We start from the raw sequence: 144,179 nt of genomic DNA on the forward strand, positions 1-144,179 counted from the left end.
GTATCGTCAAAGTGTTTACGTAACTGTTTAAAAATCTCGCGCACTCTCTCTTTCTTTTTTTTTCTTCGTAATTTGACTTTTAAAAAAATTATTGCAAAATTATTAAAGCAATATGGATTTAATATTGTAAGATCCTATTTCAAAATTTGCGTTTTGTTTCATAATACGTTTCGTCTCTCAACTTTACTATATACAATTAGCGCTTATCAATCGCACTTATCTTTTCTTTACATGTACATTCTGCCTATGCTATAAATGTCGACACAAGCGATCCCGTGTTCTCTATCTTATAATGCATTATTTATATTCATGTTGTCGGAAATTTATAAAATTGTTTTTAAAACTGTTGGAGATGTAACTCTATAGAGATATAAAATGAGTCATTCTCTTTTTTACGATAGTGTCTATCTTAATTATTGTTATTGGCATTAATTGAACGTTATTCACAATTTATGAAAGTTTGCATTAAAAATTAATAAAGAGTATACCTGGTTGTTATTAATTCTGGATACGCAGCTAAACAAATTAGTAGGATATGTTCCGAAAGAAAATAATGAAAAATTCTTTTTTACGATAAAAACATTAATTAACTGAATTACTTTGCATTTTGCAATATTCTTGTCGTAATTCAAGGAAATTTGTGGCAAAATAACGAGAAATTCTTTCGAAACAATTGAGCAATTATTTTTGCTCTTATTGAGAACGATTAATAATGTCAAGATAAAAAAACGTATTTTACATATCTTAATAATAGAGAGTCGCTTATATGTATAAAAATGGATTGTAATTAATTAATAATTTCGGTTGTCGATAGTAGCAAATGAATTAACATATTTCAAAGTTCGATAAAAAACTGCTTATCGTGCTCTTGGTAGACTGGTTAGAGGAAAAGCACGTGCTGAATCGCGTAAGATAAGTCTCCATCACATGTGATTATAGAAACTACATATACTATATAATATTTTTTGCTTTATATTATGACGTAGGAAAATATTCAAATTTTTTTATAAATTTTTAAGTAAAACAGGAAAGAACATTATTTTGCTACAAGTTCATATATACGTGCATTAAAATTTATGACTTAATTCTGTGGTTTTTAAATCTTCCTTATTAAAGAATTATCAATTATTAGCTTATTTTTTAAATAAACTTCGACACATAAAAAAGATTCTTTCTTCCTTTCTGTAATTAAAATTTTTATCTCTAATCTCCAATTAGAGATTAATCGGAAAGTATATAAGATTTCGTAATATTCTTTTTTTCTCTCGTTTAATTTTGTAATAACTCTTTGATTCTTCAATCTTTCACCTTAAATATTATTATACCAATTAAGCTTCGGTTGAGATTTTTGCAAAGAGAAAGCAAACTTTGAAATCTTCAGTATTCTTCTTATCATCAGTTTGTCGGAGCAAAGTTTTTCGTATAAGGCAGAAAGTTTTACTTTATTTAATCTTCTCCTACCGTCTGGCTTCTTCTCGCGACTCGGACAGAAAAATTCGATATCAGCGTAATAGCGTGCTACAAATAAGATAACACCTGTCAAGGTCGACGGAAAGAAATTAATCGACGAAGATAGGCGATTGAACCTTAGCGTGTCTCGAAAATATCATCGTCTATTATAATTTATACGAGTACTCGTCATGATAGAGTCGCGGAAGGAAGCGATTACACGGTTGTGCGGACGTACAAGAATAGACAGGAAGTCAAATTAGAATGTAACGAATAATGACATGTTTAGAATCAATCACTAGATGTGTGGGAATTTTATCTTCCACGCGAATCTATCTTCCCCTTTGATAAATTCTTTCAATCTCCTTCGCAATTTGATTTTCTTTTGCGATTTTGGATGAATTTGATCGTTCTTTGAAATGTGAAAAAAAGAAGAGAAAAATGAGAAGAGAAATTACAGTGCACATGACTGAGACAAAATAGATTTCGACAACGAGGACAAAAAAGATAACGAAATAGAATAAAATCATGAGATCGTTTTTGCCTTCTCTCTCTTTCGATATGTATGTATGTACATATAAATCTGAAATATTCGAAAAATGTTAAATATTGGAAATTTTTAACGGGAATTTTTTTTCAACGCATATGCAAGTGTTGAATATTCCACTTTAAATGCTGAATATGCCATATTTGCGACGTAGTTTATTCGTTCTGCGTTAACAACGGGTCACTGCGTGTCATGATTTATTTGACCCAGTCTCAGGTACAATATTTTTAGATAATGACCCGGAGAATGTATGTACCGACAGCAGCGTTTGATACACGAAATTAATTCACTACATATTTGTGTACGTGTATGCATATGCCTATTTAATAACATTGCACACTACACAATAAGATTTATTGTTAGTTTAAAAATTTAATTTATATGTATTATATTTCAAATATAAATTTTAAAGATTTTTGTTATTTCATATTATATATTAATTAGTTTAATTATTTTTTTATAAATTTTATTTTTCAACAATTCTTCAAGTTCACTGTCTTCGAAGAATATTTTAATATTTCAGACAAATAAATATAAATCTGTTATTGGAACATACTCTTTTCCGGGACACATTCTATATTACGTTAAAAATACAAAAATATCTTTATATTTATAAAAAATATTTTTTTTTGTATAATTTTTTCTTGTAATCAAAGAGCACAATTCCGATCAAAGTAAAGAATAAAATATGTAATTAAACGCACGCGGTAGAAACATGAAAAATAATTAACTTATTTCGGAAGCATGCTCTTAGATCGATTTTTCGTAACACGACTTATTGTTAATCTTTCTCATAAATATATGGTATCTCTGATCAATCTCGCTCCTTTGTCATTAAATTAAATGTTTATAAATGTGTTGACTATTGTTTGTTAAAAATCGAAAAAAATCGGTGATGAGAAATTTTAATTTATCCGTTATCAACCGTTAAAATGTCTATCTATGAAATAAAAAAAATGTACAATTGTTAATTTAAAAATACCAGAGTCTAATTTTCAATTCAATAAACTTTTCTCAAAAAAAAAAAAAAAAATCGGTCGATATTTTAAACATATAAATGTTTCATATACGAAATCAATTGCAAAGAGACGACATGATTCATTAGAGATAATCTTGTATATTGTAAGGCGAGATATCGACACATATCTCGATGCACATGTATTGTTGTAACGTTGAAAGTGCGAGATCGTCCGATACATTCCGTCCATAGTATGACGTATTTTCTTAATATTGTCGACAGTTTATCGTAAAAATGTCACACAACGTACGGGTATATTATAAATTATATTTGTACATTACGCGTAAAATATAGAAAAATCTGTACAAAGTATAAATTCTAAAACTTTATGAGAACATACATAAAGCATGCGGTAAAAAAAAACAGGAGCGATTTGAATATATATAATTGAGATTTATGAAAGACAATTTGGAAGAAAATCCACGTGGGGAATTGACACTGTCGAAAAAAAAGACAGAGAACGTCAAATCTCTGAAAGATTATGAACGAATTTTCTTCAATCTCTTACTTTTACTTGACCTATTCTTCGCGAAGTCGTTTCACGAAAACGCAGCATCTCTTTCGCGCATCTACCGTTATAAAGGAATAAAGCGGACTTTGTGTAGCGTAAAGGAGCGCGGTGGGTCTCTTTATTTACACGGGATTCGGTTGCGGTGAACGAGCGAGTTACAAAGTTACGGTATAAATCCTTGCTCTCGCCTGCACGTTCTCGGTTGGACGAGAAGAATCTCGCGGCTTGTTATTGCCGCGTCATTGTTATCAGTACGATCGATATCAATGCTATTGTGCGCGTTTGCGCTTGACGATGTTCCGCTCCGTCTCGCTGTATTCTATTAATTACGCCTTTCAATGAGATAATTAGACTACGGAGCTGCAATTACTTTGCGCCATCCGAGCTATCCGAGATAAATTACTCCAGGTTATTGGATTATTCGCCGGAATTAATCTATCGTCTTGCGATCTTCAAACAAATGGCTTTACATCGAGTTGCCAGATCGCAACTCCGCAATTTAATGTATACTATGATGTAATAATATGAAAGTTTCCTCCAAGTAGAATCCCGAATTTTAAACAAACGCAGGCATCCTCTTGTATAAATCTTGGTCTATTCTATAGTTCGGTAGTGGCCACCCCCCAATATTGCTGCATCCTCGTGGCATCCTGCTCGAGCGAGTCCATGCCGGTCCTTTCCTGGATGACGGCGAAGTCGTACTCTAGGTTGTAAGGCATCAGCCTTTGTAGACTACCGAAGTAGGCGGCATTCGGGCCGCCGTTTAGCAATCTCCGTCCGCTGCCGAAACGGACAACTGGCGGTCGGGGTATCGTAGGGTTGAAGGATCTCGCACTGCCGAATCTCTTTGACAGGAAGGGCAAGTTGCCTCCGCTCAGCTGCGGCGTCGACCTCGCCTGGCGCAACGGTGCTTTTGTCAGCGTGTCCAACTCCTTGTCGAACAACAGCTGAGTGTTTTGCTCGAGCATGTACTCCCAGCAACGGAATTGCTCCTCGCTGAGGGCGCCGGATCCTTTCCGAAACGGCGTCCTCCTGCGTAGGTATGCACGGTGATACCTGAGAAAGAGAGGGAGAATTTTTAGATTTTTTTACTTCTTTATATCCTTTATTCAAATCAAATACTTTTGTAAGCTTAATGCGACAATATTTCTTCTTCAATATTTGCTACTTCGATAGAAAGAATTGCTTTTACAGCGCGCATGGTGCTACACAGAGAGAATTTTCTCTTAGAATTTACCTTCAAAATCATGGACCACAATAAAAATAGTACAATGTCTGCCACATTAAAATATAAAATATGTTCGATGAATTTTATTATGTACATATTAATATTTTTTATTGTGATAAATATTAATCAGAGAAATTCTTATAAAATTCTTCCAATATCATATTGTCCATGGTTACCATAATTTTCAGGGTAAATTCTAAGAGAAAATTCTCTCCGTGTATATTTTTCTATATAAAGTTATTCGAGAGCGAATTAGTGGAGAGAGGTTTACCTTTCGCGTTTCCTGCATGAGAACGCTCTGGTGAGCCTTGTTCGTCGCTCTGGAAGCCGCACTTCCGGACCACATCCTTCCTGATGGATGACGAGACTTGAAAGTACTATCGCTAGCTTGATCGGACTGTCCGCTCGGCGAGCTACGATCGTCTCTATACGGAGGACTTTCGTTTTCTTGAGTTGGTCTAGAATTCTTAAAGTACCTCCCGGAACCTCCGTGAACCTTGTTGGATCTGCTAAGGAAAAAAATATTCATTTTATTACAATTCTTATTGAGAGGAATAAAATCTTTCAATTTTTTCTCCGATTATTCTATGTATACTTATAGCAGAAAAATTCGATTTTTATATATATATATATAAAAATAAAAATAAATTTTAGTATTTTTGATAGAGAAGCTTTAATTAATTATAATATTTATTATAATATATTAATTAATATATATTATTTATTTTTTCAATATATTTGAACACATAAATTATAAAATTGTTTGACGTTATTGTTTGCTCGCACATTTTAGATGTATTTTATACCGTTGCATAAATTCGCGACATATCGATCGGTTTCGGCCATTAAATTTGTTGTATAATGATGCATTATCATATTTTTTTATTCTTACCTGCTCACTATATTCTTTAACACGCCATTAAGATAATAGCCTTCATTTGCGTGACAACAGCAGGCCGCTGGAGGTTTGTGTGCCGCCGGCGGCACGCAACAGGGACAGGGACATGCGCCGTCACCGGTTTGGTTTCTATTTTTGCCGACAGCGTGTCTGAGCTCGCGCATCAGCTGATCCATGTCACCTGGGCTCGGCCCGGCCAATCTGACGACGATAACGCTTAAATTGTCCTCGGCGCCATAGGCCTGTGCCAGATCCTGCAGCCTCTTTGCAGCTAGAACTGGACTGGCCTCGGCTCTGGCCTCTCTCACAGCCTCCTGGACACTCAGGACTTCCCACAATCTCCTATTGGCGACTATGACGAATTCGTCGTCGTCCTCTAACATCGCTTCCTCGTACATCGGATCAGGCACCACCAGCGGGAACATGGCAGCGTTGCCCAATTGAGTCTTAACCGATTCCCCAACTTTCTTAGACGCGGCAAGGGTTAAAGGTCCAGCTGCTCGACAGAGAACGGCTTTCGCCTCCCCAGAGGAAGCCACCTTCAAAGAATACTTGCTCGAGGATTTTGGGTATCCCTGCTGCGACGGTAGTTTCACTATATGGACGAGAGTCGCGTCCACACCGTACTTCTGACCCTTCTCTTTGAGTTCTCTATGTGCCGATAGCAAGGTGTACTTCAGGTATTCCTTCGACGTATCCCGTATAGTCCGCTCCTCCAGTAAAAGACGCGGTATCATCTCTTGTAGGGCACTGGGTATTTCCTGATTCGAACCACCGTCGAAGATGCCAAATAGACCCTCGACGTTACAGAAGGACGGCATTCGTACTTGAGAAACATACAGCCTGTAAATATCAAATTGTTTTTTGAGTTTCTGAAGTAATGGGCTTTCGATATTGTTTGCGTTCTGCGAGAAGTAGATTACGAGAGATAATTCTTTCGTAAAAATAAATTAATCTTCTTAATAGCAAAGAATAGGAAAAATAAAATAGATAAATAGAAACGAAAAAATTAAGATTTTTTTCCCTCTGTTTATCAATTTCTTATCACTTGTCTATTCTTTTTTTTATTGCGGAGGAAAACATCGTGTATGATATATACGTTATTAAATAATTACTTTTCGCGAGAACCCGCAGTTTCCGAAAAGCCTAATCGCCATGGTTGTTCGGCATTTTTTTCGCCCACAACAACTTCCTGTTGATGCGGATGAGACGGTAGACTAGGCCTGTTTTGTCCAGACACGTCCACTAAAGATATCGGTCTCTGAGATCTGTAGACTTGAAACTGTCGTGGATCCACGTGCAGTCGGGAATTGCAGGATATATCGAGGAATTGCAATTGCGGAGGCACTAGCGTGGCAAGATTTACCCTATCTAGTTGATTATGCGCAAGGTCCAGCACCTGGATGAGATACCAAATATTTTGTGTTATTCTTCCTTACTTTTCGTTATTTGTTTACACGTATCATATTAAAATTTTTATATTTTTCATACTTATAAATATCCTTTGTGCATTGTTCTAAACGAACATTTTGCAAGCATTGCATTTTTACGAAACATACTTTTATTCTATCAAATAAGAATTATATATATATATATTTTTTTATATACATAATTCTTAAGAATATTATGTATTGATATTTTAAACAAAATAATTATTATTGAATAAGAATTATTTAATTAGATTCTTTATCCTTTTATGTATACATTTTCTATCCACAGTTTATATCTTTATTTACATAAAAAGATACGTCTAGGGAGATAATTGCTACAGTCTTTTGCTTTCTAGGCCAACTCCGTATAAATCCGAAGAATTAATTAGCACCTTAATACAGTCAATAAACATCTTGCGTATATATTTTCCGCTTAAGTAAGCGGAGAATGTGTAACAGTCTTAAATTCGGATTTTGCGATCTCGGTCTCGATCTCGGTGTCTCGTTTACCTTACGTACATTGAAAATCGCATGAACAACGTTTACGCGCGTGTTGGAGTCTCACCTTCAAGGACGCCGTTTTACCGAAGGTGGGGCACGTTAACAGCCGATTAGAATGCACGCGCAGCACGCGCAAATGTTGCAGATTGGCCACGTTATCTGGAAGATACTGCAATCGGTTTCCGGACAGCACCAATTCCTCCAGGTCGCTCCACGCGGCGATGCAGCTGAACAATTTTTCCCATTAATTTCAAACCTTGGCTTTTGAATATTTATTATTTACATTAACATGCGACGCGCGATAAAATAGTACTCGGATTCTTATCAGTCCCGAAACTGAGAAACTTTACAGGAAGAGTCTGCAATTTTAATTAAGAGGTCTGAAAAAAAATCGACAATGGATTTATTAACAAAGTTCGACAGAGAGATAAAAGAGAATTGTTTACCGATAAAATAATGTTTTATTGCATATTTTGTATTTTACTGTATGGCGATACGGAATTATCGTATAGAACAGATGCAACACTCACCTTTCCGGTAACGTGTCCAGGGTGTTGTAAGCAATATGAAGAATTCGCAGGGACGTAAACTTGGCGAGAGCATCTAGGGCAGTATCGGTCAGGCAATTCGCCGTGACATATAATTTCTCCAAGGTGTGCGATCCCTGATGGCTCCTACCGGCTTCTTCGCGATACGGTAGTTCGGAGAGCCGATTGTTGGAGAGGTTTAAAACTTTCATTCTGAAAAGGAGTTTGTAAGTGCGAGGCGCAAAGTCTAGCTTCTCGTTGCAGTTTACGACGATAAGTTTACTTCGGATAGTTAAATACAATTTGATAAGATGGTACACGCGTTGGAAACTTTAATTTTAGGATCAAATTTATGCACACATTTTTTCACGTCAAATTTATAACGCTTTTTCTCCATTATTGTTGCATATACATGAGATGCAATATTATTATTATTATTACTCGCATTTTTGGGATAATAACTTTATTATCCCTTTGATAGATGAGTCTATTTACATCAGCGAAAAAGATTGATGTCTTACTTTTCGGTGTTGGCGAAGAAGCTAGTAGGTAGCGTGGTTAACATATTGCCCTGAAGAGTTAAATGAACGATGTTTAGTGGTCTTCTTGGTGGCGGTAGGGCTTGTAATCGGTTATGAGGCAGATGGAGAACTTCCAATCTCGACGGCTGTGACAGTAGTCTGTCTGGTAGGGCTGTCAATGTGTTATGTGACGCGAAAAGAACGCGCAATGCTGGCAATTCAGTTGTCCATTCCGGCAATGCATCTAGATTGTTGCTAAAAGTGTACATAATTTTTAATATAACTAAAAAATTAACGAAATGTTTAAAGAGGCATATACTGAATCTGATATATTATATTATTAAATGACTCGCTGAAATATATTTCATTCAATGTCTGTTAAATAGATAATTTCGTACTTTTAATTAAAAACAAACATAAAAGTAAAACAAAAAATAAATTCTTATAAAAAGAGAATATATATTTAAAGAAATTAAATATTGACTAATTAATAATTTTTAAATATTCTGTCACTTTTCCTTTTTAATATCGAGATATATAGAAATTTGTATAATATATTTACTTACTAGGAAACATCTAGATGCTCCAGATTAATTGGCACAGGTTCGACGGTTAGCTTTTTCAGTTCTGTAAAAATTGCATTCATTGCATTTTATTATCCATTTTAGTTTAATTGCTTTAAATTCTGCTTCTTTCTCAATATTTTTTAACCGACTTAAGCGACTTAACTAAAAGCGCATAAAAAATCTATACTCACTATTGTTTCCAGCGATGAGTGATACCAGATTTCGACCGCAAAGAGTTAATTCTGTCAGATGATTTCGAGCGCATCGTACGCTTCTTAATTCTTGCAAGGCGCTAATGTCCAATTTTTCAATGCTATTTTCGCTGACATCCAGATGCGTCAGATTCTTTATGTGTTTGCAAACAGAAAAAAATAATAAAGTCGCCAAGTTACTTTAAGTCGGTATAGTTTTCTGATTTTATTTTTCTTTTCAAAAAGACGCTTGTCAATTAGTAGATTTAAAAAAATTAAATATAACAAATAAAAAAGTAAAAGAATATACAAATAAATATAAGAAAGAGAAAAGTAAAAGAAAAAGAGAGTCATGTACAGCAGAATAATAAACTTACACCGTAATTTCCCAAGATTATGTTTCCCTTCAGCTGATTGTTTCTCAGATTGATCTTGTTTAAATTATTATGCATTGCTTTTTCCTCCTTGTAAGGCTTTCCATGATCTGTCTTTGACAGAACTTCCTGCGAATTATCAGATAAGAGGATAAATAATCGTTTATGTTAAAAATTTGAAAAAAATTGAAATTTTTAAAACTGAAAATTTACAAACTTGATAAATTTTTATTAAAAAATTTTCAGAAATATCGCGAAAGTTCTTTTCCTTCTAAATTGTATGAAACGCTAGTCTTTGCTTTCTGGCGCGCATTACGTAGGGGCGCCTTATGGGCCTTGAATATTGTTACTTTTGAAAAAAGCCACTAGAGGTCTACCGAATCGAAACGTTTCTCGTAAGTGAAATTCGGCCATTTGGATACATAAGGGCTGCTGTGAGCACCGATTGTCAAACTCTGGTTTCCCTTCAACACACGAATAAATCTTTCGCCTTTTACTAAAGATTTCCGTGGAGGGGAACGACTCGATGAGTCTATAAAATATTTTTTGATTGTACCCAGCACAGCTGGGTCACAAATTTATTCCAAAATGAATTTACAGAGGAAAAAATTACTCAACATTAACTTGTTCTTGTACGTAAAGGATAAGAAAAATGTTATTTATATAGAAACTTATATATTTTTCTTCTTTTTGGTGTTACTGAAGATTCGAGAATTTATACGAAGGTATATTCTCTATTTACAAACTTGATAAATTTTAATTAAAAAATTTTCAGAAATATCGCGAAAGTTTTTTTCCTTCTACATGGTATGAAACGCTAGTCTTTGCTTTCTGGCGCGCATTACGTAGGGGCGCCTTATGGGCCTTGAATATTGTTACTTTTGAAAAAAGCCACTAGAGGTCTACCGAATCGAAACGTTTCTCGTAAGTGAAATTCGGCCATTTGGGTACATAAGGGCTGCTGTGAGCACCGATTGTCAAACTCTGGTTTCCCTTCAACACACGAATAAATCTTTCGCCTTTTACTAAAGATTTCCGTGGAGGGGAACGACTCGATGAGTCTATAAAATATTTTTTGATTGTACCCAGCACAAGCTGGGTCACAAATTAATTCCAAAATGAATTTACAGAGGAAAAAATTACTCAACATTAACTTGTTCTTGTACGTAAAGGATAAGAAAAATGTTATTTATATAGAAACTTATATATTTTTCTTCTTTTTGATGTTACTGAAGATTCGAGAATTTATACGAAGAAATATTCTCTATTTTAGACATTCTTTTATATATAATTGCATCCTTACTTTATAATTAATCGAAATGGCAAATGCCTTATAATAATATATACTTTCATCCTTTTATATATTGCGATGTTAAATTGAAAGTTTAACTAAATTTATAAATTATTTTTATATATTTTTCTTTAAAATAGCGATATAATATAGTAATAGAAAAATGTTAATAATTTTTACTTTAACATAATAAATTATATCACTTATTATATGAAAAATATGTTAACTTTTAATTTAATTTTTCTAGAAATTTTTTTATTTTTAAAAACAGAGCATATTTTTATAGGCGAAACATGTTTGTCATTGCATATTTGGCATGTAGATATAGACAGTAATGGAATGTTACACACACACGTATACGTGCGAATAGCTAGACTGCGAAGGCCAAGGTTTAATAGTACGGATCAATAAAACTACTTAGAATACTTTGACTTGATGTTATTAGAGGTTTTTCATTTTATTTCTCTCTTTTTCTTTCTCTCTCCGATTTAAACATATATTAAGCTGGTTTTAAATAATCTATAATTTATAACAGAATTTGAGTAGAATTTTGTTTACAATTTTTATGCGCCGTAATGTGTATATTCGATCCGATTTTTCACAAATGGTTGATTTCGATTATGCGGCACATAAAATTATAAAAACTCCCGAGAATTTTCTCAACTTTTCCGAATTTTTTCATAATTTAAAGATTATTTGAAGTGAATTTTGAGAGTACTATAAATAATGTAAATTTATTTTTTTACTTTATTTATTAAACAAGATAGTTTAACATACCGTCAGAGCGAGAGCTCGCATGTTGAAGAAGGACGGTGCAGTGCTGAGTAAATTTCCGACAATGGAAATATTCCTCAGATTTTTCAGCCGTGTCACTTCGTTTGGTAGGTCTTTGATGCCATTACGATCAAGGATCAGTTCCTTCAAACTGCAACAATCATTATGTTTAATGAACAAAATGGATTAGCGAAAAACGTCTTCACGTGCTATTTTAAAAATATAAATATTTAAAAGAATAATTTTTATTTAGAGATAGATTATTTTTAGAGAGAAAGAGAGGAAGAGAGAGACAGAAGGTTCAAACAGTTTTGTAAATTATATTTTTCAAAGGAAATTATATTTTTTAAATATTTTTCTATATGTATAAATTGTTAAATAATTTAATATATTTAATATTTAAAATTTTCTCTGTTCTGTTATTTTGTTACATGCGAGGTACTTTGCACAATTTTTCTGATCTAGAAAATTTACGACAAAAATGTGTCAAGTGGCTAAAAAAATCTGTCAAGATGTAAAGATTTGATTGTGCTGATTTATATAACGTAAAATTATAAAGATAATTATTTTTCATCAGATAAAATTGTCAGTAAAAATCAGTTATGTGGAGAATTTTTGACTAAACTTTTAATGAAAAAATTAATAAAAGAGAACTTTGTGTCTCTCGCAAAAAAGAGTTTTTTCGTAAATTGTAATTTTTACGACGTAACGTAGCGGTGTAATTTTTCGCGAAGCTTCGGACACGCGAATCGGTGAACCTAAACGAGCGAGCCGCCCACAGGATGTGCACTTGAGTAGAAAGTTTCGAATTTTAGTGAAAACTTCGTTGCAGTAAGCATCTGTGTCATCGGACGGACTTTCGATTTTTGCCGTCAAAGTAATAGCGATTCTACTAACGAATGCAGCAAAATATAATATCTAACAAAAATTTCAAAAACTTTTATTTCTTTCGTATATACATATAGGTTTTTTATTCATAAGTTCGTCAAACAGCTAATAATTGATTATTTTTCTCACTGATGACGTCAGCAAATAGCTTTTATGTAATGGGCAATTAAAAAATCAGAGACAATTATTAACCATTTTCCGTGATTTTCAATAAATATAAGAAAGTAAATAATTATAAATTGATAAATATTAAATATTGTAGAACAGACTTTTATAAAAGAAATTTATAATTATAAAATATTTCCGAGAAAAAGATATAAACGTATATGAATTATAACGGATCGTAAGTAAATGTATTTAAAATTAAAAGCGTTAACAGTGTTATTTTACCAAGTCGCGTTTATTTTAGAACGCTTGTTACTTCTCTCACCTGCCTTGTTACGTTTCGCTGTTTCGTTGCTGCATATACACCTTCGTTTATGAGAGTAAAGTAGAGTGTGTTTATATATATCTCAAGTATTTTCTTAGATGATTGTTATCATGAGATGATACCGTACAGGAAACACTCATTTTATATATATTTTCGAGATCCGATTCTTGCACCATATATTTCTTTTTTTTAATAATTTTGATCGATGCTTTAATAATTTAGCACACATGTAACACGTAAAGAAATATTGAACATTTTTGAAATTTCTGCCCATACATATTTATTAGTCACTTGTTATTTTATTATATCAGTATCTTGCTGATATATCATTGTTTTATTATAGATTTATTTTAATGAACGCATATGAGTTATACGAATGTATAATACTCGCATGTATATTAAGGCTCTTTTAACATTAATGATTTATCTCCTCGATTATATCTCTCGATGTTCCATTTTTTCCGAATACTACAAAGTCCTGGAGTATTCAAGTTCATCGCAATCAACATTATGTTCTCGCTGCAAGTTACATTGTAACTTGACCGATCACAAATCGTACACTTTTCTTACGTGTATAATTTTCAACATGGTTTCATACAAAATTATATAATTATTTCAATTTGTACGCGATATATATATATCAAAATTCTTATGACACCTGCGCGATGATATCTTCTCGATTCACATCGATTTCCTAAACTCGCGCGGATTTTCAAAATTGTCGAACGCGTCGCGTCGTCTCGATTATCGACTGAAGAAGTTCGGTTCTGGCAACCGCGGGATTTCCGGTGGTTCGCAAAGATGCACGCTCGCGACCGCTCTTTCGAGGACTAAAGAGGTCGGTTGAAAGGCAAACTTATTCTCCTCCCGAGGATACCGTCTTTTCGAGCTAGCGAAGGAAAGAAACGGAGTAGAGAGGGAGACGGCACGAACGGCTGACCACTCTGACGTAACAGAACAGAAATTGTTGTCTGTCGGTGTATATACGAAGCGATAATGTGCCATGGCTCGATGCGAACGTGCACCGACATCAGTGACGGCAGTCGTTTCGGCGCGAAATCCTTGTTTCATGTAATACCTTAAATCCCCGGATGAATAACGTATAACAAGTTATACCGCGCTCGTGGAATAATGCGTGATGTATTCAGGACGTTTCTGTCCAAATATTCTGCCCGAATCTCCGAGAGATCATAATTTAGGATTATTCGCGCTTTACATCGGCGAGATTACGAGAAATCACTTTGGATATTCGAGTTGCTCAGACAGCCGACGATGTCATCGGTATTATTATTATTATTATCGCGGAAAATAGCGGGATCCTCGCTCGAGGAAATGAATATTGCGTTATCAGAGCGAATTAATAAAAAAAGCAAATTTAATTATACCAGGGACATATAAATAAGATTTAAGTTTCTTCAAGATTCTCGTCTTAAGATCCTTTGTCTTTGGAAATCCTTTGTTCTTACTAGGTATCTAGGTCAACCGTGTATACCTGGGACGAGGAAAAGCTTTCCCCTGCTTCATCCCTGTATTATCTTCGTGTATATAATCTTCAATTCAGATGACCTCTCGCGGTTTTCCCTCGTTCTTTCGGACATTTCGTTCGATTTCGGGCGATGCGATGGTCGAAAGTGAATCGTGCAAAATTGTTTGAAAATTGCCGACTCTTCCTGCGGTAGAACCGGGTTGGGTAATACCAGCAGTCGCCTTCGTATACGTCGATGCACTGGTGCGAGACGACTCAGGTGGAAATCGCCGTGCGAGTTCAGACTGGCGGAATCGTATTCATTCTTCGCCGAAGAGTGATTTGTCTCTTAGGGGACACACGGAGAGAATTTTCTCTTAATTTACCTTGAAAACCATGGTAATCGTGGGACAATATGGTATTGGTAGAATCTTATGAGTTTCTCTGATTAATATATTTATCACGATAAAAAATATTAATATGCACCTACATAGTAAAATTAATCGAACATGTTTTATATCTTATTGTGATAGATATTAATATTTTTATTATGGTAAATATTAAAATTAGAGAAACTCTTCTAAAATTATTTCAATATTATATTGTCTTAGATTACCATGATTTTCAGTATCCTGAAGTAAATTCTCTCTGTGCAAGAGATTTCAGAAAAGACTTTTAAAGAGTTGGGAAAATCATGGTAATCGTGGGACAATATGGTATGGGTAGAATCTTATGAGTTTCTCTGATATTAATATATTTACCACGATAAAAAATATTAATATGCACCTACATAGTAAAATTAATCGAACATGTTTTATATCTTATTGTGATAGATATTAATATTTTTATTATGGTAAATATTAAAATTAGAGAAACTCTTCTAAAATTATTTCAATATTATATTGTCTTAGATTACCATGATTTTCAGTATCCTGAAGTAAATTCTCTCTGTGCAAGAGATTTCAGAAAAGACTTTTAAAGAGTTGGGAAAATCATGGTAATTGTGGGACAATATGGTATGGGTAGAATCTTATGAGTTTCTCTGATATTAATATATTTACCACGATAAAAAATATTAATATGCACCTACATAGTAAAATTAATCGAACATGTTTTATATCTTATTGTGATAGATATTAATATTTTTATTATGGTAAATATTAAATTAGAGAAACTCTTCTAAAATTATTTCAATATTATATTGTCTTAGATTACCATGATTTTCAGTATCCTGAAGTAAATTCTCTCTGTGCAAGAGATTTCAGAAAAGACTTTTAAAGAGTTGGGAAAATCATGGTAATTGTGGGACAATATGGTATGGGTAGAATCTTATGAGTTTCTCTGATTAATATATTTACCACGATAAAAAATATTAATATGCACCTACATAGTAAAATTAATCGAACATGTTTTATATCTTATTGTGATAGATATTAATATTTTTATTATGGTAAATATTAAAATTAGAGAAACTCTTCTAAAATTATTTCAATATTATATTGTCTTAGATTACCATGATTTTCAGTATCCTGAAGTAAATTCTCTCTGTGCAAGAGATTTCAGAAAAGACTTTTAAAGAGTTGGGAAAATCATGGTAATCGTGGGACAATATGGTATGGGTAGAATCTTATGAGTTTCTCTGATTAATATATTTACCACGATAAAAAATATTAATATGCACCTACATAGTAAAATTAATCGAACATGTTTTATATCTTATTGTGATAGATATTAATATTTTTATTATGGTAAATATTAAAATTAGAGAAACTCTTCTAAAATTATTTCAATATTATATTGTCTTAGATTACCATGATTTTCAGTATCCTGAAATAAATTCTCTCCGTGCAAGAGATTTCAGAAAAGACTTTTAAAGAGTTGGGAAAATCATGGTAATTGTGGGACAATATGGTATGGGTAGAATCTTATGAGTTTCTCTGATTAATATATTTACCACGATAAAAAATATTAATATGCACCTACATAGTAAAATTAATCGAACATATTTTATATCTTATTGTGATAGATATTAATATTTTTATTATGGTAAATATTAAAATTAGAGAAACTCTTCTAAAATTATTTCAATATTATATTGTCTTAGATTACCATGATTTTCAGTATCCTGAAGTAAATTCTCTCTGTGCAAGAGATTTCAGAAAAGACTTTTAAAGAGTTGGGAAAATCATGGTAATTGTGGGACAATATGGTATGGGTAGAATCTTATGAGTTTCTCTGATAATTAATATATTTACCACGATAAAAAATATTAATATGCACCTACATAGTAAAATTAATCGAACATGTTTTATATCTTATTGTGATAGATATTAATATTTTTATTATGGTAAATATTAAATTTAGAGAAACTCTTCTAAAATTATTTCAATATTATATTGTCTTAGATTACCATGATTTTCAGTATCCTGAAGTAAATTCTTTCTGTGCAAGAGATTTCAGAAAAGACTTTTAAAGAGTTGGGATTTATTCATTGATAACATTTTTTGGAGCACAAGTTTTCTATATAAAACAATAATTTGAGATTTTCGGTTGTAATTCAGATAATAAATAGATCAACAATTGGGTAAAATAATTAGTTAATTAGTTAAAAGTTAAAAAAATTAAAAAATAACTTTTAACTTACAATTAGCTTAGTTAATTTAAAATGTATTAATTTTTAACTTCAACTAATTATTTTTGATCTTAAACTTATTAATTTTTTTCCTAAGTTAACATTTTTTATCTCTGAATACCAGTATTGTTTTTTTATAAGTTATAAACGTATATTATTTTTAAATTAAAGTATTATTCATTTTCATGTTTATTTGTCGCATCACTTGTAATTACCAAAAAATATATTTCTATATAAAAATCAAATTTTCTTTGTTATTTGTTATTATAAATTTTAAAGGAATTAACAAACGAAATTTGAATTTAATATAAATAACATTTTTAAAAATTAGCTTTTGATTTAACTTTAGTTAATTTAATCTTAACTTTAATTGAGTTAATTTTTTGCTCATGCAACTTTTAACTTAACTAAATTAATTCTTGACTTAACTTAGTTTAAAAAAAATCATTAACTTATCTAATCCTGAAATTAATTTATATATCTTGATGAAGAGAGAGGGAAAAGGGAATGATTTGTCTCCGACGATTGTCAAGATTTGTATAGATTCGTCTTTAGATTCACCGATGGTGAACGACGTACGAAGTACTTTTATCTTTGTGCGTAGGTGCGCACACGTGCAGCGTCGTCGTCGTCGTGTTCACACCCCGTAGTTCCTCTCTCTCCCTCCTTTTCTCTCTTCTTCTCGCAGAGTGCCGGCATCCTCATTTCCGGCCGGTGGAAAGCGGTTTTCGAGAAATTTTACGTAATCTCCGTTTCAATTGTGCGCTCCCGTATCTACATGAGATCGGGGAGATTTTTGTCTTGTCGTACGACTGGGTATCATGTCTCGTTGCAATTCTCTCTCTCTCTTTTTCTCCTTCTTTTTATGGTACTTTGGATAAATAGCTCAGCGGTGTAAGATAGCTTAAAGTACAGAAGACGATGAGTAGATATCTTTGCAAGATCAAACACGATGAAATAAAATATTTAATCGTTAACGTAATTCAATATTTTTGTTATTTTATGTTTGATTATTAACTATTTATTTAATAAATTGAGAAAAAGCAATGGCTATATTTATAAATTATTTTTGTAGAAAAAATGTAATTTGATCGATGAGGGATGTCATTAATTTTTTTCATTAAAAATTATTACATTTCTCTTTTTCAAGATTAAAAATTTTTCTATTTCAAGATTAAAAATAAACCATATATAACTATATATATATATAAATTATTCAAATATTATTTATCAGATTGAAAAAAGAGAAAATTTATTCGTTGCCGGTTTAGTTTGAATTTTTTCCATGTAGCCGAATGGAAAGACCGAAATAATTATTTTATTTGTAATATACGTATATTTTCAAATTTACATATTTTTTCATTGACACGTTTCTCTCGAGTTTATTCAATAGTCGATAGTTGTCACATGTTTTTCATTAAACCGGAGAATTAACAGTGTTATTCGATCATTATCGTGCGCGCTGATTTTCTACACGAGCCCGTTATCAGAGCTGATCGACAATAGCATGTGATTAATGCGTTGGTAATTAATTGTGCTCCTAGATTGACGCGCATAAATCAGGCGGCGTGGAGAGAAAATTTAGCCGTATGCACATTAATGCAATATGTACGAATCGCCAATAACCGACTGATAAAATAAATCTCGTGAATGTAAATATGCAATATATCAGTGTTTAATATCAATTAATTTTAAATGTAACGCGGAATAAAATAAAATGTGTCATCGAGGCGTCGAGTACGACGTATTATTGTAGTAATATTAATATCGCACAATTTGTGAGAAAACCTCTCTAGAAAAAAAATTAAATTTTTTGAATTTGTTACAAGAATATTTTTCTTTCATGCACGCAAAAATAAAAAAACGAAATAAATTTTTAATCAAAATTTACCGAAGTGAGAAACAAGTAATATACCATTGAGCTTCCCGGAAAAAATTTTTTATATATGACAGTATAAAATTATATAAAAATATATAAAATTATAGATATAATCGCAAAATTATATATAAAATATGTCCATACATAATTAGATAAAAGTGTTTTTTATATAAAATTATATAAATTTATACTAATTCTGTATAGAAATATAATCTGTAGAGAATTATAATAATTCTGTATAGAAAACATGATATTTCACATATAATTTTACGATTATATGTATAATTATACAACTATTTATATATAATTATAATATATATAAAAATTGTTTTCCCGGGTTTTCTGATAACGAAGAATAAAGAAGGAAATGTTAGCTAATCTAAATAAATGAGCGACACGAAGAAATAAACACACATGTGAGAAATGATGTACGTACTTGATTAGTTGGCAGATGTCAGCTGGAATTATCTCGATCTTGTTGTCCGAGAGATTAAGATAGGTCAGCGCCGGCAACTCCAGAAGCTCCCTCGGGATTCCGCGGAGATCATTGCACTCCAAATGGACGGCGCGAAGTTTTGGAAACCTATGTGCGGGAATTAGGAGAAAGAGAGTTACGTATGAATTAAGTGCCAATTAAAGTTTCTAGTCCGTAGTTCCTCGCCGCATTTTGTTTCACTATCGCACGTGCGCTCGCGCTTTTCCTTGCTCTTATCGGGGCTGGATTAATCTCTAATTATCTCAGAATGTATTTCGCAACAGTTGATTTAATTTCGGAAAGAAACTAATTTCAAAAAGAACCAAATGGCTTTCTCGCTGCTAATCGATATATCAGAAAAAGTTGTATATGAGAACGTATAGATGTGTATAGTATATATACCTGTGTAGAAGCTTTAGATTGTTGTCGACATTACGGAATTGGTTCCACCCTAACGCGAGCTCTTCTATCGCTGGAAAAGCAATCGTACTTTCAGGTACTCTTGACAGGCCCCCCTTGCTCAAATCTAATCGTTTCGGACATGGCGACGACTGCGTAGCCTAAAAGTAAAAGTATAAAAAAGTCTTACAATGTCTTGAGTAAATTGATCTAAAACATTTCTCGGGTTTCTATTATGCTACAAATTATCGAGCGAATAATTAATTGGAAAATACTATGTTAATATATTGAAACATATATAATTATTATACATATGTAATATTATATCACACAATATTAACCATTTCAAATAAAATATTTGTCTTACGTAAATAGAGAGATGTAATTATGCTAGCTTATATTATCGTTAGCTGGATTATATTATTGCTAGCCAAGATATACATATGTATTATAGCTGCAATATTTGTATGAACCGACTTATGTTATTTACCTCGAACTCCAAGGAGTCCGTGTCTATGGTGTCCCTGTCACAGTCGTTCATGATCAAGCGATCAAATTGCTGATACGCACCTTCTGCATCTTCTGCACAGCCACTTATTTTTACGCGAACACGCGCGTTTTCTCATTGAGTGCACAATTAATTGTTTAACGTAAACATACTCGGTGCATCTCGATGCAATTGTCCTTCGCAATATGAACCACATAATTTCGTTCTACAAAACGTAAGAGTTCCATTCATCAAAATTTGCTTATAAAAATGCTCACTTTGGTTTCTCGCATTTAATTTCATGTAATTTTATATCGTCTCTCGTGAAACTCTCGATCCTTTAAAATGTAAATCGCATTATTTTAATTAATGCCGATTTTGCGATATAAATGACGTTCTTGTTCCCTTGCAATTCTTTGTATATTACAAGCGCAATAGTTGCTCTCAATCCGTTCGTTAGCGTAGAGACGAGAGAAGGATCTCGCTTAATAACGAATCAATAATTCAACAATAGCGTTCACGGCACGATGATTAATCAAACGTGAAGGGTCTGCACTCGCCGAAACAAACATTCAAATAAATTTTAACGTTATAATTTCATGTCACGTTGTTACGATTTGTCCTCTCCTGCGTATTCGAAATTATAAAATGGCCAATCAATGTGGCGCAATTATCGGAATGCGTACAAGTTAAACGCGGACTACTCGCAAATCTAAAGTAGAGCGATGTAGCGCATAGTCAAATAAAAAGATTTATGTAAAATTATGTATTTTTATAGTGTATATTTTATAAGCTTTTTTTATATATATGGAAATATAAATTATATGCCACACAACAAACTCTGCTTTGGTCAGAAATCTGTAATAAATTTAAAACCGATAAAATTTAAATTAATCATTTGTTAATGAATATAAAATTCAGTTGGGATTATATAACATCGCGATAAAAATACGACAAACGATCAAATATTATCCTTTACAAAATTTAAAAATTTCATTTAAATGTAAACGAGCAATGGAATTGAACAAGGTTTATCTTCAAAAATAATTTAAATCGCGTCGAATGGATTATTTCGCGTCCGTTTATTCTCGATATACGTGCCGAGTAAAAATGCAATCTGCGTTTCATTCTTTACACGCTGTATCTTTCTGAGAAAACCTTAAGTTGCACCGTGCGTTTTATCGTCGGGCGAGTCAAAGATTAAAGATTCATAATACATTCAGCCGCATTGAACTTCATTGTAAGAAACCGGCGTAAAGTAGCGACGGTGCACGAGCAATATTTGTGCCGACAAGTATTGTTCTGCTTGTTGCGCCGGCTACGAATAGCCTCATTGTCCGGACGGTGAACTTTCAGCCAAACAATGAAGACGTCAGTCAGAGCTTTCTTATCGACGTTAGATTTCGTCCGCGCGATCGCGCGTGCCAAGCTCCCGAAAACAATACGACGGAAAAATCTCCGCTGCGGAAGTATCGTTAGAAAGCAGAACGCGTGCGTCAAATCAAATTATAATGGAAAATGAAAATACAGATAGCCTCGTGTATTATTTTATCGCAGTCAATGATTCTATCAAAAGTGTTTTCATTTACACATTTATGGATATGTGCGAAACACTATCATTAAAAAAGTTTCCCCGACTTTCCTCAACTTTCGTCACGAAAAATGAAAGTGACTTTCAATTTTTCCGGAATTTTTGTCTAAACCTCATTTAAATTTTTATCATATTTTTATTCTTCATTGAAAATAAGGTGAACGAGCGAAAAATTTTATTTTATAAGCTTTTTGAGCTTTTGTATTTTTTTTTTAAAGAATGAGTTATGATTTTTGAACCATATTCTCGAATTATTAACTATTATCCTTAATATGACCAATCTTTGAAGTTTGACAGCTTCTTAGCGCTGAGATTCGCATCAGAAAATGAGAACTCTTTGTTTGATGATAATGCAGTTTGCCGTGATAATCGCGAACCTTTTCTTCGGGACGCCATTAGGGAAAGTAGCACCGTAGATGAAGAGGAAAATAGGATTATACGAGGAAAAACGTACAAGATACCGTCAATATCGCGGGAAAGTCTCGAGTCGCGAGTGAGCGAACACGATCGTCTCATCATGACAACCGCGTTAATTTCCGGTCGCGCGATGCATCAGATTCAGAAAAGTGCTTTTACATCCTGCAGATTCGATATATATAGTCTTATACGCATTATTTTCGTAACCTCTCGGAGTCAATTGTTTTTTCGACGTTCGGACATTTTCCGATAAAGAAAGAAAAATAAAAAAAAAATAAAAATCGGTCTCGAGAATCGAAATAATAAAATTTATTCGAATGTTACGTATGCGCGCGCGGCTTCTTAGAATGAAAATTCCACTTTTTTTATCTCGATTTCATCAATTTCCCGACGAATAATTTCCCATCGGAACTCGGCCTGATTCTACTTTCCGATCGCGACTCGAATTCATTCGACCGTCCTCGAGTTTTTCATTCGATCCGGAACTCTTGGAACTCTCCTTGACGAGGAGAACCGGAGACTAGAGATAAGGAAGAGCGAAAAGGGTAGGTGAAGAAAATCTCGCCGGGCGGTCTATATCGGCTGGTCGACACGGCGATGGCGTGAAAACGAGAAGGAAACGAGACGAAACGACGTTCCCAGCTAACGGACGCGCTTAGCTCACCGTGAAGGGACGTAGAGAGGTATAGAGCAGAACTTGGCGAAGATGGAGGAGGAAAGAAGAAGCTCTCTTCGTATCTCTTCTCGATCGTCTGCGCTCGTCGATGGTGGCTAACGAGGAAAGTAACTTTCCCGGAGATGTCGGAAAAGTTCGCGACCGGTCGACGATACTGATGTGTCAGTCGAGCGAGAATCCGTGATAATCCGGTCTCCTCCCAATGAGAATCACTTATTTAACAATTCGAGATTTTTTATTCTTTTTTTCTTATCGGAAAATGCCAATCTGAAGATAGTTTGGGATAATCCGATCTTGTAACGGAGATAAGTATTCGTGACAGATCGGGCCGACGATCGAGGGTGTAAATGATGAACTGTAAAATATGTAGATACGACGTAACGCGCACGCGAAGATTATTATAAGATATATAATTAGTAGCGAGTACTGTTATTAATATATATATATCGGACGCGCGAATTCGCGTACCGTTCGGAATAAATTCATCAGAATAATGTAAACCGTTAAACGAATGCACGGATTAGAGACAAAAAGTAGGCGATTAGGAAAGTTGGTGATTAAAATTATAGCTATTTTTAATTCTAATCAATAATACATGACTGTCTCATAATCATAGTTTGATAAACGATATCGACGCATTATAAATAAATGATTAGTTTCAAAATTAAAGAATTAATTCATAAAATCAACTTATTTTCTTGAAAACAATAAATTGATAATTTTGAATTAAAAAGTCTTAAAAAATAGATACATTTTATAAAAGACATCTTTTTAAAAAATGCAAAGTCTAGACTCTGGTCTTGAATGTTTAATTAATAGGAGAATGAACTATTAAGAGTCAGGCGCGTTTAACAATGATAATTTATTGATTCATTCTATAAATGTACGTCTCTGGATCGGATCATCAGCAAGTGATTTAAATTAAAAGACGTATATTTTAATAACTGTCGAGGATAGAATATTACCTGATCGCGAGGCTTGGAAGGATTAATATAACGTTTGAATACTCGACAGTTCATCGTCCGAGTGCAGTTTTGGGTCGGAGCACGACTAAACTCAGTTGAATTAAAGCGAAAACGTTTATCATTGATAGTGTGACATTTCCAATGTAAAAACACCTCGAGCACTGTCATAAATTTTATTACGAGTTGGGATGGCAATATCGAACGCTGAGTTGAAACTTTCGTCAAACCAATCTCCGCCAAAGCGAGATAAGCGTGGTACAGATTCTCAGTATCATTTTCAAGGGTTTGGACTGTCTTTGCTTATTAATGAATATTATCTTTTTTATACAAAATATGAAAATCTGCGTATGAGAGTATCTTTTTTTTTTATAAACTATAAATCACAATTGTTAACACGTTATTATTTTATAAGATTTAATATAGAAAATTGTATCGATTATTATTAATTTTATCAAAATAATTGATATAATTATCGTGTACGTATAGATAAATATTTCATGATATCCTCGCAGATTTTCACTCGACCGCAATTTTTTTTTATATTAATTCACGCATCACGGGCGGTTTACGGTTTGTTTAATAATATACATCTACACACGAAGTCGGATTAATTTCGCTTAATCGATTATCGCACAACCGCGTATTAGTGGTTTCCACACGGACGGTTAAAAATTTTTGACCACAATCGATCCGATTCCGATTAATTTCTCTGGAATTGTGCTGAGAGAGAAACGTGATATTCAAACGCACTTTCGAAAGCTTCTTTGACGTTTCGTACTTTTAATTTAATTGCCAATACCATGCGCGACAATTCCGCTTATCTCTCTGCGGCTGTCGCTAAATTCGATGTGACAGATCGAATGCAAAAGTGCACGATTTTATTGAAGTCGAAAGTACAAAGTGTTTCGGAAATTGATGTAGCACCCTTATTTGCCTCGTATCTTGTGATCAGAACGGTACAGATTATTTCGCTTTTTTTTTTAGTAAATTTGAAGTAATCTTTCTAGAAATTATTCACTCGTGTAATATAGATACGATATAGTTTTTGCAAATTGGAAAATTAAAAAAAATTTAACTTATAACTAACAAACTAAATTTAATCTTTAATATGAAATATCTTCATGATTACGCTTTGAATCCTTTGACGGGCTAAAAATTTGCGAAAGTACGTACTCGCCGCGATAACTCAATGAAAACTTTACGGAAATACCGTCGCGGCATCCAGAATGAACGTCGCTCTTTGGCGTCTTAATTTCTCCAATTTCCCGACGATAATTTTCTGCTATCGAGAAACTGAACCCGAATCGCGGGGTATGGTTCGAATGCACCAAGTGCCCACGTTTGCGAACTGATTCTTTTTCCGAAAACAAAAACGATCGAAAAAGACACTCTGGTTCGCGCGCGCAGACCCCGTTTTTGTTCGTCGGATACGGAGCATTATTCGCGACTACCGCTGGCACGTCACTGCGAGGAGTAGCGCGAAGAGCTTGTCGCGTGTCCTGCACTACATAAAAAGCGGAAGAGAGCACGCTCAGGTGCTTAGAACGCGCAATTTTTACTCCTGCTAGACACTTTGGGCTTTCTTAGCTTCGAGAGAACGACACGTGCTGCTTGCTCCGACATTGACGTTCAAAACCGTTGGAAAGTTACACACACATATATATATATATGTATATATACATACGCATATAGATACACGTACATTCGAATGAGAAATCCTCGACCTCTCCGACTTTACTCTACTTGTGACATGTACAGATATATCTATTCGGTTCCGAGATAGTGCGCTTCGAGAGAATGATGTAGGATCTCGTTGTGAATTCCGAATGTAAAAGGATTTAGGGAAGGAGAGAAGAGAAGATTAGAGAGAGAGAGAGGGGCTAGGATTTAAAAAAAGGCGAACTTAATTTTTCAATTATCGATATAAAAAAAAAAAATGCAAAGTTTGCCAAGCATTTCAGAGTTACGTATTCGCGAGCGATTGAAAGGAGGTTCTTTAACGGTAATTCGAGAAATCGGAATTCAGAAATCTAAAGTTATAAAAATATCGAGGAGAATCTAAGAATGTAATTTACGTATTTTTCCGAGTATTACCAAGCGTAATTGCGTTCTACCGCGATGGCGATCGAAATAAAAGTAATTGGCGAGACACGCTCGAGTCCTTCCTCCCTTCTCAATTACGGAAACGCATTGCGAGACTCGGCCAGAAGACTTCCCTAATAGCCAATTTGATGATCAATTTCGCGTACCGTTGGAATGCACATGTAACGGTGTGCGCTTCTTCTCTCTTCTGCTTCTTTTCCGAGAATATATGTTTCCTCTTGTCGACATTTATTTTCTTGCTATAAAATATCGACTGAAATTCGCTCTGCCACCCTATCTTGTCCTTTTATATCTGGATAAATAATATATTTAAATATATATAACTGGAGAGTGTATCATATGCAACACGAGATATATGTGCATGCACGAGATATATACAGCATCCTGAGATAGCATCTGCTCGGATTGGGAATATTTTGGACGTGGTGAATGGCAAGTCTAGCTTAAAGCAACGACACGCACACATATTTTTCAGTTTCATCGAGTTGACGTATCATCGAAACACGCACGATACATCCTCGCGTGCAAGAACGAATCATCAATAATAATTTTGAAAACATATTTTATCCAACTAAGCAACGTCCCAAAATTTGTCACATATTTTGCGCGCAGCGAAACGTCACGAAGGGGCTCGCGTTTTTCAAATCTAAAAAAAAAAAAAAAAAATGCGAAACGTTCTCGCGCAGAAGTTTCGCGACGCGATCGAGGAAAATCGCGCGGTAAATAAACTTCAATTAAACTTCCGGTGCTCTTACGCGTGCCGTAGAAAATTGGCCGACTCTATCAACGTTCTTCTAATCGCCGATGAACCAAGTTTTTTTCCTTTTCCTCGGTGCACTTTTTCCATCTCTCGCAGATTCTCGCCCGACAACTTTCCATCGAAAAGCCATTTTTGCAGGGACCTGCGAACGGCACTTTGTACCCTTTTCATTCCGGCGATTTCGCGACGATGGCCACGTGATTTTTTTTTTTCAACCGTGCCGTGGAACGCCTCGGTTTTGCATTTCACGGTGGGCCGAGCGTGTCGATCCAATCTCGAGTTGTTCGAACGAGCAACGTTCGTTAAGGCGAAATTCCGCAGTTTACTTCTGATCGAACGAGTCATTTGAAGGCGAAAGAAAGCTGTTGGATAACGTATAATCCCGGGAATAAGCGTATGTATATATAATGTATACGTATACGACGCTCGCGTCGGTCCGTAACTCTCGTAATATGATTTCACGACGTAACAATGTAATAATAACTTGGAATCGAGTCGCCCGATCGTTAAATTTCACCCGCGATAAACATCGGATGGATCCGCGCACGAACCTCCCATTCGGTCGCAGTAATAGTCGTGGGGAGCCTAATTATACCGATATATATACAATCATGATTCGTATGACTGGCTGTTAAGGCTAATAAACTCCAATTCTAGTTTCGTTGTTTGCTCTCTCGCGAGAGTTACACCCCCACGAGCGAAAACGCGAGATAAGGACGAAGCTCGACGATATCGCGTTGCCTGGTAATTTACGAACGAAGGGAATATATAGGAAGGATCTGCGGAAATATAGGAAGCGTCTTGGGGATATGTTACGTTGCACACCGTGAGTCTTTTATCCAAAGTTCTGCTTTTGCCGCGACAGGAGAGCGAATATTTGATACACGCGCGATCGCAAATGCGCGCCGAGGAGGATATTTGAATAACGCGATAAGGATTTTCTTTTCTCCCGGGCGTTCGATAAATACATTGCCATGTGTTTTCACAGAGGGAGGTTGACGAGGGTGGATGATATCTATCGGTTGGTCGATTAGGAAAGATCGCGCGAGAAGATGAATCTTGCTCGACTTTTTGGATAGAGGGACGAGATGCGAAATCGTTTGGAGAAAAAGGCACGAACGCAAATTGTATCTTTCGACAACAAATAGTTCATCATTCGTACATTATTCGCTGATTTTTTCCTTTTAAGGTATATACATATTTATTAAACTCGTTTGAAATTTAGCAATTTTGCGACGTAATTTAAGGTGGAAATCTATTTATAATTTGATGTATTCAATATTTTAATGTGTGCATATATGTATATATCTTATTTCTTCAAATGTTTCTAACATAAAATTATAAATAGAATTCTGTCTCAAATTTTTTCGTCAATTATAGTGGATCTAAAATCGTCTTTATAAAATAATTTACATGAGGGAATATTTCATATTTCCATGTCGCCATTTATTCTATTATTGGATTGTAAACTTTCTTTTTATTTTTATATATTATTGTTGCTTTTTTATTATTTTTTTTGCATTCATGATAATTTTTCTTTTTTGATTTTTTATTTCTGTTCTTTATTATGTCCATGTAATTGTTATATATGGAAGATGCAATTAAAATGTTATACATCGTTACATTAGTTCTTCCACAGAGCTCTGCCATATCAACGTAGCATTTCTTCTTACTCGAATCTAACTCGTTCGTTTCTTCAAAGATAGTGTTACAATCTCGGAACTGGCTTTAATAATCCGGATTTTTAAAATCGTCTCGACTGTTAATGTTTAAACAATTCCTTTAAATATTTAAACTATATTTAAATGAATATATTTACTCTATAAAGAAAGAGAAATTATATTCATCGCGTGTTGTGAATATTTATTTCTTTTTTATCTTCTTCATAAAGACATATATATAGAAATTACGTACCTATTTGAATAATTAGAATATTTACATTTTTAAAAAATCTCATGATTATTATAATTAAAATTACACACACATGTATTTATTGACATTTTTAAATGTGCAAACATTTAAAAATGCAGGTGAATAATTTATTTGTTTGCACGAGGAAAATTATTGTGCTTATTTAACAGCTATTTAAATTTGCATGGGGATAAATGTACTTAATTTTTTTTCTCGACTTGACAGAGGATTATACATTTCATTATAATTCTTTAGTAAAAAAGATCATTTTTTAAGCGTACAACAATGTCTGTTCAATATGTGCAATTATCAATGCTATAATACGCGTCGATATACTTCAAAAGATTAACTAGACAATCGCGGTGAACACAATCTATATCAGCATCGTAAACGCGTTAATCTCGTCCAATGAACCGGAAAGTGATAGTCGACGTAGCTGTTTGTCTTGTAGAAACCGATCAATTTTGCCGAGTGTAATTTCCGAAAGTGTTAATAATCGCAAAACGCTCTGATATAAGTTCTGATGCAAATTGCCGGCGGCGAAGCAATTGTGCGTTTCATTAAAATAAAGAAGATTCCGACTCTGTAAACTCTTTTTCGCAGATTTATCGCGCAACAAGTCGTTTCGCTATTTCTTATCTTTCTTTGTTGTGGAAAAAAAGTACGCTTTTGCAACATTGATATTTTTCTTCGCGATATTTGCATCGTCGTATTTTTATTATTCTCTCCTTTTTTTTCTCTCTCTTCGATCCGTAACAACGAAGAATTATTCAAATGCTTTTCCGGCCGCTCCTGCAGCGTTTCTTCATGAGAAACCGCGTTTAATGAGCCGTTATCGCGTGATCTCGTTAACAGGAGGCCCGGTATATATAAGGTGAACTTGGTCGATTTTTCCGTAACGAGAGCATCATTATCGTCTTCGCGGATTTTTTCCTCTCTTTTCTTCTCCTGCGTGCCATGTTCTGTTTTTCCACTTGAATGGATCTTACATTGTTCCAGAAGGATTTGGAAAATCAGGTGGAACGAGATGCCCCTTTTGTTTCTTCTCTCGTTCTACTTCCTCTCTCCTTATCTCTCTCTCTTTCTTTTCTGGCTAATACCAAAGTTCGCGAAATTTTTTCTTGAGAATTCCTGCGCGGAATTCACAAGATGTAGTTTCCGGGTGTTTTTCCATCGCTGTGTCCATCCGGAAAAGCTCGGCGTCTCTTCCCATTTAATCTTTAGTGAATAGGATAAGAACTGTTTACCGTGAGTTTTGGGTTGAAAGGTGATTCTTGTGATAGTTCGAGCGACAACATTATAATTAATGCGCCGTTGCGCTGCGGAAAAAAATGCGCGACTTCAAGTTTCCTCGGCGAAATTTGATGAATTCAGATGAGAGAGCTTGTGCGGCTAAGGCTCGTAACGAGGCAAGTACGAGAACTTAATATAAGGAACCTTAATAAGAATTCTGCTTTGACGACAGTCATCCGCTAAGCAGATAGATATGCGCGCCGCTCTTTTACAGGCCCTTGGAAACTATTTCGTTGACGAATAAAAAAACAAAAGAAACGAAAACAAAGGGGCGAAAGGGTTTCCGCCTGCCCTCGGCGTGTTTTCCCCTTTGTGACTAACAAGCGGAATTCATGTGAACGCACGTCCGCTGCTGGTTTACTCTCATGAAGATCTTTTGAGAGCGAAAACGGGACGAGGCGACAAACAAAGAGAAAGGTGGGGATTTGACAACAAGATAAACTAGTAAATAATAACGTACTTTGACAAAAAACACGAATTACCGGCGCGAAAAACGGAGCGTGCGTTGGATTTTTTTTTTTTTCTAAGTAATGGTAGAAAAATGTATTTTTTGTTTACGCTAAAGAAATATCAGCTCTTGATATCGAACAGATATTTAAATGGATTATAATGATCGAAGGAAATGTTTTACTTCGTACGTTTCTCTCTCGTCGGATTTATTTACAAGTTACAAGTTACAGTTGTTCTCGTTAGCGAGACGAGTTACGATAAAAGCCAAGAATTGTTTTTCACTTTAAATTTATCCGACTTGTTTCTTATTTTCTCAGTCGTCCTCTAGTATGTATTACAAATTTCGCAGTTTTCTGAAATGAGTTTAGGAAGCAAGTTGATTTTATTGCCTTTGTGGAAACAAACGTAATGGGTGTTCGGTTGCTCGGAATATCCGAACAGTCTCTTATAAAGAATGATTGAGAAGCAATCCGAGATGTGGGATGGACAAGGAAAGACGAAAATAGCGATGCGAGTGTTGTAACTGGCAACTTTTCCGAAGTGCCTTTCAGCGATTAAGGGGAAACTTTCGCGATTTACAGTGGATTTCAAGGAGAGCCGCAGACCTCGCGGGTCCAATCGGGGATTTACTCTTGAAATCGCTATTTGAACTTTATATCTTCCCAAACGAGTTTTCCGCGATGTAGATGGCTTTGAGTAGCATCGAACGTAACTCACTTAATTGTGACAGAAGATAACATTATCGCGAGATGTGATATAAGACACACATGGCGATATTGCTCGTTCTCTCGCGATCTGTCAAATCTAAGCAAAATTCGCGAAAAGCACATTGAAAATTTACAATTTATTTTCACAAAAAAGTTATTTTATTATTTCTTTTATTTGAAACAATCGACTCAAAAATGAAAAAATCGCTTCTTTGAAACAGTTCATAATAGTTTATTTCGATACTTGTATGCGTATAAAAAAAATTATATTTTTTGACGTTAATTATTAAAAAAAAAAAAAAAAACGATGTATAAACTACCACATTGTCTGCAATATTATTTTTTAATCGATAGCTCGAATAATAAATGTGTCAATTTAGATCTTCCGGCTTTTCTCCGCAGGGTCTCAGTGATAAATGCCTAAAAACAGTCAGCCCTAATTTCGAACACTTCGCAAGGCTAATCGCCGCCGCTATCTTCTTTCAGGGGCAGTTCCCTTTCTGAGTGCGTGAGAAATTAGGGCAGAGCTTTTATCTCTCGAGCTCGATTTTTCTCTTCCACGTTATTCTATTCCCTTACCTTTGCGCTCGCAGCGAAAAACTGTTGGATGCACGAGAATTCGCGTGCGAATAAATATCTTTCGTATAAAGAAGGAAAAATCTTCGAATCATCCTACTGACGTTTAACGATCCGTAACCGTGAAATCTGATTAATTTACGAGATAAGAAATAAACCGCTCGCGTTTTATAATATCGTCACGTTAAGTTTATGATTTATGTTTTGCAGCAGCGAGAAGTTAATTCGGGATAGATTATATATCAGGAATGACAGGAATTTTGTGGTGAGAAATCTCAGTCAAACGCGCGTAAGAGCGGATTTTATGGCAAAAATTAAACTATGATATATATGATATTAATTGCGCGTAATAACGCTAAAGAGCGAATTGATTCAATTATGTCTATATAAACGGCTCGACGGAAATCGATGGGCCGTGTAATATTCATAGATGAATCAAAGCGCGAATAGTTTTAATCCTTATTTCATTACCTGTAAAGCAGATACAATAGCGTAATACAAAAGATTGAATTGCTATATTTGATAATACATATATTATGCAGATACGAGATAATCGAGGCTCCCATTAATTAATTAATTAAGTAAAATTATTGAATTTTGCTTGAGTCACAGGTCAGTGAATAAATTGCCCTTTAGATATATTATATTACACAATATACGGTATATATCTTAGTTTTCATTTTAATAACAAATTTTTCTTTTAGTAAATTAATTTTCTTTTTCAGAAAAAATTTCGAGAAAATCACTATTATATATTAACTTTTAAGATTAATTTTTAGTCCAATCTCGAATGAGAATCTTTAACTATTAATCCAAAGTATATCTCTAATCAACCTTAATTAATCTAATTTTACTTGAAAAAAACAACTTTTATTTTAGATTCTTGACACAGTTTTATAAATAAAATCCAGTACAGATTGAATTTTAATGCAACACATAGAGAATCGAGACATCACATATTTCATCAAGTCCTATTTAGTAAAATAAAACACTTTATTACTTGATATTTTTGCGTCTTTTGAATAATCAAACGCAAATAATATTGACTCTTCCAGATTATTATATTTGTTTTAAAAATTGATGACGCAGTCATAAGTGACACTATTGAAACAAAATTATCGCCTCTCCGTTTTATTAATTTATTTATGAAGTAATTAATTATGTGCGCCTCTATCGTATAAATAACCGAATCATCGCCGAATGCGATTTGATCCTCACCCACACACGCACCGTATCATTGGCATTAATTAATCTCTCTCGTTGTCGCTCGTGATTTTGTGTCGCGAAAAGCAGCATTGCGAGATTGATCGCACACGACGATCTCTCATTCTCGCTAATTCATTGTCATTTCTGAGCCTCTTATAATTTCCGGTTAATGCCGCGCTGCTACATTATCGTCGAGCGAAACGGATTGCACTTTTCGCATATCAATATATATGTATATATAAACGCCCTTTTTTCTGGATAAATAGAGAGAGTCGCGCGTCAGTGCGAAATTAACTTCGACGGACGTAGATTGATTTTCGACGGAATTTCTAATAAAGATCGATCTCTCTTGCGTGCAGTTGCGTCAAACATTAAAACGTGTATCGTCGCGGACGCGGTGTTAAAAACTTGCAGTATATATTGTAAAATACACCTCGCGAGAGACAGAAAGATACAAACTTTTATTTTTTCATATACGCATCCGAGAGCGCGTTGGGATAAAATAACAGTTGTAAATAATAGGAGGATTATGTTTTTGTATATAGTAATACGTAACGGGTGAACTGTACCTGTATCCAGGATTATTATTTTATGCCGATACAAAAATTATGACATGGAAAGGAGAGTCCGGGACTTTTCGACGAACTAAAAATTTGATCGCAAATCGAAGGGAAGAATGAAGCGCGAATATCATCGATAATTCCACGACACTTCGTGATACTCTCGGTGGATACCTCATCGTCGCCGATGTTCGATTTCAGTCGCAAACCCAGCGTAGATACGCTACGATTAATTAATGAGACGATAACACGCAAACTAGATGCAGCAACGTTTGCGCAATGTTGCTTCGCGGTCAGTGCGTCCTGTTGACACGCGTCACGTGGATAATCAGATTGAGAGGTATCATTCTCGTTATACTGCATGGAAACCGCAACTGTTTAGTTTTCATTTTTCCCGTTGTTTTTCATCAAACAAAACACGACGCGATAAATTTATCATGACCAGAATGTCCTCGAGCGAGCGTAATCGAATATGCGGACACGTCGGTCGCGATTAATCGAACTCGATTTTTTAACCCGGAGAATTTAATATACTAGGTCAACTATATCGCGCGCGCGTGTACGAGCTTCCAATTTTCAAATATTATATTCGCTCTTAGTATCTCGATTCTTTTTTTTTTTTTGCAATAATAATCCATTTATCTTCATTTAACCGTGATACTCTTATATTATCGAGAATTTTATAAAATTACATTGAGATGTATGGTAAATTGGATAGACATACATATATTATAGCTTTAATATTGAAGGATATTTTTCTCCCTCTTTCTCTCTCTCTCTAAATTAGAATATATTTTCTCGTCACGTATTTATTTTCAGATATCAATTGGAATTTAAAATTATTAAGTGCTGTCAAGTATTTTTGTGCTTTAATTAATTTTAATATTGAGAGAAATTGTCAATAAATATTACTTTCAATATACAAAAAATTGTTCTATTAATATTTTCTTTTTCTTTTTTTTTTAGGAATAATACAATTTTATATTACATTATACGATAAGAAAAATAAGTGGATTTAAGTGATTATTTTAGGACGCACAAAAATTGTATTATTCAAAGAAAATAATTTGAGAATAAAAAAACGGGATATTTGTTGATAAGCCGTTTCATTCGACAGACAGAAAATGTCAATACTTTCGGCAACAAATACGATGTATCAAACTGAATTGTTATAGAGTCATTCATTTAAAACCGCTCCGCTTCTATTACACAAATAATGACGCTTCCACTACAAAACGTCACGGTCCACTCGATCGTGTCATTGGCACCCGGCATTCAAGAAATTGTTTCATTATCTGACACGTGCTTGAAAATGACTCGCTTTGACGCTTTGAGTACGTTCTACCGACGAATATTAAACAAAAGGCGACGATAAACGCGGATTAAATGCGAATCAATTTCTTCTTTGTGCAATAAATATTGCATACAATAAATAACTGTCTTGTAATCGGTATTTTTTTGCTTTTGCTCGTCTATTGTTAAATTTTACGTTTAAAAAGCTTTATATAGGTATATATAATTGCGAATTATATACATATAACAATATAATATTAATATAATTAATAATGCGAATATATAAATAATTCATTGTATAATATAAGCAAATTGCAATTAGAATTTATAAGACGAGAAAAATGAAGATGGCAGAGAATAAAGATTCGATCTTCTCCATCAAAAAATTCTGATACGCGTTGCATAAAAATATTTTTGCATGCAAAGTCGATGACATAGAAATGAAGTAAATAATAGCGAGGAAAAGATTCGCTGTCAAAAGTTCGTTACCGCGATTTGTGGAAATTCCCGTCATTCAACGCGCAACAATGCATTAGCGGAAAATTCAACGGATGGATTAAGCGCGATCACGATGCATCCGGTCGATGCAATAATAGTGTTTCGCAGGCGACGGTGCATTTGCGTCATGGAGAAAAGCGGCAAAATGCTACGCGTGTTGAATAATTCAAGGGAAATGAGGGAGGAAGCGATAGAGACAGAAAGAGGGAAAGAGAGAGAGAGAGAGATGGGTCGCATTTCGTATTTGTACAAGTGATCGCTGAATATTTAGCAACGTGTTTATCCGAATCATGATCTCGCGTTTCGAGCGACGTCACGTTCAACTTCGACGCCTGACAATTATTGCAACCCTGGCGAATTCGTGCGCTTCATTATGCCTGTATGCAGTAATAATATATACGTTAAATCAATTTCGTGTCCGGATTGAGAAGAGTCGGAAGCAGAGTAAAGTTACCTTTATATACACATTTTGCTTTTCTCGACAAGTGGTCTGTCAAGCAGCCGCGAGAGATGCTCTGTTCTGTAAATATATTTTTCACTATCTGTTTCTTCTCTTTTAAGAGCTCGCAGTTAACATATAGAGTTCTAATGTATGCTTGTGAATATTTCATCCGTGCCCTCTAATATTTCTTCCGAATTTTTCTAGTCTAGCTAGTCTGTGCGTATCATATATTTTAATGTTTTCGAAAAAGAATCGTTTCGACCGCACTTTGGACGAGAGACAGAAAGAGTCGAAATGTATACGTTGTTCTGGCTTGAGGTAATCATATAGGACGTTATGTTAGTTACGGAAAATCCGTAATTAATAGTTAATCCGTAACTAATTGGAAAATAGTTTTTCTAATCTAACTAGTCTGTGCACGGAGAGAATTTTCTCTTACAATTTATCCTAAAAATCATGGTAATCATGGACAATATGGTATTGGAAGAATTTTATAAGAATTTCTTTGATTAATATTTACCACAATAAAAATAGTAATATCTATCACAATAAAATATAAAATATGTTCAATGAATTTTACTATGTATATAGTAAAATTTACGATGTACATATTAATATTTTTTATTGTGATAAATATTAATCAAAGAAATTCTTATAAAATTCTTCCAATACCATATTGTTCATGATTACCATGATTTTCAGGGTAAATTCTAAGAGAAAATTCTCTCCGTGTGCGCACCATATATTTTAATGTTTTCGAAAAAGGATCCTTTCGATCGCACTTCGGACGAAAAAGAGAGAGAGAGAGAGAGATTCGAAATATATACGTTCTGGCTTGAAGTAACCACATAGAACGTTATGTTAGTTACGGAAAATCCTATCTCTAACCGCTACGTCGTCGTCGGCAGGTTTCGAGAGGGATCGATGGTGAATCACTGATAATTTCGCGGTCGGATGCTGACGACGATCCGGTTGTAACGTCCGGCAGGATGTGTACACTCTCGTCCCTTATCTATCCCAGCCTCTTTATCCCTTTTCATCTCTTCCCGCACTTGGATATTGAAGTTTGTTCATCGTGATTTCATATTCAGGATGTGCCTTTAGGCCAATGTTTGCATCATTTTGGATTCCTCTCGCTATCCGTCCCCGAGCGACTCTTCTTTCAACTCCGACCTGGCGCATCCCTCGCCGATCTTTTCACTCGCGGATTCGCGAAGAAGACACGAAGTAGGAGAGAGAGGGAAAAGTTTCCTTTGACTTTTCTGGCTGACGCTTTAATCAAACGCCCTTTGAAGAATCGACCGACAGCGACATGATATCTGCAGCGCATGTATTAAAAACAAAAAAAAAAGAAAGTTTAAGCCGCGTACAACATAAAATCTCGGGGACGAAAAGAGCTGCTTCTCTCCTCCGCTATATAACGTTTCGTTTGTAATTATAGACACAGATGCATTACAGGCAACGGTTATTGAATAACCGAGTGCGTAACGAAGAGGCACGCAGCTCTCGAAGAGCGAATTATACCCTCGATATAGCGATATACTCGATCGCGGAATTACTCTCTCGGCGATGCGAAACGTAGCGCGTAGATGGAAATTGTTCTTTTTGTTTAGGTGAATTCCATCGACGCTGATGAAAATGACGCCTACGTTTGTTCTCATTTGCATCGGGCGCGAGCCGACAATCGACGCAATTCTAATTCATCGCGTCGACGTGTAACGACATTATCGGAAACCACCCGTACCTCTTCCTCCGTGTCCTGTCCGACATAATTTCTCCGGCATGTTGCACTCTGCCCGCTGCTGCTCTGCCGCATTGACGTTCCACCTATTCCTTTCCAGATACGCGGTCGGTATGCTTCGGAATATTACCTATCTACTCGCCGCATGACCTATTTACATGCGCAAGAGCTTCTCTTTCGATGGTTATTGGAGTCGAAGGAGAGGGTGTGTGCACAAAGTTGCGGGATGCACAAAGATGTGAGGATCCAGCAAAATTTACGTAAATCCTCGATATATATCCCTTTGTTTACACATATGTTCGACATGACCCTTCTGCATTTTATGCATATCGATTCCGCGCTTATCTTTACCAGAGTGTCGTGCGAAATTCAGCTTGTCCGAGAGCTGCTCGTTGCGTTTTCCGCACGGAAAAAAAACAGTATCCTTGAAAGAATGCAAATATACCTTGATTCGAGTATATTTTATCCTTATAATAGCGCCAAATATAAATAATTTTGGATAAAGGATAATTTATCCTTAAAACAAAGCGCAAAATATTCTTGGTTGAAGCTGAAATTTACTTACAAATATTGCAAGGACAAGTGAGCATCGGATATAAGCGATATAATTCTTAATTCAAATGTGACTAAGTTTGTTTTTACTATATAATGATTTTTAAAACAAGAATATATCTTAAGGATAAAATATACTTAACACAAACTTATTTATTATTAAGGCAAATGAAAATTTGTGATGACAAAGAGCATTCTATGCTTAAATCAATCAAATAGCGTTCAAGAATAAAAATATACTTGAATCAAGGATTCCTTTTTTTCTGTACGGGAATCTGCCTCGTTTTCTCGTCCGGAAGTCGCCGTAACGTGTGTTCTCGAAGAAAAGTCCCGAGAATCGGTTTCAGCTCACGAGGACGAGGGAGGCTCAAGTTTGAAGGCGACTGAAATTGTCGGGCGAATATCGACTCTATATGTGCCAAAGATACTCTCACACGCTTCTTGAAAAATGGATTTCTCTGTTCCTATTTCGATACGCGCCACCGCGAGAGCATCTTTTCCCTGTGTTTATTTATCGAATCCCTTTTCCAAACATGTCGAAATAGATTAAATTGATATATAACGCCTACGATTACCTTTGGGGGAAAGCAGTGCTTTAATTTGACAGGTACGCGCGAAGATATTAAATATTAATGAATGTAGAATAAAAATGAATAAATTATCGGACAAATAAATTTGGTATTTCGAAGACTGCGTCTCTGGTATCTTCCTCTATATTATATGTATGTTTCATGAGAAATAATCTCGAAAAATTCGCTCGATCTCTCGCGGAAGAATAGCGATCTTACCTCTTTGATCCAGCCTTTCCAAAGGTCCCGATCCCAGGGATGATGGAAGCCCAGATACAAGTGCCTGGTCTCGCGATGGTGATTCTCTTCAGGGTGTTGGCTCACGTGGCACTGTTGAGTGACCCTGGGAAACCCGGTGACACGCAAAACGAGTTTGCCCAGACGTGACGGCGCATAGCACACCGCGCCGCCGCCTCCGCCCAGCTCCATCCATTCCGCTCGCGATTCTGGACAGGCTGCGGGAAACGCGTTTGTCTCATTATTTATCAGTCCTTTTGATAAATTGCTACTACGTACGATCGCGGCGTAGAGCTATATATATATATATATATCTGACGTTTGAAAGCATCGTTTCTTAGAAAATGTTTAAGTAGAGAGAATTGTAAATAGAATCTTCTTATCAATCGATATTCTAAGATATCGATAGCCTCTCTTAATCGCTTATTAATAATGAATTAATTATTACGTTAATTAATTATTGCATTAATTAATTATCGTTTCTTGGGCGACAGCAGTGATTTTTGACACACCGCACGCATTTTAGCTCCGAAATCCTTCGTTTTAAGCGTGACGCGACGCGGCGAAAAGATGACTTCATATCTCTCTTCAGCAGAATGTCTAATTACGCTCAGAATCTTTTTACATCAGTCTTATATCAGTCGATATTCTAAAATATCGATAGCCTCCCTTAATCGCTCATTAATAATTAATTAATTATCGCATTCATTAATTATCGTTTCTTGGACGACAGCAGTGATTTTTGACACATCCGCACGCATTTTAGCTCCGAAATCCTTCGTTTTAAGCGTGACGCGACGCGGCGAAAGGATGACTCCATATCTCTCTTCAGCAGAATGTCTAATTGCGCTCAGAATCTTTTTACATCAGTCTTATATCAGTCGATATTCTAAAATATCGATAGCCTCCCTTAATCGCTCATTAATAATTAATTAATTAATTAATTATCGTTTCTTGGGCGAAAGCAGTGATTTTTGACACATCCGCACGCATTTTAGCTCCGAAACCCTTCGTTTTAAGCGTGACGCGACGCGGCGAAAGGATGACTCCATATCTCTCTTCAGCAGAATGTCTAATTGCGCTCAGAATCTTTTTACATCAGTCTTATATCAGACGATATTCTAAAATATCGATAGCCTCCCTTAATCGCTCATTAATAATTAATTAATTATCGCATTCATTAATTATCGTTTCTTGGGCGAAAGCAGTGATTTTTGACACATCCGCACGCATTTTAGCTCCGAAACCCTTCGTTTTAAGCGTGACGCGACGCGGCGAAAGGATGACTCCATATCTCCCGCCCTCGGCGGGATGTCTAATTACGTTCAGCTATGTCCGAGAATGCCGCACGGTCGTTGATATTCCGATGACGGCCCGTTACATTCCACAGCGTCGGCTTTCAGAGAACATTCATCACCGGGTGTGTCGGTTCTCGCAGACACAAAGCGCCATCGGATATTATCGAATTTTTGCGTGGCTATTGGAGAAAAACAGAAATGTCGAAAATGCTTCGATCCGATACGAAACTTATTTATTTGCAACGATGGACGGATAAAAAATATCGCCGCGTTCTTCCGTCAAGCAATAAGTGATATAATAAGTAAGCCTGATGATTATCGAATCAGCGTGCTAGAATTCTCCCTTTTATTGAGGAATTTAAAAAAGATCGTCATTTGTACGTTTGATTTAGTGACTCGTTAAGCCTTGAGATTTCTCGATGCTTATAGTCATGTGTGAAATCTTTCAAGTTATATTTTATATAAACATTTATCGTTCTAGCTCTCTTTTTAACACTATTGTCACAACTATTTTATTGATGATAATAATAATAAATAGTAAAGACTACTATGTGTTGATGATACATGGATAATTTCTTTGTTTCATCATCACAATATTAAAGATCATCCAATCTTAGCCTTACATAAAACCATATTTTTAGCTCTCGCAAATATTGTGTGTATTCTCAGGCTTCGCCTGATACACAAAGCGACAAGCGGTATGTTAATTAAAGTAATTTATCCGACAGAATTGAAATCCGCCTCCCTTTTTTCTCTGTCGCAATATTGGTTATTACGGAATGCGGACTGAACAGTCGCGCTTTCCCATTGTTCGTGAATCGCGGTGCAAAGCGTCGGAAAACAGTTCAGGCCGACGATACTTTGTTACAGCTGTTAAGCTATATGGCGCACACACGCGGTTGGCATCGTTTCTCGATGAGACTGCCGTGCAACTAATTTCTGCGTTCTGGTTCGAAAACTAGACGTCCCGGAAAGTTCTTGCTAGCAGCTCATTAAGTTAGAATTTAACAAGTTTAACGTGTTTTGTTAACTTTACGTAAAAACACGAATAGAATAAATGCTTAGAGGAGACAGTAAAGCGCAGCTCCGGGTTTGCGAAAAATTAAAACCGTTTTTCTTCAAGCAATCCACGTGATCAAATATAATGTATTCATATATCATTAAATGCCTCTCGAGATATTTAAATATTTAAATCTCTCTCAAAATATGGTATACAAAGAAATGTGGTTTATTCACGTTTTATCGCATCAAATATATACATATATATATATATATATATATATATATATATATATATTAAATAGTTAGGTACTTACATTCTCCTCTTTATGCGACAAAAATGTGAAGGAAGTAAAAAGGTACATTCCTGAGATATTTAAATATTTAAAAATCTCAAGAGGAACATTTAAACATACATGAATATATTTTTTGATCGTACGTAGGTATTACTTGAAGAAAAACGATTTTAATTTCTCTTCAACATCTTCGGCTCTGCGACCGAAATTTCCGACTTTACCAAGATACTTTTCCAAAGATTGACATAAATAAGAGGACTGGTGTTAAATTCACAGCGCGACAACTTCCGGTTGCCTATATCCGGTGGCAAGGAGAGAGATTGCCGAATATTCGTTTCCGAATCGTAGGATTTCGGGCAATTCCTAATTGAAGCCAGCGGTGGCCGCAGCTTAAATCAGTAAATGCCGGCGAGGCTGACCAACTTCCGGAATAGCTACCATTCTACAGTCCATGCTAGATTGTGGTTTCATTTGCAAGATACGTATCGAGCAGCGGGCAATTTCCTAACAGCGATGCACAGGGTGTGTACATCGATGTCCACGCGCGTTTCTGCGAAATCGGTGAATGCTTGTTAGGATAAATTAAACGGTGGCTCGAAGTAACGAAGAAGAGCGTTTAAGAGAAATTATCAATCTCCTTTACGTTCCTAAATGTTTGCGTCGCCCGAAAGCGCAGTGAAATTTCATGCTAGTTCAATTTTCATTTATATCACGCAAAATATCATATATTTTAATTATTAAATATGTATATATAATATAAAAAAATATTCCGATAATTACATTCCGATATTTACATATAAAACATGTTTTTTTAGACAATCTATAAATCGCGCAAAAATATATATATATATATTCAACTAGATATACATATATACATATTCATTATTAAAAGCGGCACGTAAAATTCTGCCTCGAATGTTTTGTTGCAAATTATGGGTCGTTTAAAATTAGTCCAGTTTATCAGACTCTCAAGTTTGGAGTAAATGGTAAAATCGTCAAGCGAATGGAATCGCTCCAATATAGAGAAACGTCGGTGCGATATGGGAAAACTCTTTCGGATGCGTGACTGGGAGAACGCGGATGCCGAAATCAGGATTGTCCGGTCGGGGATGACACGGATGCTCTTCCTTCCGTCACGTTTGCTGGATACAAATCTGAGAGAGAGAGAGAGAGAGGACAATGTCCGAGAAGTACGACTGAGAGAAAGGACCCGTTCCGGGTCCGAAGTTGTTCGCTGTTGATTCAGCACGGGTCCGCGATAGCGAACACCTGTTACCACGACTATCCCGAGTTTAATCAAGCCTTTGGTTCCCAAAAGACCCTCCCTCGGCCCTTTCCTCCCTTTCTTCCTCTCGTGACTGACGTGGGACGTTTATGGGACACGCTCGTTAAAATCGGCCGTCGATCGTCAGCAATGTCCCTATGCAATATTCCGATCGACCTTTCAAACAGAAATGCCATTTAAACAGTATCTATGTCAATTCCTATGTCTCGCTTCGAATTCCACAGTTCATAATCACGTGGAAAAATATTATCAAGGTATATTTATAATTTGATCGATACTATAGCTATTTTGTTAATTTCTTACTACGTTTCGACCATCAGATTTTGCTTCTTTTCAAGTAAAGTTATATAATAATACAATGTTTAAATATATAGAATGATTTACAATTATTGTTTTATTATTCCAAATTGAAAAGGATCAAAATCTGATGGTCGAAACGTTTTAAGAAATAAACAAATTTATAGCTAATATTGGTCGAATTATAAATATACCTTGATTTATTAATTTACTAGCGACAATAAAATTATTAATGATTAAAAATATTATCGTTGATATAAATCTATGTAAAGAAGAAGCTAATTTGAAATTGTTCAAACTATAATACTTTTTGCATGTTTTATTTTTCATCTTAAAATTTAAAAAGCTTTTATATATGCTCTCTTGAAATAATAGTAGATTTGTAGTATTGATTTTAATAAAAATCAAAGTGCTTAGATATCTCTTATCACGAAGAGAAAGAATTAATTTGTAAGTTTCACATTATGAATTCCAAATATTAATGTAATTTTTTAAAAGATTTTCGAGAGGAAAGAAAGAAGAAGCGATTGTACGATATCGAAAAGGAAAATGTTTATTCTTATCCTCTCTCTCTCTCTCTCTTTCTTTCCTTCCTTTTTTTCTCTTTTTCTCTTGTTCCCGCAAAATAGATTATTAATTACACGTTGCCATGTAATTCTGTACCTTGTGTACAAACTTATGCAAATAGCACGCTGCGAAAGCAGTTACTTCAACATGAAGGAATCTGTAGTTTCAGAATTATAAATCCATATAGATAATTAAAACACTCTGTTGTTTCTATATAAACGGATCAATTTTGCAATAATTATTTGAAAAGAAAGCGAGTATTTTTTTCCAATAGAGACACCGAGTCACTGATACTATATAAAACAAAATGTACTTTCCTTCCTTTTGTAAAGTGATGTATGTTGAAAGAAAAGAATACATTTCAGATAAAATTGAATAAAATGAATAAAATCGAAAAATAACGGGCTCGGGGTGTGTTCGATAAAAATTTGTGCACTGATCACGAATAACTCGCTCTGTGCGCGACACAGATTCAATAGGTTCGCGTTAAACAATTCAACATCTTTTCGACAGCGTCGTCAATTGACAGCATCGTCAATAGACGCGCCGGCACATGAAATATCGATCGCGTAACCATTCGGGTAACATTCGCGCGTATGGCGCGATTCGAGTGAAAAATCGCGCAAAATCGCGAGGTGGAAATTTCGCGGGTATTTCTGTTCGCGGCCGGACGGAGTGGAAACGTATAGTCATTTCACGTGGGAAGGGAGAAATTGTTGCGACGCGGGATTCTCTCTTGGCCATCTTGTCGTCGACGTCGCGCGCATTTATGGCCTGGAAAATGCCGAATGCGATCCCCGACTACGCGGAGGAGATTCCGGTCACGTTCGGCAAAGTCGCGTCCAACTTCGTTGTCATTTGCCGGAAATGTCTGAATCAATAGATGGTTTCGTATGGACGGACGCGACATGATATTGCGTGCCGATTGTGAAATGGGCGTCTCGTAAATCTCAGACCATGATCGAATCTTTATTTTATGGTATAAAAAAGGGCAATATATATACAATCTTATATTTCTATTTTTTTTATCTTTTAAAAAAGTTTTTCATACCACAGCGAGTCTTTTAGTATATTATTTATTCTGCTATATATCTTGAGAATGTAAATCTATTTAGTAAGGCGCGATTTAAATTTTTGCACATATACTAGATATATTTTATATTTAAAGATATTAATTGAAATTCAACATTTTTACTTTTACTACGTTACCTACGTATCTGTGCTATAAATACAATTCGTAGGCAACGCGTCATTTTTCTGAAACGATAACGATAACGATATGCGCCGTATCTGAATGTTCGGCGACGGTAATTGCCCGTCAGGGCGAGATAAATCCCTTCGGCCGAAGAAATTCTTGATCCATGACACGCATCCTGATCGGTGACAGGATCCTTCCGACGGAAGGATAAGGGACGAACGTAGATAAATCGTGATGTTTCAGGTGTCGGAAGCGAAGGGAGGAAAAGGGGAATCTTGATCTCGCGATATTTTCCTTTCCGGCATTTTTATCTTCCCTAAGGGAATCGCCGTTTGCGATCGTTTACATAAGCGCAGCTCAAAGATTTTGCGGAACGATCCTCGATATATGTTAATTTATACATCGAATCGTAGATAAGCATCATCTCTTAATATTGAAGGAAATCATCTTTTCTTCGCTTATAATATATTCGATAACGGATATAATATATTGGAAATTATTACATTACTTCGGAGTTTATAAATTGATGTAAAAATGTGAAAAAACATTTCTTCGCTTGTTTCCTGAAAAACAACTCCTTTGAAGCAATAAAGTTCTTCAATTACGAGCGCGACGCTGTAAATCCGCAAAACTCGATCTTTCCTACATCGAGCGCTAATTTCACGAGTTCTTTCACGAATCCTGTTTGGAAGAAGAAAGGAGACAGATACGATTGTCGGATAATTCCTAATCTCCGATAGGCGTTCAGGGATTGTTAACCTCGTTCGCGTGGACGTTATCTACCGCGCTCTTGCCTCCTTTCGTTCTGAATTCTCTTATCTCAGAGATTGGCAGGGTTTTCCGAGTGGGACACTTACCCGGATAAAGGAAGAGTCTGGAGCCGATGACGGCCAGCGGTCGCCGTTTCCACTGGGGAAAAACCAACCCCTTTAACACCAGAGTGTAACCGCAGCGGCTGTATCCCGCCAGGTCTGGCAATGGCGATGCTGGTCCTGGCAAAAGGAAAAAGAGATGGAGCAGTTAGTAACTATGGCTTTAATCAACGCGCTCTTTAGATGACGCCTTTTAGATACGCGTCACGCTTTTCGGGATGGAAGGATTGAGGTCCTGCTACGATTTCACACGAAACTCGCGATGAAAAGAGAGAGCCTACTTAGTTGAAAAATAATTGAATTTATGTTTCATATTGTGAATCTTGCACCTTTTTTAACCTTTATATATAGGTATATATATTATATATATTTTTTTATCATTCTTATATTGATACATAATTCGTATCAGAAAATTTGTATTTATTTGTATAAATTTTTGATAGATATTTATATTCTCTGGAGAATTTGAAGTCACAATTGTTTTTTATAAACGGCAAACATTTATTTTAAATTTCAGTTTTAAGTAAACATTTTTTTTTTTTAGAGAAAATGAAAAGTGTGCACAATAGTTATATTTTTATATGCTTTATATACAATAGATAATACGAAAAAATAAAAATTAAATTCATTAAAATATATTACATTAAATTATATTCTATTTATATGAGTATGATCGAATTGATTAAAAATATATGAACTTGTCGTAAAATATTTATTTTTCTTTCTTTATCGTTCCCTGAGAGTTTTCGCTGACTCTATTCAAAACTGCCCTATATACTGCGGCATATGGAATTTTTCATTGCATATGCGGCGGCAAACGGCGTGCGAGAAAATTGAGTTACGTTTACAAACAGAGATGCGAAATTCCCGGGGAATTTTGCAGACCATACGCGACACACGCGAATCAAAATGTTATTTTTTCGACTCATTGTGTAGCGATATAGACCTTTAACTGCTCTGGAGAATCGGCAAAATCATCACAGCCGGCTCATAAAAAATATCCGACGTTATATCGCGATCGCAGTTTTTATATATTTTTTTTCAACTTGTTTGTCTGTCGTACAATACTATATATACATATATACACCAGTTATCAGCAGTATCTCTCCGAATAATAATTGGGTAATATTGGATTTTTTTTCTTGATTCTTCGCAAGGCAAAATTGTAATTTATTATTTCCAACGAAGCAAAAATGAAATTATTTTCGCTTTATCGCGTTTGTAATCATAGTTACTATAGTAATTTCCTATAAAAATTGCTTTGCTTAAACAATTTTGAACGTTTTATTAGAAAATCTATTAAAGATCGATATATGGAAGCCAATTGTGTCAACATAAATATGCAAAAAAGGCGGACTATCAAAACAAGGGAACAAAACGAATAATTATATTCTTGGCAGCGTGATATTTACTTATGAATTTGTAAACATCGGGCCACGTCGCCGTTGGCGAGAAATGCTTGCGAGCTTTGCCCGTTTCGCCATTTCTCCGTGATAAAATCCAATAAATCGTGCGCGGTTATTAAAGCCAGCGTGCGTGCGGCTTTATTGCAGCGTTAGAAAATGCCACAATTTTCAGTGATTTCAAAGGGAAAGCAATTTATTATGCGCGAATTTAAATCCTGCAATTTTATTAAATAAAAAAAATATACGTCCTAAAATTATGATGATTGACGATAACAAAACTTTCTCGCTTAAAATGAAAAATCGTAAAAATGAGATTATACGTATGGACAGTTGAATCCTGGATTAAAATCTCTGTTACATTTTTCAAATCTAGCTTCGAATATTATACATAATTTCCTATCTTTTGATAATTTGAAGCAAATCGAGCGCTGAATCTACTCGGAGGCGAATCTATATTTTCTCCGTGAAAAATGTGAATGATATTTGTCATTTGGCGTAATTCGGGGACCAAAGTTTCCGCGGGAAATTACAGACGAGAAACCCGGCAACATGATAATCGACGTTTAACGTTTTGGCTTAGCTAAGCAGGCGGTTATGTCGTTTGCTGGGTCGGCGACGCGCGAGAGCGCGCACTTCCGGCACTTCCGGCCAGGAAACTCTCGTCGTTAGCGGTTATTATGGTTAAATATGCTCGCGCCGTCTGTTGGATAAATTTGCTGTTTTAACGCTCGAACCCCCTGGAGAGCCCGGGGGTATCAGCAACGTATATTCTCGCCGCGATTCTATGCGATTCTACGCCATGAAACGTCAAACGACACGTGAACGATTCGCAATCGTGGCGCGGAAGAATCCTCGAAGAATCGCTCTAGTCGAATTACGTTAAACTAGATAAACGAATGCAAGAGGGATATAGCATAAGTGAATATATCTGGACGACACATTGTGAATATTCAGATTTTTCGATTGTTCACGCTGAAAATATATTCGCATTTTCGATCCCATTTTCTCATCCAGACGCGTAAACATCACGTTCAAAATTTGTATACATAACAATTAAATTTTACAAAACAAATATCTGCACAAATTTGAATATTCCAGCTTACGGTTGTGAAAAAAAAATAAAAGTTGAAAATTATATTCCGCGCAATATTTATATTTCATGAAGTATTGTAGGCGAGACGAGAGAGAGAGAGAGAGAGCAAGAATATATATGCGTATATCGATTTGCACGTGCTCAGATGTGCGTGAACTTTTGGATTTATCGCGCTTTGATTAATTATTAAGCATTTACATTATTCGACGCTTATATTGAGAGAACCTGGGAGAACCTTTTAAAATATACACATTTATTTTCGATACGTTACTTGTATCCTTGCATATTTGTACATATATATTCTCACACAGTTATCTGAATATCTTGCAATAATAAACAACATATATGGGTGCGTGCGTAAAATGAAAAATACGCTAGAAAAATCGTTCGGAAGTCGAAGTCTGTGTGACGCAAAAGTGTTTACGATTGTCAGTTTTCCCGATGTATCAGTTCTCGACGAAAAAACATGGTCGCGCGACCATCTCTCCGTCTAGCTAGAATATCAATCACCGACCCTTTTCCAATATCGTCTAACGGCAAAATGTTGCAGTTTACTCTAGGTTTTCCTTTTTCCTTTTTTTTTTTTTTTTGTTTCACAAAAACTATTTTCCGAACGTTCGCGACGGTAAACAGAAGTCGGGAAGGCAATTTTCGAGTTCGTCCGCGAGAAGTAGCAGTTAAGTAGACTCGGACAAGTAAACTCTTTACAGGGTGAAAGAGTCGCCCCGAGCTCTCTCGGATTACATTTATAAGGCAAACACGCGCTAAAGCGGAGATATAAATTGGCTTATATACATATTATTACCGTTATTAAGATTGTAATTACGCGCGTCGAAGGCGTAGGAATTCTCGCGCGAGTTTTCCGAGGAAATCGGGACGGAGAAGTAAAAGGAGAAAAGAAACAAAGCAAATAAATAACGCAAAATATAAGCGAGAAAATAAATGTTTCGCGACGATGACGACGTGACGCACGCGACACTTTAACTTAATTAACTCGGCTAAATTGCGCCACGTAAGTTACGTAATGCGTTCCGCGAGTTTATATCGTTGGCGACCGAGCGGAGCACAGAAGCGCCCTGAAATTGCTCATTAATAGCGGCAATAACGTTATAATTAGCGGAGCACGCGCCTCGCTCGTCGTTTCGTGTCTCTCTGTAGCGTCCGCGAAAGTACCTACTTACATACAGGCTCTCTATGTGCTGTACTATGTACCGACACAACAACTGTCGTACACCGGGTGTTCCACTTAAGTTAAGAGAACCCCAGGTATACATATATATACTATATGTATATCGAAATACGGCGAGCGATCGTGAATGTAGGAAAAGTATTAAAGAATGAAAGTTTCGCTTTCGCAATAAACGTGCGACTCCACAGAGAGGCGATTATCATATAGCGAGAGTTAGCAGAGCGTAGAACTGCCCCTTCTCTCTCTTTTTTTACGGTAGAAAGAAATCACAGATGAGAAATGTGCCAGAATATATGTGTATTACGTTTCCCGAAGCCAATTCTCTCTCTTTCTCTTTTTTACTTTTTTTTTATTTTACTTCCAATTGCGAAACTGACTCGAAGTAAATGTCAACATTCGATGAATATTGCATCGTTATTTGTGCCGTTAAATATGTTTTCCGTTCTTATCTCGCGGATATATAATACATATAAACGCTCGGGTCAACATAATCAATAGGCGTGTCGCTTACAATTAGTCAAACCGCTCGTCTCGTTAATTAATCATCATCGCGGCTCCGACGTCGACGACGGGAATTAAAGGGGACGCGATTTCTCGTGTCATCTCGCGAGCGCAAAGTTGATGAGGCGCTATGGAAGTGTTCAACTAATGCAATTAACTCGCGCACATTATATGGTCTGCGTTTCTGAAAGAGCAGTCGAATGATGTAACAAAATCTGATTGCAAGATGCTTTGTAATTACCAAAGGAGGGAGGATAGAGTCTACTAGAGTAAAGTATATATCATAAAAATGCGTTTTAATTTGCGCTATAGCGATGAATTTTTGAAACACTTCGAAATTTGACAGAATTATTCATCTGGATTTAAACGAGAAACTCTAATTGATAATGATTATTTTAGAAACTAATTCGCACGAGCGGAATAATTGTCTGGTAGTATACAAAATATATATAAAATAGTATAAAAAAATAATATAAAAAATAGTATAAAAAAATTGTCTGATAATATACAAAAAAATCATAAAAATAGTATATCATAAAAATGGGTTTTAATTTGCGCTATAGCGATGGATTTTTGAAACACCTCGAAATTTGACAGAATTATTTATCTGGATTTAAACGAGAAACTCTAATTGATAATGATTATTTTAGAAACTAATTCGCACGAGCGGAATAATTGTCTGGTAGTATACAAAATATATATAAAATAGTATAAAAAAATAATATAAAAAATAGTATAAAAAAATTGTCTGATAATATACAAAAAAATCATAAAAATGGGTTTTAATTTGCGCTATAGCGATGGATTTTTGAAACACCTCGAAATTTGACAGAATTATTCATCTGGATTTAAACGAGAAACTCTAATTGATAACGATTATTTTAGAAACTAATTCGCACGAGCGGAATAATTGTCTGATAGTATACAAAATATATATAAAATAGTATAAAAAAATAATATAAAAAAATAGTATAAAAAATTGTCTGATAATATACAAAAAAATGGATAAATATTAATGACAGATTTCTATATATACATATACATATTATAATGGCTCGTAAAAGAAAGGAAAAATATACCTTCTGCTATGATTTATACTAACCTACATGAAAACCGACGAGATGTCTGAGTTCGAGATCAACTCCTAGACGAGCGCGTCGAGACACATCCTGGTAGCCGAGCCTTTGAAGAAATTGATCCTGAATCTCCAGCGGCTTCTCCTGGGACGCCAACCTCCTGCTTGGCTCGCCGCCATACTGGAATATGAATTCATGGAATGTTTATTTTAACAAGAACCAGGATGAATAGTATCGCGTTCAACGGGGAAAAATGAAATTCGTGTGAAGAGAACAAAGAGCACAAAAAAAAAACAAAACTGCAACAATATTGCAAATTTCAAGCAAAATTTGTACCAAACTATGAAATATGTGTGCATGTACATAAGGCAGAGAAAGATCTTTTTATTATTTATAATTAATATTTTAAATTCTTTATAAATATTAACAGCCAAAGGCTTTTTGATTTTTCTTTGATCATCTCATCTCTCTATAAATTAAAACTTAAATTAAGATTTCAAAAGTTGTGTACGTGTGTAAAACTTCAATATAAATCTAAATATATTTTTATTATATTGTATCGTTTAGCTCGCAATGCTCATTATAATGTTCGATGAAAGTTTCTAATAGAATTAAAACCGAGACACAATAGATATCTAATTTTAATATCGATATTGCGAACAAAAAAAAACTATTTTGCAGTTTATCGACGCTTATGGAAGTCTCGATAAATTCCCACGATCAAAATTATTCTTTAGAGAAAGAAGAGGTTTCATTACTTTTGCTAACTAAAAAAACATTTTAAAGCAGGCTCCTTAGATCTTACCATCTTACAATTAGTTCGTAACGACATTGGCATTTTATGCTTCCGAAAGTATTTTCTCGCCAATAAAATATCGTCATACCTAATATACCCTAGAAATCTCCTAGCGAAAATTTAATCGCAAAAATTAATTATCGACCTATCTACATTTAACAACGTGAATTCAACAATGTTGAAATAGTTTGAAGAACAAGAGTTAATAATGAAAGTATATTCTGTTAATTATGTAATTCACAGTTTTTTGTTAATAATACAAATTCAATTACTGATTATTGTTAATTAAAAAACTTTTTATTGTTAATTAAAAAACTTTAGTATAAAATATATATAGAAAATTAAAGAATGTTTTAGTTTCCCAATTAAATTAAATATTACAATTAACTTTTCTATATATATTTATTCAGAATAATATTTTTCCGAATAAAAAATATATTTATATAATAATTAAATAAAAAATATTTGTTATTTTTTGCAGGTCTTTAATAAAAAATGTTTAGAATTTTCTCTCTATAAATATTAGAATTTGTTAAATATAATGATTAAATCTTTGAATAGTGTACTGTATAAAAAATTTAGTGTCATTTAAATTTAAGGAATTTCTAACTATGTTCTTAAAACACAAGTTAAATTCACTTTCAAAACAGCTGCTCGTAATAAACTTTAAATCTCATTGTAATGATTTAAATATAGATAATCTTTCTCTGCCGCCACAAGCCACAAGTTAAATATATATTACGTTAAAACAATCAAACGTTAAAATGTCATACGTTAAAACAATCAAACGACATTTTAGCTCAAATTTTCTGACAATATTTGAAAAAATATTTAAGACAACATATTTACATCATCTTCTAGACAACATACACACACTTATGTACTAATTATAAATATTATGCACATAAATAATATAATTGTAAATATTTTATATAAAGTGTGATGTTAAAATTTTAAACATGTTTTAGACATAAATTGGTAGAATTATTGAGTTTTCGCAAAATTTAGCCTGTTATAAACTTCATCCGTGCTCTAGAAATAGGATTTCTCTTTATATATTGGAACTGCGATGCATTATCGAATTCGTCAGATATATCTGAGTAATCGGTTGTCCTTTTTAAAGACCAAGATATAGCGGCTTTAGATGCCCCGTGGGCTTTCGAAAATAATTCTGGACTGGTTGGTTTCCGTAGATTTATAGGTCACGTATAAGAAACTTTTAATGATTGTAGACTGCAGGTGAAATATGTGTTTCTCGAGGCTAAAAATACGTGGTATACATATATTGTATACATAAGAAGTTAACACAGTTGGGTAACAAAGTATAGAGTATATACAAATTAATCTTTCGAATAAAATATATTTTATTAAAATTAATCTTTTAAGTAATTTGTATCGGATATATCAATATTATTTATTCGAGCGAAAATTTGTTTATAAGTGTAATTTTATAACAATTCGAAATTTAAGATATTTGAAAAATATAATGATCATTTTTTTACAATTTCTTAACAAAAAACTCTTATTTTTGTAGTTATACTTAAAAAAAATTACAACTTTTCTTATACACTTTTTCAAATTAAATATATAGAAAATTGTTTTAAAATTATACTCAGATAAATAATTTGTTCCTCTGCGCGTGCATATGCATAAATAATATTAATGTATATATTTAATACTGTTATTTAAGATTAAGTTTATTTGAAAGACAAATTCTTACCTATCCGTTAAAAAATTTTAACGTGAGAAACAATTAAAAAAAAAAAGATTCACACAAATTTATAAATGTAACACAATAATCTCACAAAATCTAAATATCTAAAATATTGACAGTCTTTTCCTGCGTAGCACATATTGTACATTATTTTGTAATTACGTTTAATCGTCAAGAAAATGTTTAAAGCTTTCTCTATATCTCGGGAAACTCCTCTTTCAATCGCATTTGTTTTGCTTTTGTATAATCTGTCATCGTTTCGCCGATTCTGTAAACCACTCATACAAAAATTCCTCAATTCATTTTGAAACCTTCGTACGTTTTCAGAATTTCCGGTAGTTTCCAACTTTTGGATCGAGCCGTCATTCCCGATGGATTCTCTCCGGGAAACTCGTCTGTCGGATCGTCGCGTCGAGCCGAGCTTTCAACGCGTCACGTCAATCGCGAACTTTCTCGAAAAAAAAAGGTCGTACTTTGGTCAAACACCCCCTTCAAGGTAGCAATCGGTCGAACTTTGCTCGGAATTGCGATCTTTGCGCGGAGAAGTTGCCGCTTCGCTAAATCATTTTGTCGTCGCGACTTGCCAGCGCTGAAAATTCGGCCTCTTTATATATTCAAACTTACTCACAAAGTAGAATAGTATATATGATATCCTATTACAAAAATTATACGCTAATAACAGAATCACGTTCTTACAATATTAATTGAGTTGGCTGAATTTCTCTCTGCCGTTCATTTATCCAAGTTTTAAAATTAATTTAAATCTAATCTCTTTGTTTTAAAGAAATTGTAGAGAGAGAGAGAGAGAGAGACGGAATTTATCTATTGAAATACCGAGTTCAAAATAAATAAGAGAGAATCCTTGTTTCTCGATTTTATTTGTTCTATCAAAGTGTCAGTCTATTGTGTATGCCCGTAACATTTTTTCATTCAATAATTCAATTTTTGTACATTTTACATATAAATATTTTATAATAATATTAATAAATTATATATTTGAAATGAGTATTTAAAGTTATTAAAAATCAACGTTATCTAATAAGAGTTATTATATTTGTGATTTTACATTTGATTGATTTGACATTTGACATTTTCATGTCCAATAATTTTTAATTACATCAACTTTATAATTCCACCAAATAGCAATTAATGTCTAATATTGCGCCATGGCAATTTCATTCGATTTTTGCTCAATCGACAATCCAATTTGCCCGAAATCGACTCGCGTTCGCCAAAATCTCGTAGAAATCTCGCGCTCGCGATAAAACGGAGGCTGCCATTTAAAATGCATTAGACCCATCTACTCGAGAAGGAGAGAGAGAGAAAGCGTTGCCGTGTATGTCCTTCGATAATTCCGTAATCCGGGAAACGGTTTTAATTCCGTTGAGATAAAACTGCGCATTCGGCGCGCAAGGGGCGGCATTAGTCGCGACATATGCGCCGTAAAAAATTGTAATTCCGGGAAGTGGCCTGTAAATAATAACCCGGTTAGCCACAGGGGGTAGAGAACGAGGGAGAGATTAATCACGCCACGCATTGGATAGCGAGCGAATGCGGTCGCTCGTGTATATATCACCGTCCCAGCGCGCCGGATTTTCTAATTTTTGTCCCAGCTAATCCCGAGCAATCCTCGCAATTCCGACGCAGGACTTATTAGAATAAAATTTTGATATAAGAACGTTCTTTCGTTCAAAATATTTTTCATTACGTCGCTGCGGATTTTCATATTTCTTTCTTCCAACTTTCTTTTGTCTTTCAAGTTGGAAATTAATCATTTTTTTTTTTAATTAACTATATTGACTTTTATATTATTCAATTAAATCGACCATTTGATCATTTTTATTTTGATTTTATTAATGCAAAATTAAAAAATATATTTATAGAAATAATTTAAAATGTCCAATATTATAAATATGTGTAATAATAAAATTATAATTTTAAATATGCAATAAAAATATATTTATAGAAATAATATTAAATATCCAATATCCAATTCTTTTTGTAAAAATTTTTATCGCGGAGGGATACCGATATAATATCGATATTATGAAAATTTCGGTCATAAATCAGATTTAATATTCATATAATGGAAATTTTTGTTATAGATTGCCACATCTGACGTTTTAATACTAATTAAACGTTTTTAGCATGGATTTTTTTACACGATAAAAAATATACAAAAGAAAAGAAATAGTATACCGATATGAAAAATTGCTAACGAAATTATTTCGATTTCACGTTTCGTAGAATGCAGTCTGTGCGGCACATCATTACACAGTATGTGCCTCGATTTTTGCGTCGGGTCGCGAAGAGTTTTTCGACTGGTCTTTTGTAATCAACATACAGAACCGCGGTCGGAATTATTTGGAATGAAAGGTCCGCTAAAAAAGAAAGTAAAGAGAATTATTCGTGAAATATTCGTTTCGTAGACGACGGAATGAAAGAAAGAGATGATGCTCTTCTCTCGGCCCAAAGGGGAAGCTCTCTTCATTAACGAAGAGAGCTTAATTAAAGGCTCGAACACTTTTGCGCCACGCGGATAATCATATTTCCGCGTGCGGAACGTCTCGCTTCTGGTCTGGAATTTTCGACTTTCTCGTCACATTCGCGGATTTAGAAATTAATTGCTACCACCGAGTCAGTGGTAATCCAGTATCTTGACTTTTGCCTTCAACGAGCTCATCCCTTTGAGCCTTTAAACGCTTGTCTCGCTATACATTCGCGCAATATTAAAAAATAACAATTATTAATCATTTAACATGCTTAAGATATTTCAAAAAGTTGCAACTTTTTAAACAACATAGTAGTAGTATGAAATTTAAGAGAGCTGCAATCATATCGCATAATTTTTTTTTTGATACGTGAAATGTTTAAAAGTATAAATATAAAAGTACTAATTTGGTGAAAAAAATATTACTTCCTTTCGACTTTAATAATGTTAAGTGTTAATCTTTAGATTGTATTACGTATTGTACATGTGCAGGAGTAGTTGAAAAGATTTTCAAAGTATTCCTAATGAGATTATATTCCGTTACAAGGCAAGGTATATTAATAGCGACATTGAATGAGATTGAATTGGGAGCGATTCTGATTAAAGTCAAACTCTTGTGCCCCGACAAAAGTATAATGATTCGATATAAAAGTAATTGTTCCTGTTAAAATGGAGAGTTAATAGAGTAAGTTGAAGTAAATGAAAATGAATCAGTCGCCGCCGAATGAGAGTTTTGAATTTATAATATTCTTCATTTTCTGCTTTACATCATCACGGCAACGTAATGAAAAGCCGCGCTTTATTTAACGCTCTAAATTTATTGTTTCTTTCTAACTTCTTTTCGGATTACGTCATACACATGTCCGACGTTTAATTACTGCGGTAAAGGATTGCCACAAATTACGAAGCATTCTCGCGGGACATCGCTTGCACCGCTGATAGCTTCCGTATAGTTGTGGCTGATTAACCAAGTGCAAAGTTTCGCGCTCTGCACATCGTTGCCGTGAAATTATGTAAGTGACATTATTCCGATTGCGACTGAACTCTTTGTTCTTCCGCTTGTTACTCTTTCAATTTTCTTCCGAGCCACTGATATATTTAGGTCTCTTAAATAAATATATATATAAGAGATAATTTCGTCAAAAAAACAAGTTTTTTTTATGTGCATATACATACTTGTATACAAATATATATAAAAAATTAATATATTAATTTTTTATAAAAAATTAATATATTAATTTTTTATATATATTTGTATACAAGTATGTATGCACATAAAAAAAACTTGTTTTTATATATAAATTTATATATAAAAAAATTTATATATAAAAATTAATATATTAATTTTATATATATATATATATATATATATATATATAAAATTAATATATTAATTTTTTATATATATTTGTATACAAGTATGTATGCACACAAAAAAAACTTGTTTTTTTGACGAAATTATCTCTACAGAATTTTCACAAATTATTCTAGCGTTGCTTATTAAGTAAACACATAATTTTGACTATACAAGTTCATTCTTTATATTCTGCTTATATACTTGTACTTTTTTTCCAAGAGGAAATGATACACTGTACTGCATGAAATATGCGCGAATACAGGCTGCATATTTCACAAGCCATTATTATGAACGTGCCCTTTAGTGGCAAAGTAGCTGTGAAAAATTCCATCAATCCGTCTAACGGCGACATGCCGCGAGAGTCGGAGACGCTTCCTTACGTCGTAAAACTCTCATTTGTTACGATTTAGAGACTCATAAGTAACGTCCCAAACGAGGAGAAGCGTGAGGGATAAAAATGGAGACGACCACCCTCTCGCGACCAGTCGGGTATGAATTTTCGTGCGAACTTGCAACCAGCAGCACTCGCGTAAATTAAGGTTAAATTGGAATCGGCCAGCTCAGCCCCGGAATTCATTCTGATTCCCTGCTGGCCGTCCTCCATTCATTCCTCCCGACATCAGTGGCCATTTCGCACAACTTCGGGTTACTCAAGAGTTTTGGGGTGGTTAACAAAACGCATTGTTTATTTATTAAGTGAATTACTATGTACCTTAACGACACGAGTCTTTGTGAAATTTCACAGGGATGCTGCGCGATTTGTGTGGGATGAGAGATTTTTATCTCACTTCATTTGAAACATCAGCTATTTTATCATTTCTATCTTATATATAAATCTCATTTATTAATAGTTGAAAATTAATTGCTTTAATGGCAAACATCTTTTTCGGATATTTCTCGGAAACTAGAGATTCAGAATTGATAACAATGATTATTACACATGCATGTAAAAATTTCGAGTAACGAATGTCGGAACAAATACGCGAAATCTCATCAATGACGTGCATATTTTCGATTTGAATTCTAGATTAGTCTAGGCAAGTTATTTTATTTTAATTTGATGGAACCGATATTTTATCGATCCATCGACCAGAGCGAAGGCAAACTGAGATACCTTCGTTTCTCTGGAGACCCACACGTAATTAACAAAACTCATTATAAACGTTTCCTATATGCGGCGATGTCGGTTTGTCGCGGTGTTGATTTTGTTAATTTCGAAAAGCGAAAATTAGTTTGCTTCGAGTTTGTTTCGAATAAAAATATGTAAAATCCATAAATGTCACATATTGAAAACAGAGATAGAATATATAATGCTTCGCATAATATTCGTATATTACGAGATCTTATCGATTTTATACAATAAAATGATTATACGATTATGAGCTTGAATTATAAATAATTTGCTTATAATTATGTTTAAATCATTTAGAATTTAATTATTTTTACGCTCAATTTTTTTCTGTTAAACTAAATGTGTGAAATATATAGTTATCTCATTTTTATATGTATTGACAAATTTCATAATTATATTATGTTTAAAATAATATAATAAAAAAGTTGTAAATGTGAATTTTCTTCAGATAATTCTTGAATTATTTTTTAAAAATCTTTACTTTGTATTTGCACACACAAATATTCGGATAATTAATTTAATCAGTCATACATTCAAATCAGAATTCAAATTATGGAATTCCTCGTCAAAAAGAGCATTTAGCATATACATATATAATATATATTTAATATGGAATAATTCTGTTTGACTAGCCCAGCAAAAAGCTAAATAATCCTCAGCTGTTTCACGGTGATCGAATAGTATGAATGTCATGTCGAATGAAATTTCGTTATAACGCTCAGATACTAATGAGATCAATCTGCATTTTATAAAATACGATGTACAAGACCGTCATGATTAATTTTATAATATTCGCGTACATTAATTAAGCCGAGAATGTGTTTTCCTTGAATTTTTACTGGATTTATATTACGGCGAATCATATGCTGAAAATTTCGTTATAAATTGCGTCTTGAAATATATTTCACTCGTAATTTCATCTTTAATAAATTTATCAAACATAATCTATTTAATATAATTTTTTAATATAATTTTTTCTATATCTTATTTTTAATATAATTTCTTCTACATCTCAGATAAAAAAAAACGCAGCAAAAACACAGATAAAATTGTAAAAAATAATAATTGATTTGGGATGAAAATTTGTGTAGAGAGTTTCGAATAGCTAAACTGGTAATCGCTGATGCCTTTTTAATACAGGGCTATCATAAAAGTCAAAGGACCTTCGAACACGTTTATTTTCTTCATTGGACACCTGTTCGGCTACCTGACCTGACTTTTCCCGCGTGTATTACGCGCACGTATAACGTAAACTCGCAAACACCTGCCATTGCAGTGTACGGCTTCGCACACGGCAGGTGCCCTCCGGTAAATTCGTTTACATAATCGGGCTGACTTTAACCAGTCTGCGCTGGATTAAGCGGATGGAAAAACGACGGTCTCAGTCAAAGCGCGCGCAAGGACAGGTAAATAGAATTAGCTTCTTCAACGCGTCGGAAACGCGCACGTCGTTCGAGATCGAGATTCTTTCATCCTCTCTCGGAAGGAAACGAGCTTCGAAGATCTAGCAAAGAAAATTCTCCACGAAAACAAGTCAATAATAAGTCGACGTAATATATATTTTGGTTAATTGATTATTTCGTTAATTTATTAAATTAATTTCACTCGTTCGTTCTTCGTCGAAAAAAATCACTTGGGCGTGTAAAATATTTTTTGTGCATTTTTGTCACTTGAAAATATGCATTGATTCACTCATTATTATTTTCTTCCCTATATGTGTGAGTGTGTGAGTATATGTGTACCTCGATGGACGACTTTAATTAAATTAGTCAACGGCGCGTAAAAATTTGTTCTCGCTTAACGAAAGACAATTCCCGACGTCGTTATGATTGACAATTTTATTCTTGTCGTGTTTCTCCCTTTTTCTCCCTGTCCCCCATGGATTTATGCGACTGCTGGTCTGATTTTAATTAAAAATACAAATTGCGTATCGGCCCATCTCGTTCGTTTTCTCGTCGCGATTTCATTTCAAACAACGTAATACAGATTCTTTATCCTTTCGTAGCGTAAGAGGATTACGAAGTTCACATTTCTCGTATGGTTCGTATAGTATATCGATTTCTTATTTTGTGAGAAGTATATATAAATAATCGTTTTCTTAACATTTTATATGAGCGCTGCCCGAGTGAAGAAGTAGAGCTTAAAATAAAGATTGAAAGATTTATATTACTAATTTAAATGCTTTGTATAATTATACTAAACGTGAAAAAGTTTTTTAATATATTTTTAAAATATTTATAAATTAGCCGCTTATTGTGTCAATTAATTCAAAGACGTGAAAACAATTTTAAGAGAGAAAATTTAGAGCATGAAATATACGTATAAGAAGAAAAATCAAGAAAACGCAAATATTGAATTTTAACATTTGGATAATTAAATGAAAAGATTCAATAATTTAATAAGGATTTGAATTGACGAGTTTAAAAAAAGAGCGATAATCTCTGTCCTGAATCTAAAAATCCAAAGATCATACAACGCAAGAACACAAACAACTTTGACAAATAGGATAAAAGAAATATAAGAAAACATCACCACAACAATCGGTTCATTTCGCGTTGAACTTTTATCGAATTCGCCTGTTGAATTCGATAAACTTCATCTTATAACATTCCGCTGTACTTACCGTGGCATCAGAAAATCATAAAAAAAAAGTATCTCTCTCAACCGAGAATACAAAGTGCATTTTGACGAAGCGTCCGGGCGTTTTATCGTCGGCCATCAAACATTTCTCGCACTTCTCATCTCTCGACTCTGTCCCTTTCGTTCACTTTCCGCTCTTTCTATTCTCTCATTGATACACGAAAAAAAAGAAAATATACAAGCGGCGGACGCTATAAAACAACGATTGTTAAACAACATTGCTCGTAAAGGGACGCTCGTTAAATGCACCGGATCGTGAATGCAACGTTCATAAAATCTTAGCAACGTGAATCGCGATTTCAGTTAATCGTAAAAGAGTCCGTCGTATTCTTTTAGGAACTTGGAACTTAAAGGGAGTTTGCGTGGCATAATCTTGATCGGAACCGACGAACGGTGATCATTAGAGCGACCGGATAATACCGTTAGATTAGATCAAATCTAATTCGATGCTTTCTTTTCATTGGACGATCTCCTCGATCTCTCTACGAAACAATTATTACAATCTGTAGTTTTTGTCGCAAACATTTTGTCATTCTCTGAAATTTTTATCCGAGTCGAAATTACGTGCTGAATCTCATATGTAATTTATACACACAAATTCAGGGAAATATCGATTTTGAGCTGCCACGTGTAAAATTCATCATTTTGCTAAAATTAGTATGTAAAGTTTGAAAATTATCGGATCTTGTTTTAGCTACAGAATTTTAATATCATATTCCAACCACAGAAAAAAACATATTTTTCTTGTGCGCATATTATTTTTTAAATGAATAATTCTCTTTCGTTTTTAATGATACTTCTCTGTTGTGATTGATTTTTAATTATAATTTATGATTTAATTACAACAGCTCCAATTTTAAATTTTCTCGATTTAAAATTTTCGAGAAAACTTTAACCTATTGTAGATGTACCTATAATTAAATAAGGTATCGTTTTTGGCATAATTTTAACTGTACATTGTCCAAACGGAAATTTAATTTAATTTAATGTTAGTTTAACTTAATTTACTTAGCTTTCAAGTTATTCTAGCGCATAATACGGGCTAAACGATCAAATTTTTACTAAAAGAATCTAAAATTTGAAATTGTTATAAAATTTACGGTTAAAACAGCATCTGATAATAGGACGTCGTAGAAGCAAGTTAACGAGATTGAACGAGAAGAATAAAAAAAAAGGAGGGGCCTTATATAAATAAGATTTTTATTTAGATAAGAAACTTATTCAATCTAGAGATAAAGGCGTGCATTATATTTGAAAGTATAGAACTTTCGCGAATGCTGTCAACTTCCCGTTTAAATCCTCGCCGCCCAGACGAGAGAGACGTCTAGCGATCAAACCGAGACGCACAATTTTAACGGGCCAGTAGCACAAGTCGTCTCCCGCATTGTTCCTCCAGAGGAGGAACTGACAGATGAGTCTGACGTGTCGGGTCTGTCGAGAGCTCGAAACACCTCGTCAGAATGAGGAAACGAGCTCTTCCGCGGATGGCGCGTCGTCTACACTTTGCTTTAATTCGAGACAGACTCCATAATCTCGGGTGCAGAATATAATCTCGCGTTTCACGAGTATCTACTTGGCACAGCGAGGCGACCGAGATCTATTTCACGAAATATTTAGTGAATATCGATCTTCATGATCTCGCGATCGTTCGCTACGTAAATTACATTAATCGACCGCCAACAATGATGGGTATTTAAAATGTATCTCGATACAGATACAGACACACAAATTAAAATGTATATAGATACAGATACTTTTAAATGATATTTTATCATAATAATGGTAATATGCACAAAATGTACCGAATAATTCTTTTATCTTTATTCATATTTTTGTTTATGTTACTACTTTCTTCGTTAGTCTTAATACATGAAAAATGCCTCAAAGATATTGTCACTCAAACTATTTCATGGTACTAAAATTTGACCAATGCTTAATAATCGCTCAACCGGTGAAGTTGATAACTTGCAGTCTTGATCTTGTAAAAATTTAAAAAATTTGGCTATTTAAAAAAGTATGTGAAAATGTATCTGCAAATGTATCTGAAAAAGCAATTCAGGTACCCATATTTTGTATCTAGATACTTGAATCCGAATATATCTCAGATACAGACTCACAGATACACAAAATGTATCCGTCAAAGCTAAAGTTACCTTTGACGGAAATATAGCGAATATAAATAAATTTTTTTTGGTTGCAACATATGACGCAGAATATATTAGTCGACGGAAATACAAGAACGTATAAATGCTGCAAACGATCTGCCGCTCTTGAAGATTGACTCCCGTTTGGCAGGAATACCAAGTACTTCTCCTCGCGACGTTAAATCCCGCATTATACGTTCGTTGAATTCATTATCGTGCGGACCGTCTTTCGTGCATGTTTATCCGCGAAGCGCCGCGACATTTCTCGGCCGAATCGACGCGAGAGAGGATTTTCACATCTTTTATTTTATCAGGAATTTATTCTCGGAGACCAAGAATGAAAAGAGCGAAGATCTCTGTATTTCTCTTGTGTCTGGCGCGCGACAAAACATTAGAATTTTTGTAAAGAATCTAATGATTGTAAAGAATTTTTTTATGTGACAGTTTCGAGAAACATATAATCGCGGTTTACATAAATGGAATTCTCTCAAGTGTCTTTCCAATATTGCATATTTGACGAGATTAAAAAAATGTCGGAAAAATTTACATACATATATCGATCGCGCGCTTCGAGATTACGCTTACTTTCGACTCGCTTCGAACGAGGGGATCGAACAATTTCTCGCTCGCTGTTCCGATCCTGGTGGAATCGTCTCCTGGGAGATTTCATGATCCGCGGAATCTTTCGTTTGTTTTCATGAAATGCACTTCCTTGCTCGCGCATCGATCTCTTCCCACAGCCAATAACAATCGTTGGACGAACGAGGAGTTTCGATTTAGTGGGCTTCTTTCGCAGCTCTTTTCTCTCTCTCTCTCTCTTTCTCTCTTTCTCACACGAGAATCCCGAGGGGTTCTTTCGTGGAAATAATACTTGATTCGTTCCGCTACACGAGTCGATCAGCATGTTGCATGTTTCATTTTGAATTTCCACAACATTCGCTGCGATTCGTTCGATTTTTATCCTGATCTCAAGTTTATTATTATTATTATTATTATTATTATTATTCTCCATGAAAATATTTCAAAGACATTATTGATACTTTGACATAAACCTGGCGCTGTATCTTGAGAGTTGAGCTTTAATACAGCCGTTTGTATCGTCTTGATAATAATCTATTATCGATTAATTATCAAAGTTATTATCGATGTCTATTCGGATCAGTGCACATTGCGATACTCACGCAAGTATTGCTATGCGCCAATAACGTTAACATTTACATGCGCAAGAAGATTACATGTAATTTCTCGCCTAATAACGTTACGATGCAGCATGGTTGCGGCGACTAATGCCTAAGCACTTTGAGAGAAACTTTTGCGAAACAGTCAGATTGATTTGGGTCAATATTGACCGATCTTACTTCAGCCTGTGAGATATTAGGTCAACTATACAGAAAGATTTGTCGAATCAATATATACCTATATATATATATATATATATATATATTCGCCAATGCTGCATCCAGCGATGCTGCTCTTCTCTGATCAAATTTAAGCATCGATAGTGTCGAAAATATTGATATTCAGCAGTAAACTTGTCACAGCTAGAGATGGTCATCTTTCGGGATAAATTTAGATGAAATGCAAATTTAAATATCAACTCGCTCGAAACAGCCAACGTCAGTTTTAAGGTAAATTAAATTTTCATAGTTGTGCAGAGGATACAAATTTTCCGTAAATAAATCTCAAATCGAGATTTAATTCGAATAAACGTCCCTGACTCTCCGACCTTCAAGAAGCGTAGGCGAGAAAAATATCGCGACGAAATCGCTGAATCGAGAAATTTAGATGAGCTCGACATCGTCATCGCTATCGATCCTAATATCGGTCTAAAGACCGTAATGACCGAAAAGGCATCCGGCGAATCCGGGTCGCGTCGTTTTTTAACACGACAAGTCTGTTTACGACACGGAGGTTCGATCGAAAAACTCTTCATCGCGATGGATTCCTCGACGGCGCAACCGGGTGGACCTTTAATATCTGCTCCGGCGCGTCGAAAATATAGAGATTCCTCGCAACGATATCTCGCGGAACTTGAGCGACGGTCCTCTTCCGGTTCAACGACGAAGAAATTCCGCCAACACGCGGCGATCGTGATCGCGCCTGTTTTATGTACCGCACTGAAAAAAAATATTATTCGACTTCAAAATCTGCGGTCGAATACGTGCAAATAAATGTCAATGTAATAAGGTGTAAATATTTTCTTCTTATTACATTGATATTTATTTGCTCGTATTCGACTTGTTAGATGATTTTATAAAATTAGCTAGGTAAAGATGAGATTAAAATTTGTAAATTCATCTAAGATAAGATGAAGATGATTTTGTTTGAAATATATATCTAGATGAAAGATGAAATTATATGACGATTCATCTAGATAATAATGTTTAAGACTGCTTATGTAAACACAGTTATTAAAAAAAATACAAATTATAAATAGGAATATAAAAATATATTCATATTTTTATTTATAAATTTTCAGTATTTTTTATGCGCTATGACTTTAAATTAAATTATCTGAACATTATTCTAGATAATTTAATGAAGATAACACTTTTTTGATGTAAGATGCAGATATAAGATGACGCCAAAATGAGCGAACTAAATACAAGATGAACAAATAAAGACATAATTGTTCTGTTTTTATCCCAATTAATTAGGCCATGAATAATGATTATATTAAACAGTAACATCGAAAGATGATAGAGTTAAACATTTCAGCTCTGAATAGAATTGACAGACGAAGAAAATTGGCGGGCAAAATTAACGGGAAATGTCAGACTTACTCTCTATTATGAAAGCCGTCCAATTACGTGTACAATACGGATAATTTAGCGAAAGATCCATTTCGCAAAAACGCAAGCGTGTTTAATACGTTGGGATGGGGTGGATTACTGTGCATTAAGCGGTAAATTTCTGTCATTTACACAAGCAAATGGTGAAAATTTATATATAAAATAATGTATGTACATATATCCGGACATTTTGAGAGAGAGATATTTCAAGCGTGCAATAGTATTAGTAGGCATGTTTTTGCACGATTGTAGGTGAAATATGTGTGTGTGAGTATTATTTCTATGGATTTTAATAATTATTTTTAATTAATAATTTCATTATTTCAACATTATTTTATAATTAAATAGGTGTAGAGATAAATATTTCATGCACAAACTACCTTTAGAGAATAAAGAGAGAGAATATTACTTATAAATTAATTTATATAATTTTCTTTGATACCGAATTTTTTAAATAGCTTATAAAAGAACCAAACAAAATAACGATCAATATATCATTTTACAATCAAAATGTAATTTCATTTGTTAATCAGTATTTTTTGCCTTGGGTTCTGTTTCGCGCAACATTTAATCCGTGATAAGTGTATTTTGCAAAAGTTTTAATTATAGAAATTTCAATACAAATGTGTTAACGCGAAACATCGAACAAAAAGCGTATATATACGAAATGATTAATTTATATACAAGGCAATCAGCTCAATCGAACATATTACTTGTTTTCCAGTTCGTGTTTACTCGCGAGAAAATATTTAATCAATATTATTATTGCAATAAAGGCTGTTACTGATTTTACCGTACGATGTAAATTAAATATAATTTAATATTTTTTTTTATAGTTTTATATCGACAGATAAAATTTTTGATAAAAAAATTGTCGTTCTTATAAATATGCATCTTTATACAAAATTCGGCGTTGCTACTTTTTCAAGTCTCTTCAAAGATATTGATGTTAGTTTAATATCGAAAGTAATTAACTATCAAAGCGGCCAATTAACAATTACGAGATAACAAAGTACTTGAACGTCCTAGCTGCCGAAGGTTTCCGGAATAAAGCGCAAGCGTCCTTCTTACGGAAGCCAAAGTTAATTCCAGCTCGGTAGTTTTAGGTAGTCGGTCTCATTGAGCTAAAACTTCTTTCAACGAGCCAGCCGGCTATTTAAGTCTTAGCCTCTTTTGATTACCCACGCGTTACATCGTTATCTTTGGAAAAGCTAGGCGAACTATTTTGAATTTCTTTCCAGAGTTTATTAAATAATTAACAAAATTAAAAATTAAAAATGCATATTAGTATCTAGTTACATTTTGTGTCTCTGAGTCTGTATCTGAGATATATTCGAATTCAAGTATCTAGATACAAAATATGGTATCTGAATTGCTTTTTCAGATACATTTTCACATATTTTTTGAACAGCTCAATTCTTTAAATTTTGAAAAGATCAAGATTGCAAGTTCTCAACGAAGAAAGTAGTAATATAAACAAAAATATGAATAAAGATAAAAAAATTATTCAGTACATTTGGTGCATATTACCATTATTATGATAAAATATCATTTAAAAGTATCTGTATCTATATACATTTTAATTTGTGTATCTGTATCTGTCATTGAATGATGTCAGTTGCGCGAGATGTGATCTCTATATATTTCGACATATCCTTTCGCAAAAAAGGATTTGTTCCGATATTATTGTCTCCACTTATCTCGTTTACACTTCGTATTTCGTTCCTTCGCGAGACAAATGCCGAGAGCCGCGCAAGTTGAAGGCGACAATCAGTCGCATTTGAAATTGGCGTTTACCTGGACAAACAGAGACAAGTCGTCTCCCAGCAGCATGTCCCTGCAGACGTCTCTGGCCGTGGTATCCAAAGTGAGATAGACGAGGCTGCTCTCGATCCCGGTGTGTATTCTCACCCATCCGCTTCCGTTGCCGACATCCGCCACGCCGACTCCCGAGTCCCAGGAGGAATTGAAAGTATCCTGTAGAAGGCTACCGGGGTCCTTGGTGCATTTTTCTCTCGATCTCGGACTTGGACTCTGTATGGAATCCGTGCTGAAGCTATCCCCTTCCTCGTTGCTGTCTCCGGACGACAGCCGCGTCTTCTCGCTATCGAATCGCTCGATCGTCTCGTCCAGCTTCTCCAGGATTTTGCACTCCAGGATCTTCTCCTCCATCGCGGCGTCTCTCTGCGAATCAATTTCGGATCGATCCTCCGTCTTCTCCTTCCTCAAACTATCGTGTTTCGTCTCGTTATTATTACGTGGATTACAGCTCTCGGGATACAATTTCGAGTTCTCCAGACAATCTTCGGTCGCGACCTCCTTCGAAAATACATTTTCGTTTGCGTAGAAGATCGAATTTTCCGCCGACAATCGTCCTTTTTTGTCTTTCGAACATTTCGATAATGGCGTCTTCTCGTCCATTTGATGTGAAAAATTCTCTTTGGCCGCCATGCTGAAGTTTGTATTCTCGAGTACAATTTTTCGATCGAACTTATCCTTCTCCGTTCGACCCTCGACTCTCTCGTGGTAATCTTTCAAAAAGGTGGACTTGCAGATATCGTGTTTAAGAGTATCCCGAGCCTTCCGATCGCTCGTTCTGTGCCTTTTCTTCATCTCCGTATAGACGTGTTCCTCGGTTTGATCTTTGACTCGGCTCTGCTCCTTCGCTTCCTTACTACGTCTCGATCTCTGCTGGAATCTCTCGTAGTTGGCCAGGATCTTCTGATTCAGCTCGTGGATCAATTCGAGTCGTTTCGAGATGGAGTCTTTGGTCCACCTCTTCGTCGCGTCGCCATTGTCTTTCGTGTCGCCCTGTCGTCTTTGTTTCCTCGAGGTCGCGGAACCACGACTGAGAATGCCAATCTCGTACTTCGAATCGCTCCTGAGGACGTTCTCGTCCGTCGAGCAGGCATCGCGGTGCTTCCGCTCGACGTTCGATCCCGGGAATCCAGATACGTTCATCAGCTCCAATTTCGGTCCGGTGGACGACTTGGCTTCGCGTTCCGTGCATTCCGGGCCCGTTTTCGATCTACCTTCGACGTTCCTCCTGCGAGTCTCGCTAAATTCGACGCCTCTCCTACCGTCAGGACGAATTGTCAATCCGGTGCTGGAGCGGCTGCTCAAACTGATCCTCTCGTTCATCTCCCAGTTTATCAATAGTCCGCCTTTGGCGTTGTCCTCGTCGACGCTCCTGTCCGTTGCAGGACGAAGATTTCCCAATTTTTCATCGACATCCCGATGGAGTAGAGAGTCCTTCGGGACATTCGCGGTCGGTCGTTGCCTTAATCCTCTGGTGGACGACAATCGGCGGGATCGTCGTAGTTTCACGGATGACGAAGGAGCGATCGGTTGACTATTGGAGACGCTGGCGAGCAGCATTTTAGCACCGTAGATTTCTTTTGTAACCGGACAGGATATATGTATGATGTATTTTTTTTTTTCTAAATTGATGAGAAACACAGCGCGATAACGTAGATGCTGTTAATGCACCACATTTTGCAGTTTATTTTTATCCGATTTTAGGGAATTTATAAATGATGAGTTTATTTTTTAATCCTTGTTACGTCTGTTGAATATGTGTCCGCGTAAAATATGCAGTTGTTCAATATATTGGGATTTTATACGATTTTAAATATACGGTTTCTAATGTTGATCTAAATTCTAAATTTAAACTCACGAATTTAATATTAAATTGTGGATACTTATTTAAAAAAAAAAAAAAATAGATTAATCATTAAATTACTAATAAATACTTTATATCGGTATTGCAATTTGTTAAATTAAATTACTTTCTAAAATTAACTTACTTTTCCAATCATTTATAAATCCTTGATTCCATAAAATCTCGTTTTATTTCGAAACAGTGAAAATCATATCTGTAAATTCAATTCTATATTTAAAAATGCGATACTCTAATAAAGTCTTATATTTTGATATAAATATTTTTGCGCATTTTTTTTTTTTATTACATCACGTGAGACAAATGTCACACATTTTGGATAGAAATCAATTTGAAGATCAATGAAACGAAAGCTCGTATTTTCCATGCGTCAACTGCGAAACAATTGACGCGTACGAATCGTCATCGATGTCGTGGAATTTGCGAGATCGCGGTAAGCGATTATGTGTTGCAGAATAGCGAAATTTCCACATGACGGAAGTAGGACCGCGACAGATTGTCGGTAAATGACTATGCTGATACTATTGGTGTACGTGTCGCTGTCACGTTTTTACGTGTGTAGGAGGAAGTTGTATAAAGTGTCACGGTTGGACGCTCATTTCAGCAACGCTGACGTACGTGCCTACATAATAATGCGCTTCGATAAAAGCATCATTCAATCTAAATGATGTTTATTAAATAAACAAAAAAAAAACATCAAAAATTACAATAAATCTCTTAAACGAAACTCCTACGATTAGTATGTACATATTATATGACTGGCTGCATAAAGATACCGATAATTAAATGAAAAACAAAAATCGATATTTTGAAATTATCGTTACTTATTCTAAAATCCAGAGAAGATGTATTTTGAATAAAATTAAAGCATTCATTTTTTAAAACAATTGAGATTAAATGAAGCTTCCATATAATAATGAAAAATCACAGAAAATTGGAAGACCTGACGTGGTCGAGTAAATATTTTATTATTTTGTAAATTATAATGTCGAGAGTTTAGTTAGAAACACGAATTTTTGTATCTCATTCAAATTTGATCCCTGATATTTTAACATATTAATTAGACTATATTATAGCTCAATTATGACAATTTTAATTTTAGAAGAAATGTCCCGAATTCCAAGTATTTCCACAACATATATTTCTTGGCTAAGTGTGCGGTGAATTATTTATATATCTCATAATATATATCGCCCTTGCAATAAATCCATCACGTCGAAACGTGACATCTGTTCGATCGATTTCTCGCGAACGCCGTCAGTGATGAGAGAAGAATTCGTGATCCCCCAACGGAAAATGATCTCTCGGATTATTCGCTTACGTCGAGCCGAGGCCGAAATACATAATCGTGAAAGTAATCCGCAGGGAGGCGTGAAAAAGAAGACGCGAATACACGTTGTTACACTATTCGAATCACGTAGCCGCGCTTTCTATTTATCTATCGTCCCGCGGTCGGAAAGATATTCGTCTTAAGTTTATCGCCGCGTGCGCCCCGAAAATTTATATCCCGCTAAAGTTGTAGAACGGGATGGCGCGTAAGGAGAATAGGAGCTTCCTTTCTCACGAAATGCGAGTTTCCGGGGCGTGTCGCGGCTCTGTTATGTCTCGTATAAATTGAGCGACGCAGAGTGTACGGATTGTATATGCACGTCGATCAACGACGAGCTCGCTGGATCGCGAATGTGAAAAGAAATGGAAATGAGACCCGTTTCCTGTGTGCATCGCCATTTTTGTAACGTCGATGCGCGCACGCGAACTCAACGTTACGATTTAATCAAGATTCGTCGATATATAACGTGAGATTGTAAAAACAAGATAAATGTGTAATACATATATAACACTTTTTTAAATTTTACTCAAGAATTCTTCTTATATCTCTCATTTTTATAATTTATTTTTCTATATTTTTTAATTCAACAATATATATGTAACCCTACGTTTATTAAAAAAAAAAAAAAAAAAGAAATGAGAATAAAATTGTAGTTTATATAATTAAATAAAAAACACTTTTTTAAATTTTACTCAAGAATTTTTCTTATATCTCTCATTTTTATAGTTTATTTTTCTATATTTTTTAATTCAACAATATATGTAACCCTACATTTATATTAAAAAAAAAAGAAATGAGAATAAAATTGTAGTTTATATAATTAAATAAAAATGATATTTTATATATATATATATGATTTAATGAATATATAATTATGATATACTAATTAGGATCTTCACCTACAATTTCGATATTAATTCGTGTTTTGACTGGAAATTAGCCGGCTATGGATAGGAAACTGTGAGCACGCGACAATTCAATCTTGTTAACGGAAACAAATATTAACTAGCGAGAGTAATGATTAACGACAATACCGTAGATAATCATTTGTGAACAGAGCCTGCGACAATCTCCATCGACTCGCCTGTCAGTATTATCGTGCAAATATTTCCAGTTAACAGAATTCGGTGGTGCGCACCGATCGATATGCATTATCTATCCCGAAATGAGAAACCGAAATCGGCTCGGATCAAGAGCGACGTTTTCCTCGAGATCTACTCCAAACTCGGCAAATGCGTGCGCGTGAATTATTAACTCGCAACGTTTTCATCTAATTTACAACGACTTTACACAGTTCCACCTCTGGAACGTCGAAATCGCACGAAGCGAATATCTCCTACCCGTCAATCGGATCCAACCGAGAATCGCGACATGTGGCACATGAATATTTTATCATTTTGTTGGGACTTTAAAGTGCGGATAGATCTTTTGATGAAATTGATTCATAATTATTTCAACAGTCCTTAAAACGAACTTGGAAATTCATCCCTTTGTTCTCGAAAGTTAATTGAGAGAAGAATGTACCTACAGACTTGTTGAACGTAATGAAACAAAACAGTTTTGTGAAACCAAGGATTAAAAAAATGTACGCGGCGAGAATTGTCTTTTAAAATTGACCCTGAAAAACATGGTATTGGAAGAATCTTATAAGAAGTGTAACAGTATAAATTTACATGTCTAAGTGAACTTTGGGTTCCTATTTTTACTTTTCAAGACTGTCATTTTAGCTATGTTACAACTGACAGTTACCTGATTATTTGGTTATTTCAATATGTAATTTAATTCAACAGCCTGAAGAGGACCCAATTGATGGTCGAAACGTTGTTTCTTTTTTAATAAAAGAATTTTAACTTTGCCGGTGTTGGTCAATCAATTCTTGCCTAATTTAATCTTATAAGAGTTTCTTTGATTAATATTTAACTTTATAAGATTCTTTCTATACCATATTGTCGCACGATTACCATGATTTTCAGGATAAATTCTAAGAGAAAATTCTCTTCGTGTATAAACACATTGAATTTGTATATTTATACGTTAAATGAGAAAGTCGATTGAATTAATTTACTTTGACATTTAATTAAAGAATGAACTTTTCATTGGCACAAATCACTAGAATAAATTATTCACTTTCATTCCTCAACTTACATAAACTAAAACAACCTCGATTCGATTCACTTCTCACTATTCAACGATTCTATATTTAAACTCCGTATTGGTGTATAAATTCGTTGATTGATCAAGCACTTGGCATCAAGTATCTCCAATAACCAACAACAATTCTATCTGTAATCTTCGCGTTGCGGAAGAGAGAGAGACTTTGATTAAAGTTGACAAAAGACGCGATGCAAAGTCCGGCGTGACATCGAATTTGCGGACAGATACGTCGATTCACGGGGCAGTCATCACGGACACTGGCCGTGGAGAGTTCAGGATTGTCGTATCGCACCCGGCATCATGAATACATCGTCGAGCCACCTGTCTCTCTTTCTACCTGTTAGCCGACGATGGAAACGGAAAAGAGGAGGGAAAGAGGGAGAAGAGAGAGAAAGGTGTCCTTCCCACGTGTTCGTGTCACGTGTTTTTGGTCTGTAGAGAAAGAGAGTAGGATGCGACGTTCACCCAACTGGCGACCCTCGTCAGAGAGGAAGGAGGAACGATGTACTTCCGCTGCCGGTCTCGGTTAGCAGTTGGAGAGGATGATTGAATTTCGGGAATGTTATACGGAAGCACGGAAAAATGGCGGAGTTACTGTGGTGATCTCTCGATGCTCGAGATTCTTGAATATGAAATTTCGGGAGAATGCAAACGTTATAAAATTCTCGAGATACAGTGGTTCCAAAATTTGCGAGCTCGAATGTGACTGGTTTTATCAATAGTTTAGCTAACTTTAACCCAATTGATTAAATTGATTATTATCTTAATATCTTCAATATTAAACTTTTCTTTAAGCTATTTAAATTCTATATTTAAAAAAAAAATTAATTTTATAATTAAATTATGAATATAAAATTTATATAAATATGTACTAATAAAAATACAAATATAAAAATTTTTAAAGATTTTAAATTTAAATCTATATTAATTATTTCACTAATAAAATTTAATAAAAATTTTTTCAATCTCTATCAATTTGATTTGGAAGCAACAAAGATTCGAGTAAATTGTGATCGAAATAGATCGAAACTAATGCTTTTTTAGTAGTAATAGCAACAATTTATTCTAAAAATACAATTTTAGAATATGATAATGCTAATATTTTTTAGCCATCGTTTAACGGAGAATGTTATATAGCTCAAAAATATTAGCTGTCATTTTACTTTTTCAATCTCACGACACATTAGATTCTAAATCAAATTTTATCGTAAATTATAAATTATCCGAAAGATTCTACAAAAAAGAAAAGATAAATATGTATAATGTAATATAATAACACATGTGGTAAAAGTACATGCCAATTTCCCAATCAACATATCTGTATCAAGTATGCAAAATGAGAAGTTTGATAATTTTTGAAATAAATATTTTACTTTTCCAATCTCACGACACATTAAATTCTAAATCAAATTTTATCGTAAATTATAAATTATCCGAAAGATTCTACAAAAAAGAAAAGATAAATATGTATAATGTAATAAAATAACACATGTGGTAAAAGTACATGCCAATTTCCCAATCAACATATCGGTATCAAGTATGCAAAATGAGAATGTTTGACAATTTTCGAAATGAATATTAATCTTATCGTTCGAAAAAGCAATCGTCGGGTACAGACCCAGTTATATTCGGATTTGACGAGCAGAGTGCATTGTCCTTTGGATGTAAGTGGACCCTTACGTGACTCCGCGGACACGAAGGAGGCCATTCCCACGCGTCCCTTTCTCGGAGCAGCGCAGCGTGTCCACCCTTTCAGGCCAGGAAGCGGTCGCGTCTGGGTGTGCCTCTATCGCGTGTTTGCCCGAAAAATGCGTCTCGGTCAGACGATTCGACTCTGCGACTCTGCGATTCGCTTGTCATGCCCGGGTTACGCGACGAGCTTCGAGTGCTATCACGCAGTTATACGTGTTGCGATGTATGCAAACTGCAAAACTCTAACAAACTCGCAAACTCGAGAATTATTACGTCTGCAATCTGTAAAGTGTACGCAACAGTAATTTCGCGGATCTCGAAGAAAAGGAGGATTTATACGAAAACAAGTTTCCGACGCGCGAGGGAATTTAGAAATGAAGATTTTGCGCGAACAAAAGAGAGAGAGAGAGAGAGAGAGAGAGAGAAAAGAGTCCCCACAGAATCAGTAAATTTAACTACGCGCGATCATAGACGAAGAGTTTCTCTCGACTTCTTTATAAATACGAACCACACGTACAGATATACTTGAGAATATTATTTATGCGTTTAAAAGCAGTGCTCCACTTTTAAACTAAAGTTATTAATTAACGCGATGGAATCGCTTCTATTTGAATGCCATTTGAATCGATTTTTCCCGCGAAATGTTGCGAAACGCGATGTTACGCAACGTTGATGTATCTCAGTTGCCGAATGAAAAAGAGCCTTTTGTTTGCCGACGAGAATTTGTATCGCGGTCCGAGAGAGAAGCTAACAATGGCAGCACCAAAATACACGTCCCCGTGTCTCTTCGGGGATGCGAACCTCTTCAATTGCGGGGATTATATTTGGGTTATTCGGCTTCTCTCTCTTCCGTCTCCTTCTTCATTGTCTCTTCGGTTGTCCCGCGTTCCCTATCGCTCCTCTCTCATGCCGTAATTACAAACGAAGCCAATTAAAGCTGATGAGCCTAAATGGACGAGGTTTGACTTGCATCCCGTAAAGCTGTTCGGGACACAATAGTGTTCACTGTCATTCTATCAAGCGACAGACTATGCGCGCTCTCGTTGCGAATTCCCGGACGCTTTGTCGACCATGGATCGATATATCTTTGGATCAAATAATGACGGTAATGTCTTTGGAATGCATACATTGATTTTCAATTATTATTAAAATATTATAAATTTTCTCTCTCTCTCTCTGTTTCTCCATCTAAAATATTATATTTGCGACGCATCAGAAATATTTGCATTACAGAACTTCTCTCTTTCATTGTCCGCAATAAATAAGATTATAAGTCTCGTTTCCATTTTAAAGAACGTTTAACCGCTAAAGAAACGAAAAACTGAGGAAACGTCATCCTATATCTTCCTCGAATAGGAAGGGAGCTTATCGTATTTAGCTTCCGATAAGCTATATCGATTTCAATCGTCGCGTTTAGTTCGAATCGAAAGCTGTCGGTCCGTATAATCCAGTCTTGACATCGCCTCCTAATCGTCCCCTTGGATTTTCTCCCTTCGCTTGACCTTCTTTTGGGTCGACCCTCGATAATCCGACCGCGAGAACCAACAGCGGAGCCGATATTTAATCGATCGTCGCGACCACCCTCGAACGCCCGATAGCTCGATATCGCGACTCGGTCCGATTTGCCTATTATCGTACGTGAAATATTGGCAAACTCCGCGGCTAGATTAACGAACTCGTGATTTATCGGTCCCTTTTCGGCCGCTCCGCTTCGTCCGATTAATGAGAATCTCGCGACGGCCACTTGTCGACCTCGATCCACCGCGATATTTACGGCGATGACTTATCGATGTTCGAAAATTATCCCTCTCTCGTCTCCCGATATTCGCGGGCCCCGATGGATTTAGTCGGTTTTGGACTGCTATATATACCTATATAATGTCTCTTTTCTCTCATCTCGAACTGCGAATTTGTAAATCGAAAAGACAAGTAATTTTTGATTTGGAAAAGGACTTTATACACAGTAGAAGAATGTGTGTTATCTTGTTAAAAACGGTCCCCGTTAAAATTTTTGTGTCAAATATTTAACACATTCATGTGTTAATTTGACATATTACTGGTCTGTTAATTTAACTTAAATGTTACATTACTAAAAGAACTGAAAAAAGTGGAAATAACACAATGTGCATTTATTTTTAATTTTACACAATAGATATATTCTGCTTCATTGGTGACAAGATTTTTCTGTTAAAATTCACAGAAAAAAAATGTTGATTTTCTATTTTATAATCTAAGTGGGGATGATAAAATCTAAAATTAACATATTTAAATTGTTTGAAGTTTTGCATTTATTTTGTGTTAAAATATTAATAGAATATTTGTCTCCATTTAACATATCCATATTATGTTAAATTAACAGAAAAATTTCTGTGGACCGTTTGGAACATGCGATATCTGTTAAATTTAACTGTGTATTTGAAAATTCTATGAAAATATAATAAGATGCAAATACACACCATTATTTTAAAATGGAAATCCGTGGTAAAATAATATGAATATACTCTTCTCAATATTGTGATTTAATCATTAAAATCTTTTACAGGTATACATTTGTAATGTAATTCTGCTAAAATCTTTTTGTAACGTACCACTATTAAAAATTTCAAACTCGTAAAAGGCTAAATATAAAAAACAGTGAAATAAATATGAAATTTGATGAAAATTCAAATTATCAAATATATGATGATAATTCAATAAAAATATTAAGTAGAACAGAATTAAATAAAATAATTGGAAACTCTTCAATTTCAACAGTCACAGAAATTGCAAATTATCTTGTTTTAAAGAAAAATCGATTCCGAATTTGTGTCAAGATTGAAGAAAAGCATAAATGCTTGAGATCATTTAAATATTAAAGATTAATCAATCATTAATCAATGACAAATATATAAAGAATTTATCGAAAAAAAGAAAAGCAGAGAGACAAGATTCATGAGAAAGAAGAAACGGTCGTTATTTGTAAAATTGAAAAATGTAGTCTCTCGCATCTTTTAAAGTCAAACTTAAGCCAAAGTGGTCCGAGAGAATATTCCTCTCTTTTCAGATTATAATAACCTACTTAACAATTCCGATTCTATTAAGAATGCGGAAGTGAAGAGAGCTCGGGTTTCGAAACAAAAGAGAAAGGCGTGGAAAGGGATAAATGAAAGAATTGCGTGTGGGCGTTATGATAATTAAAACGGAAAATTATGAGACGTAAATCGAGAGAGAACTGGCGGTTCGTCGATATGACATCGCCGTATTTTTTCGCGCGCGAGAGCCTTTGTTAATGCGTGACATAATTACGCCGGGAATTAATAAACGACGTGAGTAAATCCTTTGACGATCATAAAAAAAAAAAAGAAGAAAAATGAGACATATTCTTCTACCCTCGCGAATTATTAAATTTAATTAGTGAATTAAAATCGAGGAGCGCGCAATCTCTCTCTTTTTCAAACTTTTATTTTTAGCTTCTTATAAACGCAGTTTATCAAACTCGTTTCATCTCGTCGAACTTTTACCGACTATTATCAACATTTTCCCCGGTGTACAGCACAGTACCAAGAGCTCGATCGAAATTGCGTAATTATGAATTTTCGACGAGATAGCTCCCGACGAGACAAAGCTCGTTCAATTTGTAATACAATAGTAAATAATCTTGCTCCCAAAATCCAATCATCGTGGATATCAGGGAGAGCTCGACAAATCCGCGAATATGTCGGATATATCGGCGCGAGGCTTTCATCGCGTCGATGACAGTAATGTCCGCAAATCCTCTGCAAAAACAAGATTCATATGTATGCAAGACATGTTGACGTTGCTCTCGATATCATGTTGTGTACCCGTATCATTTTAATTTCATCCGGATGTGCCAGTGCATCTATGTGCATTGGCGCTTTACTAAAATAATTTATAATGTATTAACGTTTGCTCGTGACATCGCTTTTTAAAAATTTTACATGCGTTTTACACAATAATATTATATTTAAAATATCCGACAACAATCGTCATCGATAAATAATGATGACAAAGAGAATCGAAACGAGATATGTGTTTAATATAAAATACAAATCTGTATAATCTGCTTTAGAAGTCCTCGCATTACGATCACAGGGTGTCGATCATGATTCTTAAAATTAATAACGCCGAAGTACGCAGGTACAGATTTAAAACACCTGTCGCCCGTAGTCGATTAGTGTCGCGGCTCAGTCAGCTCGGTTCCGAGTGCGACTCGTTTTATTCTCAAGCCACTCGAGAATTTTAGGGATTCCGACGACGTCTTAAGGATATTGCCTTTCGTAGTCCGTCACGTGCAACGTCGCGCGCATAGCAAAAGCGCCGCCGGCTCGAGAATACCTGAGAGCGCGAGCTATCCGAGTGCGGATCCGAAAGAAATGTCAAGTCGGAGTCAAACGACGCGGAAAGCCTCGCCGATCAACCACTTCTTCGATGATTTTACAATTAGCTAGATAAAGATAAGATAAAATATGTAAATTCATCTAAGATAAGATGAAGATGATTTTGTTTTAAATATATCTAAATAAAAGATAAAATTACATGAAGATTCATCTAGATAATTTTCTAGATAATAATTTTTAAGACTGCTTATACAGTTATTAAAAAAAATATATAAATTATAAATAGGAATAGCAAAATATATTTATATTTTTATTTATAATTTTTCAGTATTTCTTATGCACTATGACTTTAAATTAAATTATCTACACATTATTCTAGATAATTTAGTAAAGATAATACTTTTTTTATCTGCAAGATGCAGATGTACATAATATATATTTTTATTATTTATATAAAGATAGGATAACGCCAAAGTTTCATCTAGATAATCATCTAGATTTTTCGTTTTTCTTTTTTTTTTTTAATTAATTGTTTTTAGGACCAGTTTCACCATCTCCGGTTAACTTAATCGGCCGATTAATTTAAAAAATTACCAACTTAAAACTTTACCTACTTTTTAGTTTATAATAAGATGTCTGCGCTTTGCAGTTGACAGTTCTTACATTTAATCGGTCGATTAAGATAATCAGAGATAGGGGCTCTAAATTTTGAAACAATTATATAAATTATTCTCGAAATTATTCCGCAGAGATATTTGTGTTATACCGCGAGAAAGTTATTTTTAGCGCAAAACATTTTCTTTGGAAAACGGATAAATTATATAATATCTGATTAATAGATTAAAAGGATTAATTAGTCGAATGATGAAACGTCACAATTTCTGTGCGCGTGAGAAGAGAATTATTAGACGAGTTAGATCGTCGCGTTGTACACAAATAAATTTTCTTTGTTTCTTCGCTTTTGATCGAAGGTTTTATCATAATCGCGTTCAACATCAATATTAACGTCCCATGCCGATAATCTCGTAATTCCGCTAATCTCGATTTAATCTCGAGAGGGTAATTTCGTGCTCGGAGCTATCGACGTTTATGCTCTGTCGCGCAGATCAACTGTCCGGTCCGTATCGTTAGTATAATGCCCCGGCTACGTACGATACCTGGGTAGCGATCTAATCCGATTCTACTTGGTTTACACGACGGCGAGTCGAACGTAATCCGGATATAATCCCGCGCGAACACTGCCGCGATGCTGAAGATGCGATTTCTGTCGCGACGGGAGTATCGTGAGATTCTATACGGGATATACGCGTGTTTCACGAGTACGGGAGTGCATGTTACGATCGGACGTTCCGGTCTCATTTTCGCGAAGAAATCGATCTGTCCACGCAAGAATGTAACAGAAAACTATTCCCGAAACTATTCTATATATTTTGACATGTGATTAAAAAAAACAATTTTTTTATACATCACTTTAAATGTACTTTTTACATGTATATCTCTTTAAACATATATACTTAGGTCTGAAAGTTCCTTTTGAATAAGAAATACTGAAAATTTATAAATAAAAATATAAATATATTTTGCTATTTCTATTTATAATTTATATTTTTTTTAATAACTGTATAAGCAGTCTTAAAAATTATTATCTAGAAAATTATCTAGATGAATCTCCATGTAATTTTATCTTTTATTTAGATATATTTAAAACAAAATCATCTTCATCTTATCTTATTTCAACTATCATTTAATTTACGTCGTACACACGCCTGTCTTTATATATTGTTCTCCATGTAGTTATTCTTATATACAATATTTTTGAATAATGTGTGTGAATAACTTCTATTTTTGTCGAATTGTCTAAACTATATTTTGTCTTGAAATATGTTGTAAACTTTTGCAAATTTAAATCCTCATTATTTGGGTTTAAAATAAACAAGAATAAAAGCAGCAGTCATCTGATGTATCTATATTATCTATTTAGCAGATAAAAACTTGGGAAAAAATGTATTGTCAAGAACAAATTCATTATTTAAAAATGATATATCACAAAGAAGGAATCGAAACAATCGAGAGAAATCGTTTCGCGAAGAAAGCGAAATATTTCTGTAATTTGCTGCGTCGAAAGTATACGACTCGTTGCTATACTCATATCGTTATATCGATCGACATTTATGTGTTTCTGTGCATGATTTCAATGAAATTCTGTGCTGCAAAGCATTGTATTCTGAATGCTTTGATGCTCATTTGAATGAAACGAGAGTCTCTATAGAAGCCTCCACTTTTATCTATCTTCGCAGATTTCCACAGATACGCGGATATTTCGTCTCATTGGTCTATCGCAATGATGCTTTCTGGTATAAATTCTGTCCTAAATATATGATTCCGAGAATTGGTAATTTGCAATAAATTTCGAATTGTACGTAGATTTCTGCCTCGAAATAACGCAGACTTTCGATATCATAAATTCATAGATCTTTTATAAAAGAAATTTTTTATTGTTAAGATACTCTCAAAATTCGTCTTATTTGTTTTCAAAATTTTGATTAAAAAATTTGTTATTTTTTAATCGAAAAACAAATCACAAATAATAAATAAATTATAATTTTTAATATTATCATTTTTTTAATATTATTATTTTTCTAGAAATAAAGAATGACACAGTTTTTTTTAAATATATTTTGATAGTTTAATTGTTTTATGTTGGAGATGTTTCAAGATTATATTGTAGACACCTGTACAAATCCTAATGTCAAAAATATTTAATTAAATAACTGCCATGTGCCATTCTTTAGAAAACGAAGCAAAGCTTCAGATAAAAAGAAAAACAACGAGCGAATCGCCAATCTCAATTTCCATTCAGCTGCCATCGTCTTTAAAGATCAATAAGGACCGTTTTTATGACGAGTAGCACGAATTTGCATCTCGCCAATGCGGTATAGTGTAGGAATGAGGGTTCCGTTACCAATCAAGAGCTCGTTAGAAATTAATTGGAACGAATGTCGTCGTATATTCGCTGCCCACGCTTGCACGGTAGATTTTAATTTTATGCGAATCACCATCGGATGAAATCCGCGAAATCCAATATGGCGCGAGAGAGTCTCATCATTACCGCTAATAAAAGCGCCGTGATATCGAGTTTCGTAAAAAGGATAAGATACGCGCGCTTACTATGTCAATATCTTTTCATGAAAATAGATTATTAACTTCTCCATTTATTTCCGAGAATCAATGAGAAATTAATTTTGGATTGGAATTAATGAGAAAATTATTAATAATTAATAATAACAATAAGCCGATTAATAAACGACAATCATGGTACCTCATTAATGATAGATACAATAAATTTAGTACATTTGGACAACACATTAATATATTAATTTATTATTATATTAGTATATAACTATATTCACCATTATTAATAATGGCAAGTTATACATATGTCAATAATAAACTGATATATTAATATGTTGTACATTTATACAAAATTTATTACATTTAAATTTTACTCACGTTGTGGTAAAATTAATTCGAAGCATTTTTATAACTCTACAAATATTGATTTTTATTAAGAACTTCTTCGACTAAAAATTGTATAATTCAATAGAGCATATAATGTACATACAAGTAATATTTTCGTTATCTCTCTTCATTTTTCCAACTTTCCTCTTTTAAAAATATATAACTGATGTAAACGAGTTACATTATGTCTAACAATATAATTATGAGAAAATCTTGATAAAAGAGAGAATTATACATTAATTTTAAATGTGTTAAAAAAGTTATAATCTCCTAAAAAAATTGTCTCGTAAAGATCATATAAACGTTTTGCTACATTTTTTCTCAATATGAATTTACATTTATAATATTGTATATTATATTGAATAATTATATTGGTAGTTTATTATGATTACTATATTATTTGTATAATATTATAGAAGCTTATTATTATGGCAGTTCCATTACGAGCGCGAAACGTTTTTCGACGAGTAAAACACGATTGGCATGAATAATATTGACGCCATTTCACGCGGAATCGACGAATCAAACGCGGTATCGCGCATTTACATCCGCTAACTGCATATATCCTAAATGCCTTGCACGTCTAACGTGACATCGTACATTATGTACGTAATATTAATACACAGAGTACGTGATTGTAATTAGAATTTCTTGGATATATTCGGATCGCGCGTTCGATTACGATACGATTAGTCGATATATGATATTTGATTAAAGTCGATGCGCGATTCCGAGTATGAAACAGAGACGAAAGACTGAAAATTACGTGAAATCCTTATTACGTAAAGATCAAAGATTGATTGGATTTTCATGTCGTCAAGGAGAATTTTCTCTCAAACGCGACTCTTGCCAATAAATTTTAATTATCTCGAAATCATTAATCATGTTCCTTCTAAAACTGAAATTTCTCTTTTAATCTAATTTTCACTCGTCAGCTGTTTAACATATTTGAAATTAAAAGTATTTCAAAATATCTGTGCACCACCCCGAATCGAGTCGATTATGTTCTTCTTTGAATAAATAAAAATTGACTTTTTCTTAACGTGAATTAATTGAAAATTGTTATTTGTCTGAAATACACCTTGAATAATTAATTTGAGTTACATTAAAATTATCGGTAAATATGTCCATGTTTTCAACATATGTATATATGTGTATTTGATTTAAAATTTAAAAAAATGTACATTTTTCGATATATTATAAATATTTATCGATTTCTATACGTCATCAGAAATTTTTGATTTGTTAGGATTTGGAAATCAAATTTTCGCTATTTTAACGAAATCTAGATTTCGTTAAAATAGCGAAAATTTGATTTCCAAATCCTAACAAATCAAAAATTTCTGATGACGTATAGAAATCGATAAATATTTATAATATATCAAAAAATGTACATTTTTTAAAATTTTAAATAAAATACACATATATACATATGTTGAAAACATGGACATTTTTACCGAATAATGAATCTAGATTCATTATTCTTTCGATAAAAAAAACGAGAGCAAATTCATCGCTTGATTAAAAATATTTTAGGCAAAGATACAGTATCGATGATACGTGGAAGTTGATGAATTTGAATAAAAATGAATTAATGAAATTTTTCTAAGTGATGTCAATGTAACATAATAGACATTAGTTTTACATTCGAGTCAAGCAATTGAAATTTGTTGGCACAGATACCAGTGCTGTCGGTAATTAATAACGGGGAATATACCCAGTACGCATTTAGTATCAGACTACATTGATGGGAAATACGAGTTAATTGCTGATTGACATGCTTCACTAAAATTTGTGGCTTCGAGCGATTTAACCCTTTCAGTTCGATCTAATGCAATCGCGAATACATGCATATACAACTCTGCTGAATTATATTACTATATACATTTATGTACTATCTCGAACACTATATCTTGCGCATTTCAATATTCACATTTATGCATTCAAATTGGAACGTCAGAGAGTAAAAATAAATCACCCAGTGACACATTTCACTTGAAAAAGAGATACTCCTTTTAATAAATTAATCAATAAATGTTAATATAATATTCTGTAATTTTATATATATATAATTGCAAAAAAATATATTATATAAAACACAGAAAAAAAGTAATACACGACACGCATAATTTGGAAAATTTTATATTTATTATTTAGAGAAATGTCGTTCTAAATTCAGAAAAGAAATCTTTTTACAAGAGAATAATAAGAGGAGAGAGAAACGTACTAAAAATATTTCTTCCCGAATGGTAACAGTATTCGTAAGATGCAATAATGGACGCGTTTGTAAGCAAAAGCTTGACTCGAACATATCGATTCCCGAGTTTCGTTCAAAACTTGAACTCATTTCGCGACAATGGAATACGCGAGCTTACGCATTTATAAGCGTTATATATTGTAAAATCGCGCATCCCCTTGCGACAATAAAATGTGCTAAAAGATATAGTTCCACTTCGCGAGCAGGGTGAAATTATTAAATATTTGTATCAATTAGGGATTTTCTTAACCGCAGTCACAAAAACGATTTCGCGCATTTGTTGAGAATAATAATTTATCGAATTCTTTTCGGCAAAGCATTCTTTTTCCTTTGTAATTAGGGAAAAATATTAATGACAGAAAATCTATATACTTTGTTTATTATATATCTAAACAAAATTATTTTTAATTTATAATTATATATTTTATATTTGAAAATTATATTATATTTATAATTATTATATATTACATTTAATATTATTATATTTTATATTTAATTTATTTAATTTTATTTATAAAATTATTATTATGACGCTTATAAGAAATATATGCGAAATATTAAAAACAAGTATAGCATAAATCAATTTTGTTAAATAATTTGTTTTATATTTATGCACGTGTACATTTACCGAGTAAACTTTTTTTCTGTTAGAAAATATATGTTATTTCAATGCATGTAATTATAGCATTAGTGCTTTATGTAATGTCGCGTATTTTACAACAGTGCTTTTCACTACGAGCTTTTTCACACACGAATATGTCTTCCGGTCGCGGTATAAATGTTTGGTCGTGAGTTGCGTCATCGGCTTGTATTTCTCGTTCATAAAACGCGCGATGGATGTAAATGGCACACATATACAAAAGAGATACATTACTGTCCTACGGGTATTTTGCGCTTTGCGGATATTCACATATTTCCATTTTAGCGTTATAATGATGCGCATAATACGGAAAGAAATCCCGCTTTTATATATTCCAAATTCCAATGCATCACGTTCTTGTATGCAAACTGTCAAATTTCAAAATTTTTAATTTGATAAAATATTTTTGTAAAAAAAAAAAAAAGGAGATGCTTTCTCCTATAACATGATATACATAATTTTAAATATAATATATATATATATATATATATATTATATTTAAAATTATGTATATCATGTTATAGGAGAAAGCATCTCCTTTTTTTTACAAAAATAATATTAAATATAATATATATATATATATATATATATATATATATATATATATATATATTATATTTAAAATTATGTATATCATGTTATAGGAAAAAGCGTCTCCTTTTTTCTTTTTTTTTACAAAAATAATATTAAATATATATATATATATATATATATATAAGGAAAAGTATTTTTGATTCAACATGATCGCGTTACTACTCTTGCATTATCTCGTACAGAATCCCAAATGATCATTATCCTCTGCGGCCGCGCAAAGATGAGAATTCTCTTGTTAGGATGCAACGCGATACGGACGTTGGTTGTACTCTTTCGGATTCCGGCTCATAAATTTTCACGCGACGCCGATGATATCGTTAGAGTTTAAGAATCACGGATCTCTTTTCGGAGAGAAAGAGAGTCCCGCGGTATCTCCTTGCGCGGAATTTATCGCCGAACTTCCCGTTGCTTGAACTTTATACGCGAAGCAAGACGAAACTTGTCAGCCGACACTGCCAGGAGAAATGAAATTAGCGTGCAAGGATAAACAAAGGATCAACGAACACAAACAAACGAATCTTTTCCTGGTGTTCCCTTCGCGAGTTCCTTTCTCGGATTGCTTGGCTTTTAGATATTATTTTCGCCTTTCTTCTCATCTCGGTATGATTTTTTTTTTTTTTTACTTTGTTCTAGATCACGTCCATTTTTAATGAAAATTTCTCACCCTCTGATTTTATAAATCTTAAAGATGTCATAGAGAGTAATTAATTACGCTTAAAAAATTAAGCATTTGTGGTTAATAGATTTACATCTCCAGGTATCTGCGGTATTATGGTATCATGAAAAAATGATTTCATTATCCTAGTTTTATTAAATAACATGCATTTTTTTCATAACATCTTCACATTTTTATACTTGTAAAAATAAAAAGTGTAAAAGAAAATACGCGACATTTTAAAAAACATTTAATTCGATATACTTAGATCTGTATTCTAATAACAGAAAACGAGTGAAAATTAATATTCACGGCAGCTCTGAAAGTGCTTCGAGTCGCGCAATGTAATAATTATTAAGAAACTTGGCTTGTACACCGACGACGTCGGTGACTCGAAATTGTAAAATGAAAGTTGTAAAATGAATATTAAAGACACCGCGTATACTTTTCTGATTTATGTCATTAATTTTGGAATTCTTTAGCGCGCGCGAAACTTTGGTCATGGACGGGCGAATTGCAAATTCGCCAAATTTGCAAATCATTATCTTTGCGGGACGGGTGCGAACGGCGAAACCAATTTAATTTTATTATTAAAGTGGCCAATGAAACGGCTATTACACCTCTCCTCCGGAATGTTAAGAAATTCCGTTCTATTATGAGAGCGATTAAAGTAATTGTAATAGGTCGGAATCTTCGATGCGAACTTTTCGAGCAAATATATCGCTGGTATCCCTTTTAATTATCACTTCTTAACCGCATTCTCGTTACTCGAACGGCTATTCTACGACCGACTCTAATGGGATATACTTCGTTTCTGATGATGATTACAATCGGATGAGTTCGCGAAATCGATGAAGATTGACGAGTCCTAAAGAAAGAGCAAGTCGAAAAATTAAGACATAATTAGATTAAGAAATTTTTTTTTCATTTTACCGACTCCGCAACAATTTTCTTTTAAAAGAAAAATATACGAATAATGTTTTAATCATGTATATGTTTATTATTATTGAATTTTTTTCAAAGAAGAAAATTTGTTTCGATAAGTGGTCAATGAGGTAGTTCAAGAGAGAAAAGCACAACTTTGTGATTACTAAGGTGGATACTGTTATACGTAAAATGCGAGCAGACTTCAACTCGCAGGGTCGGAATATTTGCAATTCAATACATGTAAATAGACGAATTACGGCGTTCCAGTAAGTAGTCGCTCTTGTATTCGGGATTTAAGTCGTTCGCGACACGTCCGGTATATACGTATATAAATTCGGATACGAATGTATTATTCTAGTATTGTCGCAAACAAGTTTCGACAAACTCCAATTTATAACATTTCCAGAAAAATTAAAAAATTTATATTTCTATTAAAATAGAGAGAAAAAGAGAGCGCGTGTATATGTTTTTATCATACGTCTTTTATTGTAATTTGCTCTCTTCAACGAGATGCACATTGCATATTTCTATCCTGTTGATTCGAGATAATTCGTGAAAGTATGCGCGAATATTGCGCATTTTTCGTGTCAACAACGGGGAACTCAATAAAAACAACATCTGCTTTTTCTCGGTCTCGTTCGTCGCTACAAAAAGTGAAAAAAAGTTGCTTCACAAAGCGATATCTACAATCTGCAAAACGCTCGAGTTTATCGACTAACTTTTATACGCTAGCTAAAGATTACAGGCATTATACCGGGGCTTTTGTCGAGGCTAAATGAAGTCCTGACGTTTCCGTTAATGACAGTCGCGCGCCACGTGGTATATATATATTCTCGTTATATGTATCCTCGATGTGGGACACGGTCAAAAGCCGGCTGCTCATCGCGAATTCAACCCCTCCATCCCTTCGGCTTTGTGTATCCGCGTCGCGATTCACCTGAAACGCGAATAAAGCTCGTTTCCGTCTACGTAGTTCTTTACGGCCAAAGCCGATTAATTATTAAACGCGCGCGATGACCTCCTTTTCATTCCGGGAGCTTATCAAGAGACGCAATATCGTCGCGGAATTTCGAGGGAGAGGCTGGAATATCCCGAATATCCGTATTATGCGTGTATTTTTTATTGCGCCGTTTTTCCATAAAAAATATTTTATACCTAGATCACTTTATAGAAAAGCGCAAAAGTCGCTCAGAAGGGAACTCGTGAAATTCGTGAAATTATTCAACAGTTTAAAAATAATTCCACATTTTTCCACGCTATCGCGAGAAAATGTTGGTTATTTATCGAAAAGAAGAGGAGAAAGGGATGAATGTTACGGTATTACGAGGACCGCGAAGCTAAATAAATTCATTCAATCGGTATGGCATGAAAGAAAGAGAAAAGTAGGCGAAAGAATTCTTAAGGACGCACCCTATTTAAGGATACCGCCGATGCGCGGATATTATGCATACGGGACGCATATGAACTTTCCGAAATTCGAATATCTTGAAAGCGGAATGGCTCCCGCGTGTGTCGTGTCTCTTTTCTATGTTCTATTCTTGGAATGCGCCGCGGGATACGTTTGCACGAAATATCTCTTACTGTTAGCTGTTGGAAGAGACCGTACGTGACAGAACTCCATATGGATCCAAATGAGGTCCGCGAGTGCCCATTTTTATACCTAATTATGTATTGCGTACCTTTTCGCGATAAATTAATTCAGCAATGTTCATTAATTATTGCACTGTGTTTATAGAGAACATTTTTTATTTATTTTAAATTTTAACGCCTAAACTAAATGAAACGCCTAAAAAGGAAAATATTTTTTAACATTGTAAAAAAAGTTGATTGCATTTTTAAAATTAATAGTTGAATAATAAATTTGATTGTGCACAAGTTTGTTTTCCGAGGGCACATAATTTTATCAAGTTGAGAGTTCAAAATTCTTTTTTCAGGACTGGATAAAAAAAGTAAGAGGATATAGAAGGAAAGAGAGAGACGCACACTCAGATTTGCTCACATTTGTAGATTAATTTATCTATAAATTTGCGAACTTGTGAAACTTTCAATGACGTTCTTGATAGATAGAATGTGTCGCGAGCCTCCTCTATAATTCTTCGTTTTAACCATTGGAAAAGCTTTCTCGGAAACCACTGGTCCCGATGCAGGATTAATCGAGACTATATCGGAGGAAATCAAAAGAGGAGAGGGAGAATTTCGGAATCGATATGCGATATCACGTTTCGTTGTGTCACTGGAATGTTACAGGACCATCTGGATTCAACCCCATTTTCTCTCTCTATCTCGGTTTCTCTTGTAACGACCTCGCGATATAAAATACTGAGCGTTTTCAGTGCGAGCAATTTCGCTGGCCCTCCGATAAAATCGAAACTGTCGAATGTGTCATTGAAGTAACCGCGCGTGACAATATTTAATACACTGTGAATTCGCAAGAGAAATGCGTGTGTGATCAGATAATCCTGTGAGGGCTCAAATCGACCCGAGTCGCAAATTAAATAAAATTAGATTTTACAATTAATTAAAGAAGCTCTTTCTTCACGATCAACTCGCGAAGACTTATTTGCATTTCTTTAATTGCAAATCTTTTATAAGAACATCACTTAAAAAATATCCAAAATTATTTAGATTATTATTTATTAAATAGTTCACGTTGTACGGGCAGAGAATTTTCTAAGCGATATATTTAATGTGCACGAGGAAAATTATGAGATAAACGTTAGAATGATTTAATGTGTATTCTCAGGTGCTCGATCTTCCTGATAGATTAAACTCGACGTGCCCGCGGGTCAACATAGCCAATATAATCTCCTTTCGACTATAATAACTCGATGGTGCTCGTAATAAAACGAAGTCTGTCGGATCATCACGTGAATAGTGCATTGGCAGTTTGATGAGAGTATAATAAAGGTATTTCCCTCGCAGACGCTCGTTGGTTTCCTTTTTCCAAATTTTATTTATAACAATATAAAGCTCTCTTTATCTCTTGATTTATCATTACGTATCTAAAACGGGCTAACAAAATTTCAGACACATTTTACGAGAATCCAGTCTAGTTCAAAATGGACATTTTTGCGATGAATAAAATAAATGAACGTTTCGAAATTTGTCAAGATACCTATAAGATTGAAATTAACTTTCTATTTATTCATGGCTGACAAGAATGAATATCTTTATCTCTCGGTTTATTATTACGTATCTAAAACGCGCTAACAAAATTTCAGACACATTTTACGAGAATCCAGTCTGGTTCAAAAGTGGACATTTTTGATGAATAAAATAAATGAACGTTTCGAAATTTGTCAAGATACCTATAAGATTGAAATTAACTTTCTATGTATTCATGGCTGACAAGAATGAATATCTTTATCTCTCGGTTTATCATTACGTATCTAAAACGGGCTAAAAAAATTTTAGACACATTTTACGAGAATCCAGTCTGGTTAAAAATGGACATTTTTGACGAATAAAATGGATGAACGTTTCGAAATTTGTCAAGATACCTATAAGATTGAAATTAACTTTCTATTTATTCGTGGCTGACAAGAATGAATATCTTTATCTCTCGGTTTATCATTACGTATCTAAAACGGGCTAAAAAAATTTCAGACACATTTTACGAGAATCCAGTCTGGTTAAAAATGGACATTTTTGACGAATAAAATAGATGAACGTTTCGAAATTTGTCAAGATACCTATAAGATTGAAATTAACTTTCTATTTATTCAGTGGCTGACAAGAATGAATATCTTTAGCTCTCGGTTTATTATTACGTATCTAAAACGGGCTAACAAAATTTCAGACACATTTTACGAGAATCCAGTCTGGTTAAAAATGGACATTTTTGACGAATAAAATAGATGAACGTTTCGAAATTTGTCAAGATACCTATAAGATTGAAATTAACTTTCTATTTATTCGTGGCTGACAAGAATGAATATCTTTAGCTCTCGGTTTATTATTACGTATCTAAAACGCGCTAACAAAATTTCAGACACATTTTACGAGAATCCAGTCTGGTTCAAAGTGGACATTTTTGATGAATAAAATAAATGAACGTTTCGAAATTTGTCAAGATACCTATAAGATTGAAATTAACTTTCTATGTATTCATGGCTGACAAGAATGAATATCTTTATCTCTCGGTTTATCATTACGTATCTAAAACGGGCTAAAAAAATTTTAGACACATTTTACGAGAATCCAGTCTGGTTAAAAATGGACATTTTTGACGAATAAAATGGATGAACGTTTCGAAATTTGTCAAGATACCTATAAGATTGAAATTAACTTTCTATTTATTCATGGCTGACAAGAATGAATATCTTTATCTCTCGGTTTATCATTACGTATCTAAAACGGGCTAAAAAAATTTCAGACACATTTTACGAGAATCCAGTCTGGTTAAAAATGGACATTTTTGACGAATAAAATAGATGAACGTTTCGAAATTTGTCAAGATACCTATAAGATTGAAATTAACTTTCTATTTATTCGTGGCTGACAAGAATGAATATCTTTATCTCTCTGTTTATTATTACGTATCTACCATAAAACGGGCTAACAAAATTTCAGACACATTTTACGAGAATCCAGTCTGATTAAAAATGGACATTTTTGACGAATAAAATGGATGAACGTTTCGAAATTTGTCAAGATACCTATAAGATTGAAATTAACTTTCTATTTATTCATGGCTGACAAGAATGAATATCTTTAGCTCTCGGTTTATCATTACGTATCTAAAACGGGCTAAAAAAATTTCAGACACATCTTACGAGAATCCAGTCTGGTTAAAAATGGACATTTTTGACGAATAAAATAGATGAACGTTTCGAAATTTGTCAAGATACCTATAAGATTGAAATTAACTTTTTATTTATTCATGGCTGACAAGAATGAATATCTTTATCTCTCGGTTTATTATTACGTATCTAAAACGGGCTAACAAAATTTCAGACACATTTTACGAGAATCCAGTCTGATTAAAAATGAATATTTTTGACGAATAAAATAGATGATCTGAACGTTTTGAAATTTGTCAAGATACTTACACGATTGCATTAATTTTATTTATTCGTGGCTGACAAGAATGAATATATATACGAGTATATACGCGTGACTTGACTTTTCGCGTATTCGGTACTTTGAAAGATTCAACGATCCTAACGTATTCCGTTTAGTGGAAATAAAACAACGGCGGGAAATAGATGGATGGCGAGGAGTGACCATGACCGATAGCACAGGAACAAGAGAGATCCTTGAGGAAATTTCACGTTTAACCAAGTAGCCAAAGCGAAGTAAAAGAAGCGTATCAAAAAAGTTTATCAGCCGTGACGATGAATGGAGTTGAAAGTCGACAGCGATAAATCGACGAATCGTTTCTAGTAATTGCTATTGATCTCGTCGCGAGCAGAGAGAGAGAAGGAAAATCGAGGAGAAGAATATTTATAAATATTTTATATATTTGCAATTTGTTCGCAATTATTCGCGTGATCGAAAATTCGATTGCATGAAGCAAGTGATTGTTTGAAAAGTTCCCCTGAACTTTATATCAGTCGGGTTATTCTTCTTGCTCATTCTGACGGAACAGATCAATAAATGAAGACGAACAAATGTGACCAAATTATTCTGAATGCGTTTAATTTTCACGTAATTCATTCGAAAATCATTAAGCAAAAATATTGGATTGATTCATAAAATATGTTCCATTTTACTTAAAAACACTGTTTTTATATCAAAGAAATGTTTCAATACATTTTAATTTATATATATATTCTCTATTATTAAGTACAATTTGTTTCCATTTATATATAGTAATTTGTTATTTTTTTCACAAAATTTTGGAGCCTTCTGATGCAGAAAAGTTTTTTTTACAAATTTATCGATTTCAGCAATACTATATATTTTTTATTTAATGAATTTTAGAGTGATCTTAACAAATGGAAATCTGATACAACAGATCCGAAGAATAAAGAGAGTGAAGTAGAACTGACCGCGATAGGTCGAGGATGCACTTTTAAATCCGTCCATTACATGAATTGAATTCTACTTTTACATAACAAACTGCAACCGAATGCTGATTTATGAATGATGCACTCTTGCGATAAATAAATAAATAATTAGATACCGTGACTAATACTGGTTTCTCAGAAGAAGTGATTAATTATTTATCTACAGCGGAACTTATTTAAAAATCAACCCAATTTTAGATACGTACACAGTTGAAAAATTTGGGTTAAATTTAACAGATATTACATGTCCCAAAGGGTCCACAAAAATTTTGGTGTTAAGTTAACATAATATGAATATGTCGAATGGAGACAAAAATATTGTGCTAATATTTAAACACAAAATAAATGCAAAAATTAACTAACTATGTTAATTTTAGATTTTATCATCTCCACTTATATTATAAAATAATAAATCAACATTTTTTTCTGTGTATTCTAACAGATAAATCTCGTCACTAATAAAACCAAACATATTAACAACTCTTTTCACAGTTGTTTTAATAATTTAACATTTAAATTCAATTAACGCCCAACAGCAATATGTTAAATTGACACGTGAATGTGTTAAAAATATTTAACAAATAATTGTAACGGGGACCGTTTTTAACAAGAAAACCCAAATTTTCCTATTATGTATACGTCATTTCGTGCAAAACGGCGCAGCAGTCGCGTTACACACAGCAATCGCCATAAAACACTCATGTAAGAAACTCTAGTATTCGCTCTTTTCACGAGGAGGTCGTATCAAGGTTACTGGTGCGCATAAGTCGCGGAGAAAAATCGTTATGCCAGACCGTCGTCGAACAGCAACGCCGCCAGTTTCCGTCCGTTAGTCACGATGTGACTCGAAAGTAAATGTACATGAAACAACAGGCGTGTTATCGGTGCGAGAAATTTTATACCCGCGATAATATAGAAAATCCGTCGCAATGGAAATGCTTTTCGAGGAATAACGTCAATTTCGTGAAAGTTAACTTTATAAAAAGGAAAATCTACTTGAAAAATATAATCGAGTGAATGTTTATTCGCTCAATGTTTGTAGATTAAAGTAGTATTATATTCGAGCGAGCGCTTGTTTAAATTAGCGGTCGTTATTTTTGCGTTATCGATCGTATCGCGTTCCTTTTTCAGTCAAAAACGCCAACATTATTCTTGCATTATCGTTCGCAACGCGGAACCGCGATATTATCCGGAACGATAAACAAGAATTTTTGAAAGACCCTTTGAGCTTGAATTGTCGAGTAAAGAATCTTGGAGCAAACACCGCATATTTGCTCGATGATATAAATTTATAATTATAATTGCACGCGTCGAATACCTGCCAATTATGTCGAAATTCGCCATTGCGTCACGATGAAGTACTTGAGGGGGTTCGGAAGGCACTCTTATATAATTCAATTAACAACGGAGTAATATGTCGCGCGACAAGTTCGTAATTGGCCTGTATTAAATTTTATCGACATTCCATGCTTTCGTTGCTATTGCAATTTCGCCGCGGTACTTTGGAAATACTATACTCATAATAATGAAACTTGTCGGTAGGTAGTGCCATTACGCGGAAAATATGTCCAGTTTAACGCAATTAGCGAAATTACATCTAATCTATCTAATTACGTATATTACGAACATAATATATATATATATAAGAATGTCGCGATAAAGGTATTCAATTGGAAAAAAAAATTATCGATTCTGCGTGACAAAAATCGGAGAGTCGAGAATGAATCGATTGTTTTTTCATACAAGATCTCGTCCCATTTCTCGCGATAAATCCTATAATAAAGGTAAGATTCTTTTCTCGACCGTACTGGCAAATATTATTTATTCAATCACAACGTTTCGACCCTTCTTTGAGTCCTTATCAAGTGATTTGTAAAAATAAAAATAAAATTATAATTTTAAGATGTCAAGAACGAACATAGTGTCGGTTTGATAACACGTCAAGACTCTTAGACGATAATTTTATTTTTATTTTTACAAATCACTTGATGAGGACTCAAAGAAGGGTCGAAACGTTGTGATTGAATAAATAATATTTGCCAGTACGGTTGAGAAAAGAATCTTATCTTTTTTAAATTTTGTCTGGCGATTCTCAAATATCTACGTTCTTAAATCCTATAATATCTACAATTATAACAATTGGAATAAAAGTAGCCAACTATCTGCTCTACCTTGCGTAGGAGTTTCGCGCTAATGCATCTGAAACCTAACGAAAGCTGCACAGATGCGATCGTTTCCCGACGTGCATCCGCAAACGTCGTTGCGGTAAATGCATTAGACGTCATTCTCCGGCGCGAAAAGCGGCATTTGCATCGGGGAGACGAGAATTGCATCGGGACCCCGCCGTTGGCGTTCCCCATATATATATATATATATATATATATATATGGCAAGACACATTCGTCATCGTTGTTCGCGAAAACGAAGGTGCCCGCGATAACGAGATCCTGCGCGCGAATGTGATGCATATGCGATCTGAAACTCGCCGAAATTCGCGAGCACTCGCATTCTCGCGCTTGAAAATTCGGCGGCGCCAAAATTAGCGAGACGAAAAATATTTGTAAGTCAAACATTATTATATTATCGCGATATTATCAGCATGACCGAGATATATATTATCGGGGAGATTTTGCGAAATTTCTCCCCTACGAATAAAAGAGCGATGTAGGGCGCGTTCCAATAAAAGTCGCTTTCTTATATCACAGACGGTAGAAGCGATGTTTGAAATAAAGTTTATGTAAACAGGTGTAAGAGGGGGAATGTTCTTTATCCATTTTTGATCCGCATCTTTCTTTTCGAGATACAGTTGCTAGGGTGATTGATGTGAAAGCTAAGTAGATTGCAAGTAAAATAAAAAAAGATTATTAGGTGCATTCGATCTAAATCAATTTGATTTAAAGTTTAGATATAACTGTATTATTTTACACGTTATTTATAACGCGAATCTCGTTCTTAATAAAAAGTTTGAATAAGTAATTTATATTAATAGTTAATTTATATATCAATTTCAAATATTAATAGTAACTTGAATATAATTTCCGTATTTTACGAATATATTTTTTATTCAGTGTTTGTTTTTAATTACCAGAATATAATAGATTCAATTTTCTTTAGACAAAGAGAGAGATTGCGATATCATTTTCAGCCCTTCTCTGCAATATCTTTCCAAGGCAAGGTATGCAATGAGCTTCTTTTATATGAAAGACGCTCTCTCTCTCTCTCTTGTTCTCTATTGTCACTGTTTATAATCTTAGAAAATAAAATCTTAGAAAGAAAAAAGTACAAGTTGACATATTTGAAATTGTTTGCTCGGGGAAACAAAAGGTTTTGCGCGCCCGAGTTGTTTCATTGCTTCCGCGAGTAAGAAATGTGAATTCTCGCGAGAGGGAAGATCAATTCAAGGCTCAAAGGTTCCTTGCTTTCTCCGGCTCGCATTTCCCGGATTACAGTCGCCGCGTTCGAGATTCATTTTATTTCCCGTCTCGTTCGCGTTCGCATTCCGACCATCAACTCGCTTCTCGAACGAAAATCTCCTTTGGATAGGTAATCCGCTTTGTTGACCAGGCAAGAGGTGAATTTTTGGTCCCCGCAAAGTCGATGGAAAGCCATAAGTTTGTAAACGCGACGCTTTTTGCGTAAAACTTCATTTTTTTACGATATAAGTTTGGAAACACCCTACATTTTAGGGTTAAACAATCGTATGACAGCGATCTGTTGATTTTCTGTATCAATAAATCGTTAAATATATTTAATTGACATTTTTGTATATGACAGATCGCTGCCATGCGATTGTTTAACTGTGAAATGAAAAATGTTTGTGATGGAAACTTGTGAAGGCTACTGTAATAGATAACAAATATCCATTAAGTTTATATTCTTGCATGTTACCAATATCTAGTTAAAGATCTATTTCTTTAGAGAATATATCTTTTAAATTAAGAGGATCCTTTTGACAGTTCTGTGCAGAGATTTTTAGTATAAATGAATCATAAAATAAATAAATCATTAAATGACATTTTTATTTATAACAGATCGCTGCCATGCAATTCTTTAACTGTAAAATGTAAGGTGTTTCCAAACTTATGGAGGGTACTGTAAATATCTATTAAGTTTATATTCTTGCATGTTACCAATATCTAATTAAAGATCTATTTCTTTAGAGAATATATCTTTTAAATTAAGAGGATCCTTTTGACAGTTCTGTGCAGAGATTTTTAGTATAAATGAATCATAAAATAAATAAATCATTAAATGACATTTTTATTTATAACAGATCGCTGCCATGCAATTCTTTAACTGTAAAATGTAAGGTGTTTCCAAATTTATGGAGGGTACTGTATGTATGTATATATCACTGATTTCCCTTGCGAATTTTTCGGTTCGCGAACAAATTTCAGCATGAAAAAACTCTCAACGTATTATTACGTATAAACATGCAGATTCAACATTGTAATTATATTCATAGATCGGCACGCTTGGAAACTTGTAATCGTTTATACGCAAAACTCTTAACTAATTCCGGTAGTATGAGAATTTCAAGAGCCCTTTCACACACACACACAAACATTAAAGTGATCTATCCAAAGTATAAAGTAGCGGCGAACCGAGAGAATTTATTCGACGCAACACACTCGAGATGCGCGGCAAAAATAGCGGAACGAGTTCCCCCAAGTTCCTGAAACTGTCGAACTTGTATAACTTGAATGCTCTTTTGTGCAACTTTGACGAATGCTGTTCGCGTGTTGTAACACGCTTTCCTCGCGCGGCCCGTCGTTCCTTTCATCGAAAAATCACGCTGGGCCGCGTTTTTGTTATCTGCGCGTTCGATGACCGAGGGAGTATATCGAGGACGAAAAACTCAAAAGTACGGAACGGGTTTGACATCGTCGCTCGCGCGCGCGCTGATGAAAACTCGCGAGAGAGTGAGTGCTTTCCTTTTATTTTCCCGCGGAAGCGTCGCGAAAATCATTTTGCGACTTTTGCGACAAACGAGAAACTACTGCGTTGACCTGGCATCCCCATCCGAAAAATCAAATAACTGATATAAAAGTAAGTTTAATCATTTATTGATCATTTGCTACTCCAATTCTATTGTTTTTTATCGATCAGAAAGTTGATAATAGGTAAAGAGGAAATGTTATGATTCTATACATTATATATAAAATCATTTTAATATTAATTTAAAAGATTTCTCGAATTATGCTCTCTTGAAATGCAATGTTGAATCTATTTATTTTATTTTACATTTTATTGATTTATTTAACTGAAGACATTGTGTTTATTAAAAAAAAAAAAACGAACCAAACTATCTAGCTTGATGTATAATGTACAATAAAATATGTTAATTATATTAATTATATAAGGCAATATAAAAATCATTAGTATATTTAAAAAATAATTATTCTGCATAATCAACTTGTTTATTAACAAATATTGAATGAAACAAATATTGTAGAATTTCCATAAAAAATATTTGTTTTAAACTTCACGTAATATTATACAAATTATCTAGAATATAAATATTGCTGTCAAACACACGATGCTGAGATTTTTATATATATCTATATAAAATTGTTAATCATAAATATTTAAAAATAAAATCTAATCTAGAGTTGCGAAGAAACGATCAATTTTACAAATAATTTTATAAATAATAGGTTGATAAAATTATAAATTGCTTGCTTTGTGATCGCTGTCGCTCAATCGTTCTCCAAATCTTCTCTTTCTCTCTCGATCACTCTTTGCTTCTTCACCACTCAACACTCATTCGACACTTTCTCGCGAAAAGACAATTAATTACGATTATGCGCGTGTATTAATAATCACAAGAATACGACAATCATATGGCACTGTACATTGCTTAATTTTTATTTATTAATTGTACCCTATGTGCACTTTATATTTTATTTTATATGGAAAAATGCGAGACATACTTTGAGAAATAATACAATTGCCACATGAGAACATTTAAAATTTTAAATCGACGAAAAATTCAAAATGCACGACTAAAAATATCTAAATCTGATATTGAAAGAAATATTTGTTGTCAATAACTATCGAAACTCATCAGAATGCAATAATTGCTCGATATTTTATATAGCATTTTTGCCATTAATCGCACACGACGCACGTATTTAATTTTATATTGCGACGAGAGAATATGAAAATCACAATTACACGAAGTTGACAATGGGAGATGTGTCGCGATTATTAATTTGATTCGAGAGATAATACGCGGAACGATATAATGTACACCACGAGATATTTTTTATTCATTCGAAAATATGCACTCGCCAGGCAAATGGTAACAAGATAATACAATAGCTTGCCGCTTCTCGCCGAATTCTTGAAGCGTGATGTCACATGACGTCACGTGACGTAGCGCGCTTTCGTGTTCAATGACGCCGTTAGCTGTCAGCCGTCACCTTGTTATTGAGCTCCGAGCTGGCTTATTTGTTTCGTGTGTCGTATTATTTCTCAAAACGCGATCGTGATATCTACTGGCAAATGCCACTCGTATTAAAATGAAAAATAAAACGTATCATTAGTAAACGTAAAAAGCGGGCTTAGCTACACTATTTATTAACAGCAGAGAATTTGGTCGAATTTTTTTAAACCGCGCCGCATTAGGCGGATACTTAATTATTTTTTATTTTTGTATTCTTCGTCGTAATAATGTAAAACAAAATTAACGTCGTAATATCGGGAGTGCTATATAAAGTGCCGTATGATGGTATTTTAATATGGTGGATGATCATATTTTAATAAGTAACGCGATCGTAATTAATTAAAATTTTCGCGAGTGAGAGTTATAGTGCGACGAGGAGCAGCAAAGAAAAATGAATAAAAGAGGAGAAAGAAGAGGCAATAACGGAGTTAATCGTAAAGTAAACCATTTACACAATTTTATTAATTTATTACATTTATATTTTATTTTATTCGTAAAATTAATTGTTGCTTTATTTTCGCAAAAAAGATTCATTTTGCATCATTATGTTATAATATAAATAAAGTAATAAAAAGTGATATTAGAACAAAGTAAACAGAGCAATAAAATAAATTCATTATTAATTTAATTATGTCATACATTCAAATTTAATTTCGCGTAATGAGAATGATTAATGGAGGTGCAAACGAATCTCAGCGAAAAAACCTTTCAAGCTATCGCGCGCGTATTTCACCATCCTTTTTGATTTATTGCACTTTTAAAGTTTCAAAGAAAGAAGAGGAGAGAATAAAAATAAAATAAAAGTTATTATTTGCGAAAATAAATTTTACAAATTTTCTTGGAAAAGTTGATCGATTCTATGTAAGATTGTATTAAATATTAAAAAATGATTGCGCTCAGAAAATAATTTGCTCATAAAATTTATGTAGCATATAACCATCATATTATATTACACATATTATGACGTATCTATACACATGTGATAACGTTATTGATATCCTTTGTGATTGCCATTAAACGAAGATTATTATATATCAATATACCGCTATCTTTTAGCATCATTCGACATTTTTCGCTTGATCGACGACGATACTATATATAACTCTAATCTCTTCGCATTTTTCTACCGACGTTATTACATGCTTGATAGAGATTGGCAGAAACTGCAAAAGTCTTTTAAAATTATCTACCTTGACGAGATATTTCTGCTGTGCGCACTAACCTCCTTTTAAGATCACCTTCTTGACAGCCTACGACACTCTTCAACTTTAACGATTTCACGATCATTTTGGAATAAAAGCCGTATATATATTATACTTTCATAAATTTATATCTCGTAAATTCGGGAAACTCGATCACGATGCGTTCTCGCGTACAAGAGTTCAGAGATAAAGAATATAGCGTTCTTAATTCGTCGAAATATTTTTTATGTGACACACAATCATGATAAATCCAATGGGTTCGGGACTAATCAACCAGCAACGAGATAGGCGGGCAAAAACGAATGAGAGTCAGCTGCTAATTACGCGAAATGCGATTACTGCGAGATTAGCGCAACTGTGGCGAACCGCTGATACTTTCGTCGCCACTAACGAGCCTTTTTCCCTCTTTTTTTTTTTTACTCTTTTTCCCGTTGCTCCGACGAATTTTTCCGACCGACGAAAAAAGACCGGGAAAAATGTCATCGCATCGCGCGCCTTCCTCTCGCCTTTATTAAAAGATTGCATTACGAAAAACATTTTCGCGATCCCGAACGGTCTTGTACGTTTTTATTTTTATTCTTGTTTCTTTCTTCTGCAAAATTTAATTGGTTCTGACAATGAGTAATGTTATTAATTTTTTCTTTTTGTTATATTTTATATATTCTCTTGTTGAAATCTTACGCACATTAGAATCTTTTTTTAATTTAAATTTAATTTTCAATCATAAAATGAACACCTTTTTTCGGATTGCTTTACATTGTTCGAGCTATCTTGTATTTTACATTCGGAAATGTATTTCACATATTTAATATTAAATATTTATTTTTAGAATTTTTTTATATAGGTACATTCTTAATCGATAAAATCCTAGTTTTTTTCAAGAGTTTAAAATTTTAAATTAATTTTAGTAAGAGTTCTGGAAATTAAACGTAAGAAATAAGAATCCAAAGATATAAAATTCCAATTTCCCTTTTTCATTATACAGGGATTGATAACATTCGTTTTTGTTTTTAATTAGAATCGATTTTCAAGCTTTTTATATATTTCTCGGAGATTTATATTTCTCATTATTAGATCTCTTATTATATATATTATTTGTACAGCAATTTCATAAAATATAAATTTTGAATTTGTATCTATCTTTTTTCTATTTTAAAAAGCTATCTTTCGAGGAAAATGTTAGGAGAAACATGTTCCTAGGAAATATTAAGATAATGCCTCACAAACGTTCTTTTTTCGCTATTATATATATTAGAAGTGATATCAAATGATTAATGAACATCGCGTGTTATTATAATTATTCGTCAGTTGCGTGATATGAAGCTATTAGGTAATGAAATGGGTATAACGACGCGTAAAAATTAATTTAATAATATATTGCAAATGACTAATTATATGAGTGGTTCAAAAACACATTATTTGAGACATTATCTCGTCTCATTTCTTAGAAATGAGAAACGTGTCTCTTGATGTATAAATTTATTATTAATAGAAATTACGGAATATAAATATAAATAAAAGAACTGGATATTCTTATTTGTCGATATATTTTGGTCTAAAACAGCTTTATTTTATTTTTAAGTTTATTAATAAATATATTTCAGGGAAGAGCGTAGCGTAAACAAATTACGTATTAGAATTGATAGTCTTTCGGATTTAATCACTATTAATGGAAAACTGGAAATTATTTCATTTCTATCTCATATCATTTAGCGTCTGCGGCCTCTGATTGGATCGATTTGTTCTGTTTGATTTTTAATTAAACTTTATATCTCTGTGTCTCGATAACAAAAAATTTATAATCATATTATCATCTATCCATTTTTGTGAAACATATTAAAGACCTATTCGCGGTGAAATGATTAAAGGTAAAATATATATTCTGTCGCTAATTGCGATTAATGATATTCTGATTCACACAAAGAAAGAGAGAAACGGAGAGAGAAAATGAAACAGATAACATTGATAATTTTATAAATTAAAAATTTGATAATTAACTTGAAAATATGATATTGCTTTATTGCATCGATTTATTGATTATAAATATATTTTGATATATTGCGATAGAACCTTAATCGACATTTGGAAATTATTCAAAAAAACTTGCTTAAAAATCTTGTGCCGTCGGGAAGTTTTATCACGTTTAACACGTTGACTGTCCAATGAATTTTGTATGTTTTACCGCTAAAAAGAAATTGAATTTTCATCATAAGTACATAATAATAAAATATTAAAATATAAAAACTTTTATTTCTCATTATCTTATTATTGTTTAATTATAATATTTATATTAATAAAACATCAATAATATTTAATAATTAATATTAATTATTAATATTTTATTATATTAATATTTTTATTATTCTAATATTTTATTTTATATTTTTGTTCGATAACATTTATTATTGTTGCAAGCATTTTGAAAAATTGATAGCATCGATTATCAGAGACCATTATGGCAATCAACATGTTAATAATAATTGTGCTATATATATTGAAATGGTGGACGAAATTAATATTCACGAGAGATTCAGGTGGAATTAAAATTAGAGAATTTAGCACGAGCTTGTTGACGAGATTTTCGCAGAGAAGAGATTTCAATCGACGTTAAAAGAGGATTCTAATTAATCCCAGTAGCTGTTAATAGAAGTATAAAGATAGAACACTAAAAGCTCTTTACACATTGGACTATTTTAACGAAGTCTCGAATTCGAATTTAGGTAGTACCTATTATTCGCGATTTTAAACAAAGCGAATGTGACTCAAAATTGTGAGAGGAAGGGGAAATGTGCCTTAATTAAAATCACGAGTATCTACAGGATTTTTTTCCAGAAGGGAGTATAATTAGATTTTTAATTTTTTGTTCTTAATTCTTTTAAATTTTATTTTTTTTGTTATTTTTATTCTGTTATATTAAATATGTAAATAAATTCCAGTTTTTATTCAAAAGGAGAGCAAATGCTTAATTTTTTTACTGATTCCAAGGAGGGGATGCTCCTTTTGCTTCCCTCTGCTCATGATTAAAATATACGCGAATCGTCACATTACATCCTTTGGAACTTTTTTCATAATTCTCTCTCTCTCTTTCTCCCGGATAAAGCTGGCCGAGTGTTTTAATCTCGGCCTCGGTCGGATTATAAGACGCGCAATGACAACAGCGAGCGTTACAGGCTGCACGTAATCCTGTAACACTGCTGCAACCCACGTAATCCTGTATCGCGTCTCGTACCTGCGGTCCCGAGATAAGAAGAAATCAGCACCGATATTCGCAGTGGCATCACGTATCTCTCCGTCGAAGCGAAACAGCTTCCGCCCTTTCGCCACTGGGAGAAAAAAAAAAAGGATAACTGTTTCGCCGCGCGAAATGTTTCTCTCGATATGCTTCGATCACTCGTGATTACGAAATTACGCTGCACACAGGATTTCGCGAGGAGCAATGTTAAATTGATTCTCGAGCGAGGAATGCGGCCTTTTCTCTCGACGAATAATGATAGTTCCTTCTTCCGAGAGATCACCGGAAAACTATAAGTGCGAAATAGTTCGGTAAATTTAAACTTGCAGATTGACTGCAAGTCAATCAATTAATAAATATTCATTAAATTAATTTATCTTTTATTAATTTTATTAATATTTATTAATATTATATATATATAGATATTTAAATATTAATAAAAACAAATAATGTGTAATGCTCAACTCTACATTTGTATTAAAACAGTTTAAAGTCATATCTTAAAAATTTTAATAAAGCTGCAGTAGTCTTCATTACAGTTTTTATGCTAAAATTAACATTTTTTTAACTCAATTATTATGCAAATATTATTATTAAATCTCGGTCTTTTTGAAACGCAACATAATTTATAATGCTAGTAGAATTTTTTTCTGTGAAATAAATGTAATAAAATTTTTTTGTATCGCATTTTTGAAAGATTGAAAAAGTGAACGTCTTTTGATATTAATTGGGAAAATAATCGTTTTGTTCTTTTCATCAAAATATGTGTTTAAATATATGAAAAAAAGCTGTAAAAGATTGTTGGGATTGCGTCACTTCTGCAGTGCAAAGTGGTTATGGAGAGTGTGAGAATAAATTCTCTCTCTAGATACGAGACTGGGAAGAGAGCAAGCAAAGTCATAAGCATTACCCGGGGATTTGTTGCATCTTCGTTTTTTGCTCTAAGCTGTGCATAAGAACATGGCTTTCCGGCCTTTTCTCTTCCCATTACGGTGTATTAACAAGAAACGACGACAAGATTTTGTTTTTACGGATAATCTTAACGAGCTATCCTTGCCTGTAATGTCTGTAATATGTGCATTTATAATATAATAATCGCGCGATAATACATGCAAATAGAAATATAATTAATGAGATCATTAATGTCGATGCACACATAGCTTTAAATTAAATTAAGAAAGTTAACATTTATGATAATCTTCTTAATGTAAAAATAACATTATTTTATTTATTTTTGAATAGTTTATTAATAATTTAATTAAAAAATTAACTGTTTTAATAGTAGTCTAGTGTGTACCAGCACACTAGTAATATGATATAAAATAATAACCAAAAAAATGTTACACATCTATTATTTATTCAATATTAATATTAAAATCATAAAAATATCAATTAATAAATATTCATTAAATTAATTTATCTTTTATTAATTTTATTAATATTTATTAATATTATATAAATAGATATTTATATATAAATATTAATAAAAACAAATAATATGTAATGCTCAACTCTACATTTGTATTAAAACAGTTTAAAGTCATATCTTAAAAATTTTAATAAAGCTGCAGTAGTCTTCATTACAGTTTATGCTAAAATTAACATTTTTTTAACTCAATTATTATGCGATCATTATATATAGCGATGCGAATACGGACAAGTCCGATGATGAATTATTTAATTACATTGTGCGATCGATCAACCTTTTCATTACCAACGGCACCGCGTGTGCGGTTTGATGGTATGTTAGAAAGTAAAATGGATTGCGCGCCATGTGTGACGCGATCGTACTTTGTGTCGTAAATCTTCTCCATATGTTAATCGCTACGAGAAATTTCATAATGAATCACACTTTCATCAGCTGTTTGCGTCGCGCGAGCTAGTTTCTCATTTTTCTTATATGTGTCGTCATTTTGTCGTCACTGTAAGCAACAATTTCTTGCAATTGAGAGAAAGAATATCAAGTTTTTTTATTGAATAAGATATGAGGACAATTTATAAAGACAGGTCTCGATTAGAAAATATATATAATATATTAGATTATTTTATTTAGAAAAATAAATATTCAATTAGTTGTTGGATTAAAAATTTCGAAGAATTTATATAAGACAAAATTACGACTTTTAGAGCTGATTTCGAGAACTTTAATTGCGCCAGAAGCATTTTACAGTACGACCTGTTTTGCTAGTTGCACGTCGAGCGAGATTAGAGGAAAAAATATCACATCGTCGTGTTTTCTAATTCGAAACATTTTCACGTCTCTGCCTTCATCAACAGCCTCCTTTTTGTGATGCTATAGCTCGTGAAAATAAAGGAGAACGCTCGTCTCAAAGAAAAGTAAAATAATATTGAGCAGAAAAGCTCTTCTTTATGAACGTTGATTCTCAAAGTAGCATCGTGTAATGTCCCTTTTGATTCGTTACGAGTTCCAACTAATACATTTAGAGCAAATCGAATCGCATTTTGAACTTTCAGGAAATTGCAAAAATTTTGTTTAATTAAATTACTTATACATTTCTTTAATAAAAAAATGTCTGATATGAAACTTTTCTCTTTATATATAATGAAGTATCGAAATCATAACGCGAATTTAATTGAACAATAAAGTAAAATAAAAAATATAAAAATTGTATAAAAAAATATAAAATTGAAATCGGGAAGAATTATTTTTAAATATCGAAATTTACATATACAAAAATATTTGCACACATGTAAACGCGAAACAAAATATCAAAATACGTCACAATGTTATGAAAACATATAATATTACCAATGCAATATGCAACACAATACGGACATATGTATATGATGTACTCGTGAGTTATTATTTTTTTTTTTTTTTAATAAGCGCTTCATGAAACATATCGCAAACATGGTGCATGACCGTTGACGAAACTTTTCTCGTTTACATCAACGTTCCAAGCGGCAAATTGCGCGCATCTACTTGCGCTGCAAAACCACATGGCTTGGAAGATACTGAAATTTAACGACGACCATAACTACTTTTTTACGAACCACACGTGTGGTGTAATTGAGCCAGAACCTTGCTTTCATTTTCTGCAGAAAGCTTCTCATTTTTCTATTTCGTTCTCTCTCAAGTAATAATTAAGTTACTAAAATTCTAATTATATATTATAAATATATTATTAATAATATACATATATTAAATACAAATTCATTTAGATAGCTAGGAAACATTTTATCCATAAAAAAATTAGATCGATTTATTCTTTATTCTTCTTCTTTCTTCACAATCTCTTCGTTTTACTTATATATTATAAATATATTATTAATAATATACATATATTAAATACAAATTTATTTAGATAGCTAGGAAACATTTTATCCATAAAAAAATTAGATCAATTTATTCTTTATTCTTCTTCTTTCTTCACAATCTCTTCGTTTTACAAGCTCCAAATAATCACATCTCTCACATACATAAGAATGCTCATAATAGCGGAATATATCGATAGTGAAATATTAATTGCATTCTACATATTTAGGACGAGAATAATGATGATAAGTATTTAATCTCGATATTAAATATTACTGGATTTCCAAGCGTGTTTTAGAACGTTGACAGATATCCTCCGTAAACACGAGCGTATATTTCTCACGTTGTCAGCGCGGCTTGTAATTTCGCAGGAATTATATGCGTGTACGCCGTAATCGCGTGATCGTGCGAAATTTTGTACGTACCTACCGTTCATTCATTGCCCCATCGCGGTGGTGTAATAAACTTGACCGGTAATAACGTATCTTAATAATGTATTTTACCGCAACACATAGAATCCCGACGCCGGTGCATGATTTAACGCGTTCGGGCCACGCGGCCCTCTCGATCCACTCTCGTTTCCGCCGGATTCTAGCGGAGGATGGCTCGTGAGTTTCCGTCACGATTAATCTCCCCGATGGTCGCCCAGAATTAATCCGGGAAATTAGTATTCCCGTAAGTAACTGCAGTTACACGAGAAAGGGTGGCTATCGATTTAGCCCAAATCGACTCGCATGTCGAGTACACATATCTACTATATATGTAATGCTCATTATTCTCTCTGCTTGTAATCGCAAATCCGATTTTTTCTCCCGGTGGAGAAAGACAAAATATGTCAGAGAATCCTAAACGTTCTTGAGAAGTCTGTTGTTTTTCCTGTTTTATAGACAAAATGTAAGATTAGCTAAACTATAAATCTATTTACTGGCTATACGGATATATGTAATGCTCATTATTCTCTCTGCTTGTAATCGCAAATCCGATTTTTTCTCCCGGTGGAGAAAGACAAAATATGTCAGAGGATCCTAAACGTTCTTGAGAAGTCTGTTGTTTTTTCTGTTTTATCGACAAAATATGAGATTAGCTAAACTATAAATCTATTTATTGGCTATACGGATTATTTTTTACCTGAAATTAGAGCTCTTCGTTAATATTAATACTTTGATTTGTACAGGAAATAGATTTATCAATCTGTATAGTCTTATATATCGACTCGCAAATCGAGTACACATCGTCTATATGTAATGCTCATTATTCTCTCTGCTTGTAATCGCAAATCCGATTTTTTCCCAGTGGAGAAAGACAAAATATGTCAGAGGATCCTAAACATTCTTGAGAAGTTTGTTGTTTTTCCTGTTTTATAGACAAAATGTGAGATTAGCCAAACTGTAAATCTATTTATTGGCTATACGGATTATTTTTTACCTGAAATTAGAGCGCTTCGTTAATGTTAATATTTTAATTTGTACAGGAAATAGATTTATCAATCTGTATAGTCTTATATATCGACTCGCAAATCGAGTACACATCGTCTATATGTAATGCTCATTATTCTCTCTGCTTGTAATCGCAAATCCGATTTTTTCCCAGTGGAGAAAGACAAAATATGTCAGAGGATCCTAAACATTCTTGAGAAATTTGTTGTTTTTCCTGTTTTATAGACAAAATGTGAGATTAGCTAAACTATAAATCTATTTATTGGCTATACGGATTATTTTTTACCTGAAATTAATATTAATACTTTAATTTGTACAGGAAATAGATTTATCAATCTGTATAGCCTTATATATCTATAGGTTACAGAATTATGAATTCAAGAGTTCAAGAAATTAATATTAACAAAGGGCGATGCGCTCTAATTTCAGGTAAAACACAATCCGTATAGCCAATAAATAGATTCATAGTTTGTCGAACCTCACATTTTGTCGATGAAACAGAAAAAAATAACAGACTTCTCAAAGACGTTTAGGATCCCTTTAATCAATGAAACTTCTTTTTCATCTTCGATTTTTTTTTCATATCACCCCTTGTTATTTGCTATATCATCATGTTATTCCTTGTTATTTGTTACTATACGTAGTGTACGTAAATAACAAGCGCATATTATATGTAAGGAAAAGTCATCGTAAGAGCGAGATATTTCCTTATAGCCTCATGAATTATCGTACATCGATATTGCAAAGATAGACGATGTATCTATCTCGAAAACCTCTCGCGCATTCTATGCATAGAAAATTCGACCTTCCGCGCAGCTGCATTCAACGTAACATAGTTATTGCGCGCGAGGGATATCTTTGCGAGAGGAACTGTCGTTTCCTTTTGTGAGGGACCTTTGTTTTCTCTCTCTCTCTCTCTCTCTCTATTTCTCTTTGTCGTTCGTCTTGTGGAAAGTCTGCTCCACATTGACCCTTCTCAATTTCATGACGGCAGTCTCTTCTGTACGTTCAATAGCCTTCGGGAGAAAAGAGAGAAGCGTGGTGCGTTTTCCAGCGAATCGTCTCCACGGACGAGTAGTCGTATTTCCGCGGCTATCTCCCTGGCCAGCAGCCAATTCCGCCGACTTTCCCGCGTTGCGGAACGGCCAGTTAAGGAGATCATCGCCGCTCGGAATCGACTTCTCGCCCGAATGCGGCCGCGTATCACTTTTCAATAAATGATATGAAGAAAAAACTATGAAGTCACCAGATGATAATTAAAAAATGGTAATAATTCAATCGACCAATTCTGGCAAATATGTAAATTTATTTAATTTTCACAACGTTTCGGTCCTTATCAAGTGCTATAATATAATATTAATTATTAGAAAAATAAATATAAAAATAATAAAATATATATAGAAACATTCACACGTTAATACGCAACCATACCTATGTTCTTAAATCAAAGTAAATCACAACTTTTTTAAAAAATAAAAATTCGATCTTGGAATATGACATCATATAATAACATGATAGTATAAAACGAAATAACTATGATATCGTGTCGATTTCGAGCTCCTTATATATTTATTTTTTTAATAGTTAATATTATATTATAGCACTTGATAAGGGTCGAAACGTTGTGAAAATTAAATAAATTTACATATTTGCCAGAATTGGTCGATTAAATTATTATTGTACTTTTCAATAAGTTTTCCGCGCGAAAAGTCCGCTATCGAGCGACTGTACATACATAAAAAATATCTCATTTTACGCGTGAACATCTGATTATTTCGAAAAAATCATTATCTACTTTCGGGTTATAAATAGCGATAATTAAAACTCCGTTCTAGGCTCTAGGCTCGGCAGTAGTTACGGATTCTAGAAGTCAGACCTAGAAGAAACGTTGAGACGCCGTCGACGAGGAACCTCGTAGCCCTTTCAATCTCGTAATTACGTCATTGACCTCGCCATTCACTCTCAAATGTCAAAGAGAAGAGAGGGATGAGAGAAAAGGTGAGCGAATGGAAAGAAAGAAACCGGATAAAAAGCTGAAAGCTCTTGCACGCGTGTAATGGACGGTCCTCATTTTCTTCCGGATTTGCGGGGTTTTGTACGTAAAGTGTTCCAATTATTAGAAAAATTAATTGGATAAATAGAGAGGTATTAAAAATTCATCCCGCTTATAAAGCGTTATTAACATAGAAAATGAGCGTAATATACATTATTTATTTTATATTAATTGCCAATGTAATTTTAGGAGCCCTTTCTTCCGGATTTGCGGGGTTTTGTACGTAAAGTGTTCCAATTATTAGAAAAATTAATTGGATAAATAGAGAGGTATTAAAAATTCATCCCGCTTATAAAGCGTTATTAACATAGAAAATGAGCGTAATATACATTATTTATTTTATATTAATTACCAATGTAATTTAAGCACGTTTTCTCTCTTTCACTCTCGCTTTGCTTCATATGTCGTGTTGTCTCTTCTCGATCTTTTTATTTTTCAAAAGGGCGGATTATACGAGTAAATTAAGCCGGTCCCGGGAAAACACAAGAGAGTTACAGGTTTGAACTTTCGGGAGTTTCGTAACGAATGTTGTTTAGTAGACAAATTTCAAGCTCGTCTCTACATGTATGTTCCTAATTGCTAGGAAAACAATCGGTCGTTAGAGCGTCGTTCTAGGTTGCTTGCGAAAAAGTTTCACGCGAGTGTTGCGGAAGCTTCCGAACTTTCCGACATATTGCGAGCGAACGGAACTTTTCTCGCTTATCTACATTTTGATACGCGGATGTATTTCGTATCCGATGATCCCTTCGCTCAAGTGTCCATTTCGGGGAGGCGGTAAAAATCTCGGGATATAATCCGCGTGCAGAAACCGCGTAGAACTGGCTCAAGAACTCGTTTTATTTCGTGTTTAGCATAAGTATAGCGCATTGCTTGAATAGAAAAGAAGAAAATAAATTTCTTGAAAACTCTCAAGTCCACTTGCCTGATAATGAGTGAAGAAAATTTTCGAAAGAAAGGTCAGCTCTTTTCCACATAACTCATTATATATCTATAATATATTATAAGAATAATATAATATATTATAATATTATAATATATTATAAGAATAATATAATATATTATAATATTAAAATATATTATAAGATATGAGATTCGAATTCGTCGGATATACGTATTGAAGATTTTTATAAATGTACGCGACGTTTTGAAGCCACTAGACATATATCTTTGATCGCGATCTCGAAATAGGAATTATTAAATTTGAGAGAAGAGTCGAGAGCTCTGATTTCAAACGGACGAAATATTCGATGGTTACTTTGCCAGTCCTTCGACGAAGGAAAAAATTCCGGATTCCAGAAAGCGATCTCTCTTTAACTACCAATTTCGCAGTGCGGAGCGGTAGGAAGAACGACGTACGATAGTTGTAAAAAAGAGTAGAGTAGTTGAAACCCGCATGGGGAGAATCGACGGAGAATCTCTCTCTTTCTCTCTGCGCAAATACGGCGCGGATCAGATGATCGTAAAATGTGCTTGCGCGGATATGCGGAGTCTTCCGCCGTTAAAAACTACAACCGACGAGCGGTCGATCCGCGAGATTGCAAAAACTCAACCTTATTCGCGAGTTTGTATTATTCCGAGAAATCCACAACGGAGAGAAAGGAAGGAAATTAATAAGCGGTTATTATAATATATTTTATGACGATCTAGAGAATACGAAAATTCTTCTCGATCCTGAAGAAAACAAAAATAACAACGAGACTAAAAACGTTCATTATTAAATATAATTATAATTTTTTTAATCTGTATACATTGTATAATTTTTGTTTTAATTTTTGGATGCGTTTTATAAAAAATTTAATATACCGCGTAATGTCAAGTATGAAATTTTTTAATGACAAATATTTGGTCACAGAAGAAAGGAGGAAAATGCTGTCGCTCGCACACACGTTTCACTTCTTGCGCCATTTTCGCGTCAGATGCGATACGGATATCGCCATTTTTACGATGTCTTCGAAATATCAGGGGCTGTTGATGACTGGACATTTCGCGTTATTGAGGACAAGCAAAAAGGGTCAGTTTGCCCCCATTTTAAGGAAATGTCGCGCAATGACCATCCTACCAGGCCATTTCAAGACATTCGATAGTCCTCTCAAGTTTCAAGTACGATTCGCATGAGAGGCATAATAGTTATACGGTGTCGTCGAGACTTTGATTGTATTCTTGAAAGATTTTTGAAGCGCAGCGAGAGAGATTTCTGTCAAAATACATTAACGATATCATATTTTTCAATCACGAATAAACGTAAAAAGCTTATATGTTAAAATATATATTTTTCTTTTAGAACGAAATCAATTATGTAAAGATTTTTATTAATTTATCATTATCTATATTGAATTTATACAAATTCTGTGAGCTGATTCTTTTATAATTTTTTAATTTAAAATCAATCTGCTTTCAAGAATTATTTAACAAGATATAAAAAGTTCCAATTCTCTAAAATAAATTCTAAATAAAATATAATATCGAATTAATTAAACTAATTGATGATCATTCTAAGTTGAAAGTTCGAGAGTAGTCTGCAATCTCTGGACAGCATTTGCTGTATTCTCGGATTCGGAAAGTTCTATGTACATAGCGTACTCGTATAACTGCCGTTCTCCAAGAAAGTCCCTTCGGCTACGAGGAAGCCGTCGATGATCTTCTTAACTGGCCATTCGATGGCGCGAAAAGGGCCATAGGAATTCGAACGAGGCACGGTAATAGCTCGTAATTCGCGCGAATACGAAAATGAGAATGGCGAGGAAAGCATTTCCATTCGATTGAATTCCATAAAAGGGACGCTTCCATTTTTTCGCTCTTTTAATTCCTCTCATTAAATTAATACACGTATTTTAGATTTAGAGGTATTGAAGATATATGACATTTTTCTTACATTTTATCGTCGAATTCTTATATGGTTTGAGTTTTGAAATCGTTATGGAGATTCTAGTGATTAAAATACTGGGATTCGTATATAACATCGGTTTTTTAGTAAGATCTTTAAATGTCGTATAATTACATCGTCGCTTTATTGAATTCTGTGATTAGCTCCTCGATATTTTAGCTCTTTGAATATCTAGATTTTCCTAAAATTATGACATTCAATAATTTTTGAGATCAAGTGTTAACCAAGAGTTTTAAGTATTATACTGTAATATTATTAGTTTTTTACGTATCTTCGAGATATTACATTACATTATCTTTAAATGTCGTATAATTACATCGTCGCTTTATTGAATTCTGTGATTAGCTCCTCGATATTTTAGCTCTTTGAATATCTACATTTTCCTAAAATTATGGCATTCAATAATTTTTGAGATCAAGTGTTAACCAAGTGTTCCAAGTATTATGCTAATATTTTATTAGTTTTTAACATTACTCAACCTTCCTGCTTGTAAATGCAGCCGCGTTTAGAATGCAATTAATATGTATATATTGCTCTGAATATATAATACCTTGAAAAAAAATATATATATATATATATATATGTATGTATATATACAGAAATATATGTACATATATTTTACATTCAAATATATATATATGTATATATTCACAATATATTTAAGCAGGTTGCTCAAACGGCTTACGGAATATATATGAGGATATCGTGAAATTGAAAGAATTATCGTCCTGGATTCTTCGATACTTTGGCTCGGTTGGCCTCGGGCGCCGAAACGGGCGGAAAAATATCAGGCCAGTCCCTGTACGTGAGAGTGTTTCATTGTGCTCGACCGTGGGTCAACATTGTTTTCGGAAGATTGAGAAGGGTCAGCGATGTTTGTACAGCGGAAAGACGAGAGAACGACGTTCTCTCTTCTTGCTGAAGAATGTGGACGGAATTTCAAACGCGGGATTGTTGTTAATAACGATCTGGAATAACGCGTACCTTTCAATCTGCTATTTTTAGCGATATCAATTGAGAACTTGTCATCGTTTATACATGTTTTTTCATCAACTTCGCTATTTAGCGTTCCATTATATTCACTTTACTTTGAGATGATACAAATTTCTGCCTGATTTCACGCGAGTATTAGAAACGTCACATTAATATTATTTTCATTAATTTTCTAATAGTGTTCTTTCTAATAATTTTTTACGATATTGAGGAATATTGATATATATACATTTTGCAGTTTATATAATCATTTAATCATAATTTATAATTCATAAAATATTTATTGGTATTATTTGCATTTAATTTTTTGGTATGCAATTGTTGGAAATATCCGCTAGTTTGTAGTTCTGGTGGTTAAACTTTCGAGATATTTTCGATTGTAAGCAGTAAGACAGGATTCTTATTAGAACGACTGTAGTCTAGCAAAGAGCTAATAAAACAGTAGACACTTATCCTGATTGAAATATCAGCCAATTCCCTTCCTCCGTTTCGATTCATCGACCTTCCATCGAGAGAACCAACCTTAGAGGATATAGGTATTCTGAACGCGGAATAGCTATATCCTTCAAGGATATCGTACAAGCCGCTTAATGAAACAACTTCTCTCTCTCTCTCTCTCAAATTATTATCCTTCAATTCATCTGCGTTCGGACTGTTGATTGTCCTTATAAATTTTCAGACTTAATATTCTTGAAACTATTTAATTCTTTTTAAATTAATTCTTCGTATTAATTTTCACCGTATCGTATCATCTTTTAAAAATTCATCTATATATATTTTCGAAAATTGCAATACTATAAAATTTACTTCAAATTGTAAAACTAAAATAATTTTGTCATGTTTCTCGATACTAGAAAGTGTGTTTTTTTAAAAATTGTAGTCGATTATGCTTTTAAAAGAATTCGGATTTATTGCCTATTGGTTGCATGTCTAGGATAAACGATTTATAAACCAGAAAACGATCGCATGTGTATAGAACGGGCGATGATAGGATCGAGATACTATCGATACTTCTGGGTTCGGAAATGGATAAAGACTCGAGTGCGAAACTTAAGCGCGGCGTAATCCATTTTTTGCCAGCATTGTAAACGCTCGGTGCAACTCGTCGAGAGCTCATTCTTTTTTTCTTCCGATTTACGACCCGTGAAGTACGTACACTCGCGTTGCTCGTAAATCTGCGCGGTAGCGTGAGGAGGGTGAAAAATAAGGGGTGCGAGAAACCTGTGGCACAGGGAAGGAAAATAACGAAACGAACAGACACATCACTGACATCCGGTAAGGTTTCCCTTTCGCTCGGCAAACCCCCTTTGAGGGATGCGTCGTGGGGATAATTGCGACGAGGCAAAACTCGACGCGAAGAGACACAAGTTTGAGATGCATATTTACACAGTAGGGACATTTGTTTTCTTGTCAAAATTGGTCCCCGTGAACATTTTGAAATATTTAACACGCATTTAAGTGTTAATTTAATATATTGCTGCTGTGTGTTAATTGAATTTAAATGTAAATTATTAACACAATTGAAAAGAAGATGTAAAAATAACACACACAATGTGTATTTATTTTTAATTTTACACAATAAATATGTTCGGTTTTATTAGCGACAGATTCATCTGTTCAAATTTACAGAAAATATTGATTTTTATTTTATAATATAAGTGGGGATGATAAAATCTAAAATTAACATATTTTTTTAATTAATTTTTACATTAAAACTATGTTAATTTTACACAGAATTCATTTTAAATTACTTGAAGTTTTACATTTATTTTGTGTTGAAATATTAATATTTGTGTCTCCATTTAACATATCCATATTATGCTAAATTAATACAAAAATTTCTGTGAATCGTTTGAGGCATGTGATATCTGTTAAATTTAGCACAAATTTTTCTGTGTAACAGTTAAGTACTTAAGTCCCTCGGTCGTTCGCTTGCCTGCGAATCGAGATTATCATTACGCGTATCGTTGAAAAAGGATATTAGCAGGATTAATGAATTTTATTTCCGCACACTGAAAAAAATTATTGAATTCGAATTAATATTTATTTCAATACTGCCTAATAAATCATTTATTTGAAATAAATAAATATTAATTTGACGTGAAAAATATTTATTTAAACAAGAAAATCCTTTTCAAAACAGATAAATTTATTTGTTTCAAACAAATAATTTATTAGGCAGTATTTAAATAAATATTTATTAATTTAATAATTTTTTAGTGCAGCTTAAGAATTTCTCTAGAATTGCAAGAACGCTCGACATTTTTTGACATTTACGCTGTAAATTTATTTATTTCTCCCGACGACCTGATTATCGCGATTTAATCTATATTTAATTTCGGTAAACATCTAAAAATCTTTCGGCAAGAAGAGATCAACCTTATTGCGATGGGAATCGGCAATTCTGAAAGGGTCGAACGACTCGATGAGAATCTCCTCGGTGCGTATACGCGATGAGAGGAACTAAAGGACTCTCCATTCATCCCCTCGAATGGAGCGCCGCAAGATGGAAAAACTTAGATTACTGCATTTATCTTCACCTCTCGCGGTTCGTCTGCCCTTCGTTTTTCTGTTCTCCTTCGTATTCGATACGCGCAACCCCGTTTTCGGATCGCATTCGACGACGTATATACGTTCGACTACCTTGCAAGTTTCTCAGACTATCAACTGTTCAGCGGACTCTCGAGGATATGATGTGTAGGACACGGAAACGTAAAGTTATCCCTCGAGAGAGGAATCTGCGTGTGATTAAAAGATGGCTAAAGCGGCATTTTCGTCGAAAACTGGCTCTTCGTGCGAAACATTTAAGCAACAAGTGTCACATTTCTCTCGGAACTATACACTATATTTTATGATACTAATTTGATTGCGCAAAATTTTAATGTAGCTCTTTTCGATGATTTACTCTTCCGGAATCTTTTTCTCTTTAAAAGATGAAGAATCGAAGATTATAATTCTATCACTTCGACATAAACTATGTCGTACATATTTTTGCTCATTATATTACAAGTTTTAGACTACTCAGATAAAATTATTGAATTTGTTTAATTTATACAATCGGCAACATTAAAGAAGCTTCGTCATTTCTCGTCCAATTATTCAGAATACATGCATTTACGACTCGCGGGATGACCTCAGACATGAATATAATCTTATTCAACGATCTCATTGCATAAAAAGCACCTAGGACTCTACAATTTCTCCCTCGTGTGACGCAAAACTCGACATTATCGCGGTAATTTTTCCTTTTTCGCGCAAAGATGTATATCGGGCATTTTGCAACCTCTTTTTCTCTCTTGCTCTCGATCTCAGTCTCTCTTTTTAATTTTCCCACGAATCTTTCGCGGTGAAAAATGGAACGTATTCGTCAACATTCATTTCTGCGGCTGGTGTAAATTTACCGCAGCCGGTGCCGGACGTTCAGAGACGTGCTCGGCGTTAAAAAAAAAAAGAGAAAAAAAAAACTCATTGTAAACCTCGACGCGGAAAAGTTGGCCAAACGCGCGACGCTAATCGGTGACGCGTAGCGAATATTTTCAACGCAATCTGGTGTTGTTGCTGTTCCTGCTGCTATTTCTCGCGCATCTCTCCGTTTATTGTTAAAATGTAAACGATTGCACAATTCGATATAATCGGCGTTTCCACGTACGTAGAAACGCAACGCGACGACGTTTTACGTACTACTCGCGTAAACCGCAATCTTATTTATCGGCCTCGTAGAGGAAGAACTGTCACGTGCATCGATCAAACTCGTACGGCACGCAGTGAAATTGTCGCGTCGCGCGCCATAAAAATACTGGAAAAAAGGGCTCTCTGGAGAAAAACACTCGGATTTTCCGCATCGTCGTCGACGCCTCTCATTCTTGTCGCTCTCCGTTAAATCTCGTCGACTGCAATCTCGCCGATCCGTTGCGATCTACGCCCATCCTATCGATGGGAATTCCATTTTTAACGACCACATGTATTTGCGAGTATTCATTCTGTATTCTGAAATTTTTCGTTCTCCGATATGTGTTCTAAGAGCCTTGAAAATAATTTATTTTCGAATGCATTTGGATAATCCAGATGAAATATTGTATATCGCTCCATAACATTCTATTTCTCTCGTAATATTTTAGAGATCAATTCTGGAATATAGCTGTTTTTAAGCCAGTTAATAATTTTTTTAAATATCAATTTTAAGAGCAATAATTTTAAGAAGAAATAATAATTATATTATCAGCGTTCTTTAACGAATCTAACGTGAAAGCGTGAGAAAATATAAACTTGTTTTTAACAATATTGTGTATCGCTCTATAACATTCTATTTCTCTCATAATATTTTAGAGATCAATTCTGGAATATAGCTGTTTTTTAAACCACTTAATAATTTTTTTAAATATCAATTTTAAGAGCAATAATTTTAAGAAGAAATAATAATTATATTATCAGCGTTCTTTAACGAATCTAACGTGAAAGCGTGAGAAAATATAAACTTGTTTTTAACAATATTGTGTATCGCTCTATAACATTCTATTTCTCTCGTAATATTTTAGAGATCAATTCTGGAATATAGCTGTTTTTAAGCCACTTAATAATTTTTTTAAATATCAATTTTAAGAGCAATAATTTTAAGAAGAAATAATAATTATATTATCAGCGTTCTTTAACGAATCTAACGTGAAAGCGTGAGAAAATATAAACTTGTTTTTAGCAATATTGTGTATCGCTCTATAACATTCTATTTCTCTCATAATATTTTAGAGATCAATTCTGGAATATAGCTGTTTTTTAAACCACTTAATAATTTTTTTAAATGTCAATTTTAAGAGCAATAATTTTAAGAAGAAATAATAATTATATTATCAGCGTTCTTTAACGAATCTAACGTGAAAGCGTGAGAAAATATAAACTTGTTTTTAGCAATATTGTGTATCGCTCTATAACATTCTATTTCTCTCGTAATATTTTAGAGATCAATTCTGGAATATAGCTGTTTTTAAACCACTTAATAATTTTTTTAAATATCAATTTTAAGAGCAATAATTTTAAGAAGAAATAATAATTATATTATCAGCGTTCTTTAACGAATCTAACGTGAAAGCGTGAGAAAATATAAACTTGTTTTTAGCAATATTGTGTATCGCTCTATAACATTCTATTTCTCTCGTAATATTTTAGAGATCAATTCTGGAATATAGCTGTTTTTAAGCCACTTAATAATTTTTTTAAATATCAATTTTAAGAGCAATAATTTTAAGAAGAAATAATAATTATATTATCAGCGTTTTTTAACGAATCTAACGTGAAAGCGTGAGAAAATATAAACTTGTTTTTAACAATATTGTGTATCGCTCTATATAACATTCTATTTCTCTCGTAATATTTTAGAGATCAATTCTGGAATATAGCTGTTTTTAAGCCACTTAATAATTTTTTTAAATATCAATTTTAAGAGCAATAATTTTAAGAAGAAATAATAATTATATTATCAGCGTTCTTTAACGAATCTAACGTGAAAGCGTGAGAAAATATAAACTTGTTTTTAACAATATTGTGTATCGCTCTATAACATTCTATTTCTCTCGTAATATTTTAGAGATCAATTCTGGAATATAGCTGTTTTTAAACTACTTAATAATTTTTTTAAATATCAATTTTAAGAGCAATAATTTTAAGAAGAAATAATAATTATATTATCAGCGTTCTTTAACGAATCTAACGTGAAAGCGTGAGAAAATATAAACTTGTTTTTAGCAATATTGTGTATCGCTCTATAACATTCTATTTCTCTCATAATATTTTAGAGATCAATTCTGGAATATAGCTGTTTTTTAAACCACTTAATAATTTTTTTAAATGTCAATTTTAAGAGCAATAATTTTAAGAAGAAATAATAATTTATTATCAGCGTTCTCTCTAAATTTCTTGGAGTGAAAACTGAACAATCTCATTATTAAAAGAGTGGAATTTTACTCCAAAAGAGTGAGATTCCACTCTTTTGGAACGAGATTGTTCAGTTTTCACTCCAAGAAATTTAAAGAGTTATTTAGCGAATTTAACGCGAAAGCGTGAAAAAATATAAACTTGTTATATGTTTCCTTCTTTATCGGAACATGAAATATGTATGTTAATCCGATTTCCCGATCATAACAATATACAAACTTACGGTTAAATCAGCCCTTGCACTTTATTCGAACGCAGATTATATCGCGTGCGCAATTTCGAGTCCGTGTAATATTTCGAGGAGATTTGATGCAGTAACGGTAAGTTGGCTGACGCCATTTCGGATTTCGAAGACGCTCGGCGGAAACTTAGTGCTGGTAATGAAGCTTCGTGGATCCCGCGAGAGTTCCCTAAAGTCTGACCAAGACGTATTAATGCGAGGGAACTTGGACTTTAACCCGAACCCTGTATCCGCCACTTGAGTATAGCGGTCACGGATCAAGGCAACTTACATCGATCCGCAATTACTTATAGTATAAGTAATACAGTGGCAAACACGCGGAACTTGTTGTTGACGAAAAGATCTCGCGACCTGCAGGGTTCCAGGACGTGGATTTGATGGAACAAAAAAAAATGAAGGCAAAGAGGAGAATATCTTGCCGCAAATTTTTGCATTACGCTCTGTTTTTAAGAGTCGGTTCTCCTTTGTGCCCGGGAAGCAGCTTTTATGATTTTGCAAATGAAATGCGAGAGAAATAACGTTTCGCAGATAACATGAAATAGGAATAATGTGAAGGGGAATAAAACATGAGGACGAACGGAAAACGTAAAGTAAAAATTTTTTTCAGGAGAAGGCGCACGGGGAATTACATTTCTGAAAATGTCAAAACTGAAATGACTGTTGCGAATAAAATTTCAAATGCAAAATGACTGATTACGTCGCAGTCATGCAATTTTCAAGTATTAACCTTTCTTTGTCATATCGACATTTATGGTAAACGAATATACCTAACTTATATTCAAATTTATATATTATCACACATCGCCCTATATCATCTTACGAAATTATCTAATAATTATTATCATTAATCGAAATGCTATTAAAATTACATCAGTAATTAGGCAATTATCCGTTTGCTAATATCTCTGTTTATTCACACAAATTTAGTTTAGGGGAGGAAAGGGATCGAAGAGAGTTGTTGCACGAGGGTACAGTCGAAGGGAAAACCTCGGTTAACCGGAAGCTTAAAAGCGAAAACCGACCGTAAAAAAAACGGTACACGATTTTACGAGCACTTACGCGTTAAGCGTCATTTCGCGTATATGAAACGTAGTTTAAGGAGGTACGTACGTCGCCGACATCGCGTCGTAATGCAAGACTGAGAGAAGAAGCGACGACGTCTCCAACCTGACTTTAAAAGAAAAACACTCGGTATCGATCGCAAGGATTTTATGCCGTGCCGTGCGTAAAAAAAAAGTATAATGACACGATTCTGTAGAAACAAGAGGATGCGGTCGGATAAGAAAAAACAATTATTTACGAGCAGCTGAGGATCCAACGATTTAAAGATACCAAACTAACGCCTCGCGATTAAACGGATTTAAAGAGATGTCCAAATATGCAAAGTCGAAATTTGCAAATTCAGTATTGAGATAAGTATAGGAAAAGTCGAGCCACGAGAAAACACAAATACCGCAGAAATGAGACGTGGAAAAACGGAGCGGAACACAAAGAACGTAAACTTTGAGTTTCTTGCGGTAGCCATCGCGAAATTCTTGTTTGATGTTCTTATTTGCTCTTATTTTTTTCTATAAGTATACGAGGCGTTTTACTTGCCGCACTTTTCTCCTTGTATTTTCCTATCTCTATATCGTATTAGACCCACTATTCGAATATCCTCTGAAAAGAACGGCCGTCTGTTCTCCAGTGTATGGCAAATCTCTCTCTTTCATCTCGGCTTTATTTCTTCCTTCATGCGACTTAAGTTTTTACTCATTCCCCTATGTTTTCTTTCCATTAGATTAGTTGTCGACTTTTACATGAGAAATCGAGCAAACCTTCTCTCTCTTCGCGCTTTTTATTTCCATAACACACATTCCTGTTTGAAATCTTTTTGCCCTTTTCGCGTTACTGTGAATTCTCATTTAACTTCACAAATGCTATTACGTATTGTTGTTGCGAATTATTAAGTTTCGTACTCTTAAAAGACTGAGAAATTTTGATCGCACAATTGAATCCGCGTTTGGCTACGATTTTGTTGGACTTCAACTTTAGAATACCTTTCGGACTTTATATCGCAAGAGATTATCTTTGAACAATTACATTTCCGAGTGTTTATATTTTATTATATATGTAATTTTTTATACTTTAATATAATTTTGATTATTTCTTGAATTTTTTGGTGTTTATTAAAGTTTTAATTTTATGCATTTCTCGATTGCGGTCGGATGCATCAACAATCTGTCATAAGAAATAAAGATTTCTCTCGCGAAGAACTCAAACGCGAGTGCACAAAGCGCAATCAACCTTTACTATGTCCGATTACGAGCCACGATTAAAACACGAATGTTAAAAGCATCTACACTCGTTCCGCAAGAAAGTGTGAAACAAGATGTACATTCTATTTCTGTAAAAAGTACCGCAATGCGCGAGAGATAAAACGTACAGAAGATCCGTAAAATCCTTTCATTAAAAATCGTTTGTAGCGAAATGTTTGCAACATTTTATAAAAGAGATTTATATATTTTAAACACAATGTATTATGTATATAAAATATGGTATAAAATTTCAAAATTTTACACAGAATATGTATTCGCGCAAACTTGTTTTTTGCAATATTATACGCATAATAATATGAATCATAAATAATAATAAAGAAATGTTGATTGAAAAAAAACAAAAACCTTTTAAATTAGTACACAACTGAGGAATAATTTTTGGAGAATTAATTAAATAGGAAATATAATGTGCGTTCATTATACATTAAAACAAGAAAACAATAGCCATTAAAATTAAAACGCAAGTGTGAATTGAATGAATTAATTAATTTAAAAAAAAAAAATAATAATCTCGTTGTTTAGTACATGACATATTATGTATGAAAAAGAGCAAGAAAGCAGATTACTGCTCGGTCGGATATTGCGCAGGATGTTTGTGTACGCCGGCTTTTATTCCTGTTCAGTGATTGTCATGTGTGCGGAATAATATTAGCGGCGCGCGGCGACATTATGCATAACAGCGAAAAGAGATTATTCCGCATACGCGCGTAAAATCGTTTTGCAGATAGCTGTAACACGAGGAAGAAATAATTATGTTGTGCCACACGCGCGCGAACGTTGATATTAATGCGCGGGCGTGTTTTTCCTGAGAGAAAAAAAAAGGCAAATCCCGAAACTAATTTCTCTCTCTTTTTCTCTCTCGTTACATTGTCCAACACGCGGAGCAAAATTAAATTCTCCCGTTTTAAGAGCGCACCACGCGTTATGTACACCTACTGTGTGCTGCTTTCCGCCCTCGCGTTTCTCGCAATTACGACGGTATATACGCGAGTAAATTAAATGTAACAATCATAAACGCGTGCCGTATCGCGCTTCCAATCCTCTGGATTATTGCGACATAACTTTCCAGACCTCGCGCAATCCGATTTATCCGTTGCCGCGAGCTTAAAACACTCTCGTAACACATTTAAAGGAATATTTAAGTACGCCAAGTAAATAAATTCGATGTTTCGATATTTTTTTCGATTGGTACAAAAATCGAGATTTTATCAAAGAATGGAATTTTGGGAAAAATGCAACGTTAAAGAAACGTAACGCGTATAGTAATGTCGAGAAGCTAGCATGGGATGATTTATTGGATTGATTCATAAATAACTTTCGTTGGATAATTAATCACTTCTCCTGAAGAGAAACCAGTATTATCCGCGGCATCTAATTATTTTATTTATCGCAAGAGTGTATAGTATTCACAAATCAATACTTGCACTGTTGTAAATCGTTGTGTAAAAGTATTAGAGAATTCAGTTTCCAAAATGAACGATTTAAAAATGAACCTTCGCCGTATAACTATCTATCGTGGTCAATTCTATCTCATTCTCTGGATCTTGCTGCATTAGATTTCCATTCGTTTAGGTCACTCTAAAATTCATTAAATGAAAAAAAGATTCATATAGTATTGCTGAGAAAATTTGTAAAAATCATTTTCTTTCTCAGAATCTCAAATTTTTTTTTGAGGAAGAAACTAACAAATTATGATCTAAATGGAAACCAGTTCTACTTGATAGAGAATACATAGCAAATAATTCAGTTTTTTAAAGTAAGAATATATTTATGAATTGATTGCATTTTGAAACTTGATAAATTTCAGTTGAAGAGAACACTCGCTTTCGAGAACGAGAAACAGGACGACGACTGTTTTGGGATATTATGTATTAGGCAATTTAAGGGCGAGAACGGACTTTGCCGCACATTTTCTAGTTGAATTCTCCTCGCACGATTACATCCGACCCTCTTGCGCGAGTAACGACTGGAAATTCTGGGAAGGAGCGTCCTTTCAACGTTGTCTATTGAAGACAACCGAATATTCCACTTGTAGTATACCTTTTTCCGTTCTTACGTTCTCTTCTCTTCGCGACTGCGCCTTGATTGTCCGCTCGGAAAAGACGATTCTTGCCTCTCATTGTGTCCCGAGTCTCGTACACTTGGCTTATGCGAGTAGAAAATGCTGTTCGCCTCGTTTGTTTTCCTTTTGAAAGCGTCTTTCGGCGAAGATGAATCGAGAGATCGATTCTTTCAAAACGTAGTCATATAGATTTATTTACAAATTTCATATATGTAAGACTCTTTAGGTATCTTAAAAATAATTGTCTGATTTGTTACATTATTTAAATGGAATAATTATACTTTTTTTTTTTATTTAGCAAGGATAAGTAGCACTTTAATTCTTCGGTTGTAGCCTTTTTCTATCTCTCTCTCTCTTGAACCGTACTCTCGATATTATTTCTGCGGATGGATTCTTAATTGCTTTCGCTTGTTGACAAGTGAGACGGAAATGAAGCGAACAAATCGCTTTGACATGTCGCGGCTGAATAATTAATCTGATGACCGCCGTCTATTGGAAAACGGCGCGAATCTTAATAAAATCGCGAAAGAATGAGAGGAGGAGAAGACGAGTGCACTCGAGAGAGCAAAAGAAAGAGGAGAGAAATGGGAAGATAGATAGGTAGAATAAGTAGATGGATAGAGGGTGTCGAATCCGAGACAGCTTCCTTCGTTTGGACAGTTTTCTCGAGAGAGATTCATGAGCAAATAACAATCGCCAAGATAACACGATGATTGACGTAGGGGCCAAGGGAAGTTTATTCAATTTTGGCGGGAGAAGAAAAATTCAAAAGGGATTACGTTCGATAGAAATAACGAGCTGAATATTCATTTTTCATGCCAATTATCGCGGTCTCTTGTTACAGTAATTCTCTTTATTCTGTTAATTTAACATATTGCTGTTAATTGAACTTAAATGTGAAATTATGAAACAACTGAAAAAAGGTGTAAAAATAACGTTAATACTATATATTAATTTGATATAAAATTTATTTTAAATTACTTGAACATTTATTTGATGTTACAATATTAATGCAGTATTCGTATCTTTATTTAACACATCCACACATTGTTAAGTTGACAGAAAAAATGTTGTTTGCGACACGGGATATCTGTTAAATTCAACACCAATTTTTCAACCGTGTGCTCCATAGCTGTCTTAACTTCTCCTTTCGCGAGTACATCTACGAAACAATATCGGATCGGTTGAAGCTTGCGGAGATGATCGATGGAGATCCGACGTAGTAGGAACACACTTTTGTACGCGTCACGGGAAGAGTAAAAGCGTTGTATCTTGTACAAAGAGGGAGCGAAAGGGAGAGAGAGAAAAGGAGAAGACTTTTCAAGAAATTACAGGACGTAAAACAGGATACACCGGCAAGACATTCTCGTTCTAAATTCGATCCGCCGTCGAGAACGAAGAGGACAGAGAGGACGGTTATACCTGGTTTACGATCCCCGAGGCACTTTGTCAGCCAGTTGTTCGGCGCGATGTCAGTCGCGTTTTAACGAATTAAGCGGAGAAGAAACCGCTGAAATCCGCGGCCCATTTCGCGGCTCGAATTAAGCTCGTTAAGCCCAGAGATATTATTGGCGGAGAGAGAGAGAGAGAGAAAAGTTTTCCGCGATTAATCCCGGTTTATCTCGCGTCGTTGTTCATTAAACAGGGGATGTAAGCCGCGAGGAAAATGTTCCGGTGTAACAGATGGAATGCAGGTTTGCGAGAACGAAGACATGTTTACACAAGAATATACGAATGCTCGGATGTTTCTGTTCTGTTCGTCCAAGTCTTGGGATTCTTAAAATATATGTATATCCAGATATCAGATTCTTAGATATTCTTCGTATCGTATATATATATATATATATATGGAGAGAGAGAGAGAGAGAGATCGTTTCTCGATTTCTGCGGATTCTAAAGTTGATCTTGAGAATCTTAGGATTCTCGGATTTACAGATCCTATAATATTCCCTCAGTGAAGATTTACGACGCGTATAAAATTTCATTTTCCTCGTCGACGGTTTAAACTTCAACTGTATCTTCGCTTTCCCTCGGCGTATTTTCGGCACGCGTCTTCGTCACGGATGGAACGGATAAATCGTTAAATTTAAGTTGATTAACTATTTGCGCGTGACGCGACGTGACGGGAATCGCGATGACGTTTTGCGCCACTTCACCCGTTTCATGGCGAGTAACGAGGACGACAAACGTACACCAAGCATCGTTCATTACGTTGCGTGACTGAAGATCGAGGCCTAATAAAGAACACAGTGGAAACGTTTGTTAAATATTAACACAAAATAAATGCGAGACACTTGAAATAATTTAAAATAAATTTTGTGTAAATTGTAATTTTGTATAAAATAAAAAAATCTACATTTTTTTCTGCAAATTTTAAAACAGATAAATCTTATCGCTATAACAACAGAACGTATAAAATTAAAAATAGCCTGCACACTGTGTTATTTTTACATCTTTTTTCAGTTGTTTTAATAGTTTAACATTGAAGTTCCATTAGCACACCAGCAATATGTTAAATTAATTAAATATTTAACACAAAACTTTTTAACCGGGAACCATTTTCAACGAGAAAACATACATTTTCCTACTGTGAATCAACGTTACGAAAATCTCAGCAAACGAGCCATTGCTCATTAAAGGTGTCATTTAATAATCGCGCGCTGGGAAGAGCAAAAAAAATACGCTCTTTCCGATCACCCACCTTCGCGCGATGAGAAATCGATAGACGCTCGTTAGCGACACACCGTCGCTGGATATTTATATCACGTGCCGCGGTGCATTTTTAAACGCCCTGTGGTAATGCACCGAGATCAATTATGGTATTCGACAAGACGCTCCGTTTGACGTAATTCATCGGAATAATCGATCGTACGTATTCCAGGTGCGAAATGTACACGCGCTTGTCAATCTCTCGCGTGATTGAAACACATTGAAGAGATCGACGATTGTAATTTATTTGTCTGGGGGGTAAAAAAACGCGCGATTGAAAGCGGACGTTTTATCGAATTTCGACGAGGTTGTTGTTTCGCGTTTTAACAGATTGTCTCGCGCGCGATTTTTTTTTCTTTATATCAAGGATGCATGCTTTGAACGGTAAAGGAGGAAAAGCGGAGATAAAAAAAATTTACAGCGCCATATAATTTCGTATATCCAAAGATCGCAACATTTTAAGCATACATCCAATTCGCGTAGAATAAAAATCTCGAAAATCTAAAATTTATTTCTCAAGTTTGAAAGCCATCTTAGAGAATTATTCTTCCAATTTTCTGAATAAAAATCTGGTTTTTAATTAAACTTTTAAACTCTAGACAAATTACCCATTATGTGACCCCGCATTGTCTTACGTTATCTTTTTGCTCAATATATACATCTGCGTTTTATCAGATCGCGCGCGATGTCGTATATTTCGCAAAATTTCCCATCATTTCACCACGATATATGCGCGCACATACATATACACCCCCATACACATGTACGCACGCAGACTCTCTAAACGGTCGGCGTATATAATTACCGTCGTTTGTAACAGGAAACCGGAGCAGGGGAAATGATATATTTCAACGCGCCCTAGAAATACAGTTTGCGCAAACACAGCGCGTTCGCGAGCGCACAGGCCAGCGCGACAGCCCTGAAAATGTATGGGCCACCGTTAATTCGCGGTAATTGGAAATTATTATACGACTCTCCGCGAGGGAGCGCAGTTTGTCTTCGTTCGCGCGATCGCGTTGACGCTCGTCGGAAATCGATCATCGCGATCGTCGAAGTCGGACAAGTGTAATCGTCTCCGCGAGTCGTCTCGAGGTTTGTTTGTACGAAATAATCCGGCCAAGTGCAAGGGATTATCATTACTTTAACGCGCTCCGCAAGATTCATGATACACTCGAACTCAATTATGCGAAACGAATGCAAACAATCCGGAGAAGCGCTTCGTGTTTTCGAAGATTAAACGAAACGAGGAATCGAGAGTGCAAGACTATATTATAGCTTTGCATTCATCCTCGTAATAATATAGAAGAAATAATTGGTACATATAGAATAACAAATATGGAAAGATTACTTTAAAAATTATTCAAGAAGAAGTTTTCTTATCAGTCTTTTGCATTGGGTCAACTTAACTTAAACGATAAGAAAACTGTAATTATTTAGCTTTTTTTATATACTTAAATTTTAGTAAAGGATTTTTCATTCTGTATAGCCAAGAAAGAGATTAATAAAAATAACATACATAGTCATCCCCTTAAGAATTACCGTAAAAAAATTAATTTACGAAGCCGAGAGAGAGAGAGAGAGCGAGACGAGGCACGAAAATCTAGCTTATTTATTATCCGTCGCAGTTTTGAGCGTATAAAAAAAAGAGAGGGCGAGCAAATAAATCCGTGCACAGTCGATTTCGCCTCTTTATTGCGCGTAAACCGAGGTCTATACTAACATGCGTCAGCTGTTAACGAGCTGTCGAGCCGCGTTAGTCCGCGAATTTACGACGCGAATGCGCGTCGATTCCGCTCGTTGATCTCGTGCAGCCTCGAATCGCGTTGCCAACGTATTTTCAACTGTAAGTAGAACGGTGATGAACGGTCGAGGCGTCTTCATCCATTTTTGCACAGTTAGCTGCCGGTTTTTCTCAGAGGGTAGGTTGTGCACTTGCGAAGGGTGCTCCGAAAAAAAAAGCTGAACACGGGCGTCTCGTGAGTTATTCCGGGAGGCGTTATAAATACTTCGCAGTTCCAGATGTTCCAAAAAAAATATTCTTTTGAGTTCATCGATTTTTTATTATATATATATATATATATATATATATATATATATATAAAATTTTTTATTTTTTCAATAATCAATAAATCGTAAAATAAACATAAAATAATATAAAATATTTTATGTTTATTTTACGATTTATTGATACAAAAAATCTGCACAGATCGCTGCCATACGATTGTTTACCTGTAAAATGTAAGGTGTTTCCAAACTTGTGGAGAGTACTGTATATATTTATGTAAAATCGCAGAGATGTAAATGAAATGCGATAAGATCGCGTGTACACAAATGTCGAATGGAGCCGCTTCGCTCTGTCATTAATTTAAAAATTCCATGATGAGAGAATAATTTGGACGGAGAACCTTAATCCACCGGGAAACTTAAACTAGGTATTACGGGCGCCGTGTGTTCATTTTATTATACGCGCGAGAATCAACGACGCGCGGCGAAAGAATAATTTAATATTCGGCGAAAATCCGCGCCCGGAATTATTCCGCACTTTCGTAACGACTTTCGTAATTAGCCGCAGCCACAAATTGACCGCGCACTTTTCTCTTCCTCGCACCCCATCGTCAAGTCACCCTCCCTTTACGATGTATAGGGCGCGTAGTTATCTTCCTCTTTTTCTTTCTTCAGTCGCGAATCCTGGGTGTAGATCCTCGTCGGGAGCCGAGGGTTGTTGTACAAATCCTGGTAAGCGTGATGGCCCACCCCGGCGTTGTTGGCCTCTCGTAGTTGTTCGAGATTAAAAATACCAAGGCAGCGTAAGCGTCCTAAGGGATGCTTTATCAAATGGTACAAGAAGAGACGGGATGAAAAATCGATCGATTATACGGGTTTAATCCAGTATTAGTTCTTTTTTTTTTTTTATTTTTTACATACAACTTTAGCACATCAACCTATATATAAAGTACACAGTATAACGAGTCCTCAATATGACATAAATTCTATTTATTATTTTCAATTTAAATCATTCAGAGAAAAATTTTTTCAGTTCTAAGGGATAAATCGATCGATTATACGGGTTTAATTCAGTATTAGTTCTATTTTTTCCTTTTTTTTTTTTTTTTAATTTTACATACAACTTTAGCACATCAACCTATATATAAAGTATACAGTATAACGAGTCCTCAATTTGACATAAATTCTATTTATTAATTTCAATTAAAATCATTCAGAGAGAAATTTTTTCATTTCCAATATTTTTTTAACACAAAAATACGATTTATACATTTTTCTCAACAAGGGAAAATTGTTCCGAGATTCGATAGAAAGATGAACTTATTTCTTTATTACACTTTCGGTCAAGCATTTCTGTATATACTTTTGTGTACGTAGAAGCAGGATGCCGATTTAAAAGTCACGGAACACTACTAAATAAGATATACGTTCACCGAAACGGAGATCAGGTTCGCATTATTTATCCAATATTACAAGGCGTGGCGGTACATGTGTAAGCGCATATAAAAATGCAGACGTTATCCGGCTGTCAGCTTCAGCTGCTCTCTCTCTTTCTCCCTCGGAGCTGCATGCGCTAAGGAGCAGAGCTGCAGCCGATAAAACAAAAGAAATTGCTGCACGCGAAACAAACAAGCCGGCCCTCGTTTTTCCATTTCCTTACGTTCGCCGGCGTTGCACTTTCGGTAAAACGTGCAGGAATCTCAGGAGCCGCAGTGCCCTACATCCCGGTACGGCTTGCACAACGACCTTTTTTCCCCTTGGCAGGAATACCAAACTATTGACCGCTATTGACCGCTGTTTGTTTCGCGCGGAATAAAGTATTGCGCGCCTCGATTTGTGTCGACGAGAAAGTGGAAATATAAATAAACCGATTAAAATGTATAACTGTTCGTCGCGTTGTTTTCCCGTTTCACGATTGCAAATACAGCAACAGTTAAGTAAATAAATAAATTTCTCTGACAATGTTTCAGGTTTTGTTGCTCTTTTTTTTTTTTTTTTTTTACATATATATGTATCGCGCATCCGCTATCTGTACTATTTTTTTATTATTATTTTGTTTTATCTAAATTGACATAAAATTACAATTTGCAGAAGAATCGTTATATTCGTTTAAGATGAGTCATCTCTCGCAATCATCACGTAATATGTATCAAAATAAATTATGCTAATCAGGTTTTGTTGCTCTTTTTTTTACATATATATGTATCGCGCATCCGCTATTTGTACTATTTTTTAATTATTATTTTGTTTTATCTAAATTGACATAAAATTACAATTTGCAGAAGAATCGTTATATTCGTTTAAGATGAGTCATCTCTCGCAATCATCACGTAATATGTATCAAAATAAATTATGCTAATCAGGTTTTGTTGCTCTTTTTTTTACATATATATGTATCGCGCATCCGCTATCTGTACTATTTTTTTATTATTATTTTGTTTTATCTAAATTGAACATAAAATTACAATTTGCAGAAGAATCGTTATATTCGTTTAAGATGAATCATCTCTCGCAATTATTACGTAATATGTATCAAAATAAATTATGCTAATTTCGCGAAAGGAAAAAAGCAGATATTTCTTTATTAAAAGCGACACGGCGGTATATTATGCGAGATTATATCTCTTAGAGAGAATCGGATATATTGTTCTGATGATATAAAAAGGTGTATTATTAATCGCTCTCAGTTTCCGCTTAGTGTTCAACCCCGCGTTTTATCAGTGAGAGACTAACGCGACGGGATAGAAAAAAGAAATTTACTTAATCGCGAGTGAAAAGGAAAAAGAAAAAGAGATTAGAAAGGAACTCCCGGAAAACCCGGTTCCGCGCGCGCATATATATTTTCTTTTTCATTTTTCCGTTTTTTATAGATGTCTCGTAACCGACGACGTTCTCTTTCTCTCTTTTCTGTAGCGCGGCTATTATATTTTAGCGGTGTTCTTACATTAAAAATAATATCGTTGTGTGGCAAAGTCGGTGCCGTGTTAATTATAACCACGGCATATCGAGTATATAAAAAATAAATCTTCAGTTCTTTGCGTTTTATATTATTAGAAGTTTGCAGAGCAAAAGTGCTAGCACGAACTGTTCAAAGTTATTAATATAATTGTTGCAAAAAAAATGACAGAAAAATATACAGATTTTGTATGTATATGTAAATTTATATATAGCATTTGACAAGCGACGATGAGATTAAATTATAATCTATTAATTAATCAAATTATCGAAAATGAGAGTGCAGCGTATTAGTAAACATATCTGGGATTGACGAGAATGACGCGTCTGGCATCCCGCTAATTAGCACTGAATTATTAATTCAGTTTCAAAATTCGATAAAATGGCATCGCAATTACGATAAAATGCGGGCGACTCATTACTCGAGGGATATATAACCTGTATAATTGCGTGACAACATTTTCCTGATAATCACAGCAATTAAACGCGAAATGTAGAAATTTGTAACCGTGGCGAGACGGGAAAAATCCCTGATGACATTTCGCAAGTTGTTTGTTAAATCGAGACAGAGAGAGGAAGCGGAAGAGATAAATGCAAAAGAATTACATTAAAAAATAGTGTGTGTTTGATTCGATACCAAATTTCGATCGTTCATTTTTAATTTCGCACGTCTGATAAATGCGATGCGTATACTTGATCAACGAATCAGGTCAATCGATACTAATGAATAAATAATCATTTTAGACATCAAATTTTGAGCACGACAATAATATCGCCGCGATTTTTGGGGACGAGTCTCTTACTTTTAATTGATGTAAGAATTATTTATATAATAAGTTTACTTTTGAATAAAGTAAAATATTAAATTCATACTATGTGATTAATTTTATATTGAAGCTTATGAAAATTATGTTAGAACATATAACATTTCAGATTGCTAGAATGTTAATTTACTGATATCTATAATTATTTCACATCTTATGATTTCTTGACAATGAAATCGGATCCTTGCAATATTTCATCTCTGGTTTAATTCCTCAGACAGAATTTAATTCTTCATGGCAAAAACTAGTATATTTTTTGCTACACCGTTAAACTATATATTTTGTGACTAACTAATAACTGCTAATTAAATCGTTAGGAAGCATAAAAGAATTAAAAGCTTATTCAGCAAAATTGTTAATTGTCTAACGAACTGTTTGCAAACAGTTAATCCTGTAAGAAATGCAATAGTAAAATACTACAGGTAGAAAAACAGTAGAGATAAATGCGAAATAATGCAACGAAGAAAATGTAGTTTTAATAAATAAGATTTTGTTCTTTCAAAATTTTTTCATATTTTTCATATTAAATAAATCTCAAATCCTTCAATCTAAATTATTTAGAAATAGTACAGCATCCAGAAAAATGTAAAGAATACGCTATCGACATTCAATAATAAAAAAAGGATAATCGCATCGATTTACATGATATATATATATATATATATATATATATTTGCAACATGTATGTATTGCGTTGCAATAATTGGTTCCATGTGTGATTTCTTGAACGAAAACGAGATATTGCGTCTAATTACATTTAATTGAACGATATTTTTGCACGGTACAGCTTGTAGAATAAGTATTACCGAACACGTCCTGATTTGCCTTCTCGAAGAAGTGCCGCGAGCTAGTAAATCGAGCGGAAGTTCCGCGCGAAAGCTCCGATAATTTACGCGCGAAGCGGCGCTTAATGAATAAAAGAAAGAAACGTCGGGAGCAACGAGAAGCAGCGACGAAGTGGCCGGGCTTTTACTTGACTCGGCGAAAACTTCATAATAACAAATGGCACGTTGGCGAATTAGCGCGGAAGGGAAAACACGACGAGAGTTCAGCCATCTTTGACATAAAAAGTTATAATTATCAAGAATTAAAAGCATCAAATTCCACGTGAAATAATCACAATAATTATACCACGTTTTTTATTTAACAAAAACTATACTTCATTTTTCAACATTAATTGTGTGTTTTTATCACATATATAAAAGATTATTGTATTTATATTAAAGAAATTAGAAAAGCTTGCAGCAATCTCTTTTAATTTTTATTTCTACACATATATAAATACATAAAATTATTAAATTAAAAAAATTTGAAATTATAAAAGATTGGCAAACTTTTCTCTCCAATTTTTCTCAAATAAATATAACTTGTAACATAAATTTCTCAATGTAAACTTTCGCGTTCACAATTCGGGGATTAAACAAGGCAACGTGTAGAGGGATTTGTTGAAGAACCGCAAGGCATTTTCCGTATCTCGTCCTCTTCGTTCCCGAGAAAAGAGACTCGCACGTATCAAGAAAAATTGTCGCGACTTAACTCGAGAATGCCGACCTAATTCCGGGGAATTTTGCCAATTTACAATTTGCCGCGTCACGCGAGAGAAGCTGAAGAACTTTCACGGCACGTAAACGAAGCGTACTCTAAGCTTTTTATTCAAAGACTCGGCGCGCAGTCGACTTTCCAACAGCTTTCCATCAGTCAACGCCGCTCCTCGCTGTCGTTGTATGACAGTTTTCATCATCGTGAAATATTGCTGCGATGCGCAGACATATCGGCGATCGCGCGCAACCCTTAACTCGCTCCGTGACAAGTATCATCCGGGAAAAGGCGCGAGAGGTTGCAGAGTGTTGGGATTCGAGGGGTGAAAATCGAAGGAGGAAAATCCAACAGTCAGGTCTGTTTAGAAGCTAAGAACACGCGAGATGTTTCGCTAATGTCCCATAGATTTCTACGAAAACTCAGAAAGACCAAAGCGTCTTGAAATCTCACCGGAATATAGCAACAAGTTTGAAGAATCTAATAGCGCGCAAATCAGCTTGAAAGTTGACTCGCATCCGAGGACAATTTGAAGGAATCTCCTTTCTCAATTTTGGGCGCGTATCACATATACATACAGGGTGTCCGGTAACTAACGGATCAACGATTACAAATGGATTCTTTGGTCAATTTGGGAACGATTTTTCCTCAGCGAAAATGTCGAAAAAGGTCATCATTTTTTACAACTTTCCAATATTTGTCATTATATGTATCTTTATAACTAAGCCTCAAATTAAAATTTTATTATAGTAAACTCTACCTGAAATTAACTGAAGAATGTAATTATGTTAGACTTTTAACTCCAAAACGTTTAGTTTTCAAAAAACCTATTTTTTGCTAAGGAAAAATCGTCTCCAAATTGGCCAGAGAATCCGCCCTTAATCATTGGTCCGTTAGTTACCGGACACTCTGTATATCTCGTGCAATGCAAGGCGGGGTAAGCGAGGGAAGAGAGAAAAGACGAAGAAAGAGTGCATCTCATCTTTCCACTGCGCTTAGCATTTTTATCGTTCCTTCTCGCTGTGGCGAAATTCGCTGTATCCGAAAACGAGTATCCATCGTTCCCAGGTTGACTATCACGCAACGCGCAACCCATCTTCCCTCTTTTCGCTGTATTCAAAAGGTTTCAGATGCTCCTCATTCCCCGGGCACCAATATGTTGGTGGGAATTCGCGTTGCACGCCGTCTCTATACGCTACCGTAAAAACAATATCTCGCCTATTTTCTCGTAACGCTTCAGACTGTAAATCGCGAAAGATTGCTCGCGTCCTAGAATCTGAAGATCTAATAATGCGGAGCGCGGCAAAATGAAAAGATTCCAGCCAAGAATATAGAAATTACGTCGTTCTATTAAAGAATTTATATTTCCTAAAAGAACTTGTCAAAAATAGACGAAATAGCAAGATTTTTACATAGCAATTTCGCATACATATGTCACGCGTTCGCCACAATTTTATATAATAATAAATTTATATATGTATATTTATACTATTACTATAAATATTTATATATTTAATATTACTTTTTGAATATATAATGAAACATAATATTAATAATACGTATATTTAAATTTCGAAGAATCTTGTTTAAAAAATGTGATATTTTCTCTATTACCTACTATAGTACACCTTCCATAAAAAAATAAGTAAAGAGAGAGAGCAACAAGAAAGCTGGAATTATTGATGCAAACTTTAAGGAAGCTTTTTTTCACACCTCACATTTTCGCTCGATGCGCCGAAAAGCTGCGAGTTTCCGCTCGATCGGGCTCGAATAATCTACGTGCGGAGAACCGCATCGATATACACCGCGGCTTTCGGCAATGAAACGATGATTTACACGTCCCGCGGGACGGATTCACGCTGACGGCGCGTTTCCGCCGAAGAAACTTACCTTATGCGCCGCGGCGAGACGAGATGGTGGTGGAAGAGCTGGGGGTTGAGGGTTGAAGCGGTATCCACGATACGGTCCAGGCGCACCGAATTGGAAGTCTGCGTCAGCTTCGTCCTAGCCGGTTAGTTTCCGGTTCCGCTTCTTGACGCCCGGGATATTACGTCGGCGAAACGGCGAAAATATCGAATGTCCCTTTTCACCTTTTCTCGACGAACCCTCATCGTTGCTGTCCGATCATAGATAGCGATGATTTCAATCCTTAACATTTTTGTGCCGTAATTCTGTATCCTTCGATTTTCGACATCGATATTTCTTTCGAAGCGTATATCATCATTTTGAACATGTGTATATTATAAAATTTTTAAAAATCTTTACAATTAATGTGGGTCGAAACGTAGTGTGTACTTAATTTCAATAAATGAATAGCCAGTTTTTGGTCGAATTTTAAATTGCATCTTATTTTTTTTGTGATAAAATTTTAATATATAAAACAATTAATAAGATACAATTTTGTGCACTTTTGTGAATCATAATTTATATATGTATTCAAATTTCGATAAATTTTGCGATTAACTTATCGATAGAGAACAAGTCGGGACATTTGTTAAAAAGAAAGTATTTTGTTACCAAGTATAGAGAGAAAGAAAGACACGAGATTTTCTGTGTAGCATCAATTATTTATAAGTTTAAGACGCTGAGATCTGACGATAAACCCTCGAGAGCGAGAATAAGATCGTATTTACGATGCGTGCGAGGGAATTTGGAGAATTATAATACAAAGGGATTCTCCAGCTTCTCGCGGGAATGTAACAAAGAATTCTCTTCGAAATTTCACTTTATCCTCTCGATAAACGGACTCCTGATAGATGCACTTCCGTAACAGGTAGAAATAAGAACAAGATTGCTCGCGCGAGCCATCGACCTGATTCTCGAGAGATATTCGATAGAATTTAACCGTCCCGGGTTTCTCGCAAGGAATTCAATTAACATAACAAATCGAGACGCCAAGCGCAATTGCGTGAAATTTCAAATAATTGCGTGCTCTTCGTTCGCCGATCAATTATTTGCGACGGTGCAAACATTTGCATACACATTGAGAATATATGTATGTATACACAAAATGCGCATTGCAAAGAAAACATTGATATTTGGAGATTGAATTATTGAATTAACGTGTTACGCGATATGGAACAAAGACATGCTTACAATCAACTTTATTGATTAATAGAGCATGTAATTAAATACGATGTATCTATTTATTAGCTTCGACAACACAATAAGCAGATATCGAGTATAAAGCATAGCTATTCTATTTCTGATTTCATAATCGAGGTGAAAAGAAAGGAAGAATTATCTGAAAATTGATATATAACGAGAAAATGGGAAATACTTGTGTCACTCAAGATTGAAATTGTGTTACGAGAATAATATAATATCGAAATAATTTTTCGGTCAATTATTCGAATCGATGGATAACGTAACGATGATCCCTGATATAATTTTGCTCGTGATTGAATACTTGGATGTAGAATCTGAAAAATACATTCACGCGCCGCTCGCTTTCAATATGGAATTTCCGTTAGATTTCTGAGTAATTAGGATTGAACACAGTGGCGGCTACTTTACAGTCTAATTACGGGCGATCAATCAACTAACGATAGCGCCCCGGGTGTAGTTAATGCGTTCATAAATCAACCGCGCACTGGACCCGCTTTAACGGAGCCGTGGGGAATTACATGCACCATTGTATGTCACGAGTCCATTGCATTGTTTAACGCATATTGCATAACAGATCAGAAGATTCAGGGGATTGTTGCGATCTTTTTAATAAATTTTGACAACGCATTTATTTACAAATCTTGTTTCCCGTAATGCACTTGTTTCATTTTTCAAAATTTTGAGACAATAAAGTATTTACATTTAGCATTAAATATATCTTCACAATGAAGACTTGAATGAAATTGCTGTTGATGTCAAATCCGGTTTTAAAATTTATTTTACGGAAAAACAAAATTCATTTATATTTATACAGAACCGTAAAATCTTTTAGTTCGTATAAAATCCTTTAGCTTTTAACGTTAATATACTCTGCGATTATTATCAATCCTCGGTATTGAGGAATAATTAAATTCTTTTGCGTTAAAAGAGTTTTTCGCTCCGTAGTATTTATTAAAAAACATTGAAAGTTTCTCTGTCGATCCATCTTACGTACCATGCAGACAAAGTAATAATTACACACGCAAGATTCTTGGCGGATTCAACGTTCGTAAAATCGAAGAAAAAATATAATTTGTAACAGCTCTTTAATAAATTAATCAACAACTAAAAGGCAATAAGAGCTAATTAAATTCTATCAATTAGTAATTTATTTGTGAAACGATGTATAACATAAATCTTAAATACCAGACGGAAATAAATTCGTTCGAACGTTTCGGTTGTCTTTTCCAACCTTCTTCAGCGCATATAATTAAAAATTAGAGTTTAATAAAATTTAACAATAAATCACTTATAAACAACGCATTTTTTATATATAAACTATTCTTCAAAACGTCATTATATGTGATTGTCGCGAAACGGAAAATTAATTAATTATCAAATAAGACCGCGTGACCAGCTTTTTTTCCATCGCCCTCGGACTCTTGCTCGGACATCGTCCTATATCGAGAATTCCAAGAAAGGAAGAAGAACAATAAGAAAAAGGATGAAATTCACGGCGAGTCTTCCGGTTCGACAGGTCGCGAATTTCTCGCGTTCGAGAGAAGAGAAGACGTTCGAAGGACGGAAAGGAAATTGCTCGTTCGCGACAATGCGATCGCCGATCTTTGAACGTGAAAGCGCGTGGCGGCATTATATCGACGCCGACTTTCCCGTATCAAAGAACGAACGCTTTCCGTAGCCGTCAGCCTCGTCGGAATCGGCCCAATTCCACGACGAACGGGGATTATTCCGCTCGGATGGGAGAGACCCGTTACGATTCTCTCCCTCGCGTCCTTTGACACCCTCGGAAATGGATGGCTGTATCGTTACGCCGAGCGGCCGATTTTTCGCCAATTGAAAAAGAGATCCATGAGGGATAATGCATTCTTCGATACTCTCCGTGAAATGCAATACCTACCTCCGTTAAAAGCCCGCTTTGACAGAAACGATTTTAGCGCCAGATTGTCCGAATCAGAATTCAGTGCCTGTCCTACTTGTAAAAAAAAAAAAAAAAAAAAAATAAATAAATAAATAAAACATCCCGCATGACAGTATTTTTGTTTTCCTTTCGTTATTTAAACGACGCTGTTTTAAATTCGACGGTAACGCCGAAATCTCGGAATTTTAAAGCGCTGGAAGCGAAGCGTAAAACACAGATTGCTTCTCGGGAATTTATGTTCGATTGGATTAACGGCGGGCGATGGAGAACAGCGCAGTCCCGCTATTTCGACAGTTTGACATAAGAAAATCTCAATAGCGCGCAGAGGAGTTTGCAGGAACAGTTCCGTCTATCGTTTCTCGGCAGCGCGAAAAGCATTCCCAAGTCCTTTGAGGCAAAAAGACCACCCACTCGGTTCACCGCTAACTCGACTGCATTCTATTCTGACCCGGGTGGCGCGATTCGCCTCCTCTTCTCCTTCCAGCTCATCGATTTATTTGCCGCATAATTCCGCTTAATCCCTCGATTCCCCGACAAGGAATAAATATTTCCGCGCGATTAAACGCGTCGTAACCGCGTCCGACGCGGATCCATATATGCGAGAGCGTACGGTTATATTCTCTGTCAAAATTTCACGATATACATACATTAAAAATTGATCAGGAAGAGAAGGGATTAAGGGCTCCCGAGCCCTTTCCATATTGCATGCAAGGATTGTCCGCGTGTATCGTTAATGAATTTCATTACTTCGATATCGCAGCTGCAAATTATTGAAACGCTCGTGAAACAAATATCAGGATTACGGCGTAAATAAGTATGAGTAAATAATGGAAAAAACGCGCGGAAAAATATAATATTTACAGGATATTTATTGTGTAAGTGGACAAAAAGTATTACAGTTTGAACATTTTTATCTGGAGCTGTTATCGTTAATTACACATTTACTGTTACATTCCCTTTAACGAACTCCTTAATTATCGACAATCGAGTACCTAATATTATCATCGATCACGCTCGCCATTATCGTCACACGTACATCGTTTCTCTCTCGAGCTTGTACTTAATTATTACATCTCTTATACGATTTATCATCTTTTATTTTAACTCTTTACCGCATTTCTGTGTGTGCGTTGCACACGCGATACCAAATATCTCTCTATTTTCTATAAAAAAATAACGACAATGATTTTTCATCAAATTGTTTGATGCGCTATATTACTTTTCGAGATTCAACTAAATTATTATTATATTTATATATATATATATATATATATATATATATATAAATGTTCGCAAAATTTCGTTAATATTAAAAAGATGCTCCTTTTTTCGCGATCGCTAGATCAAATTTCTTTGCACTTTTATAAATCATTATTTAATTTTTTAATAAAATTCTCCGTTTTTTCTAAGAAAAAGAGAAAGAGAGGAGGGAAAGAGAGAAAGAGTAATGAATATTAGATTGTATTTGTCATACCGTTAAAAATACACTCTTGTCGCACGATATGTGGTCTCGCAAATTTCTTCACAGGAAAGATTTATATTTCTTTGAAACACACTCTTAACACACACACATATACATACACACATATACCGTTATTTGTGTATATTTCCAATTGTAATGAAATATATCTATTTAACATATCTCTATAAGTGAAATTTTCTACAAACAAGTATATTTGTTAAATTTATTACACGATTAAATATATACTGCTGTTTATGAGAATTGCAACACCATGAAGGAATAATGATATTAGCTGTGTTGCAATTTTCACAAACCGCAGCGTATTTTTAATTGTAATAGAAATTAAGCGGTAAAGAGTTAACTTTGCAACCTCGACTTGATTCCACTTGATACCGTGCGTTATGTACGAATATATACGCTCTATTATTAAATCTATTAGATAAAAATAATTGTGTATTATTGATAATTATGCTAACGAAAAACAGTTTCATTACGACATTGATGCGTCGACCCTTGAAGCTTAATTTTTACATGGTTCGTCATAACAATTAACTAAAGATACGCCTATCGTATCTAACAATTGTCAGTTTCGATATGTGTAATCCAATGAATTTATTTACAATTCTTAAGATTTCAAAGTTTTATGGTTTTTCTTTTCATACGGAAGAATCTTCGTATGCTGCAACTGTATATTTCACTATTAGATTTGCGAGATTGGCATAAAATTAGCTGAACGAATTAGCTTAACAAATTAGCTTAACGTCATCTGCTTAAATGAATTTCTCGACTATTATTCGTTTTATCGACTGTTACATTTGTTAAAATACCAAGAATTGCTCTCAATAAAGATTCATCAGTACAAGCTACTATTTTATAATTAAAAAGATGTAAAATTCATTAATAAAAATAATATAGGATATTTTTGCAGGAATTATTTATATGTATGTATGTATATATATATATTTTTAAAAGCTATTTTGGAGTCATCTTTTCTCATGTAACGTAATTAAAAATTCTTCATTCTTATAAAGAGCAAACGAATTACTGAGCTGCTCTTGGATGGAACGCATAGGAGTGTATAAAAAATTTTTAATTTAATCCCTTGAAAGTTTGTCTTCCGGCGAACAAATTAATTACGAAATTATTTCCCTTTTTGAATGTATTGTTGAAGGCGCGTATGTATACAATATGTAGGTGTAAAAAAGCTCCAATAATTTTCTTACATTTTTATATTAATGTTAAGATGATACGTACCTCGATACAAAATCGATTTGTTTCTCGAATCATTCAAGCTTCTTCGATCTTTTTTCTACCGAACAAAATCTAAAGAGCAAACGTCCACGTGAACGAATAAAATGTTATATAGATATAAAGTTAAAAATAATATTTTAGCACACTAAAAATCTTATACATGCAACTGTGAGACAATCCTTGCAAAAACTGATTTCGCGTTACACGATAAACCTGCTGGAAAGCCTAAAAGATAAACGGAAGCGATTTTTTCACCGGTAACTCGTCAAGTCTCGATGGAGATCCCGCGCACTCGAGGACGGTGAAATGCTAGAATTCAAAGATCGTACGCAACAAGACTTATGTATTCTCGAGATCTCTGGAATCTGCGTAGAC

The 144,179-nt window shown here is 34.3% G+C and overlaps 2 protein-coding genes, 1 long non-coding RNA gene and 2 other non-coding genes across 11 annotated transcripts in view; 3 read left to right on the forward strand and 2 right to left on the reverse strand.

Annotated features, from left to right (window-relative positions):
• Nucleotides 1–2,129: 2,129 nt before the first annotated feature.
• Nucleotides 2,130–69,791, reverse strand: Phlpp (PH domain leucine-rich repeat protein phosphatase). The gene is given in 18 exon segments (XM_029322351.2): nt 2,130–4,535; nt 4,537–4,581; nt 5,025–5,259; nt 5,646–6,494; nt 6,767–7,050; nt 7,647–7,809; nt 8,113–8,322; nt 8,631–8,885; nt 9,197–9,257; nt 9,388–9,541; nt 9,765–9,890; nt 11,830–11,977; nt 19,557–19,703; nt 19,998–20,155; nt 39,011–39,246; nt 45,826–45,960; nt 51,132–51,285; nt 67,969–69,791. Coding segments are annotated over 18 exon segments (5,352 nt in total). The 5' UTR covers nt 69,550–69,791; the 3' UTR covers nt 2,130–4,124.
• Nucleotides 10,212–10,332, forward strand: LOC114945995 (U5 spliceosomal RNA). The gene has a single exon (XR_003822532.1). It is a non-coding gene; the product is annotated as a U5 spliceosomal RNA (small nuclear RNA).
• On the forward strand, nt 10,741–10,862 carry LOC114945994 (U5 spliceosomal RNA). The gene has a single exon (XR_003822531.1). It is a non-coding gene; the product is annotated as a U5 spliceosomal RNA (small nuclear RNA).
• Nucleotides 69,792–100,418: 30,627 nt separating the features above from the next.
• Nucleotides 100,419–144,179, forward strand: part of LOC114945987 (uncharacterized) — a 141,847-nt gene continuing 98,086 nt past the window's right edge. For all 3 annotated transcript variants that reach the window (XR_014924475.1, XR_014924474.1, XR_014924473.1), the window contains exon 1: nt 100,419–100,853. This is a non-coding gene — a long non-coding RNA (uncharacterized LOC114945987). The remainder of the gene's footprint in view (nt 100,854–144,179) is intronic.
• LOC114945984 (serotriflin) overlaps nt 141,943–144,179 on the reverse strand; it is a 59,061-nt gene continuing 56,824 nt past the window's right edge. For all 5 annotated transcript variants that reach the window (XM_029322368.2, XM_029322367.2, XM_029322366.2 and 2 more), the window contains one exon: nt 141,943–144,179. This exon is cut by the window's right edge and continues 638 nt beyond it. The gene's annotated coding sequence lies outside the window, so the exon portion shown is untranslated.

This window comes from Nylanderia fulva, unplaced genomic scaffold (assembly GCF_048542155.1).
Source record: "Nylanderia fulva isolate GAGA-0341 unplaced genomic scaffold, ASM4854215v1 Scaffold18, whole genome shotgun sequence".
Lineage (NCBI taxonomy): Eukaryota > Metazoa > Arthropoda > Insecta > Hymenoptera > Formicidae > Nylanderia > Nylanderia fulva.